The sequence below is a fragment of the Mesoplodon bidens genome (genome assembly GCF_964165515.1).
Source record: "Mesoplodon bidens genome assembly, chromosome: 3".
Lineage (NCBI taxonomy): Eukaryota > Metazoa > Chordata > Mammalia > Artiodactyla > Ziphiidae > Mesoplodon > Mesoplodon bidens.
Genome location: NC_138178.1, coordinates 150,712,533 through 150,833,679, shown reverse-complemented (window position 1 = coordinate 150,833,679; position 121,147 = coordinate 150,712,533). Strand labels below are relative to the sequence as shown.

General features: G+C 39.1%; 2 protein-coding genes and 1 pseudogene across 11 annotated transcripts in view; all 3 read right to left on the bottom strand.

Moving 5' to 3' along the window:
- Positions 1–4,201: 4,201 nt before the first annotated feature.
- On the bottom strand, positions 4,202–86,366 carry YLPM1 (YLP motif containing 1). Of its 5 annotated transcripts, none has more exons than XM_081228617.1 (21): positions 85,316–86,366; positions 76,172–76,408; positions 75,040–75,219; positions 72,823–73,817; positions 44,831–46,942; positions 42,065–42,185; positions 36,055–36,475; positions 35,849–35,941; positions 34,448–34,643; positions 33,851–33,969; positions 32,787–32,941; positions 29,518–29,580; positions 29,114–29,233; positions 28,721–28,897; positions 28,550–28,633; positions 28,178–28,261; positions 25,789–25,869; positions 22,562–22,613; positions 17,394–17,524; positions 4,930–5,112; positions 4,202–4,595 (listed from the first exon to the last, which is right to left on the bottom strand). In XM_081228617.1, exons 1-20 carry the CDS (start codon positions 86,186–86,188, stop codon positions 4,966–4,968), a joined length of 6,441 nt encoding a protein of 2,146 aa, XP_081084743.1. In that variant the 5' UTR covers positions 86,189–86,366; the 3' UTR covers positions 4,202–4,595; positions 4,930–4,965. The 5 variants fall into 5 exon arrangements, 4 of the variants coding, with proteins under 4 accessions (XP_081084743.1, XP_081084744.1, XP_081084745.1 ...); XM_081228618.1 differs by having other exon boundaries at positions 34,448–34,562; XM_081228619.1 differs by lacking the exon at positions 35,849–35,941.
- Positions 86,367–95,917: 9,551 nt separating this feature from the next.
- LOC308614348 (protein SET-like) lies at positions 95,918–99,295 on the bottom strand (annotated as a pseudogene). Its single transcript has one exon. The product of its transcript is annotated as a protein SET-like (transcript).
- Positions 99,296–107,380: 8,085 nt separating this feature from the next.
- Positions 107,381–121,147, bottom strand: part of FCF1 (FCF1 rRNA-processing protein) — a 239,062-nt gene continuing 225,295 nt past the window's right edge. For all 5 annotated transcript variants that reach the window (XM_081229453.1, XM_081229452.1, XM_081229455.1 and 2 more), the window contains 4 exons: positions 111,761–111,833; positions 109,847–109,934; positions 108,537–108,631; positions 107,381–107,610 (listed from right to left, as the gene is read on the bottom strand). In XM_081229453.1, the coding sequence (XP_081085579.1) occupies positions 107,562–107,610; positions 108,537–108,631; positions 109,847–109,934; positions 111,761–111,833 (305 nt within the window). In that variant the 3' untranslated portion in view covers positions 107,381–107,561. The remainder of the gene's footprint in view (positions 107,611–108,536; positions 108,632–109,846; positions 109,935–111,760; positions 111,834–121,147) is intronic.

Genomic DNA, 121,147 nt, shown 5'->3' with positions numbered 1-121,147 from the left:
AAAAAAAAAAAAAAAAAAAAAAAAAAAAAGACAGCCTAAATACCCATCAACAGAGACCTGGTAAGTTAAATTATGGTAAAGACATAAAATAAAACATTCTACAGCTATAAAAGAGGATGGGATGGAATGCTACTGAGGAATAAAAAGGGAACAAACTATTGATACACATATCAACTTGGATAAATGTCAAGGGAATGACACCAAGTGAAAAATGCCAAAACACCAGTCCCCAAAGGTTACATACTATATGACTTCATTTATATAACATTCTTTAAATGATAAAATTACAGAGATGGAGAACAGATTAGTGGATGCCTAGGGTTAGAGATGGGGCAGTGGGAGGGGGAGGAAGATGAGGGTGGATACACAAACCTACACACGTGATAAAACTGTACAGAAACAGACCCACACAGTATATATTCCATGCCATCAAAAGAACAGAAATACAGATGAATTTCTAAAAATTATCAGTAAAGCTTCTTACAATAAGAAGGTACCTTTGGAAAATTAAAGAGGATGAAAGAGAAGAGGGGGAGAAGAGGGAGAGAGGAGAGGGGGGGGATGAGAATGGAAATGTTCTATATGACCAGAATGACCTCTAAGACATACTACAAATCAAAAAACAAAAAACACCATAGTAGTGTGTGTAGCACTCTACCATTTGGGTAAACCGAAGCAAAAATGTTAATGCTTATCCACAGAATTTTTCTGAAAGGACACAAAAGAAACAGTCAACACTGGTTGCCTCTATAGATGGGATAGTAGGAGGCTGAGGACTTGGATGGAAGGGAGATGTTACTATACATACTCCTGAACCTTCTGATTTCATACCATATGAATGTATTACTTATTCATAAAAATTACTATTTTCTTTTTGAATATGTGACAAGGCAAATCAATGCTTCAGTGCCTTTGTTCATATATGTGGTCTGGCAATAGCTTTCCATTACTACTCATCCCCTCCTAGGTACTTATTAATGAGCCTTTGTACCTAAGCGATTCTCTTAAGCCTCCATACTAGTTCTGAAGATCAGTTTCACTGGTTACCTGAAAATGCTTCTAAATTATTACTCTTCCAACCTACACTCACTGCACTATTTCATATGGCCTAGCTCAGTTATAGTAGCTGACTATAAAAGGTGACAACTATCTTCAAGCCAAGTGAAAATTTTTAATTTTAAAAGCATATATGAGAACAAGTCAAAAAATAATGATGATGATGACAGCTACCAATTTTTGAGCTTGATACTGTGCCAAGCAGCTTTACAAGCATTATCTCAATTTACTCCTCACAGAAACATTTAATAGGTGAGTTTTGTTATTTTTATTTTATAGATGAGGAAACTGGAGCTCAGATAGGGTAAATAATTTGATTAACGTCACGTAGGTTCTAAGAATGGAACTTGAACCTGTATTAGGGTCTGTCAATACTAGAAATGAGGAATCATTCTTCTATAGCCTAGTAAAATGCACCTCAGTTTTGGTAACTCTGAACTCTAAAATCCATCTGAAACAGCTGTATGGTCTCTTTGTAGCTGACACCCTGCTGCTTTTACAGTGCTAGCAGTAAGCTGGCTCTAGATGTCTATTATTACCAAAATACCTGCACCTTGTGTAGTTAGGAAGATAAAACACTAAACAAAAAGCTGAGGTGCCTCCAAAGTTACACATTTTTAGGCAATCCAATTCAGAACTTAATACTTGGTCTCCAGATGAGATGGCACTTACTTTGATCTGTACAATCAACAATCGGAATTCTTTCACAAGAAATGAATCCAACTAGAAAATTTAAGATTTTATCTTTATCCAAAAACTTCTGAACTAACTATTGATATCTTAATCAAATTTGAACTTCTGGAAAATTATGTGCATCACATAAGTGTCAACAAGCAGACTACCGTGTATTATTAATGGCTTTTGACCTCTGTATCAGTCACAACATATTTTGAATATGCCAGCTTAACCCTAAATAAATGATTCCCAAATAGATAAATTTCTGCATCTCATCTACCACATTACTTGCACGGGAGTTTACAAGTAGAGTTGAATTGCTGAAGTGAGAGGTTTTACATTGAGTTTAAAAGATCTGAAACATTAAAGATAACTGGAACTTTCCCCAACATCGGACTATTTTGTATTAAGACACAGATACCACAAAAGATTTTAAACTTAGTAGGTTTAAAATAAAAATTAAAAAACACGTACCAAGCAGCTTTCTGAGATAAGGAAAACAATGTTAATAAACAACAGTGCTACCAAATAAATGCAACCCAAGTTTGGTCCTCTGGATTCCAAGGACATCTCTTAATAAACTTAAAGTATTTGTGTTATCAAGGCAATTTCTAACCACACCAAATTTCTCCAAGATGTTCCTGATCTTTTTCTTCTATTCTGCTTCTAGCAATAATGTAAATTTAAGAATTTCTTAACAGCAAAGTCAAATATCAACTGACTATTACTTTATTTTTGGTGCCTGATCTTTTTTTCATTAATCTCCTTTCATTGAGGTTATGTGTTATACCAATTTCCTAAAGTAGGCAACATACTATGTTCGTCGCCTAAGGTCATGTTAATCTGTATCTTCTAAAAATCAGCAGAGGCTATTTCTGACCCTGTTCATTTTTCTCTCCCCCCTCTTGGCATAAGATGGCAGACACAAAGCCATGGCTGCAAGGCAAAAGCATGACAGATTTAAAGGGATTCGTGGGTGATTAACACTTCTCATTTCATTGGCATTCTGAATACTGTCAGTCAGAACATAAAAAGGTTAAGAAAACTGAAGTAAAACATTCTCTATAAGAACAGATATACCTCCTGAACTAAAGAACACATTCTGGAAATTTTGTCTTTTGATGAGAACGGACATTTGGTAGGTTCAGTAATTAGTAAGTTGGTCTTTGTATAAATGATAATTCTATTGACTATCTTATGATGTAGCTTAATTCAACTTGAGAGGCGGCTGAGAAAGATCACTACATAGAAATGTCTTGTCGGCCAATAAGCAATCAAAGTAGCTTGTTAAACACTACAATCACCAGAAGTTACTTAATGTAGCAAATTATACATTCAGTATTGACTTGTTAATAACATAAAGCCTCTTACATGTAAACATTCAGAATTGCAGAAAAGATAAAAAAAGTACAGAGCCATCAGAATTTCCCGTTAGTCTTCAGCACTATAATTTCAAGTTCTTGAACCCAAAATGATACTATCTGAATGGTAATAAACATTATAATAAATAATAAATATTATCTCTATTCACACAGTATTTAATGTAGGTCATAAAACTAAAAGGTTTTTATTTGTAGCCCAAAAGTAAACGTTTCAAAATATTCAAGCCTTTTGTAAACAAATTTACAGCTTACTGAGTTAAATTACATAGTGGGAATGATGTTTGAGAAAGAAGTCTCTTCTCTGTCTTCTCTCATGCTGGAAATAACTTTTTTTTTCTTTGCAGAATGAAAAAGGGAAAAGAGATCCTTTTCTGTTTTTAAACAGGAACGATATTTGGGTTTTAGCTCTGTATATTTCTAGGCTCCACCTGGTACCATTCACAAGAGAGGAAATTCCATGCAGAAGGCCATGCTTCCCAATAATGAGCAATCTGGCAAGAACCTGAAAACTTGACAGGCTTAAAGGCTGCCTACCAGAGCACTCTGCATCGCCATACTCCTGCCCTGCAATCTTGACTTAAAAAATCAACAATTCAAGGTTAGCAGTAAGGCAACAAGCTCCCAAGCTTCACGGAGTACATCAGTTTTGTCTAACAGGAGTCAAAGCCAGATCAGGGAAAAATCAAAACATAACAGAACGTGAAGGGAGAAAGTAAGAAGAGGAAGGAAAGAAAAGAGGGAGGAGCAGAAAAAGGATCCAAAAAATAAATAAAACAACAAAACATCATGATACAGAACAGATGTGCTCCAGGGAACTGAGGAATATGTGAAATTGTCTCTACTAGTCTTCAAGACACAAACATAGAGAAAGAAATCAGCTATAAAACAATGGTAAGTGTTGTGAACATCACTGAGCCTTGTGTTTATAACATGAATTATGGAATCACTGAGCTATATAATATTGAATGGAAAAGAGGTTTTGGGATGTTCAATTAGCATGTAATTAGAACACCATATTAAAAAAGCAATAAAAATAAAATTAAGAAAACAAGAGAAAGGGGCTCATGCTGTACAGCCCATGAATCTCATTGGCTTTATCATGAAAGTTTATTTTTTTTAATCCTAGTACAATCAGCTACCAGTTACATACAGTAAAAAAAACACAAACAGCCACAAAGCAATGATGATAGAGATAGTCTGCAACACTGTACAGTGGAGGAAACGTTGTCTGTTGGAGTCCTCCGGCAGATCTCCACCTGGCCTCGGCAGTTAAGCTATCAATCCCTCCCTCCCCAAAGTAGTTAAAAAGAAAAATCAGTGTCTTGCTTGGGTAGAGCAAGATCCTAATACCTCTCGGGGACACTGGAGAACTTTAAAAAACTAAAGCAGTAGAAACAAAACAAAAACTGAAATGTGGAAGCAAGGTGACACACAACGAAGCTCCATGAGGCGTTGGCTTCAGACCACCTCAAAACGAACCACCTGGAAAGAAAAGAAAAGGCTGTCACAGCAGGAAGGAACAGACAGAAAATTCAGCAGACCTTAGTCTCTCTCATCACTCCACTCCTTACCAAATCTATAGAATCCAAGCTTTTCTTAAGTCTTATATTTTTATAAGTAAGCCAGGTTGCAGAAAATTGCTTCCTTTTCTAATACCCTGTATTGCAAATGCTGGCAACTAGCACATACTTACTCTTTTAGAACCAGAAAACAATACAAGAAGAGAAGCATTTTTAGCAAAGCATGCTGTCTTCTTTTATCTCAAACTCTTCAAAACAACAAACAGTAGGCTATTTATATGACTGTGTACCCTTACCTCAGAGGAGTAATGACTCCATTCAAAAACTAAGTCTCATATATATTTGGTTCGATTGAGGGCTTTTTCAGCCAGGTGACCACTTTCATCTGTGATCTTCTCCCAATCAGTCTGTCCGACCACAAAACCTATGGCCCTTTTCCTATCTGCATCCTTCTTTTCTTCCAGGTCTGCCCATCTCACCTAAAAAGAACACAGCATTAGGCTGGGCTTTAGAAAAAATAAGTACGCAAAGAGCCTCTTAGCTTTCTGAATAGTCTAATGGGTAGGATAACTAGTTTAAAGCCAGGAGGTTAAAAAATTAGAAGTTAACTGTGGAGAATTGAAGAAAGCCATATACCTTAAGTTACAGAAAGAAAACTCTCTAGTCAATCACGAAGTCCTAACCACCACTCCAGCTCCTGAACAGTTCAGCCCTCAGTTCAGTCCTATCCCCTTCCCCCTCCTGTCGCTCCTTTTTAGTTCACTGGCCTCATTTTTTACCTAAGGAAAAGCACTAACTTCTACCTAGTCTTCCTATCTTTATTCTCACTCCCTCCGATCCACTCTGCCAGAGGAATCGTCCTAAAATACACACAGGTTTAAATCTGTGCCCTACCTATGGAATAAAATCCAAGCACACAGGTCCCTCTGGATCTGGCCCTGTCTATTCTCCTGCAGCATCTCTGGGCAGTACCTATGGCACTTTATACAGCAACACAAAATTACTTCCAGCTCTCAGAACACACTGGGCCATTCCTCATCTCCGTAAGGCTGCACAAACTAGACTCTCTTCCTGAAACGTCTTTGTTCTAACCTGGTCCACCTGGCATGAGTCTAGTCATCAACCCTAGCTTTATCCCTCTTGTCCTTTGCCAATCAAATAATTAATCATTGCTTCCCTGGAGTTACTTCTGGATTTTGACATGTCTAGTTTTGAACTTCCATACTATATTGCAATTATCCACTTACAGATCTCTCTTCCCTAACAGACTATATACACCCTAGATCAAAGACTGAGTTGTTTTTTTCTTTTTTAAAAAATTTATTTATTTTTGGCTACATTGGGTCTTCGTTGCTATGAGCAGGCTTTCTCTAGTTGTGGCGAGCGGGGGGTACTCTTCGTTGCAGTGCGTGGGCTTCTCATTACAGTGGCTTCTCTTGTTGTGGAGCACGGGCTCTAGGCATCCGGGCTTCAGTAGTTTCAGCACCTGGGCTCAGTAGTTATGGCTCACGGGCTTAGTTGCTCCGGCATGTGGGATCTTCCCAGACCAGGGATCGAAACCATGTCCCCTGCATTGGCAGGCAGATTCTTAGCCACTGCGCCACCAGGGAAGTCCCGAAAGTCTAAGTTTTATTTATCTCCACATAATAAATTTTTTTGAAATTTATCCTTAGAAAACAGGGAGCTGGTATGATTACTTTCATTTATGAGATGAAGAGACGAAGAGACAGACTCAGTTGATACCATTTATGGCAAGATTATAACTACAAATATATAGATCAGGGATATTATCTATTGGTATTCTGATATTTTTAAAATATGGATTCTTACATGTTATAGTAATAATTTTAAAAATATAAGCAGATATATCCTCTAAAACATGAAATACTTAAAAAAGAGAGACTATGAAACTGTGGTTTGCAGTACCTAGTACCAAACTCTGCCAAGATTGTATTTTAAATATGGCTTGTGATTTATTGTGATTGTGATCTGTGACAAGGAAAGGGAACCAGAGCATGCTCAACCATGCTGCACCTGGAAATGTGTAATTGCTCTTAGAGGTACACTGACCCTCATTATTATCATTTATAGGAATGGTAATCAAATGACTAGGCTTCCCCCCCCACCACCACTGTTTTTAGCAACCAGTTAGCTAAAGATAAGATACACAGTAACAGCTGTGGGGGAAAACTGATAACACCTGACTCTTTTTTTTCTCTTTTTTTTTGTTTTGTTTTTATTATTATTATTTTTTTTATTTTTTGCTTTATAACAAATTTAATCAGTTATACATATACATATGTTCCCATATCCCCTCCCTTTTGCGTCTCCCTCCCACCCTCCCTATCCCACCCCTCCAGGCGGTCACAAAGCACCGAGCTGATCTCCCTATGCTATGCGGCTGCTTCCCACTAGCTATCTACCTTACGTTTGGTAGTGTATATATGGCCATGCCGCTCTTTCACTTTGTCACAGCTTACCCTTCCCATCCCCATATCCTCAAGTCCATTCTCTAGTAGGTCTGTGTCTTTATTCCTGTCTTACCCCTATGTTCTTCATGACATTTTTTTTCTTAAATTCCATATATATGTGTCAGCATACAGTATTTGTCTTTCTCTTTCTGACTTACTTCACTCTGTATGACAGACTCTAGGTCCATCCACCTCATTACAAATAGCTCAATTTCATTTCTTTTTATGGCTGAGTAATATTCCATTGTATATATGTGCCACATCTTCTTTACCCATTCATCTGATGATGGACACTTAGGTTGTTTCCATCTCCGGGCTATTGTAAATAGGGCTGCTATGAACATTTTGGTACATGACTCTTTTTGAATTATGGTTTTCTCAGGGTATATGCCCAGTAGTGGGATTGCTGGGTCATATGGTAGTTCTATTTGTAGTTTTTTAAGGAACCTCCATACTGTTCTCCATAGTGGCTGTACCAATTCACATTCCCACCAGCAGTGCAAGAGTGTTCCTTTTTTTCCACACCCTCTCCAGCATTTACTGTTTCTAGATTTCTTGATGATGGCCATTCTGACTGGTGTGAGATGATATCTCATTGTAGTTTTGATTTGCATTTCTCTAATGAGCAAAGATGTTGAGCATCCTTTCATGTGTTTGTTGGCAGTCTGTATATCTTCTGTGGAGAAATGTCTATTTAGGTCTTCTGCCCATTTTTGGATTGGGTTGTTTGTTTTTTTTGCTACTGAGCTGCATGAGCTGCTTATAAATTTTGGAGATTAATCCTTTGTCAGTTGCTTCATTTGCAAATATTTTCTCCCAAAAGGGTTGTCTTTTGGTCTTGTTTATGGTTTCCTTTGCTGTGCAAAGGCTTTTAAGTTTCATTAGGTCCCATGTGTTTATTTTTGTCTTTATTTCCATTTCTCTAGGAGGTGGGTCAAAAAGGATCTTGCTGTGGTTTATGTCATAGAGTGTTCTGCCTATGTTTTCCTCTAAGAGTTTGATAGTGTCTGGCCTTACATTTAGGTCTTTAATCCATTTTGAGCTTATTTTTGTGTATGGTGTTAGGGAGTGATCTAATCTCATACTTTTACATGTCCCTATCCAGTTTTCCCAGCACCACTTATTGAAGAGACTGTCCTTTCTCCACTGTACATTCCTGCCTCCTTTATCAAAGATAAGGTGACCATATGTCCGTGGGTTTATCTCTGGGCTTTCTATCCTGTTCCATTGATCTATCTTTCTGTTTTTGTGCCAGTACCATACTGTCTTGATTACTGTAGCTTTGTAGTATAGTCTGAAGTCAGGGAGCCTGATTCCTCCAGCTCCAGTTTTCGTTCTCAAGATTGCTTTGGCTATTCGGGGTCTTTTGTGTTTCCATACAAATTGTGAAATTTTTTGCTCTAGTTCTGTGAAAAATGCCAGGGGTAGTTTGATAGGGATTGCATTGAATCTGTAGATTGCTTTGGGTAGTAGAGTCATTTTCACAATGTTGATTCTTCCAATCCAAGAACATGGTACATCTCTCCATCTATTTGTATCATCTTTAATTTCTTTCATCAGTGTCTTATAATTTTCTGCATACAGGTCTTTTGTCTTCTTAGGTAGGTTTATTCCTAGATATTTTATTCTTTTTGTTGCAATGGTAAATGGGAGTGTTTTCTTGATTTCACTTTCAGATTTTTCATCATTAGTATATAGGAATGCCAGAGATTTCTGTGCATTAATTTTGTATCCTGCAACTTTACCAAATTCATTGATTAGCTCTATTAGTTTTCTGGTAGCATCTTTAGGATTCTCTATGTATAGTATCATGTCATCTGCAAACAGTGACAGCTTTACTTCTTCTTTTCCGATTTGGATTCCTTTTATTTCCTTTTCTTCTCTGATTGCTGTGGCTAAAACTTCCAAAACTAGGTTGAATAAGAGTGGTGAGAGTGGGCAACCTTGTCTTGTTCCTGATCTTAGTGGAAATGGTTTCAGTTTTTCACCATTGAGGATGATGCTGGCTGTGGGTTTGTCATATATGGCCTTTATTATGTTGAGGAAAGTTCCCTCTATGCCTACTTTCTGCAGAGTTTTTATCATAAATGGGTGTTGAATTTTGTCAAAAGCTTTCTCTGCATCTATTGAGATGATCATATGGTTTTTCTCCTTCAATTTGTTAATATGGTGTATCACGTTGATTGATTTGCGTATATTGAAGAATCCTTGCATTCCTGGAATAAACCCCACTTGATCATGGTGTATGATCCTTTTAATGTGCTGTTGGATTCTGTTTGCTAGTATTTTGTTGAGGATTTTTGCATCTATGTTCATCAGTGATATTGGCCTGTAGTTTTCTTTCTTTGTGACATCCTTGTCTGGTTTTGGTATCAAGGTGATGGTGGCCTCATAGAATGAATTTGGGAGTGTTCCTCCCTCTGCTATATTTTGGAAGAGTTTGAGAAGGATAGGTGTTAGCTCTTCTCTAAATGCTTGATAGAATTCACCTGTGAAGCCATCTGGTCCTGGGCTTTTGTTTGTTGGAAGATTTTTTATCACAGTTTCAATTTCAGTGCTTGTGATTGGTCTGTTCATATTTTCTATTTCTTCCTGATTCAGTCTTGGCAGGTTGTGCATTTCTAAGAATTTGTCCGTTTCTTCCAGGTTGTCCATTTTATTGGCATAGAGTTGCTTGTAGTAATCTCTCATGATCTTTTGTATTTCTGCAGTGTCAGTTGTTACTTCTCCTTTTTCATTTCTAATTCTATTGATTTGAGTCTTCTCCCTTTTTTTCTTGATGAGTCTGGCTAATGGTTTATCAATTTTGTTTATCTTCTCAAAGAACCAGCTTTTAGTTTTATTGATCTTTGCTATCGTTTCCTTCATTCCTTTTTCATTTATTTCTGATCTGATTTTTATGATTTCTTTCCTTCTGCTAACTTTGGGATGTTTTTGTTCTTCTTTCTCTAATTGCTTTAGGTGCAAGGTTAGGTTGTTTATTCGAGATGTTTCCTGTTTCTTAAGGTGGGATTGTATTGCTATAAACTTCCCCCTTAGAACTGCTTTTGCTGCGTCCCATAGGTTTTGGGTCATCGTGTCTCCATTGTCATTTGTTTCCAGGTATTTTTTAATTTCCCCTTTGATTTCTTCAGTGATCACTTTGTTATTAAGTAGTGTATTGTTTAGCCTCCATGTGTTTGTATTTTTTACAGCTCTTTTCCTGTAATTGATATCTAGTCTCATAGCATTGTGGTCGGAAAAGATACTTGATACAATTTCAATTTTCTTAAATTTACCAAGGCTTGATTTGTGACCCAAGATATGATCTATCCTGGAGAATGTTCCATGAGCACTTGAGAAAAATGTGTATTCTGTTGATTTTGGATGGAATGTCCTATAAATATCAATTAAGTCCATCTTGTTTAATGTATCATTTAAAGCTTGTGTTTCCTTATTTATTTTCATTTTGGATGATCTGTCCATTGGTGAAAGTGGGGTGTTAAAGTCCCCTACTATGAATGTGTTACTGTCGATTTCTCCTTTTATGGCTGTTAGTATTTGCCTTATGTATTGAGGTGCTCCTATGTTGGGTGCATAAATATTTACAATTGTTATATCTTCTTCTTGGATCGATCTCTTGATCATTATGTAGTATCCTTCTTTGTCTCTTCTAGTAGTCTTTATTTTAAAGTCTATTTTGTCTGATATGAGAATTGCTACTCCAGCTTTCTTTTGGTTTCCATTTGCATGGAATATCTTTTTCCATCCCCTTACTTTCAGTCTGTATGTGTCTCTAGGTCTGAAGTGGGTTCCTTGTAGACAGCATATATATGGGTCTTGTTTTTGTATCCATTCAGCCAATCTGTGTCTTTTGGTGGGAGCATTTAGTCCATTTACATTTAAGGTAATTATCGATATGTATGTTCCTATTCCCATTTTCTTAATTGTTTTGGGTTCGTTATTGTATGTCTTTTCCTTCTGTTGTGTTTCTTGCCTAGAGAAGTTCCTTTAGCATTTGTTGTAAAGCTGGTTTGGTGGTGCTGAACTCTCTCAGCTTTTGCTTGTCTGTAAATGTTTTAATTTCTCCATCAAGTCTGAATGAGATCCTTGCTGGGTAGAGTAATCTTGGTTGCAGGTTTTTCTCCTTCATCACTTTAATTATGTCCTGCCACTCCCTTCTGGCTTGTAGAGTTTCTGCTGAGAGATCAGCTGTTATCCTGATGGGGATTCCCTTGTGTGTTATTTGTTGTTTTTGCCTTGCTGCTTTTAATATGATTTCTTTGTGTTTAATTTTTGACAGTTTGATTAATATGTGTCTTGGCGTATTTCTCCTTGGATTTATTCTGTATGGGACTCCCTGTGCCTCCTGGACTTGATTAACTATTTCCTTTCCCATATTAGGGAAGTTTTCAACTATAATCTCTTCAAATATTTTCTCAGTCCCTTTCTTTTTCTCTTCTTCTTCTGGAACCCCTATAATTCGAATGTTGGTGCGTTTAATGTTGTCCCAGAGGTCTCTGAGACTGTCCTCTATTCTTTTCATTCTTTTTTATTTTGCTCTGCAGCAGTTATTTCCACTATTTTATCTTCCACCTCACTTATCCGTTCTTCTGCCTCAGTTATTCTGCTATTGATCCCATCTAGAGTATTTTTTATTTCATTTATTGTGTTTTTAATCGATGCTTGATTCATCTTTAGTTCTTCTAGGTCCTTGTTAACTGTTTCTTGTATTTTGTCTATTCTATTTCCAAGATTTTGGATCTGAGAAATAGAATCTTGGATCATCTTTACCATCATTATTCTGAATTCTTTTTCAGGTAGACTGCCTATTACCTCTTCATTTGTTAGGTCTGGTGGGTTTTTATCTTGCTCCTTCACCTGCTGTGTGTTTTTCTGTCTTCTCATTTTGCTTATCTTACTGTGTTTGGGGTCTCCTTTTTGCAGGCTGCAGGTTCGTAGTTCCCGTTGTTTTTGGTGTCTGTCCCCAGTGGCTAAGGTTGGTTTAGTGGGTTGTGTAGGCTTCCTGGTGGAGGGGACTAGTGCCTGTGTTCTGGTGGGTGAGGCTGGATCTTGTCTTTCTGGTGGGCAGGTCCATGTCTGGTGGTGTGTTTTGGGGTGTCTGCGGACTTTTTATGATTTTAGGCAGCCTCTCTGCTAATGGGTGGCATTGTGTTCCTGTCTTGCTAGTTGTTTGGTATAGGGTGTCCAGCACTGTAGCTTGCTGGTCGTTGAGTGAAGCTGGGTGCTGGTGTTGAGATGGAGATCTCTGGAAGATTTTCGCCGTTTGATATTATGTGGAGCTGGGAGGTCTCTTGTGGACCAGTGTCCTGAAGTTGGCTCTCCCACCTCAGAGGCACAGCACTGACTCCTGGCTCCTCAATTTGGGATGATTTGTTGTCCATTCATGTATTCCACAGATGCAGGGTACATCAAGTTGATTGTGGAGCTTTAATCCGCTGCTTCTGAGGCTGCTGGGAGAGGTTTCCCTTTCTCTTCTTTGTTCTCACAGCTCCTGGGTCTCAGCTTTGGATTTGGCCCCGCCTCTGTGTGTAGGTCGCCGGAGGGCGTCTGTTCTTTGCTCAGACAGGACAGGGTTAAAGGAGCAGCCTCTTCGGGGACTCTGGCTCACTCAGGCCGGGCGGGAGGGGGGGGCACGGAGTGCGGGGCGAGCCTGCAGTGGCAGAGGTCGGCGTGACGTTGCACCAGCCCAACGCGCGCCGTGCGTTCTCCCAGGGAAGCCGCCCCTGGATCCCGGGACCCCGGCAGTGGCGGGCTGCACAGGCTCCCGGAAGGGCGGTGTGGACAGTGACCTGCGCTCGCACACAGGCTTCTTGGCGGCGGCAGCAGCAGCCCCAGCATCCCACGCCTGTCACTGGGCTCCGCGCTTTCAGTCGTGACTCGCGCCCGTCTGTGGAGCCCCTTTAAGCAGCACTCTTAATCCCCTCTCCTCGCACACCAGGAAACCAAGAGGGAAGAAAAAGTCTCTTGCCTCTTCGGCAGCTCCAGAGTTTTCCCGGACTCCCTGCCAGCTAGCTGTGGCTCATTAGCCCCCTTCCGGCTGAGTTCTCGCCGCCAGCCCCAGTCCTCTCCCTGCGCTCTGACCGAAGCCCGAGCCTCAGCTTCCAGCGCCGCCGGGGCGAGCAGACAAGCCTCTCGGGCTGGTGAGTGCCGCTCGGCACCGATCCTCTGTGCGGAAATCTCTCCGCTTTGCCCTACCCAGGTATGTGGGGAGTTTCTTGCCTTTTGGGAGGTCTGGGGTCTTCTGCCAGCGTTCAGTAGGTGTTCTGTAGGAGTTGTTCCACGTGTAGCTGTATTTCTGGTGTATCCGTGGGGAGGACGGTGATCTCCGCGTCTTACTCTTCCGCCATCTTACCCGGAAAGCTCCTGACTCTTTTTAAAGTAGATTTTTTGTGGGTAGAAAACCTATGACTCAATTTCTTTCATGGGCCTCAGTAAAAAGCTATTTTAATAAACAGTGTGGGCTTCTGTGTACCAAGATCTCTGGGCCTTCTGCCCATTAATGCTGATGTATTTACTTTGACAGATTCATGCACCCTCTCTCAGCTCTCCCTGGGATCAAGTGTACACATTTTAGCAAAAGATGACTATGGTTAAGGGGAATGAAGAATGGATGGACGGACGGACAGATGGATTGTGGCCACTGAACAAAGAAACGGTAACCAGTCCACAGTACTTCCTTAGCACAGAGTTAAACACACTAATCAATCTTGCCCTGAGTAAACTAACAGCTAATTTTTAAATCTGTAGTTTAAATTCTGTCTTTAAAACGGATGCTATATCAACATTATTTATTTACATGTTGGGCTCCTCCAGTGGAGGTCCACTCCTTAAGTGGCCTCCAATTGCACAGACCTGACACACAGACATACAACGCTGTAGAAGGAATGAATAATTACCCAAAACACTCAAAATATATGGAGCAAAATTATGACTTTCAACTAGAAATAGCTTCTTAAATGTCAATGTCCCTCGTAATCTTCCTAGAGGTACTTTTATTGAGATTTACAATCACAAGTTTTTGCCATTTATCTTAACTGTAAAAAGACAAAAAAGTTATAATAAAGAAAACTCTTGACCAGTACTCAAAAGTTTCAGATACATATATTTTACCCGTTGTCACCAAAAATATTTCTGAAATGTGTGAGTTCAGCAAACAAGAGAAATGTTCACTTTTCCAGTTATCAAAGAAACACAAATTAAAGTCCATTTTATACCCAACTAAGCAAGTGGAAATTTAAAAAAATAAATTATATTTTAAAACCTAGCCATTTTGGTAAAATTCGAATATGATCAACTCTACAGAACTACCTTTGTGTTACAGTGTAAATTAATCCCAGAAACCTGCCCAATATTTATAGAAAGCTGAATTATAGAAATCAAGAGACCCCAGGAGGGCTTCCCTGGTGGCGCAGTGGTTGGGAGTCCGCCTGCCGATGCAGGGGACACGGGTTTGTGCCCCGGTCTGGGAGGATCCCACATGCCGTGGAGCAGCTGGGCCTGTGAGCCATGGCCGCTGAGCCTGCCCATCTGGAGCCTGTGCCCCGCAATGGGAGGGGCCACAACAGTTAGAGGCCCACGTACTGCAAAAAAAAAAAAAAAAAAAAAAAAGAGACCCCAGGAAAGGAATGAGTAATGAGTCCTGCATTCCTTGCTACCTGTAGGATTTCCTTGTGCTCTGATGTTGATTTTGGTAAGTGGTTTGAGTGTTAAAAACTATTTGAAGCTGATTCACTTTGATATAAAGTAGAAACTAACACACCACTGTAAAGCAATTCTACTCCAATAAAAATGTTAAAAAAATTACTATCTCCTCAAAAAAAAAATAAGCTATTTGAAATGAGGGTGGGAGGCAGGGAGGAGAGTGAAAAGAGGAGCCACAAGAATTAGGCTGTGTACCGCTCATGCTCTTTGTCCAGCCAGCTTACAAAGTAAATTACATGGGATCACATACTCCTGATTGAAGAGAGTAATAAGTTACCTGACTAAAAATGAACTAGAGAAAAATATTTCTCATTTGGAATTACTCACTGTTACACCAAATTATTATGCCCAAGGAAGAGCTATTTCTACTTTTCTGTTGCCCCAACCTTAAAACTGGAATAAGAGGTATCAAGACAAGTAGTCCCTGCGTGGAGCTGGGCATATACGGAAGGCCACTAACCAGGTCTCAAGACACAGACAAGGGCAGGTCTAAGGACTGTCTGCAATATTTTTTTTTTCTTTTTTGCGGTACGCGGGTGTCTCACCGTTGTGGCCCCTCCCGCCGCGGAGCATAGGCTCCAGACGCGCAGGCCCAGCGGCCATGGCCCATGGGCCCAGTCGCTCCGCTGCACGAGGGACCCTCCCGGATCAGGGCACGAACCCGCGTCCCCTGCATCGGCAGGCGGACCCCCAACCACTGTGCCACCAGGGAAGCCCCTGCAATATTTGAAAGAGCTTTGAAACCTGGAGTCCTTTGTAACGGTATCCACTGTAATGAAGTTTTACTGGCATTTTTATTCTCTTACAATAAATATCCTTTTAATATTGAATTACTAAGGGAATTCATAAAAAAGAAGTGATGTGTAATGATAAAGAAATTATTATTAACTTCAGTCTTACTTAGAGAAATGAAAAATGAGATACCATTTTTTTTTTCACCTATTAGATTGTCAAAAGTTAAAAAGTTCAATAACAGCACTGCTGGTGCAAGTGTGGAAAAACAGGCATTTCCTTACATGTGGGTGTATAAATAGGTGCAACCTTTTTGGAAAACAATCTCACAATATCTGTCAGAATGATAAATCATATTCTATGAGCTTGCAGCTTTAAGGCTAAAAATATTCCCTAGAGATATACTGTCAAAAAGATGCCAAGGGCTTCCCTGGTGGCGCAGTGGTTGAGAGTCCGCCTGCCAATGCAGGGGACACGGGTTCGTGCCCTGGTCCGGGAAGATCCCACATGCCGCAGAGCGGCTGGGCCCGTGAGCCATGGCCGCTGAGCCTGTGCATCCGGAGCCTGTGCTCCACAACGGGAGAGGCCACAACAGTGAGAGGCCCACGTACCGCAAAAAAAAAAAAAAAAAAAGATGCCAAGATGTATGCATATGACTTTCACCAGAGTATTATATTAGCAATAAAATGAAAACAGCATAAGCATCCACCGATAAGGGACTGGATAAATAACTGATTATTCAGCCAAACAATGGCACACTAGGCAGGCATTTAAGAAGAACGGTAGGGAATTCCCTGGCAGGAAACTAAGATCTTGTAAGCTGCGTGGTGCAGCCAAAAATAAATAAATAAATAAATAAATAAAAAGAACTGTAGGTTTGTATATATTTAAATAGAAAGATCAAGACAGACTAGCTGGAACAGGTTTATGCAAATCATATGTAATATGATCCCTCTTACTTTATTTTGTTTTAAAGGATATACACAATTATCACTTTTATTGAACTTGACATCTACATGGAAGACTTACCCAACATCCTGGCTTCATTACTCTGCCCCCTATCATAGCAAAGATTCTTCAAAAAGTTATCTGCATTTGCTGTTCTGCACTTCCTCATTTCCTATTCTTCTACCATCTCCAAATTGGCTTCTGTCCTTCAACTCTCTAAGAAAGCTTGACTTTTTTTTTTTTGATCAAACATCAACAATCTCCATGTTGCCAAATCCAATGGCTATTTCTCTTTTCTCAATTTACTTGTCTTCCCTGTATCATTTAACAATGGACTATTCTTTACTTCTTAAAACATTTACCTCTATCTGAACTTCTAAATTTTGGAGACCTGAGTCCTATTATCATTTCTAACTTAACTGGTACCTCCCTGAACTTCTGATTTTTCACTCCCAAACTTACGTCTCCCCTACTTTTCACTAACTCAGTAAACGGCAGCACCTACGTGGAATGCTTACGGCCAGAACCCTGAAGAGTCACCTTTGATTTCATCCATCCTGGACCCTCTACATCTAATCCATTAAGAAGTCCCATAGATTCTCTTTAATACTCTACTTTGCACCTGGCTCTTTTGCCCCATGACAAAATGGCACAAGCAGCCATTCCAAACTCCTTTAAGGTTGACAACATGCTAGCCATGTGAGGTTCTGTTCTCCATTTTTTAAGTTACTTGTACATTTTGATCTGATCATTTGTAAGGACTCTTTTTTTAATGTGTAATATGATACAGTATAAACCAAACCACTCTAAAAAAACAGCATTCATATGATTATCTAACTATAACTTTCTAAAACCAGATGCTAAACGGGCCCGTTATCTGTTGGTAGTTATTGACAGTCTCTTACCCTCTTCTTCCCAGGCTCAGAAGCACGAGTGTCATAATCATCAGGGAGCTGAAGATAATCCTCCATTCTGCTGGCAATAGCCTCCCAGTCACGTTTCCTTTTAGTACCAGTTCTCAAGCCATCCAACTTGTCTGAGGGACAAACACAGAGCCGCAGCATTAAGGACGAGTGTGAGCTGGCACACGACACACAAACAAGGGAAAAGAAGGCTGGAACACTGTCAGAGGGCACATCCGCATTTTTGAGAGCAGCATCACTTGTAGATCCAAACTATCTTCTTGGCTGAGATAATATCAAGTTCTGTGCAATTTCCATTGTTTATCTGGTGTTCATACTGGCAGCCTTTATATTACTATGTTGGTTTAAGTAACAAGAACGAGAGAAGGCACTTGTTTCCTGGCCTCCTTATCCTCCCACCCCACCTAAAATCACAACACTTCAGCTCTCATGTTCTGATGAAAATGCAACATTGGGTTTTTCTAAAAGCAATTTCTTCCATTCTTTTTTTTCTTTAACACAATATTAACACCACCCATTAGATGTGCAACCATGTGTGTATCGTATTATATGAAAAGCAGGTAGTTCAAGAACTTAATGAGCCAAGCTAACGTTCAGAAAGGTTTTAGATTAACAGTTTCTTGGGATTTTGACCACATGAGAATGTTTATGAATAAGTTGATTATACAAATCACCACTTTCTTTGGTTATACTGTGAAGTGCTGTTGACCATCCTGAGGCTAAGGGCTAGTCAGCCAAAGTGGCTGGATCTGAATTTTCTTTCTGAATCCTCAATCTGAGAGGCTTTCCAAAAGCCCCAAACTGTAATCAATTAAATGAACAGGGATTGCTGATTCAGAAATTATTAGATATGAGTTTAGGTGTCTTCAAGAACACACGATGAAAATGTGTGGGTTTTTTTATTGGTTGTTAATTCTGATTTTGAATTCTACATGTGAAATATTATGAGTTATACATATACATATATATATATTTGTATGCACTACATTGAAGCACTACATTTTTGGATCATCTGTAGTTATAAACATACTATTATTAAGTAGGTCAATAAAGGAAAACCTAAACACTTCAGAAACACACAATAACCACACTTCATTTAAGTCCATAAAGGGTGCAGAGTGTATATATAATAGAGACCTTTTAGGCATCATGGTGGAGAGAACTTGACATGAAAAGTACAATGGAAGCAGGAGGGAAGGTGAGTTTATGCTTCAAATGTAAAAGTTATACACACAACTAACTGTGCATACCATATAGGCCTCAAAAACCAGTAAGATTTTGCATACTTGGCAGAGCTTTTATTTCCTAAGTTCCTCCCCCATAAAAGCAATATTATTGAAATATCAGCAAGGCAAACTACAACACTTTACAAAACCCAAGAAATTTTTATCATATCACTTTGGAAAATTTTTAACACGGATTGAGTTCAACAGAAACAGTCTTCTAATCTCCTCTGTAAATCACATGCTGTACCAAATGGCTCTAACCTACATGTAGTATATGACAGGCCATATTATACAAGATCTTAAAGAAGTGACATCTTGATTGCACAGGGACATAGAACATGGTATTAGAAAACCAACGAAGTCCCATAAACAGTAAAACTGTTCTCAGTTCAACAGTGTACAGTATTAGCAGAAGAGTAGGCAGCTCCAATACACTTATTGAATAAACCTCAAAGGATTTCCAAACTTAATAAGATCAACTTCCACATTAACATACTTCAAAGGAAGATTCCATATTTCAATTCTAAGAATAGAACGTGGCCAGGCAGCAATACAGAAGGGCAGTGAGAAAACTGCAAGAACTTTTCCTCATACACTGGGTGTATGACAGGAGTTACACACCAGGAGTCCCATATTTGCAACATGGAAGTTCAGAAGAGCATGTATTTCTAGTCTGAACACCCTTGTTTGTAATGTTTAATTTGAAATTCTATTGTGCACAACATGTTTAAAGTTTCCTTCTTGGGGCTGAAGAAAGGTTCATACCTCTTCCACATGGCATCCTGGAAACCCAAACACACAGATGTATGGCATAAGGTGAAGGAAGAGGAATCTGGGGTATTTGTTAGTTACAGAAGATGACTGGTGTCCAACACACTCATACTAATGATTTTCAGAGGTCTGAATTTCAAAAGGTGAAGTTTTAAGATGAAGATGAAAGTATAAATATACAACTTGGCAGGTCACAGAATTTTACCACATCTTCAGAACAGTATATATTATTATTACAGCACAACAGAAAAAAAAATTTTAGATATATCTATCTATTTTCTAGACATAAATGATATTTCTGAAAATTTGATCACAGTGAACACACAAGGGTTACGTGCCTATACAAATAATAATTGCATTCCAACTGTGGAGATGAAACTGCCTGACATGTAGAAGGCCAGTACACAATAACTCATAAGCAGAGACAAATGACACTGAGATGAGAAAAGCAAAAGTACTCGATATGAAGAAGACTAAATTAGGATGACAACAGTCTCAAATATTCTTTTGGTTTTTCAGTTTGAGAAACCAAAATCATGTCAGTGGAATTTAAGTCGCTTGAATGCTGAATCCCAGCATTTGATGTGGCATGTAACACCCACCCTTGCATTAGGGTGCCTGTGTCCCAGCTGGAAAGGAGCCATTCAGGTGCTACTGAAGGTGGGCCACAGGCAGTCTTCAACAACTCCATGACACCCATGCCAGATGCAGCTCAGGCCAGTTCTGAATTTTTCTAAAATTACACCACTTCCAATTTAACACTCACACATAGGCTGAACTGTATACTGTACTTAATGAACACAGATCAAGACTCTACAATGAGATTTAACAGCTCTTTGAAAGATTATAGGTTAAGTATTTTCTCACTGGCAGACTCATTTGTAAATCAAAATTCCTCAGTTACAGACTCAGCTTGTCTAGCTCAATGTATGACACTGCTAAAGCTTAGTATGTTTCCACCCAGCATAATCATGTTACCAAGAGTAATTTAAGAAATGTTGGTAAAATACTCAGAAAAATAAAGTGTACCTGCTAATCAAATCTATTGAATTTGCTATGATAAGGAAGGCAACATAAATAGGCTAATTCTCAAATGAAGAGCCTCATGTTTTAGGCTCTTCTTCTTTTTCTCAATTGGCTCCATGGGCCAATCTCAAAGAAGCAAGCACTTTCAGGAATGCTCACACTCCATCTGCCTTTCTCTACAGATGATATAGCTCTCAAGATAACACAGTGGTGCAAGAGGCAAGTCACTATATGAAACATCACTGTCACAAACAAAAACCCAACTGCAAACATGTAAGAATTTATTTCCTAGATTCATTACTAGATCTTCAGTGCCTTTAATTGACATGGTTTATTTAACAGTTCTATTTCTGGATCACTGTCTAACATTCTGCCTTTAAAATGGGCTGAATTTACATAAAATGTATTTTCTGAGAAGCAAATAGTAGATAGGCCAGAATTTTTTCCAGAAATTGATACCAAGATTAATGTCATATTATCTTGAAATCATCATAACTAAATTCCATTTTCCTTTCTCTTTAGAAATTAGAAAGGAAAATAGAAAGTGGACTAGCTCAAGTTAAAAAAAAGCATTATCCTAGATAATATATTACATAAGGTCTCTAAAGATTATATGCTTAGCTAAAATATTTTACAATCCCTATGTCTCTTTAATTACCATTTCTCTTTGCCTCAAAAGATAATCACTACTTAGAGAACCAGAAAATAGGGAAACGATCTTATAGTCTTATAGGTTATTCTATAAGTACAGAACTTCAGATTTAATCTAATCTTAAAATAAACATACCTAAAGCATTATTATTAAAAAAGTAATTTGTGATTGTTACTTTCCTACATATTTAATTGCATTTAAACACTTATGAATACTTTAAAAGTTTAGGGAAGGAGATGGTTTATTATTAAGATTTCCCACAGAGGGAGGACGAATGCAAGAATATGTCAGTAACCACGTATCATTTTCACATGCCATACACTAGAAAAAAATCCTAGACTTTGCAACAAAGCACCTATCGCAACAATATGGTAATACTAAGGTTTACGGAATTATCTTTTCACATAGGACCTGGTCGTCATCAATGGCTCACATGATCAGCTGGGCAAAATAAAAAGCATAGCCTATGCAATTGTGTGTAAAGTGCATCCCTCTGATTTCAGAAACACAGATAATATGCCCCAAACAGTGAAGGAGCTAAATGACTCAAATTTGTTCTATAAATTTAAGATATATTTCTATGGTTACTTCAGCTTTGGAGTTCCAGCATAATTCCAGGAGGAGAAATGCAGAGACCAACAGTCATACTTCATGTATTAGTAAGGTCCATCTTTTCAAAAAATCTTATACCATTATCTTAAATTATTTACTAATACATCTTAATCAACATGTTAAGTGGTTCTCTTTAGGTGAGGTAAAAAAAAATTGTTCTGCAATATTACAGTGAAATATTGGGGAAAAATCCATTGGATATGTATGATTTTCTGCTTGACAAAGAACCTCACGTTAAGCAACTCCAATTTTTGATTTAGACAATAATTTTCACCAGTCTACCTTGTAATCTGGCACTAAAGACAAGCTGGAGGAAAATTTAAACGGAATCTTACAAAGCAGGCTCCTCAAAGACCTGAATTATATATCTACCTCCCCAACTCAGAAATTCTAATTTATTATACAAGGAAAATAACTGCCTTTTAATTAATTTTTAAACTTCAATATTTATTATTATTACTACTACCACTATTACCCAAAGTATTCATAATCAGGTTCAACTTTGGACTGCAGTTAAATATTTTTTTTAAAAAGTAGAAATCTCACCTACACCAACATTTCTGATTAATATAAATGAATGGATTTTAGAAGCGACAGTGTTTTATTACTAAATTTATCACATATTTCCATTTACTCTAAAAACTTTAAGTGGTACCGAAGGTAGTTCTTTTAAAATACTCTTCTTTCACTCTGTCACAAGACATAAATGAAAGCCAACAAAATAGACTGAGGATGTAATACGGTAGGCCAAAAATCTTCATTTAAGCAGAAATTTTGGGAAATTTGTTCTTCTTATAGCAGAAAGATCTATGACCATTACCATCAGGTATCACATATAAAAACAGGAAAAAGGAAATACCCACCTAGCTTTGCCTCAGATGTGTCCATCTCCCATTTGCTTTTCGGAATGTAACCCTAAATCGTACACAGAGAGAAGCTCGAAGGGTTAGAAAGAGACACATACATGCACATCACTTTTGAATTGGAAAAGCATTAAAACTGGGAATGGATTCAGTTTCCACTCACTATTTATAAATATATCCTGAGGGAAAACACAGTTTCATTATCTTTGAAGAAACTGAATTACCAAGTTCACCAAACTTCACTGCCCAGATTTCAGAATGGTCACTTTAGAATAGTATCATGAAGGCGCTTGGCGGCAACTACAGTTCAGGACACACAACTGTAGTCTGAACAACAGCTATATAGCCAATATGGTAAGAATGTATGGTAGTTACTGTGCTCAATTAATATCATTCAGAGTAGCAGAGAATTTATAATACTAGCTAGGTTATTTTCTAAATACAACTGCTATTATCAAGTGATAGTAGCCATGAGGTCCAAAGAGTGTTCTTTAAGACAGTTACTTTATATTCCAGTGTACTTTTAGATACTCAAAAGAAGGGAGAAAACTTGGTATCACTGAACACAATTATGAAGTTCAACTTCATTTTAAAATGACTCAATCCATTTACCAGTTAGATCTTACAAAGACTAATTTTACTGAATCAATTTCAGAGCATTACTTTTTCATCAGTTGGAAACTAGATTATTATTTCTGATGTCTTTTCAAAAATTACATCTTTCTATTACATGAAAACCCAGAAATCTCCACAGGCAATTTATATCTTATTTAATAAAATAACTGGGTGGTTTATTTCAAACGAAGTCCTACATAAGATTTTCAAATTTCACAGTGTACCTATTTAGCTATGTAGTAAGCCTTTCGGTTTATTCACCTAGCAAGTGTATGCTTTTTCCACATAATTCACTGATTCCCCCTTTCCTTCATTTTGACTCTGTTCTCTATTAGGTCTTGACATACAGAACTTTAATATTAGGACTTATTATATAGGACAGATTCATCAAAGGTGTCAGCATCTTCTTTTAAGAATCCATATATCTTTCTACTATTGGGAATGTTCAAGTTCATAGAACAGACTGACACACAGGTAAAGTTGGAAAGTATGTTGAACATTTCAGGACAATAGCTTCTGTGTAAGAGTGTACTAGAGCATCATCATTCTTCCAGGAAATCTACATGTTTTATACATTTCTAGTCTTTAAGCCAGACTAATAAGTCAATTTCAACTAATTAGGTAGTATTTCAGATTATAAATTATACCATCCTTTCCAAATACATGTTTAGAACAAACCAAGACAAAGGCTGAAATGATGGTGCTAAAAGTTTAGTACTGATGGAATTTGCACAGTTGTACCTCAAAAAATCATCTGAAAACCTTAAACATCACTAGAATAATATATTTATAAATTCTGAGTCAGATCTATGAGGTTCACTGAAGCACTAAAGAAGACAAAATATCATACCAATGATCCCCCCCCAAAGGAGTCTCTTAACCAAGAAAAGTTTGGATTTCACCCAGCTATAGTAATCAGTACAGAGTAGAAAATGTAAAGTTCAGTGAAAATTCCATTAAAATGGTCTGAATGACACAAGACTTGCTCTTAACCCTTTCCAAAGGTCAATTCTCCAAGAATCTTTTACTCTTGGGATAGAACCCAATAGTAGAAGATGTCGATTCTGCATTTTGAAAGAAGGTTAAGAGAAGTTTTATAACATAAAGATAAGCAAAATGAGTACATTAATTTCCCCCTGCTGGAACCACCTTTTTCTTCCTTAAAACTTAAAATCATCTTCTCACTGTTTGAAATCTTAGGCTACTTGGAAATAAAAGAGATAGCTCAGCAGGGTAGAGTTCTAAGGCTTCATTCCCATGTTTCTGATGAAAAAATATAGTATTACAGTGTGTTTCACTTTTAAAAATAATAGTACATTCAATTAAAAGTTCCAAGTTTTGACCTACACCTAAGCAAGTCAGATGTTATGAACCATATGCTGAACTGAAATCTCCACAAAGGGAAGACAGAGCTTCAGAAAGCTAACATTAGAGACTTCTCACATGATCGATTGCTAGTACGCACGCTGCAAGTAGCTTAACTGGTCATTAGCCATATTCCAGGACAGCGTGGACCTTTACGTGAATTTCCTGCCTACATCTTAGATCATGTATGTCAAAATACAACCTAATTAATAAAAATACTTTGTTTAAAGAAAAAAAAAACATAGGAGACTCAAATGCCATTAACTTTAAAGCTTATTTTTTAATCCACATATGAAATCTAGGAATGTAGAGATTGACACCATCTCTATGCAAACACACAGTTTCTATTCAGAGTCCTCTATAACACACATGGGTTGATGGGACCACTCCTTAGAGAGAATGTATTCTCTAGGGGTTAGGAATCAGGGTTCTCGCTTTGCACATTTTCAGAAGAATATGAAAAGCAGCTTTAGCAAGGGCTGAAGTATTAAATAAAACAAATAATATTTTGAGTTTAGAAAGCAACACTATTCCAAGGCACTGCTAAACTCTGTACCCCATTAGCAAACACTGAAAATAACGTAAGTCTATAGGTCGCATATTCTTGAATGACAGGGTAAGGCAGACATCACTACAGAGGTGTGATCAAAAGCATTTACAGTAGGTACACGGGATCTTTGAATTCGCACTACGTAAGCCTTTAATCAGCCTAAGCAAAATGCATTGCCTACACAGTCAAATCATTTTCCCCATCACTTAATAGGATAAAATGCGGAAGAACAAATCCAGCAGTCAGTGGCAACCCTCTGCCTCCTCATTCAATAAGTTCTTCTGCCTCAGTTTATAGAAAATCAATTTTGAGCTCTTATAGCGAAGAAGAGACAATTATGCATACATTGGGTAGGCTGTACCACATATCTGCTGGAATGTAAGAATACCCTTTCAAATGTAATCGATTTTCTTAAAAAGTGTATTCCCCTAGAGCCACCCACAAATAGATGAGTGAGTACAAGGGTAAGTTTCTTAGCATTCTAAAAATTGTCTTGTAACAACACAGTAGAGGGTTCTTTTCCTTTGGTCAGGGGAAAAACAAAAAGTATCCAAAAGTCTCCTTGAAGATGATTATGGAAACTTTTACCATTAAGGTGCATATCAACAAGTAGTCATCTGATCACAGAGCTGAATTTAAACCCTTAAGAATTTTAATAAAGAGACACTTTGTTCAAAGTGGTTGTTCTGTCTCCTACCAGTTCGCTTTCCTCTTCCTCTGCATCTTTCTTTTCATCCTTCTGTTCTTCAATATTTGCATCAAAATCTTCCATCTCCACCTACAATACCGCAATAATCACACACAAAAAGACTGAGTTAACATTTAGGAAAATGTTGAGTCCCTCACTGAGATATGAAATGAGCACAGTTGCCCAGAGCAAGACACACAGACTTGCTGTTACACGCTAAGTAATTTCTAACACCCTAAACTTTGAAACAGAACTGACAGACAGGATGATATTCCTGCTTTTCATTTTCCTGGGATATCCATCTTTGTAGTTCTCTATGAAGTTGAGTATAATGATCTAAATTGATGGTTATATGTTTTGAATGACAATTGATTACTAGGATTTCTTTTTAAAACCTTTAGCAAGTATTTTTTCAATCAAGTAAAACAGGTATGATTCAAATTTCAAAATGTAAGAAAGGGTATAGTGAAAAGTCAGATGATAATAGCTTGGCCCAGAACAGCAGCAATGCAAATAGAGAGTAGATAAATTAGAGGAGTATTTATAACGTAAAACTGACAAAACTTGTAGACTGACTACATGGTGGAGGGATAGAATCAAACACTGGTACAAGGGGAAAGTAAAGAGTCAAAGATAATGGAGAGTAGAGAGTCAGGGTTTCAGCAACCAAGTGGATTGATGGATCTAATTACTAAAATAGAGAATGTGAGAAGAGGAACAGGTTTGGATGATTTACATATTGAATAGGTTGAGTTTGAGGTATACTAAGATAATACATATGTTTTGGTAGAGAATTTGGAAAATAATGGTAGAATTATAAAAATCACCCATAACCCCTCCACACAGATATAATTACTGTTAAGATATTGATAAAATTCATTCCAGCCTTTATAATTTAATATTAAGGGCATAGAAGTGGCAATCCAAGGTACGAAAAAGCCTGATTATCTATACAGAATGTGCAGATTGAAAATAGAGCCTAGGATAGAGCCCTAAAGAACTCCAGCATTTAAGGACTGTGTAGCAAGAGAAGCCAGCAAAGGAGACTGAAAAGGGATGGCCAGAGATGCAAGGGGAAAACCAGGAGAAGGTAGACTCACAGAAGCTGAGAGAAAAATGGTTTCAAGAAGGTGGACATGGTCAACCATGTCATATGTGGCTGCAAAATTAAGCAAGAGAAGTGAGAATTGTCCATTGCCATGGAAATCTTTGGTGAGAGAGTCTCTAGAGAATGGCTGGGGCAGAAGCCAGAGGAAATGCATGAGGAGTGGCATGGGAGGTAAAAACACATAAAAATACAGTGACAACATTGAGTACAGATAACTCTCATTCACAGGAAGAGGTCAAATAATACAGAAGTATATAACTGATTAAAAGAGAAAAATCTCTCCTTTTCCATAATAAAGATTTATTTATTTCAAACTAGTAATTGATTTAGACAAGAATTCGCAATCTGTGAAGATCTGTCGGGGAACAGGACATTAACAGTTTCAAAGTATCTCCCTACAGATTACTTATTAGGAAGAGAAAAATGCAGAAAAATTTGATGGATATCACCTGAACCAAGTGATCAACACTTAAATCACCAATAATGAAATAAGATGACATCATATGACCCCTGATATGATGCAGTGAGAACACAATGTCACTTATGTAGCATTCCTGCTAATGTTTAACATAAAGCTAATCATAACAAACCCAAATTGAGGGGCATTCTACAAAACAGCTAAGTGGCCTATACTCTTCAAAATTTTTTTGTCTTTCATGACAATGACATAGCTGAGAAACCATTTTTTGTATTAAAGGACTGGATCCTGGATTTTAAGAAATTCTTATAAAGTACAGTATGGGAACAACTGGTAAAATATGAATATGGACTCTATATGAAAGAATTCAGGAAATTTATATTACCTAATATAGTATCTTATCAATGTGAAATTTCTTAAGTTTGATAATTGAGTCTTCTAGATTTGTAAGAGAATGCCCTTGTTCTTGGGAGATATCTACTGAAATATTTAGGGCTAAAGGGTTTATGAAGTCTGCATTTTAACTCTCAAATGGTTCCACAGTAAGAGGAATAGTAGTAGTAGTAGTAGTAGCAGTAGCAGTAGTAGTAGTAACAAGAAGAAGAGGAAGAAGAAATAGAAGAAATCTAAATAGAGAAAAATGAGACAAAATATTAACAACTGGTGAATCTCAATGAAAGTCATGCAGGTGTTCTTATATTGGGTTGGCCAAAAAGTTTATTAGGTTTTTCCATTATGGAAAACCCCAAACGAACTTTCTGGCCAAAGCAATACTATACGTGCAATTTTCTGTAATTTATATTTTTTTCAAAATAAAAAGAGGTGGAAGAAGAGGTCGCTTTTGCACTGCTTTCGAGCCAAAGGACGCTCACCTCTTCAATAGCAGCATCCTGCAGCAAAGAACGAATGTCCAGACGCATCATATGACGAGGTGCAGTTTCCCAGTGATCAGCCATCTAATTGAGAGATTCAGGAGGTCAAGTTATCTCTGGAGACTACTCAAAGACAGACCAAGAGAATATCCAAGACAAATTTAACTAATACTGTGAAGTCTAACAGGCTAGTTCCAGGAAGAGCTAGGACACCTCGTACCCTTAGATACAAAGGGTAAGAAACATTTACTAAAGCAGGTAGAAAATATATTTTGAAAGTAAAGGGGATAAATAAGAATTTCCAGACAACAGTGATGAAACAGGCAAAATGAAGTTTAGAATATTACACCCTCTGTGCTTCAAAAAAATCACCTTATTTATTTCTTTAAGCTTTCTTCCATGAATATTCCTCTTGCTACAAGTCTGGTTATCTGCACTCATTTCAGCCAAATACACCTAAGAAAGAATGAATAATGATTAGGCAAACAAATGCAGCACTAACATGATAACATAAAGTACTCTAAAGTTCTTTTAAATCTATACCTCAAATCCCTTGGTTTTTGCTGCACTCCAAAACTGGTCAAAATGTCTAACTCTGTCATTGATGGCATCCAGGATGATGAAAGGGAAAAAGCCATCATCCAGAGTCTTTTTGAAAGTTTTGAACATGCTGGTGCGGTAGGTTTCCTCCATCTCAGCTTCATATTCATATTCCATCACCTAAGATCCCCCAAAAGAGATATGGAGTTAGCAAAAGCAAAGAATCATCTTAAATCTCTTCCCTCGTTAGCATTTGGATAGAGACAACTTTCTAGTCTTTCCTTCACACCTGAGTACTAAAGTTTGTGTTCAAAAAAGCCACATTTCTCTCTGAACATGTTTTCCTTTCAATGCTATTTATGAATCAGGATGTAATCTGAGAGGAATATACCATACCTTTTTTTTCACTTTCTTTCCAGAATCTGGATCTTTTTCTTCTTTTTCCACTTCAGCGATGAAGTAATCATCCAGGCTTAGAACTCTAGGTGCAGGTCCTCCAAATTCTACCTCCTTATCCTAAGAATCACATATTCAAGAAAGTTAAAGAGAATTTATGGAATAAGTTAATAAATGTGCACAAAGTTTTTCTTGTGGCTAAATACCACGCAATCTTCTTGTAGTTTCAAATCAAGCAGGGGCAAAGTATCTGCCTAAGCAGATCAAACTTTATGAGATAGCATCTACCAGATGGGCCAACTAGAATGGATCAAATGGGAAATAGCTGTATCAATATCATATTACTTGCTAAGAAGGCAAGTAGCTAACAAAAGCAACTGATTCTTTCACTTTCCCATACTCACTCGAATAAGTTTCGCAACATGTGTCTTTCCACTGCCAGGCAATCCTCTCATTATAACAACAATCTGAAACACAACGAAAAAAAAAATCACCCAGAGAAGATTTTATTTCACAGTGAGATCTTAGAGTTAACAATGACCTATCATTCTCCAGGACAGACCATATGATAGGCCATGAAACAAACCTTAATACATTTGAGAGCACAGGAATAATACAAAGCATGTCTCTGACCACAATGGAGTAAAATTAAAAATTTGGGAAATTCACAAGTATGTAGAAAGTACCATACTCCTAAGTAACCAATGGGTCAAAGAAGAAGTCAAAAGAAAAATCAGAAAATACTTTGAGATAAACAAAAATGAAGACACAACATAAGACAGTGGAAGAACAAACTAAACCGAAAGCAAGCAGAAGGAAGGAAATAGTAATATTAGACCAGAAGTTAATAAAATAGAGAATCGAAAAACAAAGAAAAATCAATGGAACCAAAAGCTAGCTCTTTGAAAAGAGCAACAAAATTGACAAACCTTTAGCTAGACTAAGAAAAAAGAGAGAAAATTCAAATTACTAGAATCAGAAAAAAAAGAGGGGACATGACTGCCAACCTTACAGAAATTTTAAAAGGAATACTATGAACAACTGTATACCAACAAATTAGATAACTTAAATGAAATGGACAAATTCCTAGAAAGACACAGCCTACTGAAACTGACTCAAGAAGAAATAGATAACCTGAATAGACCTATGACAAGTGAAGAGATTTAATTAGTAGTCAAAAAACTGCCAAAAAAGAAAAGCCCAGGCCCTGATGGCTTCTTCACCGAATCCTAACAAACCTTTAAAGAATACCAACTCTCGGGCTTCCCTGGTGGCACAGTAGTTGAGGGTCCGCCTGCCAATGCAGGGGACACGGGTTCATGCCCCGGTCCGGGAGGATCCCACATGCCGCGGAGTGGCTGGGCCCGTGAGCCATGGCTGCTGAGTCTGCGCGTCCGGAGCCTGTGCTCCGCAACGGGAGAGGCCACAGCAGTGAGAGGCCCGCGTACCGCAAAAAAAAAAAAAAAAAAAAAAAAAGAATACCAACTCTTCACAAACTCTTCCAAAAAATAGAAGAGGAAGGAACAATTCCCAACTTATTTTATGAGGCCAGCATTTCAAATCAAGCATATAATCTGATACCAAAACCAGACAAAGACATCACAAGAAAATTACAGATATCTCTTAGGATTATGGATACAAAAATTCTCAACAAAATACTACCATATTGAATCTAGCAACATATAAAAAGAAGTACACAACATGACCAAGTAGGGTTTATCCCAGAGATTCAAATTAATATCTGAAAATCAGTTAATGTAATACATTATATCAATACAATAAAAAACAAAAAAATCTCAATGCAGAAAAAGCATTTAACAAAATCCAACATCCTTTCATGATAAAAACATTCAACGAACTAGGAATGGAAGGGAACCTCCTGAACTTGATAAAGGACATCTAATGAAAACCCACAACTAACATAGTACTTAATGGTGAAAGACTGAAAGTTTTCTTTCTAAGATCAGGAATAAAACAAGTATGTCCACTCTCACCACATCTATTCAACACTGTACTGGAGGTCTAGCCAGAGCAATGAGGCAAGAAAAAGAAAAAAGGCGTATGCCTTTACAATGCCTTACATTGTAAAGTAAGAAGTAAAACCATCTCCATCTGCAGATTACATGACCTTATATATGGGAAAAGTCCTAAGGAATCCACTAAAAATCTATTAGAACCAATAAATGAGTTCAGCAATGTTGAAGGATATACAATCAATATGAAAAATTCAATTGTATTTCAATACAACTGAACAATCCAAGAATGGAATTAAGCCATCTATGTCTTCCTTTTTTTTTTTTTGGCAGCACTGTGTGGTTTCCGGGATCTCAGTTCCCCGACCAGGGATTGAACTCTGGCCACAGCAGTCAAAGCGCAGAATCCTAACCACTAGACCACCAGGGAACTTAAGCCATCTATATCAATAATAACATTACACGTGAATGGATTTAAACAATCCAATTAAAAGGCAAAAATTATCAGACTGCATAAAAAAGCATGATCCAACTATATGCTGTCTATAGGAAACATACTTTGTGTCATTGAAAGACACAAATAGATTGAAATTAAAAGGATGGAAAAAGATATATCAACAGCCACAGGAAAGCTGGAGTAACTATACTAATAATACATGAAATAGACTTTAAAACAGTGACATACATACATATACAGAGTCAAACTTCTGATGGAAATCTCCCATTTTATTTAAATGGAACCATTTTATTTAAATGGAATCTGATTATTTTGCAATATAAGATAAATTTAAGAATGTATACATATGGAGGAAAATATGTCTAAACTAATCAAGTCTCCTAATTCTCCCTCTTTTAGTTCCACGTACCATAAAACCAAATCCTCTTTTCCCTTCTTCAAATTGCAATTAATTGAGTTCTTATGAATTATTTTCTAAAATTTTCAACATTTTTTTCTGCCAAGCAGTTAAGCTCTAATTTCTTAGATTCTATAGGGTAGGCAGTTTATGAGATTTTATGATGATTTGGAGATGCCTTGAATCTGATATTAATACTACATCACACATGGAAACAACCTAAATGTCCATCAACAGATGAATGGATAAAGAAGATGTGGTACATATACACAATGGAATACTACTCAGCCATAAAAAGAATGAAATAATGCCATTTGCAGCAACATGGATGGACCTAGAGATTATCACACTAAGTGAAGTAAGTCAGAAAGAGAAAGACAAATACCATGATATCACTTATATGTGGAATCTAAAGTATGGCACAAATGAATTTAACTACGACCCAGAAACAGACTCACAGACACAGAGCACAGCGTTGTGGTTGCCACGGTGGGGGGCGGGGATGGACTGGGAGTTTGGGATTAGCACATGCAAATTATTATATACAGATGGATAAATAACAAGGTCCTACTGTATAGCACAGGGAGCTATATATATTCAATATCCTGTGATTAAACCAAAATGAAAAAGAATGTATATATCTGTGTAGCTGAATCACCTTGCTATACAGTAGAAATTAACACAACATCGCAAATCAACTATACTTTAATAAAATAAAATAAAATATTCTTAAAAATTAAAAAAAATACTATGTCACAAAAGTACAGAAATTCTGTTCAGGGTACTAAAAAGATTTCTTATCAGCTTCTAATTTGCAAGAAAACTAGTCATTTACATAGGACTTACTCTCTCAGGTCTGCTCTCTCGGCCAGGTGGTTTCAAAATATCATCCACATTCTTAGATTCAGGTTTCTTCTCAACCCGTGGAGCTGGAGGTGGCTGGTGGCTTAGTGAAGGAGCTGGCAGGGGCATTCTCTCCTCTGGGTAAGTTCTTCGTTCTCCTAGGATTCCAGTAGTTGAACAAATTACTATTTATACAGTAATTATTTAAAATTTTAACTCTCTCCACTCCTCCTAAGGTAATATAACTTATGGTGATTTGGGGGCTACTTTTATCCTTAATTAGAGTTTAAGATAATGTAAATCTATTGAAATCAAGAAAATGAAAAGATTTAGGTATGATTTCAGGCAAAAAGAATGTTCTGAAAAATACTGAATTCATCCTTGTTTGTATTAAACTTAGGAAAAAAGTTAAGCAACAGAATATAGAAGAATAACATGTACTCCTGAATAGTCCTGAGTATGATTTATAGTCCATCTGTATGTAACTTCTGCTTTACAATTTTGAGAACGAGTCACCAGCTTAGGAAAGCTTGTTTATATAAGTAGGTGTGAATTTCTAGTTTAAGTGTAATTTGTAACAGTGAAAAACTAAAAGCAACCTAAATGTCCAAAAATAAGAGCCATGTATCTCATCCACTTGATGGACTATCATAGAGCCATTAATATAATAGGTTTATGTATGGAAAAATGTATATAGTACACAATATCAATGAGAACAAGCACAACAAAGAAACTGTATTTATACTTTGATTACAACTTTCATTAATGTGTGTGTAAAGAGAGAATGACAGGGAATATACAAAATTACAATAGTTGTGGTATGGCAGGTGGTGGGATTATAAGCGATTTTGTTTCTAGCTTCCAAAATTTCTTTAATAAGGTAAAAAAAAAGCAATTTACATTTTATTTCATCAATTACATGGCTATTTTTGGTGATAATGTTGTCACCTCTGAGAAATCTGTGAGTGCATTTTACTCTGAAAGTTTAAATCCATAACTACAATGGAAAGCATCTCATGTTGTTTTCAGTTCTCAGCATCTTTATAGTTAACGAGGCACTAATCTACCTCCAAACATGGACGGTCCTTCATAGGCTGGTCGGTCAGACTTCCGATCATAGGATGGCCTATCAAATCCCCCTCTTCTGGATGAGGAATGGTCTTTTTTGTCTCGATATGACTGAGTCCTAGAAGGTTTAACAGGGAGTGCTTTGGTAAATAAAAAACATATGGAGGTCTCTTATAATGCAACACCATTATCTGCCCAAATTTTTCTATGGGTACTTACTATACATAGTCAATACTTATGTTTTCATTTTGCTTTCCCATTTAGATCTGCCTTGCATACACACATCCACAGAGCTCACAAATTGCAAAAATAAATTGTTTCCCTATTAATTAAGCAATGACAACAACTTTGTTAACAATACTCTTTCCTCTCCTTTCTGGCTATCTCCATCTCCCATTTAACTCTCTGGAATTCAAGCTCACAAAACTCAACCACCTAGTTTCCTGAAAATTGGTACTCTTCCCTCTCCAAATTATACACACACACGCATGAGAAAAATACATCATTTACTAAATTTCCTTTAACTACACTGACTTTTGCTGAACTTAAGTATATGGTAGTTTGCATACCTGGCAAAGATATTTCTCATAGCATACCTATCATCTCGAGGTCGGCGTTCTCTGTCAAATCGATCCCGGTCATAGTCAATAACACCACGATCCCGGTCTCGATCTCTATGTGTCTCCCGATCCCTTTTGAAATCTCGATGATCTGCCATGACATTACTCTGACGATCAAAATAAGGCTCACGATCTCTGTCTCTATCATAACGATCTCGTTGGCCTACATGCTCTATAAAAACAATATAAAATAAGAACTATATCCCTTTTTTTCTGAAATAAAAGCAGAAATGTACAAATCTAAATTTAGAACTAGTATAAATTGTTGCCCTAAACTCAACTCATAAATAAATCTTTTAGCTATATTAAAGGGAGGCCCACATTCTAAGAGGCCTTCTGTGAGCTGGCCCCTGCCTAACCCTAGTTCCCTCTCTGATCTCACCTCCTATTACCTTCCCCACCTCTTTGTGATGCAACCACACTTTCCTGTTCCTGAGACCTACCACCTGCTGTTCCCTCTGACTGGGACCGTCTGTTTGCAGATGCTTCATGGTTGACTCCTTGTCATTCAGCTCTCAGCTTCACTGTCACAGGGGCCTCCTCTGACCACTCTGTCTAAATTAACCACCTTCACTATCCATCACATCAAATGTTTCATTGTCTTTATAATACATTCAAAGGTCTGAAATGATCTTGTTCATTTATTCTTTTTGTTTGTTTTCCCATTAGAATGTAATTTCATAAGCACAGAAACTTTTATTTTTCTCATGTTGAATTCCCAGTGTCTAGAACAGGAATTAGCAAACTTTTTCTGTAAAGGGACAGACGGTAAATGTTTTATAGGACATACAGTCTTTGTCACAACTACCCCAGCTCTGGTCTGTTAGCATAAAAGCAGCTGTAAACAATAGCTAATGGGAGTGTGTCTGTGTTCCATTAAAACTTTATTTCTGGGACTTCCCTGGTGGCACAGTAGTTAAGAATCTGCCCACCAATGCAGGGGACACGGGTTCGAGCCCTGGTCCGGGAAGATCCCACATGCTGCAGAGCAACTAAGCCTGTGCACCACAACTACTGAGCCTGTGCTCTAGAGCCCACGAGCCACAACTACTGAGCCTGCGTGCCACAGCTACTGAAGCCCATGTGACTAGAGCCCATGCTCCGCAACAAGAGAAGCCAATGCAATAAGAAGCCCGTGCACCACAACGAAGAGTCGTCCCTGCTCGCCACAACTAGAGAAAGCCCACACGCAGCAATGAAGACCCAATGCAGCCAAAAATAAATAAATTAATAAATTTAAAAAAAACCCACAAAACTTTATTTCTGAACAGTGGGAAAAAAAAAAAAGGGAGGCCCAGATAATCTTACCAAAAGGGAAATCATATGATAATTGGGTCCTAAAAGGTTTAAAAATACTGATCTCTCTGGGTCTCCTACCTGTTTCAAAAGTTGATCTTTCAGGTAGTGGATCTGGACGCAGAGTTATTCTTTCTCCATAGGGTATCTGTTCAACTTTATTAGTGGATATGTCTGGTAAACAAAGTCAGGGATAAAAACACTCTAAGAGTGAAGCTTAAGGAAGCCAAAGCTGAAGCTAACAATTCCTTTAGAATCCCAAATACAAATTTGCCACTTTCACTCACCTCGGCCATGGCCATAATCGACAGTCTGCTGTACTGGTGGTGGTTTGGACATTGGTGGCATACCCATAGGCACCGGGCCAGGAGGAGGGATGGAAGGGTGAACAGGTGGGGGTGGTAACACTGGAGCAGATGGAATCGTTGCAGCTTCAGGTTTAAATTCCGAATTCAGTCCTTGTTCATCATTTGTATCCCAGAGGCCATAGAAAGAATCTTCATCCCAGCGTTCTTGTTCCATAGCTGAAGTCTGTGGCTTTATCACAGGAGGAGGAGGTGGCGGCGGAGGAGGAGGGGGTGGCGGTGGCGGTATTGGGATAGGCGGCCTGGTCACAGGAACAGATGATCTTGCTGGTGGAGCGGGGGGTCTTACAATTGAACCTGGTGGTTTACCCATAGGAGGGGGTGGTCTATAGGACCCTGGAGGCTGGAGAACAGAGTAAATGACTTAATGAATAAGCATACCATGTTTTCACATATCAGTAGAAATTAAAATCTGGTTCTCAATCCACAGAAGAAAAATTTGATATATTGAACTTATTCAAAATTCAAAACTTTCTGTACTTTAAAATACACCATTAGGGAGAAAATGTGTGCATATCACCTATCTGATAAAGGACTTGTATTCAGAATATAATAATCTCTTATAAGACAAATAGTCAAAAAAAGTATGGGCAAAAGATCTGCATATATTTTTCCAAAGAAGATATATGAATGGCCAATAAGCCCGTGAAAATATACTCGACATCATTAGTCATGAGGGAAATGCAAATTAAAACCACAATGAGGTACCATTTCATACCCAGTAGAATGGCTATGATTGATAAAACAGACAATAACAAATGATGGCAAGGATGCAGAGAAACACAAAGACTCTTAGACTGCTAGTAAGAATGTAAAATTTCCACTTTGGAAAATGGTCTAACAATTTGTCAAAAAGTTAAACTTCAATTTACCAAGTAATTCAGCAGTTCCATTCCTAGGTCTCTAACCAAGAAAAACATGCCCCCCCCCAAAGACCTGCACACAAATATTCACAACAGCATTATTCGATAACCCAAATGTCCATCAACTGGTGAATGGACAAACAAAATATGGTATAGCCATACAACAGATTGTTACTTGGCAATAAAAAGAAATGAAGTACTGATTCATGCTATAACATGGATGAACCTTGAAAACATTAGGCTAAGTGAAAGAAGCCAGACACAAAAGACCACATATTGTATGATTCCACTTAAATTAAATGCCCCAAAAGGCAAATCTATAGGGACAGAAAGTGGATTAGCTGTTGCCTAGGACTTGGGTAGGAATGAGGATTAACTGCAGATTGGCACAAGGGATCTTACTGGGGTGATGAAAATGTTCTACAACTGGATTATGGTGATGGTTGGACAATTCAGTAAATTTACTAAAAATCACTGAATTACAAACTTAAAATGGGCAAATTAGATTATGTAAATTATACCTCAATTAGGTTCGTTTAAAAAAGGAAAAAAAAAATGCCCTCAACACTATCACCTCCTCCCTTCCCTGCAATGAACCACCCTCTTTCTTCTCCTTCCAGAAAAATTAGGGTGCTAGCCAATTTGATACAAATATCCCAGGCCCACCTCAAACCTACTGAATTTCTGTGAGTGAGGTCCTGGCATTAGCTTAAATTAAACAAAACTTCTGTAATTCTGATGTTCACCAGCCGGTTAAGAATCTCTGCTATAAACTCTCTCCTCACTATGGTAACCTGTCTCCTCCACAAAAATAGTGAATTTCCAGTGAGAGAAACAAACTCTAGCTAGCTCCCTCACTTCTATCTAATTGTCTGACTGACAATAGTAGTTTGTGGCAAGGCTGGTACCAACACACAACATCAGAACCGGGAAACAACAAAACAAAGAAACCAAATGGGACGTTTAGTAATCTCTCTGACAACCAGCAAATGTCAACAGAAATGTATATTAAGGAAACAGTAGAATCTCTGGGCAGATAGGTTCTATTTACTTAATACTGAAACCCAATCGTCAAATTTTATTTTAATCTTTGCAATTAGAGATAATTTAAATCTCTGATTCGAACACTCTTTACCCATTTCTCTTAGTTCTATGTTTCTGGTTTGTTCTATTGACAAACAAATTGACAGCTGCTTTAGACCTTGGAAAGCCAACAATACACATTACTTGTATATTTATTCATACACAGGCTGCGTGTTAAACTTTTTGAGTAACAAAATTACATTGTGGCTAATACTTAAGAAATATTATTTAACAAGAGGCCACTATAGGCTGGAGTTAAAGACAAATGACTATTAGGTAAATGATGTAAGGTAAACTTTAGGTTACGGCACTTTAAACTCTATTAAGGAAATGCCTATACATGACAAAGCTACTGCATCTGGAGTATAGCTATCCAGACATGCTTTAAATATCATAAGAATTCTGGACTATGTCTACAAATAAAAAGTGTTTTCTTGGGGCTCCCCTGGTGGCGCAGTGGTTGAGAGTCTGCCTGCCGATGCAGGGGACACGGGTTCGTGCCCCGGTCCGGGAAGATCCCACATGCCGCGGAGTGGATGGGCCCGTGAGCCATGGCCACTGAGCCTGCGCGTCCAGAGCCTGTGCTCCGCAACGGGAGAGGCCACAACAGTAAGAGGCCCGTGTACCACAAAAAAAAAAAAAAAAAGTGTTTTCTTCATATTACATAGTGAAAGCAATACATACATTTGTGAAAAACAGAACACTCCTACAGTATTTACATGAGAAAGGATTAATATCTGTACCATACTAAGAATAACATAAATTCGTAAGAAAAACCTTAAGAGTCAAATAGATAAAATAGGATTTTTATAAGAAATGTAATTAACAATTATCAGAAAGTATTCATGTTCACTAATTATCAAAACTACCAAACATTTTATTATTTTTAAAAATATTTATTTATTTATTTGGCTGCACCGGGTCTTAGTTGCGGCACGCAGGATCTTCGTTGCTGTGTGCGGGATCTTTAGTTGCAGCATGAGGGATCTAGTTCCCTAACCAAGGATCAAACCTGGGCCCCCTGCATTGAGAGCGCAGAGTCTTAACCACTGGACTACTAGGTTAGTCCCATTACCAAACATTTTAAAACATTTTATTAAAATATTAAATCTTCCAAAAATATTAAGTAGCTGATGCTTGCAAGGCTATAGTATAGTTGTTATATAACTATTTTAGAGAGCCGTTGGCTATATTAAAGGAATCATTAAAAATGTCCTCGTTCTTTAACTAAAGTATACCACTACAGGACTTTAAAAGTACTTTTAAGAAGTTATCTAAAACAAGAATTTGAAGCATAATGCATAGTGGTTTGTAGAAAATAAAGAATGCAGATGTAAGCTTTTATCTATAGAATGGGTAAACAACAAGGTCCTACTGTATAGCACAAAGAACTGTATTCAATATCCTGGGATAAACCACAATGGAAAAGAATATTAAAAATGTGTATATATGTATAACTGCATCACTTTGCCGTACAGCAGAAATTAACACAACATTGTAAACAACTATACTTCAATAAAAAATATTAAAACTAAAAAAAATAAGAATTTGATACAAAGACATTTATTAACATTGTATTAATAAAAGATTAGAAACAAAGGTTTAACTTTGTTAAATGGAATAGTTTTAATAAATTGTGCATCAAAAATATAAAGCATGTAGCAATATGTTAAAATGTTTATGACTGATTTATCAAGTGAATAAAGCAGAAATGTGGATCTATAATCTAGAGCTTCTACTATTTGCTAAGAGAGTCAAAGATAAAAGATGTAGTTCCTATCCTTATGAAGGACAGGCAAGATAAGAGAAGGCAAGACAAGACAGAAGACAAGACAGACAAGAAGACAGACAATCCAAATACAGTATGATAAGGGTTCTGACAGAGGCCCATAAGATGTTACAGGCGTACATGCAAGGGCAATTGTCTTACACAAGTGGAAGAGAAGATACAGAGATGAGTTCTAAAAAATAAACAATTAACTAGTTGGAGGAGAGGACAGGAAGAGAAAAAAAAAAGAAACTCTAGGTTTAGAGAACAACATGCATATGCAAAGGCATGGAGAAGTAAGAGCCAGTCACACTTACAGAATTGTCAGAAGCTCCATGTGGAGGGAAAGTAAAGAGAGGGAGTAGCAAGTAATGGTAAGCAGAGCTTGGGCCAGCTCAGGAAGAACATAAAAGGCCAGGGAAAAGAATCTAGATTTTATCCCGAAAGGAACACAAGAATACTGAAGCGTTCTAAAGCCAAGGTACACATGGTGAGATTTATGTTTTAAAATGTCCATTTTGGAGACTTCCCTGGTGGTGCAGTGGTTAAAAATCCACCTGCCAATGCAGGGGACGTGGGTTCAACCCCTGGTCCGGGAAGATCCCACATGCCACAGAGCAACTAAGCCCATGAGCCACAACTACTGAGCCTGTGCCCTAGGGCCCATGTGCCCTAGGACCCGATGCCACAGCTACTGAGCCCACATGCCACAACTATTGAAGCCTGTGTGCCGCAACTACTGAGCCCGCATGCTGCAACTACTGAAGCCTGCATGACTACAGCCTGTGTTCCGCAACAGGAGAAGCCACCGCAGTGAGAAGCCCGTGCACCGCAACGAAGAGTGGCCCCCACTCGCCACAACTTGAAAAAGCCCGCGCACAGCAATGAAGACCCAATGCAGTCAAAAAAAAAAGACATTAAATGTCTATTTTGGCCAGCAGTCACATCAGTGCTGCCTAAAGTAGAGTGTAGGGTAGTCCTAACTACAAAGTGGCATGACAGAACTTTTGGGGGCAATGGAAATTTTTTTTATCTTTTGGTATACATTTCTCGAAACTCAAACTGTGGGCTTAAAACATATGTAAATTATAACTCAAAATTTGATTCCAAAAATATTTTTAAAATAATCACTCTGGAAGGAGAATGAAGAATGGATCAGAGGGGAATGAGATGGAGAGAGATGAATTAGGGTGTTTCTGAAATAATCTAGGCAAGAACTGACAAAGGCTAGAACTGAGGTTGTAGGGAAGTGGGGGATAGAATACTTGAACAATATTAAAAAGACAGTAAAACTAATCAACAGAATGACTGAACACAGAAGGTTAGGACAGAGGAAAGAGTTAGGGCTGACTTCAGGTTTCAAGTTCAGGTGACTAGGTGATAATGAGGAGAAAGAACAAGTTTTCATGGAGGATGGTAATGAGCTCCATTTTAAATATGTTGAGTTTGGCAGGAGACACACCCAGAGAGAAACCCTGTAGGCAGATGGATGCATACACAGGCCAAGAGATATGATTTGGGGAGTCAACATCATGGTGGTTGCTGACATCAACAATTACGTCTGAGTGTTGTGTGTTAGATTAGGATGGAAGGGAACATTAAGAAATGAAGAGTTAATCTGATGAAATAGTTCAGCAGTGTTTTTTTTCTCTCTCTCACTTATATTTGCATGATAACGTTTTTAAAGCCCATCACTGACTTAAAGGTAAAACAACAACAACAACAACAAAATGAAAGCAAAACAAGGGGAGAGCTTAATCACACAAGTCTTTAACGTAGCTTCACTGCCTGAACTGGGGCATGATGTTCAACCCTTTCCCTAGCTAAGGACTAGTAGCTTGAAGAGGCATGGAGACTACGAAGCTCACATGAGCAGGGCTCACAGGGAGTCCCTGCACTGTCCAAATGGAAAACAGGACTATCTGAACAAAAAGGATTACCAAGAAAATTCGACAATTTTGTGAACACAAAGCCATATATATAGTTCAGGTGTGCTTGGTGTACTTATCAAACCCTGGGGGAAAAAGCATTTCTGTCACACTTTCGACCATACTCATAATATTTTCAAAGGTCCATTACCATTAGCTTTTTACTTTTCGAAAATTTACATTTTTTATAGAGGAAATTTATACTTATTGTAATACAAAAAAAAATCAAACGACATACAAACATACAAAGTAAGAACCATTTCATTTTCTGGGCACATATTTTCCCATACCGGATACATTCCAGGTCTTGAAGATGTATTCTGCAATCTCGAATCCTGGGGTGGTAGATGGTCAGGCATCTGTGGCTCAGACCCATAGTCTTTCATCTTTTGAAGCTGTTCTTTCTGTTCTCTGTAAACAAATAAAATTGCCATTGTACATAAGGCATGTGTTCTCCATTCCTAAATAACTATAATTAATATTGAAGAACAAAAAAGGAAACTAGAACCTTTTTTCAAACCCTCTACAGTGCCCATAAAGCATCTCCAGGGTAATACTCTCTTGCCTTTATGAGCTAACTGATCAGTCACCTACAACCTATAAAATAATGATAAATTATTGAAGATCTTCAAGGACCGATTCTAGAACCTGCCTCTTTAGTCTATTTTAATATCTCACCTACTTGTCATGTTTTTCTTTCATCCAACAAAAATCTCTCTTGCTATTTTTTTTTTGTTCAATAGTCTTTAGATAAGAGGTTGCAAAATGGTGGCACATAGGCCAAATATCAATGTATTTGGATATATATGAATATATAAAAAGGTTTTTTAAAATTTAGCTTCCATATTAGTTTTAAAATCTGAGCCAGCTGCCATTACTTACAAAGCAAAATAATACATTTTCCCATATAAATTCAAATTTTAAAGAGATCTGCAGACACTGGGCCTACATTCCCACATGCCAACAATCAGTTCAGTGGAGTAGTGGCTGCCCGCTTTAGATGAAGCAATTTGCCACAGTCCTCACCAAACCCAGTAGAGTTACACTGGCCCACTTTCACTCATTTTAGTTACCTGTCTGGTTCTTGTGGGCATGTTAGTTTACAGCCCCTGCGGTATACACTGAGAACAATTGTCAGTCTAAACCTTTAAAAACAACACTTCATACTCCTAAAGAGTAATTACATAACTCTTCCAGTTTTTCTTTAAATCACTGGTCAAATTCCCTTCACTTTTCCTTACAATGCCCACAGTAAACACATACAACATCTACCACAACCTCTTCAGACCTTTTACAATTTTCTCCCTACCATTTTGTAAAGTGTAATGACCCAAATGGACACAAAGTAAGGGTCAAGTATAAAAAAATATTATTTTCTGCCTCATGTAAATCATACTATGACTTTCCCAATACAACGTGACTGACCTGTATTCAACTATGACCACTCTTACCCATCACTTCACCTATTTTATTATGTGGCCTAGAAAGAGCTTTAAAAAAAGGATGATGAGGCACCTTGTATCCAGCATTTCTATACAAAGCAATAATGGGTGAAAAGGAAATTTCAAAAAGGAAAGGAAAGAAACCTTGGCAGCTTAGTAACACCAATCAGCTTGGTGTTCTCCATAAACAACATAGATTTTAGAGTTGGACAGACTGGGTTCAAATTCTAGGTTTACCAATTCTAGTAGCCAAGTGGTATACTCTCTGAGCCTTAGTGTCTTTGGTGAAGTGGGAATACTACTGCTTATCTTTGCAGGCCTTTGAGATAGGGATTTGAGATAGGAGGATTGAGATAATACATGCTAAATTATCAGCACAGTGCCAGCACACAGTAGGTGTTAAATTAAAGGTGTCCATAATTTAAAGGTGAACAGAGAATAGCTAAATGTTCTATAGCATACTTTTTCCACATTTACTACTTTCTTCAGGAGTAATCTGGAAAAGTCAAATCTCTTAGAGTGTATCTTCTATAGACCACAGAAATCTGTTTTGTTTCCTGAGGCACCTGATCTTTCATCTTTACTTACAGGTATTTTTCCTCATTATACTTTTTTAGTCAAAAAGCTTCAGTTATAATTTCAGTCAGCATAATCCACAAATGTAGACCAGAATTGAAAAATGAAAAAAACACAATACATTGGAATATATAAAAAACTAACCATTATTTTCACAAAACATTGCTAATTCCTAAGAAATTACTCAAAAAGTAATTTCTCATTGCAATCTGTCAGGGACTCCTAAATTCTCATCTCAGGATATAGTTGGTATAAGTATTACATGAATTAATACATACAAAGCACTTAGTACAGTTCCTGGTACACAGTAAGCATGCAATAAATGTTAGCTTTTATTATTACTGCTACTAATGGGAAGCATTATGTAGATACCTATACATAGTTGGGTGATTGTAAATCAAGAAATCCAAATTCTATTCTCCATCTCACAAAGAAAATATTTCATTATGTAGAAACAAGTAACATCCTCAAGTAGAGATACCTGCTTCTAGTTATAATGAAAGATAAAACATCCCAAAAAGAAAGAATCAATAGTTAGATATATCTGACGCTGCTTCCAGGTAAACCATTCTTAGCTTCAACAGAGAAAAATATAAATCCTTCCAGCACTTTCCAAAGTTATACCAAAGATTACCGAATATGAAGTCTATCAGATCTAATACCAAAGAACAAACTGCCTCAGGGGAAAAAAGGGATTTTACTACGTATGAGCTCTGTGAAATCCAGAGCACTGGAAAGTTGAAGTTTGAACTTGAAACAATCACAGGCATGACACGTCGGCAACATATCTACAAAAGCCAAGAATGGCTATCAAATTTTCATATTTCAGGACGTAAGTTTATAATTAATACAGTTAATTAATACAGTTCCTAAATATCCATCCTACCCTAAAACAGCACTCAATGACTAGAAATTAAAATTAAAATCATGTGGTAAGAACTTGAAAAAAAATGATTCCATTCGAATATAACACATCATTTTAAAAAGAGCAGTCTGAATGCAGTTTTGACTAAAAGAAATGATCTTAAGTTAACTTACCGAAGCATTTTCAGTTCTTGTGCAGCTTTCAAAATGATTTCATGCTGCCTCTGACTGAGAACCATTACCCCTCCAAGGCCTTGGTCAGAGTCTAAGTTTGCATCCGACCCCATCATTTCAGAAGAATGATGTGAGGAGGGCATATGTTCCGCCATGGGGGAATGTCTATCCACATCAGATGGGTACCATCTGTCTGACAATCGTTCTCTTTCCCAGTCCATTCTGTCAGGAATATAATCTCGCTTTTCCCGCCATGTATCTCCTCTTTCTGGGTACTCTCGGATCCTCAACTCACCCCTATCACGGAAATCTCGATCATACCCATGGTCTCGATTTCTTTCTTCTCGCCATCTATCATCCCGATATCTATCCACAGGTGGAAGAGGTGGGAGGGGTGGTAAAGGTGGAAGAGATGGAATATCTCGTTCACGGAACTGTGATTCTTGTTCATCCAGTGGTCTCCCATAATCTCTGTCCCACTCATTATCCAAATTTCTATCATACATATCCATAGGTCTTCCAATCCGATCCACATCCCTGTCCAAGTTCCTGTCCATTTCCCTGTTGTAGTCCTCGTCCATATCCTGATCTCTCTCCCAATCATCCCACCAAGGGCCTCGCCTATCTCCATCATGAGATCGAGATGGTGCCGAAAACCTGTCCTCTCTGTTATATGAATCTAGTGTATCATCTTGATAGTCATGTTCACATTCTCTCCAGTATCTCTCTCTATCCCAATCATCATGTCTTTCTCGTTCCACTGGAGCATTTCTACCATCTAATGGGAACTCTTCATGCCCTCTCTCTTCTCCATGGTTCCACGTTGCCCTAGGAGGCTCATCTCGGTGATATGAATACATTTTTTCCCCACCATCTCCTGGTTCTGGTCTAAATGGACCTCTGTCACGACCAAAATCTGGTCTTCCCAGACCCCTTTCCCGACTGCCAGGCCCTCGAGGTGGTCCCCTCTCCCTGCTCCCGGCTCTTCGGGGTGGTACTCTCTCTCTACTCCCAGGTCTTCGAGGGGGTCCTCTCTCCTGACTGCCAGCCCTCCGAGGTGGTCCCCTTTCTCGGCTGCCAGCTCTACCCCTCTCCTGGCTGCCCTGCAGACCACCTGGCATTTTCTCCCGACTGCTTCCTGGCCTCACCAAGCCTCTGTCCCGGCTGCCTTCTCCTCTACTCATCTTCTCTCGACTGTCTTCTCTTCTACCCATCATTTTATCACGAAAGTCTTCTTGCTTGACCAACCCTGGGCCACGGCTGATTGCCTGGCCTCGACCTCTATTTACTAGTCCTTTATCCCGTGTGTCTTCCATTCTGCTTTGCCCAGGACCTCTGTAAGATGAGCTGCTGCCGCGATTGCCTTCTAACCTATTATCTCTGTTATCTGGCCGAGGCAGGCCTTTATCTTGGTTGTTTTCTGAATGGGGAAGACCAATACCCAAAGGTTTAAAATCATTATCTGCAGTTAGTGATGCTGCTGCTGCTACTGCTGTTCCTCCCTCCATCCCCCCTGTTTTTGAGGGAAAAGTAGATTGAGAAGGTACAGGTTTATTTGCAAGGGGTACAGGCTGAGTAACAGCTTGGGCTTTGTCCATTTGAGTCTCCATACTTTGAGAATTCTGGTCCCAATTAGAAGGCTCTATGGGCCCCTCCGAGACTTCGCTTTTAGGTGGCTCTTGTTGAGAGTCGCTTAGATTCTCATTTGACTGAGCCGCCTTGGCATCCTTTACATCTGCAGCAATGGAAAATGCAGCTGATTGCATTTTAAAATTCTTCTGCTGGTTACTACTGGTGTCTGCTAATGGTTCTTTGTTTCCTGGTTCTGCTTGTGACTTAGGTTGCTGCTGATGTTGCTGTCCAAAAGCTGGTTTGGGGCCTTTCCACTGTGGTCCACTCTGTCGAGGACTGAGGGATGTATTGGGGGTAATATAGAACTGAGATGCTGGCCCCCGGGGAATCACTCCCCATTTGCTTTTAGCACCCTCTGTTGGGTGACCTTCATATCTGGGTCTTGGCCCATCGGGGCGATTTCCTTCAAAACGAGGCCCTTTGGGTCTCGGTCCTTCACACCTTGACCCTAAATCCTCAAATCTTCGAGGACCATCAAATCTACAAGTAAAACAAAAGATATTACTCAAGACAGTAAAGCAGAAAAAAAAAATTCTCCATGTAAAAATATTTAAGGCAATCTTGCCTTAGTATCTGTTTACAAAAATGACTCTTGGTCATTAAACAAACCCTGAGATATCTGTATCTTAGAACCAGTATGTTAAGGTGGCAGAGCTCAGAAGGTCTCAGGACAAATCTCCTGCAGCAAGTCACGGATATGCTGAATTGTTAAAAAGCAATTATAAATATTGTGCCTTAGTAGACAGAAAAGTCCACTCATTTCAAACAGAAAAAAAAGTCCCGTAGCTAATTCTGAGAGTACTTTTAGAGTTAAATTATAACTAAAAACTAAATATGAAACAATTAACAAGATAATATAGGATGATTATAGATATTGTTGGAGCTAACATTATCATCTTGACTAACTGACAAAAGTTTAAAAAACAGCAGCCAGCTATGCCTTAAGAGCATGCCCTGACATTTAAAAATCTGGACAGAGATATTTTTGCTATAGACCCACTTGCATATTCGGTAAATATTTAGTGTATATCCTCTGTCAGGCACTATGCTACATCCAAGGGATACGTGAATAAAATGTCTTCTTTACCCTCAAAGGGTTTACAATGGAAAAGAAAGAATCTAAGTGTAAATAACTGCCAAAAGGTACAATGACTAAAGTCTATCTGCATATAATAAGGGCAACAGAGGAGAGAATGGTCAGTTCTACCAGGGTGAAGGTGGTGCTCTCCAATAAAGGCTTTATATAATAGAAGATGCTTAAGTTAACTCTTGAAAAACAAATTCTCAGAGATCAGGTTAACAGAGAGTATTGGAGATGACGGGAGTGGGTGGCAAGGACATCTCAGGATAAGGAAGCATTATGAGGAAAGGCAGAGAAACACATACCAGCATAGCATGTTTGGCAAACAGTTTAGCATGGCTGAAAGGAAGAGGAAACAAAGTCTAGGACACCTAGGAAAGGAGAAGGAGTGGAAAAGCAGCACACTAAGAGATAAGGTAAAGAGGCAGGCAAGGGTCAATCTCCAGAAGACCTTGTATACCTCGGTGGCATGGACTACTGGTACACCTCCAATATTCATTCCCCCTTTTTCTACAGTAATTGAGCCTCTCCATTACTAGCTAGACATAAGGACAGCCAGACTAAAAACTCTTTTTCCAAAACTCTCTGGCAGTTGGAACTCTTATCCATGTTCTGGCCAATGAGCTGAGAGTGAAAATGATTTACACATCCTTCCAGGTTGTAAACTTAAAGGGAAGAACACATCCTTCTCTTCACCATTTTCTTTTTCATGCTGGCTCTGACATGGTGGTGAGGCATCCTGAACCGTGTAGATAAGGGCAACATACTAAGAGATGGTAAAGTAACAAATCAGAAAGAACCTGGATTCTTGACACTGTAGAGCCACCATACAAGTCCTGAGAGAGAATAAACTTCTAACGTGTTAAAGCCATGTGACTTTGGATCTCTGTTACAACAGATGAATTAATTCAGCTGGGTAAGGAGTTGGAAATTACCGTAGAGCCACTAAATATGACGTGATTTTTAAAAGATTTCTCTAGCAGAAAAGTAGTAGATGGGTAAGTGGGAAAAGCTAACTGTAGATTGTCTCTACAATTTGAGTAAGTGAAGGTGAAGTCTGTTCTAAGGCAGTGATTGATTTGAGGATGTAAAGGAGGAGGTAAAAGTGAGAGATGTGAAGGAAAGTAAAGCTGATAAATTTTCTAACACGTGGGATTAAAATAATGGAAAAGGAAGAATTTAGGATGGTTCCAAGGTTTTTGGCTTCGGTGATGGTGATGCCTTTCATGCCTCTAATGAGAAATAGAAGGGTTTTTCTTTCATTTGTTAGGGAAATAAATGAGAGTAATAAATTCGGTTTCAGCAAAATATTAACTTCCCATCCCTGTGACATCAGTCTTTGGTGATCTAGAAGTCTTAGTTTCAAAGGGAGAATGCGTCTATCAGGGGACACAACAATGACTCTATTAAACTCCAGTTCAGACTGCCATCTGGCCACTTTAGGTTCTGAATCAACAAGCAAAAAAGGGAGTTATTGTACTGGCTGGGGGGGGGATTAATCCTGTCGTTCAAGGGGAAATTGGGTTATTTCTACACAGTGAGGGTGAGGAGTATGTCTGGAATGGAGGAGATCCTCTAGGACACCCCTTAGTACTTCCATGTCCTGTGATTAAAGTCAACAGAAAACTACAATAACTCAATTCAGGCAGGGTTGAGAATAGCTCAAACCTTTCAAAAATGAAGGTTTGGGTCACTCCACCAGACAAGGAACCAAGACCAGCTGAGGTGCTCACTGAGAGCAAAGGGAATATGGATTAAGTAGAGGAAGAAGGCAAGTTATAAATACCAACTGTAATTACATGACCAGTTGCTGAAATAAGGGCTGTGATAGTTACGAATATTTCTTCCTTAACGTTTGATATTAAATGTTTAAATATATATTTATTAGTCAAATATTTTTGATTGATTTTTCTTCCTTATCATCTAACATAAGATGTATTAGTACTAGCTAGCTTTATATCTCAGAATTTAAGTTACAGAATATCAAAGAGGGGATGTAAACCAGCTAGGGAGAATGACGATTTCCCCAAAGACAAAAAAGGGGCTTTATAATCTTTTCTGGGGAAAGGGTTAGAAAATTTCTGGTTGTCCAGGGAGAAATGTTTCATGTTAGATACAAAAATCTCCCCTGTGACCCACCCTAATAAGAAACATAGAAGAAAGAAAGAAACATGGCTGGAAAATGTACTTCAGCCCAGCCAAGTTGACACTATATAGAGTCATCGCAAGGAATTAAAAAATACATAAACTCATGCCGCGGAGCAACTAAGCCCATGCGCCACAACTACTGAGCCTGCGCTCTAGAGCCCAAGAGCCACAACTACTGAAGCCTGCGTGCCTAGAGCCGGTGCTCCGTAACAAGAGAAGCCACCGCAATAAGAAGCCCGCGTACTGCAACGAAGAGTAGCCCCCGCTCGCAACAACTAGAGAAAGCCCACGCGCAGCAACGAAAACCCAATGCAGAAATAAATAAATAAATAACGTTTTAAAAATAAATAAATTAAAATAAAAATACATAAAGTCACTATAAACAGAGAGAAGGGGCTACCAGTAGATGAGAATTTTGTTTTTAAATTCTGGAAGACAAAGAACAAACATGAGTGGTAACATATGGAACAGGAAGAAGCCGCAGTTTAGAGTGCTGGTAGCAGAGAAGGATACAATCAAAATGGGGCTGGCCTGCCCACAGAAACCCAGAGAGGATCAGGACTCTCAGAATCCAGGGATGCTGGGGAAAGACAAGTAAGACTTGGGGCTAAAATTATGTAAATTAAAATCTATATTCAGAACCACTGATCAGCCTTTCCCTGGTCTTGAATGTCTCTAAATGCCTGAATTTGAGAGTCCCGTAGCGTTAGCACAGTTTTTGCCCTATCACCTAAAGCAAAGTCTGACAATTGGTTAGCCCTCTACATACACACAGAGCTCCCAATCAGCTTCAGTGTCTCCCACTCTTAAACATAAATGGACAACCAGAGATCACAATGTATTTGAGAAATGTCTCCAAAATGAAAAGAAGAGACCAAAGATAAACAGAACATGGATCTGGAGGAAACAGACATAATGCAAAAAAAAAAAAAACAACAGAAAAGAACTTAAAAAAAAAACAACCCTCAAGTTAGTATCCTCAGAGACATTCTTAAAGATACTGTATCAGTAAATTGACAACAATTTGCTATATATAAAAAAGGATCAGGACTTCCCTGGTGGCACAGTGGTTAAGAATCCACCTGCCGGGCTTCCCTGGTGGTGCAGTGGTTGAGAGTCCGCCTGCCGATGCAGGGGACACGGGTTCGTGCCCCGGTCTGGGAAGATCCCACATGCTGCGGAGCAGCTGGGCCCGTGAGCCATGGACGCTGAGCCTGTGCGTCCAGAGCCTGTGCTCCGCAATGGGAGAGGTCACAGCGGTGAGAGGCCCGCGTACCGGAAAAAAAAAAAAAAAAAAAAAAAAAAAGAATCCACCTGCCAATGCAGGGGACATGGGTTTGAGCCCTGGTTTGGGAAGATCCCACATGCCGTGGAGTAACTAAGCCCCTGCACCACAACTACTGAGCCTGCGCTCTAGAGCCCGCGAGCCACAACTACTGAAGCCCGGGCACCTAGAGCCTGTGCTCTGCAACAAGAGAAGCCATTGCAACTAGAAGCATGCACACCACAACGAAGAGTAGCCCCCCTGGGCTTCCCTGGTGGCGCAGTGGTTGAGAGTGTGCCTGCCGATGCAGGGGACACGGGTTATGCCCCAGTCCGGGAAGATCCCACATGCCGCGGAGCGGCTGGGCCCGTGAGCCATGGCCGCTGAGCCTGTGCGTCCGGAGCCTGTGCTCCACAAGGGGAGAGGCCACGACAGTGAGAGGCCCGTGTACCACAAAACAAACAAACAAAAAAGAATAGCCCCCACTCACTGCAACTAGAGAAAGTCTGTGCAGAGCAATGAATATCCAATGCAGCCAAAAATAAATAAATGAATAAATTTATTTAAAAAAAAAGGATCAGAACCAGAACTGTAGAACTGTTTTTTAATTCTCAAAATTTAAAAAAACGCAATAGAGCATGGTAATGGATTTATGGCGGGTCCTTCTCTATGGGCCTCTCATAGTGTACCCATGCCAGAGTAAATTGCAGCCTCGAACCATTGCCCAGCCTCCTTACCTGTGGGCTGTGAGCACTGAAGGGTGTTGTACGTATAAAAAATAAATAAATAAATAAATAAAAATAAAAAAACGCAATAAAAGGATTAGAAGTATCTCAGAAAGTACAACAAAATGAGAGAGAATAGAGACAAATATGATCAATCCAAGAGGTCCAAATCCTACAAATGAAGAGTTCCAGAAAGATAAAAACAGAAAATAAGAGTACATAAATAAATAAATGAAGAAATAGGACAAAGAAATTTCCCAGAGTTAAGAGACTCTAATCTCCAGATGGAAAGGGCCCAGCTCACTAAGTATCCAGTACAGTCAATAAAACTAAACAAACAAAAACCACTATAAAATACTAAAAGAAAACGGATTAAATAAAAAGATTCTGGCAGTAGGGAGAAACCATCTAAAAAGGAAAAGAATCAAAACAGTACAACAGCTACACTAGGTAACAGAAGAAAAGAGGGGGCTTCCCTGGTGGCGCAGTGGTTGGGAGTCCGCCTGCCGATGCAGGGAACACGGGTTCATGCCCCAGTCCGGGAAGATCCCACATGCCGCGGAGCGGCTGGGCCCGTGAGCCATGGCCGCTGAGCCTGCGCTCCGCAACGGGAGAGGCCACAACAGTGAGAGGCACGTATACCTCAAAAAAAAAAAGAAAAGAGAATGCTCGCTGACCCTAAAACCTTGACATTAAACGCTGATCCTAAATTATGTTCAACTTCAGTAAACAGTATATAAACAGTATTAAATAGTATGGTACAAAAACAAACACACATATCAATGGAACAGAATAAAGAACCTAAAAATAAACCCATGTTTATACTAATTCATGATGAAGGAGCCAAGAATATAAATACAATGGAGAAAGGATAGTCTCTTCAATAAATGGTATCGGTAAAACTGGACAGCCACATGCAAAAGAATGAAACTGGACTATTACCTTACACCATACACAAAAATTAACTCAAAATAGATGAAAGAAAAACAAATAGATGAAAGACTTGAGTGTAAGACCTGAAACCATGAAACTCCTAGAAGAAATATAGGCAGTAGGCTCCTTGACATAGATCTTGGCAATGATTTTTTGATTCTGTCACCAAAAGCAAAGCAACAGGGACTTCCCTGGTGGTGTAGTGGTTAAGAATCTGCCTGCCAATGCAGGGAACGTGGGTTTGAGCCCTGGTCTGGGAAGATCCCACATGCCGTGGAGCAACTAAGCCCATGCATCACAACTACTGAGCCTGCAAGCCATAACTACTGAGCCCGCATGCCACAACTACAGAAGCCCAAGCACCTAGAGCCTGCGCTACACAACAAGACACCACAATGAGAAGCCCACACAACTCAACGAAGAGTAGCCCCTGGTCGCCACAACTAGAGAATAGCCTGCGTGCAGCAGTGAAGACCCAATGCAGCCAAAAATAAATAAAGTAAATAAAAATTTTAAAAAAGCTTACTTAAAAAAAAAGCAAAACAACAAAAACAAAAATAAAGTGGGACTACATCAAACTAAAAAGCTTCTGCACAGCAAAGCAAACCATCAATAAAATGAAAAGGCAGCCTACTGAATGGGAGAAAATATTTGCAAATCATGTATCTGATAAGGGGCTAATTCCAAAATATATAAAGAACTCATACAACAGCAAAAAAAGAAACAATATGATTTTAAAATGAGCAGAAGATCACAGACACTTTTCCAACAGACAAATGACATTTTTCCAAAGAAGATACACAGATGTCTTTCCAAAGAAGATACACAGATGTCTTTCCAAAGAAGACATCATGAAAAGATGCCCTACATCACTAATCATCAGGGAAATGCAAATCAAAACCACAATGAGATAGTACTTTACATTTGTTAGAAAGGCTATTATCAAAAAGACTAGAAATGGCGCTTCCCTGATGGTGCAGTGGTTGAGAGTCCCCCTGCCAGTGCAGGGGACACGGGTTCGTGCCCCGGTCCGGGAAGATCCCACATACCACGGAGCAGCTGGGCCCGTGAGCCATGGCCGCTGAGCCTGCGCGTCCGGAGCCTGTGCTCTGCAATGGGAGAGGCCACAACAGTGAGAGGCCCGCATACCGCAAAAAAAAAAAAAAGACTAGAAATAACAAGTGTTGGCAAGGATACAGAGAAAAGGGAATCCTTGTGTACTATTGGTAGGAATGAAAACTGGTGAAGCCCACTATGGAAAACAGTATGAAGGCTCTTCAAAATATTAAAAATAGAACTATCATATGACCCAGCAATTCCACTTCTGGGTATTTATTGGAAGAAAATGAAAAAACTAACTCAAAAAGATATATGCACCTCCCCCCAACCCCATGTTCAATGCAGCATCATTTACAATAGATGAGGTATGGAAACAACCTAAGTGTCCATTGATGGATGAATGGATAACGAAGATGTGGTATATACATTCAATGGAATATTATTCAGCCACAAAAAACAATGAAATCTTTTCGTTTGCAACGATATAAATGGACCTGCAGAGCATTATGCTAAGTGAAATAAGTCAGAGGAAGACATACTGTATGATCTCTCTTATATTTGGAATCTTAAAAAAATTTTAATTAATTAAAAAACCAAGCTCATAGATATGGAGAACAGACTGATGGCTGCCAGAGGCAGGGTGTGGAGGTGGGAAAAATGGGTAAACTTTTTGTTTTCTTTTGTTTTTTAGTTTACATAAATTATAATAAAAATATATTCAACCTCAAATTACATATCCAAATTACTAATCAAGTGTGAGGTTAGATTAAAACATTTTCAGGCATGCAAGGGCTCAGGAAACTCCAACCCACAATTTCTTAGTTGAGCATGCACTCCAGGAAAAGGAGGCACTAAACCACAAACTGGAAGCCATGAGATTCAGTAAACAGTGAATCCAATCTAGAAGGAGAGTCAAGGGAAATGCTGGAGTAACAGCCATATGACAGATCTTGAGAGCAGCAAACCAGCCAACCAGCCCAGGCAAAAGCAAGAGAATGCATGAATCTGGGGGAGAGATCTCAAGAGAAAAAGAGATGTTGCTTTTGAGACTGGAGTTGGAGGATTATTTTAAAGATGCTGTAAGAAGAGGGACTTACCTGGTGGTCCAGGGGCTAAGCCCGCGTGCCACAACTACTGAGACTGCGCATCACAACTAGAGAGCCCACATGCCACAGCTAGAGAGAAGTCTGTGTGCCACAACTAGAGAAGCCTGTGTGCCACAACTAAGAGCCCATACACTGCAACAAGACCCTGCGTGCCACAACTAAGACCCAATGCAGCCGAATAAATAAATAAAATATTTTTTTAAAAAGATGTTGCAAGAAGAAAGGCAATTGGAAATTCTAAAAAAGTTATTATGCTAAAGGAAATGTAATCACAGTACACCGCTTGCCTCTATGAACATTATTTACTGAATGAAATAAATATATTGGGCAGATGGGGTTAGAGAACAGTATAAGAACTAAACTTTTATCTATCAGAATAGGAAGTAAACATGTAGTATCTAATGTATAAGTATACATGTATAAGTCAAGAAAGGAGCAACACATTATTTAGTGATATGAAGGTAACTACCAAAAGAAACAGCTAAAGAATTAAAAGATGTCATTAGGAAACACGTCTAGGGTGGTTTGGGGCAGTGGGTGGTTGTTTATCTTGATTTTTAAAAAACTATGTGTATGTATCACTTTGATAAAAATGTAAAATGTATTTCTTTAAAAGACACACAGAGAGTGTTAGCCCTAACCAGGAAAAGGGCTTCTTCTGAGACTACAAGAAAGATAAGGATGGCAACTTAAGTAATGGTAAGGCCTGGAAGTGAGTTTCACTGGGCCTGAAAGCCTTGATTCTCTCTGTGAAGCAGGAAGCTAAATGAAAGATACAAAGAGAAATAATAATGTTTGCTAAGACGGAGAAAGCAGCATTAGCACAGATGGTCTATGCAAAATAGTGAAGGCTTGACACAGCTATTGTTGGACAAAGAGGAAAGGAGCTGACCAGGTGCTTGACAAAACTATGTCACAGGGAACTCCTGGTTAGGACTCTGAGCTTCCACTTTGATCCCTGTTCAGGGAACTAAGATCCCACAAGCTGCGTGATACAGCCCCCCCAAAAACAGGTACGCTGCAATGCTAAAGATAAAGACCACATATTTATGAAGGAAAAAAAGTATACCATTTCAGGTTTTGTGATGATTTGGTTCCTTTTCTTGAAGTTACATTTATTAATTCAAAGTGTCTGAAATAACACCTTAGGTCATTAAAGATATGTAAAGTCATCTGTTTTGTATTGAATTCAGCAATTTTTAGTTCATATAAGTGATAAGACTATATATAATACACAAGTCAGTATAAGAACACTTTTCAACATGTTAGCTAGTGTTATAATCAAATTCTGAATATGAATGAACTGCTTTCCAACTAAACTGTGAATGCCTTGAGAATTTTACCCATAACTAAGACATTCTGACATAAGCAACATTTATTGAACACCTACTAATTGTCATGTACTGTGTTAGTGCTGGAAATAAACTGATACCTAGCCTCAAGGAGTTCACAGTCCATAAGAAGAATGAAACAAGTAAATCAACAGTTAGAACAGAATTCGAGAAATATGGGGCATGTTGGTCTTGCTCACTTAAGTATCCCCAATGTCTGACTCACTGAAAGATCTCGACACATAATTATAGAAGTGTCATCCCCAGGGCAGGAAAAGTAGGAATCGATAAAGCAAAAAATGACAGAAAGGGGATTCCAAACAAGGAAAAGAGCATATGCAAAGGCCAGAGGGAAGGATAAAGAAAGCAGGAGGCACTAAAAGGTGTGAAGATATAGAAGAAGTGAACATGGCGGAAAAGTTGTAAAACGTAATGAACTCACTTCTGTAAGCCTCATGCCTGCATATATAATATGCAGTGTTTATGAAAAGGTAGGGTGCTTTGCTTTTAGATTTAATTGTTGACCAGGAGCCAAGGGTCATCATTTTATTTTTATTTGGGGAGTCAGAATATGTTAAACCAATTGAAATATACTTTCAACACTACATATAAATGGAAATTAGTTATCAATACTGCACTTCAAATTTTTCAAAGTTCAAGGATGTTAAAAATGTCAGACTATCAAAACCTTTTTGATTTATAAAAGTAAAGAGCTTTTAGGACTTTGGAATAAATATATTAAGAGATACTCATATTAAACATATGTACGAAAATAAGCCATCTTTACATCAACACAATGAACTACTATGGCCTTTTTAACGTATAAAAACGTACTGGAAATAAAGTACAAACGTAGTATACATTCACTAAATACAACCACACAAAAACACACGCATTGTACGTTGGTTAGATGAAAAGAAAAAAAGACAAATATCTGGTGTTTAAATATTTTGAAAATTTCTGCTTGTACAGTTAGGTATTTCATAAACTTCTAAAAAATAATATCCCTAAAACTAGGTATGAAACCATTAGAACTAGGTATAAAAATTTCAAAACTTGATACAAAAAATATACTCCAAATTGGGTACAAAAACTTAAAGAGGGATGCAGAAATACAAATACCCTTAAACAAGATAATGTCTGATTATCACAATATATAAACACATTCACATCAGCAGACCACGGTAATTACAAGATTTTAAATTCTGGAATCAAATTCCTGCCCTTTTAGTTTTCATGTGAAATAATGCCATTTTCTAATATGTATAACCAAGATCCTAAAATCAAAATTCCGAAGAGAAATAATCACTATAAACAGGAAAAGCCATGGCAAATGGAAGCATTAAGAAAAATTATAGTGTTCATAGTCCCTTGTTAAACCTAGTAAGACAGCTACAGAATGGAAGAGGTCACAATTCCAATCCTAAAACTAATCAAAAATAGGTATAACTGATCAGAAGCCTTGATATTATTAAAATGTCAGTTCTTCCTCAACATGGTCAATAGAGTCTATGCAATGTTCAGCAAAATTCCAGCGGTTTTTTGAAAACTGACAAGCTGCTTCTAAGCATTATATGGGAAACAGAAAAGGACCAAGAATGGTCAAGACAATCTAGATCAGGGGTCAGCAAACTACGGCCCAGGGCCAAACCCAGTTAAGACTGACTTTTAAAATATTTTTATAGGTTAAAAAAGAAAGAAAGAAAAAAAGGAAGAAAGAAAAATATTTGACAGAGACCAAACATGGCCCACAAAGCCTAAAAATATTTACCATTCAGCCCTTCACAGAAAATCCCTGATCTAGAAACATAGAACTGGAGGACTTACACTAAGAGATATCAAGATTTATTATGAAGCTACATAATTAAAACTATTTGACAGTGGTGCAAGGATAGACAAATAAACCAAAGTAACAGAGTCCACAGACAAATCCACATATATAGTCACTTGATTTATGATGGAGACACTGTAAAGTAGTAAGAAAAGGATGGCTTTTTCAATAAATGGTACTGGGGTCAACTTGATAGCCATATGGAAAACAATGAACTTTACCCTACCTCATACTATACATTAACAGAAAAATCAATTCTATATGGATTGTTGATTTTAAAATAGAAAGGTAAAACAATAAAAGAAAACAAATACAATAATGTATTTATGGCCTTGGAGTAAGCAAAGATCTCTTAAACAGCACATGAAAAGGCACTAACCATAAAGAAAAGATCAATAAATTAGACTACTAAATTAAAAAAATCAAGAATTTCTATTAATCAAAAGATACCACTGGGCTTCACTGGTGGCGCAGTGGTTGAGAGTCCGCCTGCCGATGCAGGGGATACGGGTTCATGCCCCGGTCCGGGAAGATCCCACATGCCGTGGAGTGGCTGGGCCCGTGAGCCATGGCCACTGAGCCTGCGCGTCCGGAGCCTGTGCTCCGCAATGGGAGAGGCCACAACAGTGAGAGGCCCGCGTACCACAAACAAACAAACAAACAAAAAAAGATACCATTAACCCTTGGGGTTCATTTGGGTTCAATGGAATCAATTATAGTTTTTGAGTTTTTTAAAAACAGTTCTATTTGTAAGGATTGATATTTCATGACTTTTTTCTTCCTACAGGCTTTCCTAAGAACAAAGAGAAAATTTACTTTTTGAAAAATAGAATGAAGTTTACATTATCTTGCAATTACCATATAGGTCCACTGAATTCTTTCATAAACCTAAGATACATTATGGGATCTTCTTTCTATATACTGAAACATTTTGTGATCTTCTTATCCTAGAATTCATTATTACTCATCATTCCTTATCAATTATCCCCAACTATGCTAAAGATCAAAATACAAAGACAACAAAAGAATGATAGAATTGTAAAATAAGCTGTCACCCCTCCTTGCATTGCCCCAAATATTGCAGCCTGCTTTTAGGCTTCATTGAGCACAACTGAGAATTCAGAAATTTTCATTTCCTGACAAAGAAAAGTGACAGAGAAAGTTGTGTCAAAATTATTAGATGGGCCTTCCCTGGTGGCGCAGTGGTTAAGAATCCATCCACCAACGCAGGGAACACAGGTTCAAGTCCGGGTCCGGGAAGATCCCACATGCCGCAGAGCAACTAAACCCGTGCGCCACAACTACTGAGCCCATGCTCTAGAGCCCACGAGCCACAACTACTGAAGCCCGCGTGCCTAAAGCCCATGCTCCATAACAAGAGAAGCCACCACAATGAGAAGCCCACGCACTGCAATGAAGAGTAGCCCCCACTCGACAGAACTAGAGAAAGCCTGCACACAGCAACGAAGACCCAACGCAGCCAAAAATAAAATAAATAAATAAATTTATTTAAAAAAAATTATTAGGGCTTCCCTGGTGGCGCAGTGGTTGAGAGTCCGCCTGCCAATGCAGGGGACATGGGTTCGTGCCCCGGTCTGCGAAGATCCCACATGCTGCGGAGTGGCTGGGCCCATGAGCCGTGGCCGCCGAGCCTGTGCGTCCGGAGCCTGTGCTCCGCAACAGGAAGGGCCACAACAGTGAGAGGCCCGCGTACCACAAAAGAAAAAAAAATTATTAAATGAATCAAAAGATAAATGCAGAGACAGCTACACTCTAGGTCCTAATAAAGATGTGAAATTAATCATACAAGCAAAATCTCTGACTATGAGTCCTCGGCTGACAATATCCTAGATGAATATTCTCAAACTCAAGATAGATGAGTGAACAATATATTTCTAAGGACAGAAAGGAAATGTGGTATCGTCATCCAGTTAGTTATTAAACAGGAAAGACTTCATCACGTATTTTTGGCAAGAACCTGGACCATTCTGCTTTGCTAAAAGAATATGTGACAGAATTATTTCATCTTCTATAATGTTTGTGTGTCAAAATTTACTTGATGCAAAGAGTTTTACTCTTTTAAAATTTTTAGGGGCTTCCCTAGTGGCGCAGTGGTTAAGGGCCTCCTGCCAATGCAGTGGACATGGATTTGAGCCCTGGTCCGGGAAGATCCCACATGCCACAGAGCAACTAAGCCTGTGTGTCACAACTACTGAGCCTGCGCTCTAGAGCCCACAAGCCACAACTACTGAGCACACGTGCCACAACTACTGAAGCCCACACGCCTAGAGCCCATGCTCAACAAGAGAAGCCACCGCAATGAGAAGCCCACGCAACTCAACGAAGAGTAGCCCCCGCTCGCCGCAACTAGAGAAAGCCTGCGTGCAGCAACGAAGACCCAACGCAGACAAAAATAAATAAATTAATAAAAAAAAATTAATTAAAATTTCTAGTAAGTTGTTTTCATTATGCCTTTGTAAAACTACTTTTAAATTAAAAAAATAAAAAGGTTCCAGGACTTCCCTGGTGGTCCAGGGGGTAAGACTCCATGTTCCCAATGCAGGGGGCCCGGGTTCAATCCTGAGTTGGGAAACTAGATCCCACATGCATGCCGCATTTAAGAGTTCACGTGCCGTAACTAAGAGTCCACAACTGCAACTAAGAAGCCTGCATGCTGCAACTAACAGTCAGCATGCTGCAACTAAAGACTGCGCATGCCGCAACTAAAACCCGGCGCAGCTAAAATATAAATAAATTAATTTAAAAAAAAAATATATATATATATATATATATATTTGGCGGTACGTGGGCCTCTCACTGCTGTGGCCTCTCCCGTTGCGGAGCACAGGCTCCGGATGCGCAGGCTCAGCGGCCATGGCCCACGAGCCCAGCTGCTCCGTGGCATGTGGGATCTTCCCAGACCGGGGCACGAACCCGTGTCCCCTGCATCGGCAGGCGGACTCTCAACCACTGCGCCACCAGGGAAGCCCCTAAATAAATATTTCTTTAAAAGTTCCTATGGACCATCTAGATGGTAAAGTGAAGACTACTTTCTTTTAGTATACTGAAGGATAAGAATGCAAAAAGTGCTGCAGAGTGAGAAATAGTCAAGACAATCTAGACATATGAACTGATATCTAGTATATATAAAGGACTCTTACAAACCAATAAGAAAAAAACATAACCCAACAGAAAAACAGGGAAAAGACTTGAATCAGCATTTCATAAAAGAGGAAATCCAACTGAACGAAAATCAAATGGAATGGAAGTCAATCTCATTCGTCATCAGGGAAATATAAATTAAAGCCATATTACAATACCACTAGACATCCACCAAGATTGCTAAAATTTTAAAGTTTAATAACACCAAGTACTAATGAGGATACAAAAAAACTGGAATACAGAAACACTGGTGGTGAGAGTGTAAACTGACACAACCACTTTGGAAAACTGTTTGACGGTATCTCTCAAAGCAGAACATATTTGTACTCTTATGACCAAGCAATTCCCGTCCTTGGCATATATCTAAACAAAATTAAATACACACACACACACACACACACACACACACACACCCCTAAAGGGACATATACAGCACCAAAGACACAAAGCAGTGTTTTTCATAATAAGCACCAAAAACTTAAATGACCATCAATATTAGAATGGATAAACAAATTGTGATATATTCATACAATAAAATACTGTAAAGAAATGAGAATGAGCGGAGATCACCTTCCTCCCCACAGATACACCAGAAATACAGCTACACGTGGAACAACTCCTACAGAACACCTACTGAACGCTGGCAGAAAACCTCAGACCTACCAAAAGGCAAGAAACTCCCCACGTACCTGGGTAGGGCAAAGTGGAGAGACTGCCGCACAGAGGATCGGTGCTAACCGGCACTCACCAGCCCGAGAGGCTTGTGTGCTCGCCCGCCGGGGCGGGCGGCGCTGGGAGCTGAGGCTCGGGCTCCAGTCGGAGCGCAGGGAGAGGACTGGGGCTGGCGGCATGAACACATCCTGAAGGGGCTAATGCGCCACAGCTAGCCGGGAGGGAGTCCGGGAAAAGGTCTGGACCTGCCGAAGAGGCAAGAGACTTTTTCTTCCCTCTTTGTTTCCTGGTGCGCGAGGAGAGGGGATTAAGAGCGCTGCTTAAGGGAGCTCCAGAGACGGGCGCGAACCACGGCTGGAAGCGCGGACCACAGAGACGGGCGTGGGACACTGGGGCTGCTGCCGCCGCCACGAGGCCTGTATGCGAGCGCAGGTCACTGTCCACGCCCCCCTTCCGGGGAACTTGTGCAGCCCGTCACTGCCGGGGTCCCGGGATGCACAGACGGCTTCCCTGGGAGAACGCACGGCGCGCCTCGGGCTGGCGCAACGTCACGCCGGCCTCTGCCGCTGCAGGCTCGCCCCCGCACTCCGTGCCCCTGCCTCCCCCCCGGCCTGAGTGAGCCAGACTCCCCACAGCGGCTGCTCCTTTAACCCTGTCCTGTCTGAGTGAAGAACAGACGCCCTCCGGCGACCTACACAGAGAGGAGGGGCCAAATCCAAAGCTGAGACCTGGGAGCTGTGAGAACAAAGAAGAGAAAGGGAAATCTCTCCCAGCAGCCTCAGAAGCAGCGGATTAAAGCTCCACAATCAACTTGATGTACCCTGCATCTGTGGAATACATGAAGAGACAACGAATAAGCCCAAATTGAGGAGCCAGGAGTCAGTGCTGTGCCTCTGAGGTGGGAGAGCCAACTTCAGGACACTGGTCCACAAGAGACCTCCCAGCTCCACATAATATCAAACGGCGAAAATCTTCCAGAGATCTCCATCTCAACACCAGCACCCAGTTTCACTCAATGACCAGCAAGCTACAGTGCTGGACACCCTATGCCAAATAACTAGCAAGACAGGAACACAACGCCACCCATTAGCGGAGAGGCTGCCTAAAATCATAAAACGTCTGCAGACACCCCAAAACACACCACCAGACATGGACCTGCCCACCAGAAAGACAAGATCCAGCCTCATCCACCAGAACACAGGCACTAGTCACCTCCACCAGGAAGCCTACACAACCCACTAAACCAACCTTAGCCACTGGGAACAGACACCAAAAACAACGGGAACTACGAACCTTCAGCCTGCAAAAAGGAGACCCCAAACACAGTAACATAAGCAAAATGAGAAGGCAGAAAAACACACAGCAGGAGAAGGAGCAAGATAAAAACCCACCAGACCTAACAAATGAAGAGGTAATAGGCAATCTACCTGAAAAAGAATTCAGAATAATGATAGTAAAGATGATCCAAAATCTTGGAAACAGAATAGACAAAATGCAAGAAACAGTTAACAAGGACCTAGAAGAACTAAAGATGAATCAAGCAACAATTAAAAACACAATAAATGAAATGAAAAATACTCTAGATGGGATCAATAGCAGAATAACAGAGGCAGAAGAACGGATAAGTGATGTGGAAGATAAAATAGTGGAAATAACTACTGCAGAGCAGAAGAAAGAAAAAAGAATGAAAAGAACTGAGGACAGTCTCAGAGACCTCTAGGACAACATTAAATGCACCAACATTCAAATTATAGGGGTTCCAGAAGAAGAAGAGAAAAAGAAAGGGACTGAGAAAATATTTGAAGAGATTATAGTTGAAAACTTCCCTAATATGGGAAAGGAAATAGTTAATCAAGTCCAGGAGGCACAGAGAGTCCCATACAGGATAAATCCAAGGAGAAATACGCCAAGACACATATTAATCAAACTGTCAAAAATTAAATACAAAGAAAACATATTAAAAGCAGCAAGGGAAAAACAATAAATAACACACAAGGGAATCCCCATAATGTTAACAGCTGATCTTTCAGCAGAAACTCTGCAAGCCAGAAGGGACTGGCAGGACATACTTAAAGTGATGAAGGAGAAAAACCTGCAACCAAGATTACTCTACCCAGCAAGGATCTCATTCAGATTTGATGGAGAAATTAAAACGTTTACAGACAAGCAAAAGCTGAGAGAGTTCAGCACCACCAAACCAGCTTTACAACAAATGCTAAAGGAACTTCTCTAGGCAAGAAACACAACAGAAGGAAAAGACATACAATAACGAACCCAAAACAATTAAGAAAATGGGAATAGGAACATACATATCGATAATTACCTTAAATGTAAATGGACTAAATGCTCCCACCAAAAGACACAGATTGGCTGAATGGATACAAAAACAAGACCCATATATATGCTGTCTACAAGGAACCCACTTCAGACCTAGAGACACATACAGACTGAAAGTAAGGGGATGGAAAAAGATATTCCATGCAAATGGAAACCAAAAGAAAGCTGGAGTAGCAATTCTCATGTCAGACAAAATAGACTTTAAAATAAAGACTACTAGAAGAGACAAAGAAGGACACTACATAATGATGAAGGGATCGATCCAAGAAAAAGATATAACAATTGTAAATATTTATGCACCCAACATAGGAGCACCTCAATACATAAGGCAAATACTAACAGCCATAAAAGGGGAAATCGACAGTAACACATTCATAGTAGGGGACTTTAACACCCCACTTTCACCAATGGACAGATCATCCAAAATGAAAATAAATAAGGAAACACAAGCTTTAAATGATACATTAAACAAGATGGACTTAACTGATATTTATAGGACATTCCATCCAAAAACAACAGAATACACATTTTTCTCAAGTGCTCATGGAACATTCTCCAGGATAGATCATATTTTGGGTCACAAATCAAGCCTTGGTAAATTTAAGAAAATTGAAATTGTATCAAGTATCTTTTCCGACCACAATGCTATGAGACTAGACATCAATTACAGGAAAAGATCTGTAAAAAATAAAAACAGATGGAGGCTAAACAATACACTACTTAATAACGAAGTGATCACTGAAGAAATCAAAGAGGAAATTAAAAAATACCTGGAAACAAATGACAATGGAGACACGACGACCCAAAACCTATGGGATGCAGCAAAAGCAGTTCTAAGAGGGAAGTTTATAGCAATACAATCCTACCTTAAGAAACAGGAAACATCTCGAATAAACAACCTAACCTTGCACCTAAAGCAATTAGAGAAAGAAGAACAAAAACATCCCAAAGTTAGCAGAAGGAAAGAAATCATAAAAATCAGATCAGAAATAAATGAAAAAGGAATGAAGGAAACGATAGCAAAGATCAATAAAACTAAAAGCTGGTTCTTTGAGAAGATAAACAAAATTGATAAACCATTAGCCAGACTCACCAAGAAAAAAGGGAGAAGACTCAAATCAATAGAATTAGAAATGAAAATGGAGAAGTAACAACTGACACTGCAGAAATACAAAAGATATTGAGAGATTACTACAAGCAACTCTATGCCAATAAAATGGACAACCTGGAAGAAACGGACAAATTCTTAGAAATGTACAACCTGCCAAGACTGAATCAGGAAGAAATAGAAAATATGAACAGACCAATCACAAGCACTGAAATTGAAACTGTGATAAAAAATCTTCCAACAAACAAAAGCCCAGGACCAGATGGCTTCACAGGCGAATTCTATCAAGCATTTAGAGAAGAGCTAACACCTATCCTTCTCAAACTCTTCCAAAATATAGCAGAGGGAGGAACACTCCCAAACTCATTCTACGAGGCCACCATCACCTTGATACCAAAACCAGACAAGGATGTCACAAAGAAAGAAAACTACAGGCCAATAACACTGATGAACATAGATGCAAAAATCCTCAACAAAATACTAGCAAACAGAATCCAACAGCACATTAAAAGGATCATACACCATGATCAAGTGGGGTTTATTCCAGGAATGCAAGGATTCTTCAATATACGCAAATCAATCAACGTGATACACCATATTAACAAATTGAAGGAGAAAAACCATATGATCATCTCAATAGATGCAGAGAAAGCTTTCGACAAAATTCAACACCCATTTATGATAAAAACTCTGCAGAAAGTAGGCATAGAGGGAACTTTCCTCAACATAATAAAGGCCATATATGACAAACCCACAGCCAACATCGTCCTCAATGGTGAAAAACTGAAAGCGTTTCCACTAAGATCAGGAACAAGACAAGGCTGCCCACTCTCACCACTCTTATTCAACAGAGTTTTGGAAGTTTTAGCCACAGCAATCAGAGAAGAAAAGGAAATAAAAGGAATCCAAATCAGAAAAGAAGAAGTAAAGCTGTCACTGTTTGCAGATGACATGATACTATATGTAGAGAATCCTAAAGATGCCACCAGAAAACTACTAGAGCTAATCAATGAATTTGGTCAAGTGGCAGGATACAAAATTAATGCACAGAAATCTCTGGCATTCCTATATACTAATGATGAAAAATCTGAAAGTGAAATCAAGAAAACACTCCCATTCACCATTGCAACAAAAAGAATAAAATATCTAGGAATAAACCTACCTAAGAAGACAAAAGACCTGTATGCAGAAAATTATAAGACACTGATGAAAGAAATTAAAGATGATACAAATAGATGGAGAGATATACCATGTTCTTGGATTGGAAGAATCAACATTGTGAAAATGACTACTACCCAAAGCAATCTACAGATTCAATGCAATCCCTATCAAACTACCACTGGCATTTTTCACAGAACTAGAACAAAAAATTTCACAATTTGTATGGAAACACAAAAGACCCCGAATAGCCAAAGCAATCTTGAGAACGAAAAATGGAGCTGGAGGAATCAGGCTCCCTGACTTCAGACTATACTACAAAGCTACAGTAATCAAGACAGTATGGTACTGGCAAAAAAACAGAAATATAGATCAATGGAACAGGATAGAAAGCCCAGAGATAAACCCACACACATATGGTCACCTTATCTTTGATAAAGGAGGCAGGAATGTACAGTGGAGAAAGGACAGTCTCTTCAATAACTGGTGCTGGGAAAACTGGACAGGGACATGTAAAAGTATGAGATTAGATCACTCCCTAACACCATACACAAAAATAAGCTCAAAATGGATTAAAGACCTAAATGTAAGGCCAGACACTATCAAACTCTTAGAGGAAAACATAGGCAGAACACTCTATGACATAAATCACAGCAAGATCCTTTTTGACCCACCTCCTAGGGAAATGGAAATAAAGACAAAAATAAACACATGGGACCTAATGAAACTTAAAAGCTTTTGCACAGCAAAGGAAACCATAAACAAGACCAAAAGACAACCCTTAGAATGGGAGAAAATATTTGTAAATGAAGCAACTGACAAAGGATTAAACTCCGAAATTTATAAGCAGCTCATGCAGCTCAATAACAAAAAAACAAACAACCCAATCAAAAAATGGGCAGAAGACCTAAACAGACATTTCTCCACAGAAGATATACAGACTGCCAACAAACACATGAAAGGATGCTCAACATCTTTAATCATTAGAGAAATGCAAATCAAAACTACAATGAGGGATTCCCTGGTGGCGCAGTGGTTGAGAGTTCTCCTGCCAATGCAGGGGACACAGGTTCGTGCCCCGGTCCGGGAAGATCCCACATGCCATGGAGCGGCTGGGCCCGTGAGCCATGGCCGCTGAGCCTGTGCATCTGGAGCCTGTGCTCCGCAACGGGAGAGGCCACAACAGTGAGAGGCCCGCGTACCCCACACACACACACACAAAAACTACAATGAGATTATCATCTCACACCAGTCAGAATGGCCATCATCAAAAAATCTAGAAACAGTAAATGCTGGAGAGGGTGTGGAAAAAAGGGAACACTCTAGCACTGCTGGTGGGAATGTGAATTGGTACAGCCACTATGGAGAACAGTATGGAGGTTCCTTAAAAAACTACAAATAGAACTACCATATGACCCAGCAATCCCACTACTGAGAAAACCATAATTCAAAAAGAGTCATGTACCAAAATGTTCATAGCAGCCCTATTTACAATAGCCCAGAGATGGAAACAACCTAAGTGTCCATCATTGGATGAATGGATAAAGAAGATGTGGCACATATATACAATGGAATATTACTCAGCCATAAAAAGAAATGAAATTGAGCTATTTGTAATGAGGTGGATGGACCTAGAGTCTGTCATACAGAGTGAAGTAAGTCAGAAAGAGAAAGACAAATACTGTATGCTGACACATATACATGGAATTTAAGAAAAAAAATGTCCTGAAGAACATGGCGGTAAGACAGGAATAAAGACACAGACCTACTTAGAGAATGGACTTGAGGATATGGGGAGGGGGAAGGGTGGGCTGTGGCGGGGTGGGGGGGGCATGAATGTATATACACTACCGGGCGTGGGGTGGATGGCTGGTGGGAGTCAGCCGCGTGGCACGGGGAGATCAGCTCGGTGCTTTGTCACCGCCTGGAGGGGTAGGATAGGGAGGGTGGGAGGGAGACCCAAGAGGGAGGGGATATGGGAATATATGTATATGTATAACTTATTCATTTTGTTATAAAGCAGAAACTAACACACCATTGTTAAGCAATTATACTCCAATAAAGATGTAAAAAAAAAAAAAAGAAAGAAAAAACAGGGAAGACATACATGACTAAGAAAGGGTTAATATCCTTAATTGTTCATGTATTTCATTGAAATTTCTTTGTATTCAGATTTGGAAATGGATTCACTTTTATGGTCTATTTTTTAAAATTATATTTTCATTTTTGCCAATTTCATATGTGCAAATGGTATTTTTTATTGGTTTAATAGACATTTAAATGATTGATTTACTATAAATTAGGTTAAATATATTTCAAGTGTCTATTGACTATTTGTATTGCCTCTTCTGTGAATTGCCTATGTCTTTTCTTTTTTTAATAAATTTATTTTACTTTTGGCAAAAAAAAAAATGAGAATGAAACAAACTACAGCTACACACAACATGGATAAATCTCACAATAATATAATGTCAAGTGAAAGAAGCCAGACTCAAGAGTACGTACAGCATGAGTCCATTTATATAAAGTTCAAAAATAGGCAAAACTAATCTATCGTGTAAAACGTTGGAATAGTGGTTATCTTTGGGATGAGGAAAAATGGGGAGCGGCATGAGTGGGACTTCTCAGACACTGTTAATTTCTATTTCTTAATCTGAGTCGCGATAACACAGGTGTATCTGTGGAAATTTACTAAGCTGTACACTTATGATTGTGCACATCTCTGTATGTTCCTCTTCGATAAGTTTTATTATTGAAAATAAAAGACTCTTGGAAACCAACATCCACTAACATGACAGTTTCCTGGAGCTGTGGTAGTCTTCTACAAGACCGGATGAATCCGATGGTACATACACACATAAACAGTGTCGAAAAGCTGCCCCAGATGCTCAACAATGTGGTATGCTATTTACATATGATGCATTTATGCCACGTGACTTTTTGTGAACCTTCAGTTTTTAGAAAGCAGCCTAAATCTGGATTTTTCAAAAAACTCAAAGTAATTTCCAGTACTTTATTTAACAGTGCATAATTGGTAAATCAGTTAACTGTGTTCTCAGTTCTTGTTTTTCTACCCAGGTTTGTTTAAGAGAGAGAGAGAGAGAGAGAGAGAGAGAGAGAGAGAGAGAGAGAGAGACACACACACACACACACACACACACACACACACACACACACTAGAGTGGCTTGCCATCTGTTATATATATAGCAAACTCTGAATTCAACTAATAAAGGAAATTCACAAGTTTTCTTAATAGTGTGGATTATTCTTACCTCAGTCTCTTTTACTCACTTACCGGCTTCCCACTGATCTTTTTTTCCCTCACGTAACAAGGTTAAAAAAAAACAAAAAAACCATGCCTGGGCAACAGTCACAAACTAGACTTTACATGGGCTAAGTGAACAATAGAAGTAGAAGGGTAAGAGAAATGGCAATGACACAGCTAGATCGGGGAAAGGTTTTTAAAACAAAGTAGGAAAAAAAAAAACAAGGTAGAAATGTGAGCAGGATACAATTCAAGGACAAAATATGCCATTCTTATCAAAGCTGCAGGTGGAAAAAGCCAGGAAGGGATATCTCATATCTAAAAACAGTGTAATCTCCATTCATGAAGATTCAGCAGACTGGAATGCAGGCCCACCTAACTAGATGAAATGTAAAGTCTTAGAAAAAAAAAAAAAAACACACAAGACAAAAAACTGTACAAGTTCAGGGTGACAGAGAACTGGCTTAATAACAGTAAGGTGAAAAAGACCTGGCTGGCCAAATTGATGTAAGCTCAACATGAGTCAACACTGTGAGAGTACTGACCAACCCCCCCCCCGAAAAAAAAGCAATTTGTTCAGCTATATAAGTACATTTTTATAACAAAGTTAGTAATAGGCCTATGGTCTTCTCCATCTGAAGTAAGTGTTCATTCTGAAGGAGACTGACAAACCAAAGGCCCTTCAAAGGACAGTGAACAGAGACTTCCCTGGTGGTCCAGCAGTTAAAACTCCACGCTCCCAATGCAGGGGACCCAGGTTCGATCCCTGGTCAGAGAGCTAGATACCACATGCCACAACTAAAAAGATCCCGTATGCCACAATGAAGATCCTGAGTGCTGCAACTAAGACCCAGCGCAGCCAAATAATCAATAATTTTTTTAAAAAAAGGACAGTGAACAATATAGCAGGAGAAAGCTAGCACCAATGTTAATATGAAGAGAACTTCAGTTTATGTGATGGCACAGCAGAATGGTTAAGGTGGGTGGAGGGAGACAAGAGGATGGTCTTTAAACAACGGCAGGAATACACTTTAGAAGAGGGACAGGATAAATCATTACGTGTTGCACCACACAGGCAGATCTAGAATCAACAGGCAGAAGTCAAGGCAACACATTTATGTTCAATGCAAGAAACACAATTTCTGTAAAACTGTCACCACCTCGTAGGGCAGTATTCCTTATCACAGTGCCAACGCTCAGGCAGAGCTCATCAGCTGCTTGCCACAGGAAGCACAGTGGACTTAAGAGTGTGTCAGAAGGCCCTGGATTCTAACCCCATCTCAACCATTTATTTGCCGTGTCATCTGGGGTAATTTATTTATAACCTCTCCAAATCTCTGCTCCCTTTATCCATTTACTTCATGAGATCACTGAGAGGAATAAATGAGATAATATGTGCAAGACCTAGGATGACAAAATGCAACACAAAGGTGAGTTGCTATATAGAGGGAAAGTTGCACTAGGTAACTGCTAAGTCCTCCTAGCACTGAAATTATTAACTGTCCCCTGAGGCAAAAGAAAAAAAGTTAAAGTAGGTCCTAAATTTACAAAGTCAAGATTTGGTAGGCAAAAGAGAGAAAACAGTATTATGACAGAAAAAAAAGGGAGCAGGAAATCTGTGTTTTATGAGGTTATAAGAACATACTTCTCATATAGCAAATCAGTTACCATATCTAAAAGGTAATGCTCAATCCAGGAGATAAGTAGGAATTCAAATCAAGATGAAACACATGCCAAATAAATCAGTACTACAAATGCACTTGTAATCACTGACAGGATGAACATCACTGAATCACGGCATTAAACACAGTGCTTAACTAGTGCTCTTGCTCTGGGGACCCTCTGGACTCAGCTCCCACTATGTGGACTTAGGCTCTACTCTCCCACCTACATGATCCTGAGCAAGTTACTCAATCCTCTCAGCCCCAGTTTGTAAAGAGTAAGTGTAGGGTATGAAACTGCCAAGTTCACAGGCTGTCGAGAAGACTCCATGGGATAATGTATGTAAAGCTTCTGACAAGGCTTCTGGTACTCAGTGGAATTCACGTTAATTGCCTTTAATTAGCTTTCATTTTTGGATGGAGTTCTGTTTTCTGAATATAAACTTGGAGAATAAAAAATATATTTTGTTTTCAAATATTGAAATTAGGTTTAAATTTAAAATGATGATGTAGATCCATCAACACTGAGATGGAAAACTAACCAATGCTGACAAGTGGAAAAACCAAGTTACACAAGTTACAAACTAATACACTTAGTATGCTTCAATTTTTTATGACATATGTTTTAAAAATTATTTCCTCCAGATAGTAGAATTAGGTGACTTTTACATTTTTTCAATACTTTCCTGTCCTGTCTAAATTTTGTATAAGGAGTATTTCCAGTACAATTTCCAACTGGAAAAAATCTGATTGAAAATGTTTTTCTATAAGAAAATTATCATTTAGGCCAACTTGGGGAAAAAATACTTTTACAAACTTGGAAAAATAAATTTAACACCTTTTAAAAGGTAAAAGAAAAAATTTAGAAACTACTAGTAAATGTTTTGTGTGCTTTTCTAAATAAAAATGTGGTTCAAACAAAAACATCTCCTAAACTGAGGAAAATATAAAGGATAAAAGTTCCATGGGGGCAGGGATTGTGTCTGTTATGTTACATTCACTGCTGGAAGCACAAATATTAATAAATATTTGCTGAACAAATGGATAAAAGTCCTATTTACCCTTACACTAAATTCCATTACCTTATTTCACTAGATGCTTATTCATTTTTATCTCCAACAGCTGGCATATCATGTCACAGAAAGTTACCAATCCAGTTATTTGTTACATAAACAAAAAGCAAAAAAGATCAATAAATTTAATAAAAATTGCTTTTGAAACTGACAGTCACTAAGGAATTGATAAGCATTACTCTAAACCACTACATTCATCCTGGACTAAAATCGCTACATACAGGATAAAAGCAATGACATCAAAAGAAAGGGGGGCATGTTGCCATTTCTAGATTTCATTACATCATGTCTAATAAGTGAACAACACTAACATTATTAACTGTAAACCAGGAATGTATATAAAAGTACAAAGAGAACGTAAAAGCCTACTCAGTCTGTATCAGCAAAGCAGCAAAACCACCACACCCCCACTCCCCACCCGCTCCCAAAAGAAAGGCAGACCTACCTTGGGCCTCTTGGACCTTCCAAGTAACTGCTTCTAGGAGGATCTGGAAGCAATCCACCTGACCTCCCTGGCATGTCCTTGACTGAAGTGATTGGCTGAGATGGAGCAGCTGAAGACTCCCCAAGTCCTTGCTCAGATGAGAATGAACTGTACGGCAGAGCAGACTTGCTCAGTGGAGCTTTAGAATTCACTTGTTCAGATGGGCCAATGGCTGATTGCAATGGAGGATGGTAAGTTGAGGGTGGGACTGAACCAAAGGACACAGGAGTGGGAAGCAGTGCTGGTCTAGGTTTCTCTGGAACTTGGGAGTTCTGAGAACTGGAGGCTGGTGGAACTGGGGCTGTTGTTAACTGAGGAGGTATCCCTTGTGGAACTCCAGGGGGAGGTATTCCTGGAGGAGGTGTGGCTGAAGATAATGGTGGGAGGGGCATAACAGGTGGAGGTGCTGTTGAAGAGAGAGACGGTGGGGGAAGAACTGGTGGCGGCCCTGCAGAGGAGAGGGAAGGCGGGGGTAGAACTGGTGGTGGCCCTGCAGCAGAGAGAGATGGAGGCATCACAGGTGGGGGCACAGAGGTTGGTAGAGAAGGTGGCATCACAGGTGGGGGCATGCCAGGTGGTGGCACTGAAGCAGGCAGGGCAGGGGGCATCACTGGTGGTGGCAATGATGGAGGCAATACCGGAGGAGGCATTGTTGGTAGAGGTGGAGGCATCTGAGAATATGGGACAAAAGGTGGCGGCATGGACATGTTCCCCATATACTGGTTCTTCATGTTCTGAAATGAATTGACTTTCTCCTGGAGATAGGTCTGAGTGGCTTTCATATGTCCCTGCCATGTTTTCCACTGCTTCTCATACTCCTGAAGCTGATCTTTATGAGGATAGGAATGAAGCTGTTCCTCCCACAGCTGAAACTCTCGCTCCCATTCTTGGTAGAGATGTTGAAACTGCTGCTGCTGCATCTCATAATGCCGCATCTGCAAATCTACAGACATCGTCTACAAATAAAGGGATAAAAATTATTTCAAGACATTCGTATAAGAAAATTAATCATAAGTTAAAATATGAATGAATCAAGGGCATTTGCAGCCTTGGGAAATTAGAACACAAGGCTTTGGGAGGCTAAGGATAAGCTTGTTAAATCCTTTCCATGATGATCATTCGCCTTTATCCCTTTGACTTATTTACATGTTATCACTGAGTTGGAAAAAAATCTACCAAACACTAAAGCAAATACCTATCTCAGTAATAAGTATTTTTCAAGTTTTTATTACTACTATGGGTCATTTTAAATATTACTATTGAAAATGATCTGTTATAGACATATAGGCATAAGTTTATACCTCACAGATACAAGACAAACAAGTATCTAAGTCACTTCATCTTTTGTGGTGCATTTGCTTAGGTTTTTTGTGGTGGTTGCTTTGATATTGCTGGTGGATTTCTGCTTGTTACTGCAGTGCTTTTCAGGCAAAATCACAGGTTAACTTGAAGCGACCTAAGAAGCCCTGGTTCTTCTTCTTCTTTTTTTTGGCCACTCTGCGCAGCTTACAGGACCTTAGTTCCCCGACCAAGGATTGAACCCCACGCCCTCGGACGTGAAAACACAGAGTCCTAACCACTGGACCACCAGGGAATTCCTTTTTTTTTTTTTTAATTGAAGTATAGTTGATTTACAATATTGTGTTAGTTTCAGGTGTACAGCAAAAAAAGAAAAAAATATATATATATACACACACATACATCCTTTTTCAGATTCTTTTCCATTATAGGTTATTACAAGAGAGTGAATATAGCTCCCTGTGCTATACAGTTAAGTCCTTGTTGTTTATCTATTATATATATAGTAGTGTGTATCTGTTAACCCCAAACTCCTAATTTATCCCTCCCCCTGCTTTCCCCTTTGATAACCATAAGTTCGTTTCTATGTCTGTTGAGTCTGTAAGAAGCCCTGGTTCTTAAATCCCTTAGCAACAGTACTCTAACTAATCTGCCTGGGTTAACATGATCAGAAGATTCCACTATACCTGCCCTTCCCCAAGAGCATTTTCACAATACCACATTTCCCAAGCCCCAAGTAATGTGACAAATAACTACTTGGGCACTCCAGGGGAAACATCTGATATCTTTCCTTCTTCATACTTAAATCTCTTTCATGAGAAACAAATCCCTTTAACATCCTGGGGCAATTTCCCATGTGGCAACTGAGGAAGCGCTCACCTGTATATGTGGTGGATGCTGTATAATCTGCTGGTACTGTTGTAGGATCTGCTGTAACTGAGTGTGCTTCTGCATTATTCCCTGATACTGGAAGCCAACTCGATGCTGCTGGTGCTGCTGCCAGTGTGCTGCTGCAGCCTGCAACTGTTTTAACCTGGCGTCTTCTTCCGGGTCCTCAGACTAAAGATAAAAGAGAGGGTACAGTTTTTTTCTAAGTCATAAACAGCAACCAAATTAATAAGAAACCTGAGTATTTTATAAAGTATTGTGTTGTAACAGTATTGTGTTATAAAGTCCAGAATCCCTGCAACTCTGAGAAAAGCTATTCTATCTTTAGATAAAATACCTAGTTCTCTATCTATACTGTGATCATGGATACTAATACAAAGGAATTTATAAATCCCATGGTCTTTATGAGAATAATCACCTCACTGTTCCTAAATAGGATAACCATTTCCCCAGCAGAAAATCAATCCACAGTTACTATCCTTTTCACTATATGAGAAATCTCTTTTTCACCTTAGTCACTTTTCACCAGCTGACTACAGTGTAATCATCATGTTTCATTAATGTTTCCACATAAGGCTCTTGGGAGAACAATGACCTTTGGACCAATGTGAGAACTTTCCATGTGCCAGTCAGTATGCTAAGCGACAAGGATTATCACATTTAATGCTTTAATAGCTCAATAAGAAAGCTACTATTTGAATATGCCCATTTTGTAGATGAGGAAATTGAAGCACAGAATGGTTAACTAACTTGCTCAGAGTCACCACCAGCAAGTAGCAATGCCTGGACTACAGCCCGGGCAGTTTGACAATAAAAGCTGAATCTCTTAATTATTGCCCTGTGCTGCCGATATGAAAACACCCACCCTTGCATCCCTTTAGTGCTTAGAGACACTCAATTCAGAAGAGTGTCTAATTCTTCACGCTCACTTAAACGACGAAAAAATGCCTTTTCTAAACCTGACATGGCACACATCTGACTATTCCACAAATGAAATTTTACATGCACTTAAAAAGAAAACACATGAAAATATATATCCATTTATAACAAAGGTACATATATATATGAATCATAAAAAAATGGAACAACTTAATAAATACCAAGTAATTAATTTCATGGTTACCTGGGGTTCCTCAGGTGGGAGAGGAGGTGGTACGTCCTCATTAGGGGGCGGTAATGGGGGCTCCTCCGATGGAGGGGGTTCTGGTACTTGGCTGGTGGCAGGTACAGTAACTTCTTCCTTTACTGGCTCAGCTGCATCCTTTGCTACAACAGGACCTTTTTTGTGTCCCGGCAAATGCACTTTTGTCCTCTGCTGCAAACTAAGCAGGTGCTGTCGATACCAATACTGCTGCTGTTCCTACAACAGAAACCATTTTTAAGTCAGAAAGAGAAAAACAAATATCCTATATTAACGCATATACGTGGAACCTAGAAAAATGGTACAGATGAACCGGTTTGCAGCACAGAAACAGAGACATAGATGTAAAGAACAAACGTATGGACACCAAGGGGGGAAAGTGGCTGGGGTGGTGGTGGTGTGATGAATTGGGAGATTGGGATTGACATGTATACACTGATGTGTATAAAATGGATGACTAATAAGAACCTGCTGTATAAAAAAATAAATAAAGTTAAATTTTAAAATTAAAAAAAAAAGAATTTTAATCGACAATCCTGTATATCTGCAACTTGGTTTTGACAGGGAGCTACATTTGTGTCTGTGTTCATGTATTTATACATAAGAAAAGGCAAATCTGAACTGAGAAAGGCAAATAAATAAACACGATCTTTCAATTCCTCCCCCAAATTTACATATTTAAGTTAAACCATACATATTAATTCAACATACTTCTCTATTCTCATTAAAAAAACATGCTTTTGGAGGTGAGAGTAGTCTTTCTGATAAAAGATCAGAGTAAATCTTTTCCGTATTCATAGCTATTGTTTTTAACTTGCCTTTAGTTGGTTCAGTTTTATCCATGGGGGTCTCGTGATTAATGAACATAATAGTCCTACCTCTTCTCTCTGTCTTCTCTTCGGCAGTGTCCTTCCCTCTTTTAAACACCTGCTGTATCATTTATCTTGCCATACCCAGGTATATATACATAAATGAAAATACACTGTGTTTTAGAATGCTTTCTATTTATTTTAAAAGTTTCACTTTGTCTTCCAAGTTATACTGTAATTTGATTTTCTGGAAGCTTATTTTGTGCTTCCACTTTCTAAAAATTACCACAATAATAAGTTTAATGTGGAAAAAAATTAGAAGATACAGCCTATCCTGATTATTCATGGATTCTTTATCTGTGAATTTGCCAACTTGCTAAAATTTATTTCTAACTCAGAAATCAACACTCAGGGAACTTTCACAGTGATTTGTGGACATGCGTAGATGGGCAAAAAATTAGTTATCTGACTTGCACGTTCCTGTCTGAGGCAGAACACGGCCATGCTCTGCCTTTTTGTTTAGCTCTTATATTGTAAATAAGTGTTCTTTTCAAGGTCTATTTAGGGCCACATTTTTCACATTTCTGTACTTTTTGGTTGAAGATTTTGCTGTTTAAAATGGCCCCCAAGCATTGTGCTGAAGTGCTGTCTAGTATTCCTAAGTGCGAGAACGCTATGATGTGCCTTAAGAAGAAAATACTTGTGTTGGCTAAGCTTCTTTCAGGCATGTGTTATAGTGCTGTTGGCTGTGAGTTCAATGTTAATGAATCAACAATATACATTAAATAAGTTGTTTTTAAACAGAAACACATATAAAACAAGGTTATGTATTGATTGGTTGAAGAAAATGTGACCAAAGGCCCACAGGAACCTAACCCTGCACTTCCCCTAGGAGCAATCGTTCAGTATTCACTAATTCAGGGCTCTTGACAACTTTATAAAATATAAATACCTCAAATAAAGAGACTCAACTACAAATAAGCAATAATTAAAATCAATTTAAAAAAATCTCACCGCTCAGAAATAACTACAGGATCTTCATTATCCCAGTGTTCACTATATAATTTCCCATGGTTACAAGGTGGCATAAGGAAAAAAAAGTTGTCATAACACTAAAATATTCACTAATGAACTGCCCTATATACTTCTATAATTAACAACAGCATATAAACAAAAATAAAAACAATAGCATACATTTCTACTACAATTATAAAGATGCAGGATCTAGCAGAAGTACTACCAGTTAACAACCAAAGAGAATTTTTATAATAGGAACTGCAAAAGAGAATGACGTGAATATCAAATGTTGAAAAACAGCCCTTGGAAAAATGTATAAATCCCTAAAATATTTTTTCAACATATTCAAAAATGAAATAAATGATGATAATATAATGTTGTCACACAATTTTGTCACAAAAATTATAGTACAGAAACCTAATCTACACTTTATTCTTTATAAACTCTAAGACTCAGCTGTTCTTTATGATTTTTGAGCTTTATTTTTCAAGATTGTGTCCCAAATTAAATTTTTTACTTTTTACAATAAACTTTTGGTCCTTGTGTTAAATGGATTCATTTTACTTGCATTCACTGAGATTCATTATCTCTGGATAACCAGGATTTCCTATATTGTTACTATTTTACTGTATAACCTCTCCGATTTTACACATGCAAATATACATGATACTCTTGTCTCATGAAACATACTGTCTTGTTATCTGTTTTCTCATTCGCAGAATGTAACTGTCTTGGGAGAGAGGTGTTTCATGCTTTTCTCATATCCTGTCTGGTGCTTAAGCATAGTGCTGGAACACACAGTAGAATGTCAATAAATAGTTGCTGATCAGCTAAAGAGTTCCCTTCTAGGCTACTAATTTCTATGTCCTGAAACTTGCTACATCCCTTGGGAAGAGTAAATTCCATCTCACTAACTCCATCCTGAAGTTTGGGTCATGACTGGGTTTTTCTCTTTTTAATTATCATACACATAATCATCAGTTCCTGAAATATAATTACTTTTACTATTCAACATGAAAAAAAAGAGAAAAAAACCCAACACACTGTTCATGATAGTCCACAATTATGTGGTATTAAAACATTTTCAACTTTCTTCCATTATTGTATGAAAATACTGAAAACAGCAACAGGCTTGTTTTTTAGCTTTAAAAAATTAATAAACTCTTTCAAGTAGAAGTTAAAAGTTTCCTTTTTTTAAAGTTACTTTGAAAGCATCACCAAAAGATACAAAGATGCAAACTATCTTTCATAAACTAGAAGCTAGTGGCTATAGATAGGAAGATTATTCAGGTCTCGATTCCTTATCAATTTATACCCACCTTATTCTCGTGCTTTCTATCTTTGTCTTAGACCTAGTCTAAGGTTAAGAACCTTGTTAGGAGCTCAAGTACTTGTTGATTTACTAACAGTATGCACTGCAGATCAATTTCTATTTAATATGAACCCAATAAGCAGAAACCAGATCTAATTCAATCCTAGGAGGAGGCTTTGGCACATTTTTAAAGCTCTGCAAATGAATAATGATGAAATCATTCAGAAATGTCCTCATTGACCCCAGAGAAGGTTGCTTTATCTCTATTTTAAAAAGGAATAAAACCTGCCTGGACTTGCTAATGAAGCTGAAATAGTAGCCAGTTCTTCTGAATGTCCCATTATATCAGACAACTCCATCTCATATGGGATGTTAGTTCATAGGTAGAGGAAAATCACAGTAAATGTCACATTCAAAAAGAGACTGAATAGAGTTAAAAAGTAAGGATGTATTTGTCATAAATACCATTACCCAAAAAGATGCTAATTAATTCAGCAAGTATTTACTGACCACTTGCTACCAGTACAGTAAGGAACTAGGTACTAAATGATTCTCCAAGTAGGTAAATATAAAGAAGGAGGGACAGGGGGAGAGAGAGAGAGAGGATGAATGAATGAATGGATGAATGAATGAATGGACACATGTGTCTATGTGTGTGATGTTTTAAAGATTAATTTTGAAAGGTTGCCTTTCCTGTCCAGGTTGATTAGGATAAATGCCTGTAACATTAAATGTTCAATGTCATACCCTAAAGCAAGTGGGATGGGGAGGGGGGACTTGGTAAAATAATGAAATGAATTTCCATTTTTTAAATTTATTTAAAATATATTTATTTTCAACATTTTTGAAGTTCACACTCTATTCCAGGAATTATGGTCCCATCTTAAAAAAAAAAAAAAAAACTCCTTTACTGTGCCTCTTCCTCCAGCTCCTGCCCACATTCTCTCTCTCTCCTTCAGTCAAACTTCTTAAAAGAGTTGTCTATACTCACCATCCCCATTTCCTCACCTTCCATCACTCCTCAAATCAATGCAATATGGCTTCAGTCACTATGAAACTGCTCCTGCCAAGGTCAACAATAATCTACATGTCAGTAAATGCAAAAGATAACTCACAGTCTTCATCTTCCTTGACCTCTCAGCAGTAACACAGCTGACTATACCCTCCTCCTAGAAACAGTCTTCCCTTCACTTCTGTGGCACTGCACTGTCCTGATTTTCCATCTACCTATTTGGCCTTTCTTCCCATTGGTTCCCTTAGGTACTGTGGTTCTGCAGGGCTAGGCTCAATGTCCTTTAAACTTTATTCTTACTCTACACACACTCCTCAGGAGACCTCATCTATTTCTGTGCCTTCAAATACCATTTTTATGCTGATGACTCACACGTCTATGTCTCCCAGATCTCACTTCTAGACTCCAGACCTGTATCTAACTTCTAACTGGACATCTCCATTTGGAATCTTATGTCTCAAGGATCTTAAACTCAGTACAAGTCTAAAACTTAACTCATCATTTTCCCTTCATCCCCAGACCTGTTCTTCCTCCTCCTGTAGGTTATTAGTATATGGAACCACCATCCACCCAGTTTCCTATTCCAGAAACCCAGGAATCGTCCTTGATGCTTCCGTCTCCACTACTACTCAACCTCCAACTGGATTCCAGCACCAAAATATTTCTCCAGTCTTTCCACTTCTCTCCATCTCCTCCATCACCATCCAAGTCCAAGCCACTACTAACTCTTGCCTGGATCACTCTATTCACTATTCTCTCTAAATCACTCTTGCTCCTTTCGATTCCACTCTCCCCAAAGCAGTGTGAACTTTCAGAAAAGCCAATCTGTCACATTTGCCTATATAAAATCCTTCAATGGCTTCCTACTGCCCTTAGGATAAAGTCTTCATAGGTCCTCCCTGGCCTGGTTTGTACCTTCAGTAAGCCCTACTGAACCTAACTCTTTGAACTCTTATCTGGTTATATCCTACCCATTCTTCAGGTTTCATTTAAATATTACTTGCAAAGGGAGATCTCTTCAATTAGGTCAGAGCTCCCAGCTATATTCAATCATTTGAAAAATATTTATTCTTCACCTACTATGTGTTAGACCCTGAGCAAAGCCCTGTGAATACAATGGTGAGCTTAAAAAAAAGCTAATCCTTATGGAATGGTCTAGTGATATTTTCTATTTTATAATTCCACAGCACCTTACACGTCTTCAATTACTTTTTAAATGTCTTTTCCCCGCACTGGAACAAGTGAATGAGGGCAGGTACCTTGTCTATTTTGTTCACCATTTCATCTCCAGTACTAAGCACATTTCTTGGCACACAGCTGTTACTCAATATATATTTAAGTATTAAATAGTGACTAAGAACTCTAATCAAAGTCAACAGCTTTACCTAAGTAAGTTTTAAGAATAAAAGAATAAATCACAGTTCATTAAAAAAAAGACCAGTATACATTTTAACTAGCCAGTCCTTTAAACACACAGAAAAGTTAATTCTTCAAAAAAGACACATTCCATTACATCACCACTTTACTCTGAAAACTAGAAATTAAATGGAAGAATATCAAGCACTTATCCTGTCTTTTCTATGCTAACTGTATGTCCAATCAAACAGCCCTAGTTCATGAGTGAAAGTTTTTCTTTACAGAATTCCTTATGGTAAATATAGAAGAAACAGCAGAAAAAAAATCACCATATTGTAACCTCTAACAAAGAAACAATTTACTCAAGCAAAGACCATCAATGGATGAACCACTACATGAAATATTAGATGCAAGATTGATGGGAAACTTTACAGCAGAGAAACCAGTCACCCCCCTTGATCAATCTTGGCACCACTAACTATGGGACAACCAGTGAGTGGAGGCATTGAGTGACTCCTGATGGGATGCAAATGAAGTACACAGCACTACCTAGGTTACGAAGTACACTTGCCAAAAGAAAGGTGAACTTAAATCTAAGAAGGCTGCACAGTTAATGCCTAGTTTACAAAAAAAAAAATGGGAGAGAGAGGAACAAGTCAAATGACACCAACGAGACAGCAGACAAATCCAGGACGTGGGACATTCTACAGGATGACTAACAGAGATTTTTCAACAAGCTCAACGGCAAGGGTAGAGAAGCAGAATAGGAGAGACTGACCTAAATCAGGGATTCTCAAGTGAGAGTGATTTTGCCCCCCAGGGGATATCTGGCAATACCTGGAAACATTTTTGGTTGTCACAACTGGGGGCTGCTGCTGGCATCTAGCAGGTAGAGGCCAGAGATGCTGCTAAACATCCTACAATGCACAAGACAGCCCCACAACAGAATTATTCTGCCCCAAAATGTTTATATTGAATCCCAATTTGAACAAACCATCAAAACTTTATTAAGTCCATGGGGGAATTTTAACATGGATAATATCAAGGAATTTTTATTAGTATGATGAGACAATAGGGGAAATCTGAACAGATCTGGTATTAGATGATAGAAACCTGTTAATTTTGTTAGGTGTTATAACGTGTTTACCTTAGAAAAAGTCCTTTAAAAAAATGTCTAAGAATGTAGGAATGAAATGATGTGAGATCTAAGATTCATTTAAAAATATTTCAGCAAGAACAACAGTAAAGGGGCTTCCCTGGTGGCGCAGTGGTTGAGAGTCCGCCTGCCGATGCAGGGGACGCAGGTTCGTGCCCCGGTCCGGGAAGATCCCACATGCCGCAGAGCGGCTGGGCCCGTGAGCCATGGCCGCTGAGCCTGCGCGTCTGGAGCCTGTGCTCCGCAACAGGAGAGGCCACAACACTGAGAGGCCCGCGGACCGCAAAAAAACAAACAAAAACAAAACAACAACAACAGTAAAGACAACAGTAAAGGCCTAGGCGAAGCATACATGGCAAAATCTTGACAGCTGTTGAATCTGAGTGATGGGTATATGGGGAGAATCATACCATTTTCTCTACTTTTGTGCATGTTTAAAATCTTTCACCATAAAAAAATTTTTAATGAAATATTCCAAAAATAAAATATGAATCAACAAAGAAGGGTTAATTGTCAGAGATTGGCACTGGCATGAAGAAAATGTTTACCACCTAATAAACCAAAGTATCCTAAGTCTAGAACACGACAACTCTTGTATCTTATTCAACAAAACTTTGTGGAGAGCCGACAGTTGGCAAGACACTGTCCTAGGTGCTACAGGGGATAAAAAGGTAAGTGAGGCAGTCTCTGTCTGCAAGGGACTTACAATTTGAAGAACAGAGCCAAACCACATGGGTAAGCTGAAGCACGGCTTCACAGAGACCCTGATATTTGAGATGTGCCTCGAAAGCAATACAACTGTAAGGGGGGAGAGAGGGTTGAGGAAGTTGGGATGAATTCTAGAGAGAGGTAAAAAAAACCTAAAGAGGCTCAGCAAGGGCCTTCTTGATCTGGCCCATTCACACCTCTCAAATCTCATCTTCCACCACTTTCTTTACGGCTCTCATCAAAGAATTTGAGGCATTGAATAGTCAAAGCACTAGAAGAAGTTCACTATAGACAAAGGTACAAAGACAGAAAAACAAAAACAGTGTTCGTGCTAAATATTCATATTAAGGACCGGTCTGATTCCCGCCGCCATCCTCCACTACCAAAAAACAATTCATTTGTCTAAAAGAGGCCAGAAAAAGTCCAGTAGAGATGAGGATATAAATGTCATATTTTGGCTTGGACTAACTCTGAGAGTGCTGGACAACAAAAGCACTGGAAATTTCAGAGTGAGGTGGTAAAGGGGGCAAAAATTCCATCTCTGTTATAATGGAGGAATCTGGAGAAATAACCTGATGGAATAGTACTAATTTGGTGTAAGCTAACAGAATCTCTCATTCTACTGTTTTATCCCAGCATCTCAAGTGTTTTCTCCTGATGATGTGCCAAGCACCACATCTTGCTTACTTAAAACCTGTTTCTCTTCTTAATTTCTAATGCCAAACCACTGTAAAATTAGAATAATGTCTTTTGGAAATCTTTATATGTAAATCTGAGCTTGTAGATTAAAAGATTCTCTTTTTTCACGAGGGAATCTAGGTAGATTAGTAATTGCTAAAAGTGTCTATTTTAAGAAACCAAAACAAATGATTTCTTCCACTTTAATTTTATCTTCTTTCTTAAGAAAGGAATTCATATTACTGCTACCCTATCAGTCTTTGACAGGGAAGCATCACTTGAAAGAGAAGTTTAGAAGAGTGGCTCTCTCATGAATGAAGAGATGTCACAACCATTTTTTAAAAACTTGGCCGAATTCCAAGGCTGCTACTGTGGAGTAAATGGTAACAACAATGCAATGCAGCAAATTGGTCATGCCTTAAAACTATCTTTCAGGGATGTGAGAAAAGGATGTACGGGTCAGCTCCTTAAATGACCAACAGATTCCCAAAAAGGTCAAATATGTAGACTTCCCTAGGTATGGCATATATATCTATAAACATAATTAGGATGTTCCTGATTAGAACAAGATTTCCATCCTTCATTTGCTGAGACTTCTTAATTCAGGAAGCTGACAGCTATCAGTGGCCCTTAATTTTCTTTTAAAGCAACTAACTGGTCATAAGATTCATATGCATTTCAGGTGTCAGCTCTTTGAGAAGCTTCTTTTTTATGCCACCTCTAAAATAGAATTTTAGTTTAAGTTACAATTAAACAAGAACAACAAAAAAGCCCTTTGCAACAGCAACAAAACCTAGAAGCATGGTCAAAGGAAACCAAGGAATATATCTGAGAAGTAACTCTTGAGCCACCCCATCACTCTGGTGTCTAGAAATATCTTCACTGTTCTTTTAATAATCCACATTTAGCTAATTAAAAAGCTGGGATGTCAGACCTTTGACTTTTATGGAATACTCTGGAGTGTAAATTAGCCAGTTATTGTGTGTTGGAATTAGGCTAAGCACTGGGTAAAGCCCCCAGGCCTGCTCACTTAGGGCCCTCTAGGTGAGAGACGCAGCTTGAGCAGATGTTTTCTTACCTGTGGAGTCATCGTAGAGGGATCTGGCTCAGGGGCAGCTTGCTGCTGTTCAGCACCCTTGTTCTTGGCCCCGCTCTCCAAAGGCTCTTGCTGGACAGTTGTCTTATTCCCAGAAGGGGCGGACGGCGGTGGCGGAGCTAGCAGCTGGGATTTAGAATGGCCTTGGGAGGGGCGGGAAGGAGATGCCTGAGAAGAGGGCAAGTAGGACTGGGAATGGCTCAAATAGGACTGCGAGGAGGAGGAAGAGGAAGAATAAGATGGAGTGGGCGCCAGGTAGGACTGGGAAGGTGGGGACTGAGAAGGGGACGGCTGAGCGGGAGGCAGGTAGGGCTGAGACGAGGCCGGGGGATAGTACGAGGGTGGTGGCTGAGGTGGAGGCATGTAAGATTGAGACGGGGGCATGTAAGACCCCGGCGGTACTGGGGGAGATTCAGGGGGAGAATCCAGCTCCATGGGAACCAAACCAGGAGGCCCGTCTCGTTGGTGGTGGAGCATCTGGTGTTTGTACTGCTGCTGCTTCTGATAGCTGAGAGCCGGCCCAGGCGGCGGGGGCATCGGCGGCGGCGGTGTCTGCCAGTCCCCGTAGCCGCCCCCCGGCATCACCGGCGGGGGTGGCAGGGGGGGCGGAGGAAGGTGATGGGGCTGGAGCACGCACTGCATTTGCTTCTGGTGCATCTGCTGCAGCTGCTGGAGCTGCGCCAGGTGCTGCTCGCGGAAGCTCATGAAGCCAGAAGAGGAGGGGGCCGCGGGAGTCGTCGAGCTCGAGTACCCGGGCCCCGGCGAGGCCTCAGGAAGCGCCACCGGCGGTGGCGGCGGGACCGGCGGCGGCGGATAGTGGCTGCTCCCGCCATACCGGCCCCAATTCGGGTACATATCGGAGAAGAAGGCGCAGCGCTCGTCCCGGCGTCGTTACGCTTCGCAACCGACCTCCAGGAGCTGCGGCGACGACGGCGACAGCCGGAACTCGCGGCGCCTACAGGCCCCGGAGCGTGTAAACGGAGCGCGCCAGTGCGCCGGCGCTACCGAGCTGCGCCCGCGACCGGGAAGGTGGGGACGGTACCGGGGCGATTACGCCTGCGCAGTAGCCACCGAGAGGAGAACAAAGGCAAGATAGAGCGGCCCTTTGCTTGGCGACTCTCGGTTGCCATCTTGCTTCCGGTTGGGATAATGTAGGGGCGAGTGAATGTTCCTATATAGCCAAGGAACCATAGAGTCTCACAGCTGAGAGCGGTGGTAGAGATCCTATCGCTCTACGGGTTCGCTTTTGAATGGAAAAAAAAAAAGGTTCCATTAACAATAGCAACAACAACAAAAAAACATGAAGCAGGTAGGAATAACACTAATAAGAAATATGCAGAATCTCTATAAAGGAAACTACAGAACTATACAGTCTCATATCCGAGTGGAATAAAATTAGACTTGAAATAATGGAGAGGTTTACCATGGTTCTGAATGAAAAGAGGAAAAATTATAAAGATGTCAGTTCTACTCAAATTAAGTGAATAGACTTAATTCAATTCTAACAAAAAATCCAATTAGGAACAAATCTGTGAAGATGTATTCTGAAGACAGAATGTAAGAGTACATCAATTCCTGCAGGTTTTGTAAAAGGGAAGAAAGGGAATTCTTTAGAATAATTCAACGCAGAAGAATTTATGTTGGAGAATATCAGTCAAAGGAAAGATAGCAAAAGCCAGATAACAAGATTGTCTAGAGAGGACCAGATTGGATTTAGAAAATAATCCAATCTCATGTAATACCAAACATGAACCCATTTGGCTTGAGAGAATCACTGAAAAACAAAGCTGATACACACTGAATTCTGAAAACAAAACAAAACAAAAACCTACCTAACTCTGAGACTATTAAGTGTGTCAGTGTGTCAGTTGTGCACCACTTAAAGGTTTGACCTTGCTTCCATCTTAATAACCCAGATCTTCACCTCTCATAGGAGGTGGATGTGAGCGGAAAGTGGGGCAGCTAAGTTTCCTTTGGAAGAAAGAGCTTTTCATTCTCAAATAGGAATTTAGCTGTGTTTCTTTCAGCTTTTATTGAAATATAAAGTATATACATAAAATTACAAATCATAGTGTACAGCTTAGTGAATTTTCACAAAACAATCACACTTGTGTACAGATCAAGAAACAGAACATTATCCAACTCAGAAATCCCACTTGTAATTTTAATATTTTCAATTGAAATTCTCTTTGAAAACTATAAAAATAAATGTAATTTACTATAGAACAGACAAGGAGAAAATCAGATGATCATCTCATTAGATGCAGAAAAAGAATGGTTTCTTTCATTTCATAAATTTCAATATCCATTTATGATTTTTAAAAAGATTTGCAAGCCAGAAATAAAAGGAAACTTCCTTAATCTTATACAGAGTATTTACTAAGAAAACTACAGCAAACATCACAGTTAATGCTGAAAACTTGAAAGTTTTCCCACTGAGATCAAGAACAGATGTCCACTGCTATCATGTCTGTTACAGGTTGAACTGGGTCCCCCCCACACACCCCCAAAAAAGATGTTTAAATCCTAACCCCAGCACCTCAGAATGTGACCTTATTTGGAAATAGGGTTGTCCCAGGTGTAATTAATTAAGATGAAGTCATACTGGAGTAGGATGGGCCCAAGTAGTCTCCTTATAACATGGCCATTTGAAGACAGCACACAGAGAGAATGCCATGTGATGGTGAAGGCAGAAATGGAGTTATGCAGCTGCAAGCCAAAGAATGGAATAAATGGAATTCTCATATGCCGCTGGTGGGAGTGTAAATTGGGATGACTACTCTGAAATACTATTTGGCACTATCTACTAAAGCTGAACAGCCCCAGAGCCTATGACCCAGGAATCCCCCTCCTAAACATATAACCAACAGAAATGCATATATATGTTCACCAGAAGGTATGTACAAGAATGTTCACAGCAACATTATTTGTAATGGCTGAAAACTGGAAAACAACACAAATGTCTACCTACACTAGAATACATAATCAAATTGTAGTATATTTGTACAATGGAATACAAAACACCAAAGAGAATGAATGATCTATAACTACATGAAACCACTCAGATGAATCTCACAATGTTGAGCAGAAGAAGCTAGACAGAAAAGAATATATACTATATGTTTTCACATATATAAGTTCAAAAATAGACAAAATTTATATATAGTGTTAGAATTCAGGACAGTGGAGGGATAGTGACTGAAAGGGAGCTGCTAAGGCTGTTTCGCGATCTGGGTGCTTGTTACATAGGTATGCTCAGTTTATGAAAAGTTCAAGCTGAACCACTTTTGATTTGTGCACTTTTCTGTTTGTATAATTCAATAATAATGTACCTCCAAGAAAACTGTGAAATATGGAAGTTCAAAAGAATATTTACTGTAAAATTGACTTTACATATAGTTCAAAAATAGACAAAATTAAATCATAATGTTAAAAGTGAAGGTAAGGGGCCTCCCTGGTGGCGCGGTGGTTGAGAGTCCGCCTGCCGATGCAGGGGATACGGGTTTGTGCCCCGGTTCGGGAGGATCCCATATGCCGCGGAGCGGCTGGGCCCGTGAGCCATGGCCGCTGAGCCTGCGCATCCGGAGCCTGTGCTCCGCAACGGGAGAGGCCACAACAGTGAGAGGCCCGCATACCGCAAAAAAAAAAAAAAAAAAAAAAAGTGAAGGTAAGGACTTCCCTGGCGGTCCAGTGGTTAGGGCTCTGCACTCCCATTGCAGGGGGCACGGGTTCAATCCCTGGTTGGGGAACTAAGATCCCGCATGCCACACGGTGAGGCCTTAAAAAAAAAAAAAGAAAATAAGGAAGGTAGTGGTTGCCTTTGGGGAGAAGGAAAAGGGTAGTGACCAAGAGGGGTCACAAGTAGCGTTTTAAGTGCTAACAATGTTCTATTTCTTGAACCAAGTGGTAATTACATAAATATTTGCTTTGTTAAAACTTATGAGCTGTAAATTTATCCTTTGCGCTTTCCTGTTTGTGGTTTTTTTTTTTTTGTTTTTTTTTTTTTGCGGTATGCAGGCCTCTCACTGTTGTGGCCTCTCCCGTTGTGGAGCACAGGCTCCGGACGCGCAGGCTCAGCAGCCATGGCTCACGGGCCCAGCCGCTCTGCGCCATGTGGGATCTTCCCGGACCGGGGCACAAACCCGCGTCCCCTGCATCGGCAGGCGGACTCTCAGCTGCGCCACCAGGGAAGCCCCTTGTTTGTGTTTTGTACCTCACAATTAAAAAAAAAATTTTTAAGAGTGGGAAGGAGAAGAAAAGTGATGGTAGTGGAAGACAAAGAAAAGGTGAGATTAGGTTGAGGAAGGCAGGAAGCTTTCTCTTTGCCTTTTCCTTTCCTACCTGGCATGATAGGTTCTAGCTGTCAGGCCCCAGGCCCTCTATCCAGAAACCCTCCCTCAGCAAGGCACCTAATAGGGAAGCAGCAATGCTGTTTAAAACAGGCCCTTCCACGTTCCCCTCATTGTTTCAAGATAGATTTCAGCATTTTTCTAGATCCTATAGGAAATTCTATCTGCTACATCCCTTTTTTTAAAAAATAAATTTATTTATTTTATTTTTGGCTGTGTTGGGTCTTTGTTGCCGCGCACGGGCTTTCTTTAGTTGCAGCGAGCAGGGCCTTCTCATTGCAGTGGCTTCTCTTGTTGTGGAGCACCGGCTCTAGGCACGCAGGCTTCAGTAGTTGTGGCATGCGGGCTCAGTAGCTGTGGCTCGCGGGCTCTAGAGCACAGGCTCAGTAGTTGTGGCGCACGGGCTTAGTTGCTCCGCAATATGTGGGCTCTTCCCAGACCAGGGCTCAAACCCGTGTCCCCTGCATTGGCAGGAGGATTCTTAACCACTGCATCACCAGGGAAGCCTCTATCTGCTACATTCTTACACTTAAGGAACTAACATATAGTTGGCCGTTCAAATTTTGTAACCTGCACAATTAATTTTCAAAAGTCACAGCCATCTTCATTATACAGAACCCGTCTCCAGAAAATTATTTAAAAGAAGACTCATTAGGGCTTCCCTGGTGGCGCAGTGGTTGAGAGTCTGCCTGCCGATGCAGGGGACACGGGTTCGTGCCCCGGTCCGGGAAGATCCCACATGCCGCAGAGTGGCTGGGCCCGTGAGCCATGGCCGCTGAGCCTGCGCATCCGGAGCCTGTGCTCCGCAACGGGAGAGGCCGCAACCGGAGAGGCCACAACAGTAAGAGGCCCGTGTACCGCAAAAAAAAAAAAAAAAGAAGACTCATTGTTTGTGTAATACTCTCCTTATGACATTTTAGTAACATTGATTTCACGTTACGTGACCAACCCAAGCCCATTTTTTAGAGACTAATTTTACTAATCTAGAATGCAAAAAGTAAAGAACAATAAAAACATAAAGTGCTCTTATTCAAAATGAAATAAGGGATGAATTAAAGCACAAATCACACAGAAGGTTTTGTGTGGGAAACTCTAGCGGGGGGGGGGGGTGTGGTCAGCTGTTAATTGTCAATGCTGTCAAAATCAACTCAGCATGAGCCTTCTCTGGGTTAGGTTTATAATCCAGCTGCCCGGGACTTTCTTGGTGGTCCAGTGGATAAGACTCTGTGCTCCCAATGCAGGGGGGCCAGGGTTCGACCCATGGTCAGGGAACTAGATCCCACATGCCACAACTTAAAGGGCTCGCATACTGCAACTAAGACTCGGTGCAGCCAAATAAATATATAAATATTAAAAAAAAAAATCCAGCTGCCCTTCTTTCCTTATGTTTCATTCTTGCTGTTACTGGGGAGACTTGGGTGAGGGCAGGGACAAGGGGGTGACATTTGATTGGTTAGTGGTTTGAAGCCATATTCTGATTGGCTGGTGGCTTGCGTATTATTTTGTGGAATAAAATCCCTGCTACCTCTCGCAGCTTGTACCATTCTAAACAACAGGATCTAGAGGCAGATTATCTGCTATTGGACCCCTTAAGATTTGGGATGGATAGTGTCTAGGCTCAGGGTAACCTGATCATATATAACCTTGGCAGTGTGAGTACTTCTTTCCCTTCTTAACACCATGGAGTCACGCTTTCATTTTATCCTAAAAATAAACTCCATAGGTGTTAATAAGTAATCTCAATTGCATGTGGTCAGCCTTTCATTCCCAGTGGATCTGCACAGTTTAGGAGAGCCTGTAACTTGAGAGTAGTTGATCCCTTACAGTTCTTTGGATGTTATCCATAGCAGCAGCTAAAACTTTAAAAGAAATATATTTGGAAAGATATTATGGAAGTCACAAAGCAGACAAGAAGGCCATATAACTAGGTCTAGGAGCAGGAAAAAGCCAATCCAGGAGCTATTATACTATCAAAGCTCTGGATGCTGTATGAAACAAAGTTAAACTCTTTTTTTTTTTTCCTTTAGCCACTCAATGCCTTCTCAGATATAGGGGGTGGTGAGAATGTTGCAGGAAGGGGAACCTGTTCCAGGGCTAAGAGTGGGCTCTTGTCTAACACTCGGAAATGAATTGTCTGAGGAGACACACGTGCTGACAAAACAAGACTTTATTGGGAAGGGGAACTCAGGTGGAGAGCAGGAGGGTAAGGGAACCTGGGAGGACTCTCTGCCACGGGGCTTGCAGTCTCGGGTTTTATGGGAATGGGGTTAGTTTTCGGGTTGTCTCTGGTCAATCATTCTGACTCAGGCTCCCTCCTGGTGGCTCGCGCATCGCCAGGCCAAAATGGATTCCAGCGAGGATTCTGGGAGGTTGGAAGGACATATGGATTGGCATCTCCTCTCTCCTTTTGACCTTTCCCGAATTCTTCCGGTTGGTGGTTGCTTGTTAGTTCTGCGTTCCTTACCAGGACTTCCTGTTTAAGATAACTCATGCAAGTGGTTACTATGTTGCCTGGCCAGGGCTGGCGGTTTCAGTCAGTGTTTCCCCTAACAAGAGGAAGGATTCTTCAGTTCTCCCCTTCAACACCTATAGTGAAAAGGCTGGACACTCTAATCTAAATCCTAATACAACTGCATATAATTTGAGTGTAACGTGCCAAGAAAAAAGTCTGGATACTCTTAGAAAGGAGTGGATGTGAGCAAACAAAAGCAACAAATATCCGCTCCCCTGGGGGAAGGGCCTCCATTTTCAGGTAAATGTATTCAAAGACCTGGGCATAAAAAGGAGATTAGCATTATCAATCAAATGCAAAAAGAATACCACCACAAAGATTTTGAGAGAGAATAAACAGAGGCTTTCTGAGAAAGGAAAAATTGGGAATGATTTTAAAATCAAAGAATAAATGTATTAATTAGGAAGTAGTCCAAGCTGCTATAGCAATGAGACACTGAAGTACAGTGGATTAAGCAAAACAAAAGTTCATTTTCACTCATAGAACAATTCAGAGGTAAGCAGTCCAAAGTTGTCATCTTCAACCTAAAGCTTCCATCTCTGGGTTCAAGGTGGCTGCTCTGGCTCCTGCCATCAAATCTGCATCTAGTCAGTAGGGAGGTAGAATGGGTTAGGGGAGTATACCTTTAAAAAAAATTTTTTTTATTAATTAATTAATTTATTTTTGGCCATGTCAGGTCTTAGTTGCGATGCGCAGGCTCTTTGTTATGGTGTGCAGTCTCTCTAGTTGTGGTGTGCGTGCTCAGCAGTTGCGGCATGCAGACTTAGTTGCCCCCCAGCATGTGCGATCTTAGTTCCCTGACCAGGGGTTGAACGCCCCCTACAGTGCAAGCACGGAATCTTAACCACTGGAGGGCCAGGGAAGTCCCAAGGAGCATGCCTTTTAAGGTCATAACCCAGAAGAGATACTTATCATTTTCAGTTACACCCTGTTGTCTACAACTTAAATGGTAGGCCATGCCTAACTGCAAGGAAGGCTGGGAAATAAAATTTCTACTTGGGCAACCCAAATAAAACTCATAAGACCTATTATTAAAGGAAGAAGGGAAGAGTGAATGCTGGGACAACTGGCAATATCTGTTACACTGACAATGACAAGTTCTAATATGGCTGTGGAGCAACAGAAACTCCCACACTGTTTATGGGAGTATGAATGTGTACAGTACTTAAAGAATAATTTGAGAATATATTATCTTCAATAATTTGAAGACATACAATGCCTTATGACACAATTTCACTTCTAAGTATATTATCTTGGACTACAGATACTTTTTTACATATGTACAAGGAGGCATGTAAAAGAATAAAGCTCTGTTTCTAATATTAAAAACGGCAAAAACTTAAATGATCATCTATACGAGCATGAATAAACAAATCGTTTAATATTCACACTGAAATATCATACAGCAATTAAGGTGAGTGAACTAAAGCTAAAACTAACATGGATAAATCTCACAAACATAACTCAGAAAAAAAGAGAAAGTTGCAAAAAACTATATACTGGATATATACTCCAAAGAATTGAAAGCAGAAACTTGAACAGGTATTTGTACACCCATATTCATAGCAGTATTATTCACAATGGCCAAAAGATGGAAGCAACCCAAGTGCCCCATCCACAGATGAATGGATAAACAAAATGTGGCTTATACCTACAATGGAATATTATTCAACCTTAAAAGGAAGGAAATTCTGATACATGTTACAACATGAATGAATCTTGAACATTATGCTAAGTGAAATAAGCCAGTCACAAAAGAACAAATACTATATGATTCCACTTATATGAGGTAACTAGAGTAGTCAAATTCATGAAGACAAAAAATAGAATCAGGGCCTCCCTGGTGGCGCAGTGGTTGAGGGTCCGCCTGCCGATGCAGGGGATACGGGTTCGTGCCCCGGTCTGGGAGGATCCCATATCCCGCGGAGCGGCTGGGCCCGTGAGCCATGGCCGCTGGGCCTGCGCGTCCGGAGCCTGTGCTCCGCAACGGGAGAGGCCACAGCAGTGAGAGGCCCACATACCGCAAAAAAAAAAAAAAGAAAAAAAAAAAAAATAGAATCAGGATTGACAGGGGTTGGGGGAAGGGAAGAATTGGAAGCTTTTGTTTAATGGGTACAGAGTTTCAGTTTTAGAAAACAAAAAAATTTGGAGTTGGACGGTGGTGATGGTTGCACAACACTGTGAATGTACTTAATGCCACTGAACTGTACACTTGAAAATGGTTAACATGGTGAATTTTATGTTATGTATATTCTACCACAAAAATTACTATATACAGTATGTTTTCATTTACAGGCAACTCAAAAGCATACACATTACAAACATATTGTTAAGGTATACAAGTAATGGGTAAAACTATAAAGTAAACCAAAAGGATGACAAATACAAAATCCAGGAGAGTGGTTACCTAAGAGGTGGGGTGGAGCTGAGAGAAGGAGGGAACGTAATCAGAGAGGATTATATAGAAAGTGTCAAAGTTATGGGTAATATTCTTTTTCTTAAATTAGGTTATATGTACAAGGGTGTTCATTTTAGTAATATTCTTTATCCCTTAAATATACTCTATGTATGTAATATTTTATAGTATCTATATGTTATACAGTATTTCATACAAAGGTATACATTTAAATACACATATCATATATACTTAATATAAATGTATGCTTTTGAATGTATGAAGTATTACATATTTTTACGTGGGAAAATTAAAGGAGAATTAAGAAACATGAAAGTGGGTTACTTGAGGAAAACTTCGAAAAACTAATGTTCAGAAACTCTCTCTAGGCTGAAACAGTTCCAACTTGTATAGTTCCACCTCAAACAACAGGTTTGAGAATGAGGTGTAGTGAATACTATTGTCTGCCTTCAGGACATCCATTTCCTTCCTTCTTCCTTCTTGATAAAACCCCAGTTTTGTTCAGGAGTCCACATCTCCCCTTACATATCCCATGTCACTAAGAAAAAGCTGACTATCTTCAGCTCCAAGAGTAGGTCGCTGCAGTTAAAGTCAGTCATGCCAATATCATCCCCTTGCCTTTTATTGGTTCAGATTCTGGCTTAACCTAATCAGCCTGTGGCATTTCTTTTTTATTTTGTTTTGTTTTGGCTTGTTTTTTTGGCCCTGCTGTGCAGCTTGTGGGATTTTAGTTCCCCGACCAGGGATTGAACCCCGGGCCCTCAGCAATGAGAGTGCAGAGTCCTAACCACTGGACCGCCAGGGAATTCCCTGCGTGTGGCATTTCTTAGGCCATTCAAAGATTGGCATCTGTCCAAAGTTGGCACAATCATGCTGACGAGCAGGATTTTTATTACATGGTTTGGGGAAGAGACCCTATTTCTAACAGGTATGAACAAGGAACATGTTGTTCCAACTTCTGTTTACAGCCAACTGGGGGCTTTGATGACAAAGCCAACAGAGGAGGAAGGTCAGAACTGAGAGATATGGAGCTTCAGCCCTGATAGTGCTGTTTATAGAGCTCACTACCTTTGAAACTCCTGTTATTTGAGATGTATTTCCTCACTGTTTAAGGCAGACTGAGTTAGGATTCCCACTGCTTGAACTGGAACCACCCTAACTGAAACCTGGAGGTACATTTTAAGGATACATAGAGAAACAGGAACCTCAGACACACAGTTGGGCCCCATGGAAGTTCAGGAACCCTACTTGTCACTACAAGAAGGGCTGAATATGTAGGTCTCACAGAGAGTGGAATGTACGTAGCTCAGGAACTGGGTGGCCCTTAGGACCCAGTGTAGACCTGGCTGTCACTCCCTCAGCATTAGTAAGTTTTTGATCAATTCTTATCCCAGGACTCTGCCATCTTGGTACTCTTGTTTCAGGTGCATCCCTGCTTTTCTTTATGTATGATTTCTAATCTTGCTATAGCTGTTCAACTCTTCATGTCTTGAGATCTAAATTCCCCAGAGAGGATCTATTTCCTTAAGACAGTCCATCTCGTGAACCCCCTGCCAATCTATAGATTAGATGTTTGTGGGTAAGATGCCCTACCCTTGACTCAATTAACAGTAGTTGAGGGACTTCCCTGGTGGCAGAGTGGTTGAGAATCCGCCTGCCAATGCAGAGTGCACGGGTTCTAATCCCTGGTCAGGGAAACTGCAAGTTGCAGGGTGCAGCCAAAAAAAATAAGTAAATAAATACCCTATACACTTCATTTAGGCATATCATTTGTTGATGTTTTGCTACATTCTCTCTCTCCCTCCCTCTTCCATCTATGTATCTATGTATCTATCTATCTATCTATCTATCTGTTTTTCCCCAATCCATTAAACAGTTACTTGAAGCTATTGTGACCCTTCACACCTAAACATTCAGCAGGTATTTCCTAGGAACAAAGCTATCCTTACATGCAACTACTATATACTATTCACTCTAAGGAAACTTAACATAAATACAATTACAGTCGGCCCATTATTTAAATTTCCTCAATTGTCCCAATAATACCCTGTACAGTTTCTTTTTTTTTGGTGTGTGTGTACACATTTAGTTTTATTGTAACAAAGCAACTTGTACACTTTTAATGTTTAAAACTGAACATCATCTTTCCAGTGAAACAGAAAGAAAAATTTAAAAATAAACAGGAATGAAATTACAATAGAGAATGTCAATTGCAAATAAGATCCTACAGGTTCTTCTGATTCTCCCATTGAGTGGTAGGGCTCGAGTCATGATTAGGAGAGAATTTTATTTTAAAAGTGTCATCTTAAATTGCAAGGATGTCCGTTAAACATCACAATTAAACATGCCAAAGGAGAAGCCATGTTGTCAAAATGCCCACTTAACCCACCCAAACATCTCAAACCCACCCTTTGCTGACCTTCTATAACCTTTTTTTTTTTTTTTTTTTTGCGGTACACAGGCCTCTCACTGTTGTGGCCTCTCCCGTTGCGGGGCACAGGCTCCGGACGTGCAGGCTCAGCTGCCATGGCTCACGGGCCCAGCCGCTCTGCGGCATGTGGGATCTTCCCGGACCAGGGCACGAACCCGTGTCCCCTGCATCGGCAGGTGGACTCTCAACCACTGCGCCACCAGGGAAGCCCTATAATCCCATTTTTTTAAGTTTTTTTTTTCTTTTTTTAAACAAGAGAAAGTAGACAGATACATGTTGGTAAACACTAACTGTCCATACTCACATAGAGACACAGTGTAATCTCTGAGCCCAATATACAGAGAAAGGAGGAAAAAAGCTAGAATTCTATGTACTACTACACAGAGGCCTAGCACCCTCCAGCTTCCAGCAGAGCTAAGGGAGCAGAAGGTTTTTCTTTTTTCCCACAGAGAATGGTGGTGTTGATTCCATAAAGTTTTTGTTGAGACAGGAAAGGATAAAAATGAATTTGGAACAGAAAGGGGTAGAGATTCTTTTCCCACTGAATTCTGCTCAATGTATTTTCCCCCAAAATAAGTTGTGAGCCATGGTATAAAGGAGAAAAGAGACCTCAAAAACAGGGCGCCTGAACACAAGAGGAGGAGAAAAGAAAGAGACTGCAACTTGCTCCCAGAGACTGGAGAAAATTAAAAAAGGAAGGTTGGAATCCATCAGGGTTCCATTGGTCATCTTCTTCATCTTCCTCTCCTCCCCCCCATCATCATCTTCATCTTCTTCACCTTCATCCGCATCCCCTTCTTCATCAGTATCTTCCAATCCTTCTTCCTCTTCATCATCATCTCCTTCTTCACCTGCCCCTTCCTCATCATCCACGTCCAGAACCAAGTAGCACTGTAATGGATTTGGCCAAATATCATCTTTGAGGACCTCTCCTAACTCATCTGCACCTGCATCAGAATGATCAGTAAACCAGGTGAAGAAGCTTTCTGGTTCCTCATGCTGTCTTTTCCTGCTGGCTTTATTCTGCATTTGATTTGAACGTTTTGTCAAATCCTTTCTGGATTTCCATTTGATTTGAGTGGACTTTGAAGATGGATCACCACTCTCATTCAGATGAAATTCTTTGGAGAGAACTTTATTTTCGAAGTAAGGGTTTTCATCAAAATAAAAATCTATTCTGTAACCTGAGTTAATATCTTCACATTCTGTCACTTCGACTCTTGTCAAATAATGCAGCGCCTCTTCATCCTCCTCCCCAAGCAGTGCAGACACTTGTGGATGGTTAACAAATGTTACCCCAAAATTTGGGATTTGGGCCATCAATTCCGACCTCTTCTGAAAAAATGGTTGGCGGAGTTTGTTTTATTTCTGTTCTTTCAAAATATCCTCACAGGCTTGTTCGTTAAGTCTGTCTGTTTCATTTTGTACTTCATCAATATGTTCAATTGCTTCTTGCTGTTCTTTTTTTTCGTTGGTCAAGTTCGGAGAAGCAGACGTTTCCTCTGGCCTGAAGGCAGGAGTCAGTTTTGGTTTCTTCGGTTTCTTTGCTTGGGGTGGAAGTGAAGACTGGTGTTTGGGGGCCATGCTGGGAGAAGAGCCAAGAATCCACCCAAGGGAAGCCGCTCTGAGAACTCTACAGTTTCTTATTTTTTTAATTCAGGGTACAATCAAGGATCACACATTGCATTTAGTTTTCATGCTTAGTCTCCTTTAATACAAAAACAGTTCTGTAGCCTTTTTTTTTTCTTTCATGATATTGACATTTTTTAAGACTCCAAACCGACTGTTTTGCAGAATGTCCCTAAACTTTGGATTTCAGTTTCCTCATAATTAGATTTTTTTTAATTTGGGGGGACAAAAATACTACATAATTAATGTATCTATATACCCCACACCATGATGTACATTATGTCAGTTTGTCCCATCAGTAGTGACATCAAGTTTGATCATTTGGGTAAGGCAGTGTTTGCCAAATTTCTCTATTGTAAAGGTATGTATAGTAATCTATGGGATAACACTTTGAGGTTCTGAAAGTATCTTTTTCCCTACAGCTTTTTACCAATGGTTCTGACATCCACTGATGATTCTTGCCCAAATCAGTTATTAAAATGATGATTGTAAATGATTTTATATTTCTATCCTTCCTTCTACATTTATCAGTTGTAATATTCCTATACAAAAAAGCTCCCCCATCTCTCTCATTTTCTTTGTTTACTCTTAATATCTTATGGACACATGGATTCTTTATTAAAAATGAACATGTACACCTTACATTTATACAATGTTATACATCAAATATATATCAATAAAAATTAAAAATAATCATGTGATAATCCACTACTGTCATTACTAATTTTGATCCTTCAATTGTCTCAAATTTGACCAACATGAGACTTTTCAAGCTGGTTCCTGTTTCTTTTGGCAAGTCCCCATCAATTTTTGAGCACTTCCTTGCATTTTTCTATAATTAAAAAATTTCCTTATTATGAAGAGGGACCAAGATGGTGACATCGAAGGCTCATGAACTTCCTTCCTCCCATGGACACACAGAATGTACAGCCACGTACAGAGCAATTCCTCTGGGAGAAATCCAGAAACTAGCTTAGCGACTTCTACACATCGAGTAGATGAGAAAATACCCACCTCAAAATGGGTAGGAAAGGCTGAGACACACTCTCACCATGAACCTCACCCTCAGTACAGGGCCATACAATTGGGGGGGGAAACCCCCAATTCCCACCTTCTCCCTGAGGAGTGAAAGGTTTGGACCCACATCTTGTGCCCCAACTTTTAAGGTTCTCACATCAGGGATGGGTCCCTAAAACACCTAGCTCTGAAAGCCAACAGGGCTTGTGTCCATGAGTCCCACAGGACTACAGCAAACAGAGAAGCAATTCTTAATGGGTTTGTGACTTCCTTTGATCATTAAACTTTCATTTCTCACTGTGCCATCACTTGGATCTTGTAATATGTTTTTTTAATTGTAGTAAAACACAGATCACATTACACTTGCCATCTTTATCATTTTTAAGTGGATATTTGGGTTTCTTCCACCTCTTGGTTACTGTGAATAATGCTGCGATGAACATGGGTGTGCACATATCTCTTTCAGACTCTGCTTTGAATTCTATTGTATATATAACCAGAAGTAAGATTGCCAGATCATATGGTAATTCTATAATTTTTTTGAGGAACCACCTCAAAAACTACTATTTCCCATATCAGCTGTACCATTTTACATTCCTACCTATAGTGCACAAGTGTTCCAATTAATAGGATGTTGGTCACATCCTCACCAACCCTTGTTCATTTTCTGTTTTTTTGAGAGTGGCTACCCTAATGGGAGAGATGTAATACCTCGTTGTGGTTTTGATTTGCCTTTCTCATGATTAGTGATGTCGAGCATCTTTTTCACGTGCTTGTTGGCTATTTGTGTATCTTCTTCAGAGAACTGTCTGTTCAAGTCTTTTGCCCGTTTTTAAAATCAGACTGTTTTTTGTTGTTGAGTTGAAGTTCCTTATAAATTTTGGATATTAATCCCTAATCAGATATATGATTTCCAAATATTTTCTCCAATTTCATAGATTGCCTTCCTCTTTTTTTTTTTTAAGGGCTTCAAATGCTTGGCTTTTATTTATTTATTTATTTATGGCTGTGTTGGGTCTTCATTTCTGTGTGAGGGCTTTCTCTAGTTCTGGCAAGTGGGGGCCACTCTTCATCGCGGTGCGCGGGCCTCTCACTATTGCAGCCTCTCTTGTTGGGAGCACAGGCTCCAGACGCGCAGGCTCAGTAGTTGTGGCTCACAGGCCTAGTTGCTCCGCGGCATGTGGGATCTTCCCAGACCAGGGCTCGAACCCGTGTCCCCTGCATTAGCAGGCAGATTCTCAACCACTGCGCCAGCAGGGAAACCCTGCCTTCCACTCTCTTGATTGTTTCTTTTGATACACAAAAGGTTTTAAGTTTGACGTAGTCCCATTTGTCTAGTTTTGCTTTTGTTGTCAATACTTTTGGTGTCACACCCAATAAATCATTGTGAAATCTAATGTCCTAAAGTTTTCTCCTTTGTTTTTTCTAGTTTTATAGTTTAGGTCATGTGTGTAGGTCTTTGATCCACTTTGAGTTAATTTTTGTATATGGCATAAGAGTCTAACTTCATTCTTTTGCATGTGGATATCCAGTTTTCTGAGAACCATTTGTTCAAGAGACTGTCCTTTTCCCATGTGTGGTCTTGTACCCTTGTAGAGAATCATTTGGCAATACGGTCAGCCCAACATATCCAAAGGTATTGCACCAGTGGATTCAAGCAGCTGGGGACAGAAAATATTTGGGGGAAAAAGTTCCAGAAAATTCCAAAAAGCAAAATTTGAATTTGCTGTGCACTGGTAACTATATTGCATTATTGTAAGTTATCTAGAGATGGTTTAAAGTATATGGGATGGGCTTCCCTGGTGGGGCAGTGATTGAGAGTCCGCCTGCCGGTGCGGGGGACGCGGGTTCGTGCCCCGGTCCGGGAGGATCCCACGTGCCGTGGAGCGGCTGGGCCCGTGAGCCATGGCCGCTGAGCCTGCGCATCTGGAGCCTGTGCTCCACAACGGGAGAGGCCACGGTAGTAAGAAGCCCACGTACTGCACACAGAATAAATAAATAAAGTATATGGGAGGATGTGCATAGGTTATACGCAAATACTTCACCATTTTATATAAGGGACTTGAGCATCCACAGATTTTGGCGTCTGTGAGGGTCCTGGAACCAATCCCCTGCTAATATAAAGGAACGGCTGTATGTGTATGGGTTTATTTCTGGGCTCTCTATCATTGCATTTGGTCTATATATCTGTCTTTATGTCAGTACAACGCTGTCTTGATTAGTACTTTGCTTTGTAGTATGTTTTGAAATCAGGAAGCATGAGGCCTCCAACTTTGTTCTTCCTTTCCAAGATTGTTTTGGCTATTCGGGATCCCTTGAGATTCCATACCAGTATTGGCATTTTTTCCTTTTCCATTTCTACAAATGTTATTGGTATTTTGATAAGAGATAGTATTGAATCCATAGATCGCTTTGGGTAGTATGGACATTTTATTGAGTCTTCCAATCCTCCAGCACAGAATGTCTTCCCACTCTCTTGTATATTCTCTGATTACTTTTAGCAACATTTTGTAATTTTCAGTGTACAAGTCTTTCACCTCCTTAGTTAGGTTTACTCCTAGGTATTTTATTCTTTTTGATGCTATAGCAAATTGGATTGTTTCCTTAGTTTCTTTTTTGATTGGTCATTGTTAGCCGTACTGAACTGCAACTGATTTTTCCATGTTGATTTTGTATCCTGAAACTTCATTGAAATCATTAATTAGTTGTAACAGATTTTACAAACGGATTCTTTAGGATTTTCTACATAAGATCATGTAATGTATGAACAGAGATAATTTTACTTCTTTTCCAATTTGGATACCTTTTATTTTTCTTGTCCAACTGTTCTAACCCAGACTTTTCAACATGTGCTTTATCAGTTGGTATAGGCTAAGTTATGCTCTTGTAAATAACAAACAAACAAAAAAACCAACCCAAATCTCAGTGGCTAAAACAACAAATGTCTATCTTTCATTTACCCTAGTGTTGGGATGTTCTGTGGGATCCAGGCAAAGCAAGGTCCCATCTCTATGTTTTCATGATTTGAAAGGCAGGCCAAAGGGAGCATAGTTCATCACAGAATGACTTTTAAAACTTCTGCCCAGAAATGATACATGTCATCTTCACTCACATTGCCACACCTAACTTCAAAGGTTGTGGAGAAGAGCCATCCTATACTGGGTCCATAAACAAGAGAGCCAGAAATATTTGGTAAACAGCACAAACAACTGCTACACTCTACCCTTCTAGTTACCGAATGTTGATTTCACTTTCTCTACCACAGGCCAAGTATACACTACACAACCCCCTCCTCCACATAGACATTCTCCAAGTCCTGTCCAATCATGACATCATGCTCAAAGTCCAAGAGATCTAGGTGGAGCACAGCTGTCTCTACAGTAAGGGGTATATGTAGTAGTATCAGTATCAGGAGGTGTGGCTTTTTTTGATCTAGAGACCTATGCACCAAGAGGGCAAATTATCTGCCCTTATAACACCAAATACACAATTGGTGGAAGAGGAACAGGACAACTACAGTGAACACTCCTATTCAGAACAGGAAACAAAACAAAACACATAGAAGTGACTAGTCTCTAGCAATTCTGTCTACAAGATAAACTGTGCAAGGGCACCTTACTTTGGGGGTAAGGAATTCAGAAAAGCTAAAAATAAAAGGACAGGCAAAAGTAGATAAGGCAAATGCACTACAGAAAAGAAAAAGAAAAAGAAAGCAAAGATCCTGTTCTTAATATAAGAAAAAGTAGAATTCATTCTAAAGAGCATTAAATGAAACAAAAAGAATACACTATAATGCTAAAGGCTACAGTTCACACAAAAAATATCAGTTATGAATATCCATGCACAAAACACCACAGTAGCAACTTTCATCAAGTGGAAACTCTAAGAAATGCAAGGAGAAATAGACAAAGTATACTAAGATTAGAAAACTCAGTGTGAGACAGATCAGAGTCAAAAATAAATGTAAGGATACAGAAGACCTAAACAATCAGGTAGATCTTATGCATAAATATCAAACCTTTTACCCTGATAATACCAGATAGTACAGAATGTACCTCCTTTTCAGGTGTACATGGAACTTTCATGAAATTGACCATGTTAGGCTACAAAGAAAACCTCAATATTTTCCATATTGCATATTCAAACAGCATATTGTTTTTGCATGCCTTTTCCCATCTTTTAATTTACTGAGGTGTAATTTACAAATAATAAAATGTACCCATTTTGTGCACATTTCAATGCTTTTTGAGAAATCAATATATCCAAGTAGCCATCACAGCAATCAAAATACAGAAAATTTCCACCATCCCCCCAAACTCCCTTGTACCTCTACAAGAGCCAATCTTCTCCCTCCACATCAGGCAATCAATTTACTTTCCATCACTATAGATTGGGTTTGTGATTCCTAGAGTTTCATATGTACGGAATCATACAGTATACATTCTTTTGTGTCTGGCTTCTTTTGCTCAGCTTAACAGTTTTAAGATTCATCTGTTATTGTATCAGTAGTTCATTCTTTTTATTGCCAAATAGTATTCCATTGTATGAATGCAGTTTGCTTATCCATTTACTTGTTGATGGATACTTTGGTTGCTTCCAGTTCTTATCTATTATGAATAAAGATAATATGAACACTGGTGTACAAGTCCCTGTGTAGATGTAAGTTTTCATTTCTCTTGGTTAGATTTCCTAGGAGTGGAGTTATTGGGTTGTGTGGAAAGTGTATTTTCCCATTATTTCCAACAGTTTTGTGTCATCTTGATTTAGGCACATCTTGTAAATACCACATAGCCACAAGATTTTAAAAATAGCCAATCTGAGCATTTGTCTTTTAATAAGGGAACTTAACCTAGTCACATTCATTCATCATGACTACTGTGTTTGGACTTTTCCCTACCCAACTTAGTTTTCTATTTTCCATTATTTCTTCTTCCCTCCCCTCTTCTGCATCTCTTTTTCCTCTTTCTTTTAAAATTTACATATAGTGAAGTATACAGATCTCCAGTGGTGTATTTTTTTTTAATTTTAATTTTTTAGTTAATTGAGCTTCCCTTTTCCATTTTATTTCTGTTGGTTTAGGAGACGTACATCTTACATTAGTTAGGATTAGGTTTGGCTATACAATTAAAGTAAAACCCAGGTAGCCTTTTCTAATGTATTGGCACACCTGGTCACTCAATTCCAAAGCCAACATTATCTAACAGTTCTCCTGCAGAAGAAGAACAACTCTCCAGTAAGAGCTCTGATTAAGACTATTTGGCTTGACCCTGATCACCCATGTTTGAAATAATCACAATGACAAACGGAATAAGGATGTTCTAATTGGTCCAGTTTGACTCTAGGTACCTCACATAAGTGGAATTACAGTATTTGTCTTTTCGTGACTGGCTGATTTCTCCTAGCACAATGACGTCAAGGTTCATCCATATTGTAGTATGTGTCAGAATAGTATAAACGCATACTATTCCATTGCATGTATATACCACATTTTGGTTATTCATTCATCTGTTTGGACACTTGTGTTGCTTCCACCTCTTGGCTATTGTGAATAGTGATGCTAATGAACATGGGTGTACAAATCTCTCTTCAAGATCCTGGTTTCAATTCTTTTGTATATATTCCCTGAAGTGGAATTGCTGGATCGTATAGTTCTATTTAAAAATTTTTGAGGAACCGTCATACTATTTTCCATAGCAGCTGTACCATTTTATATTTCCACCAGCAGTACACAGCAGTCCCAACTTCTCCACATCCTCGTCAACACTTGTTGTTTATTTATCCTTAACAGCAGCCATCCTAATAGGTATAAGGTGGTATCTTATTGTGATTTCAATTTGCACAATGATTCAATTTCCCTAATGATTAGTGATGCTGAACATCTTTTCATGGGCTTTTTGGCCATCTGTATGTCTTCTTCAGAGAACTGTCTGTTCAAGTCCTTTGCCTATTTTTAAATCTACCTCATTGTTTTTAAATGCTCATGACATTCCATAGTATAGATATAACATAGTTAAAACTTTCTGATGGTTATTTACATTCTTTTCAATTTTTCTCTATTATAAATATTGGTGCAGTAAACATCCTTCTATACACTTCCTTGTACACGTGTGATTATTTTTACACATTTATCATGCATTTACATCACACTGATCATGTGATGCAAATGCACTGATCATTTTAAAGGAAATCACCTATATACCTGTAAATAACCAAAAAATAGAATTGGGCTCACATGATATCTGCAATTTTTATTTTAATGGATCCTGCCCAACTACTGTCTGAAATGGTTATACTTATTTGCATTCTTGTGAGCACTACATGACCATCAATTTCCTCATACCCTTTTATATATATTGGAAAATCTTCTGGTCAGTCATTTGTCTTAATTTTGGGGGAAGTTGTTTTGCAGAGAAATCTAATTTTAATGCATCCACTCTTAGCAATCTTTTCTTTTATGGCTTTTACGTTCTTCATCTTCAGAGCCTATACACATTTTTCTTGTTTTTATCCTAATACTTTCATAGCTTAAAAAATATTTAGACTTTGATCCAGTTGAAACATTTTCTCATGAAGGATATGAGGTAGAAATCTAATTTTTTTTCAAATGGATAGCCAACTTGTCATTATAATACAATAAGCACTAACATTTATTGAACAACACTTACTTGTAACAGGTACTGTTCAATTCAATCCCATCTTATTGGGGTTGTTTTGAGGATTAAACAAAACATTTTAAAAGGGAAGCAAAGAAGGCATCAAATGGCTGTGTGGTTTGCCCAATTCATACAGATATTAACTGGTGAAATCAGGATTCTAACCCTAATGGAATGACTCCACAATATTTGTCTTTTAATGTAATTTCCTTTTCATATAGATTTGAAATACCAGCTTTATAACATACCAAATTGCCATAAGTATATAGGTCTATTTATGGACTTTCTAGTCTGTTTCAATGATCTATTTGTCCATTCTTAGCTATGTTGTGATCATGTAAAACATCTAATCTGATCATGTTATCCACCCTAATTAAAGTTTTAATAACTCCCCATTGACCTTAGGATTAAGTCCAAACCCTTTAGCATGTCATATAAAGCCCCCTCCCTCCCACCTCCTACCTCTGGAGTCTCAGATGTGGGTACAGACACCTTCCCTTTCTAGTTCTTTTTAAAGATTAACTCAAACATAACTGCTTCTGGTCTTTCTCCCTTCCCCATGCCAACCAAATAGAAAGAAATCATTCTTTCCACCTGTATGTCTACTCCCTCATACTTTTATCTTAGCATCATTATTTTACCGTATTTATTCATCTACATGTTTCTCTTTCCCACCATATATGAGTATCTTGAGGATAAGGCCATATCTTATTAAATACCTAGTGTCATCTTAATAAATATTTGTTGAGTAAATCAATATAAAATGACCATCAAATTACGTGAGCAATTATCTGATTTATAAAAAGATGCAGGGCTTCTCTGGTGGCACAGTGGTTGAGAGTCCGCCTGCCGATGCAGGGGACATGGGTTCATGCCCTGGTCTGGGAAGATCCCACATGCCACGGAGTGGCTGGGCCTGTGAGCCATGGCCGCTGAGCCTGCGCGTCCGGAGCCTGTGCTCTGCAACGGGAGAGGCCACAACAGTGAGAGGCCTGCGTACCGCAAAAAAAAAAACAAACAAAAAAAACAGATGCAACAAATTTTAAAATGACACAATATAATTTTCAAAACAACATTAAAAAGTGAGTGTATTTAACCATACTCAGCTCATTACAGAGCAAATGGGTGAGTGGAATAATAATTCATGCTATAGCATGTTTAATGAACTGGCAAAAGGGAAAGTTGGTCAAAGGAAGGCAGAGGAAATTTGTCTTTTAAGAATTAGAACCGAGGGGCTCCATAATCATCTGGCATCCGCTCAATGTTGTACCTGATCAGAACAAAAAAATTAACACTGGTCAGAAGTGTGAGTCCAGAACCCACCTTAAAAACCCATCCTTTCCTGATTACATCACTCTCACCTCCTCTTGTGAATCCTTTTTGTCAGTGGGAACTAAATTTTAAAGGCCTATCATAATGAATGATTTACAGCAAAATGCCGACTATATTATCTCTATTCTTCAAAGTGAGGAAGTTAAGTTACAGCAAAATGCTGACTATATTATTTTTATTCTTCAAAGTGAGGAAGTTAAGCTGGGGAGCCAGGCACTGAGTCCAGATAAGTCCAAGGCCCTCACCCATATTCTTCCCATTCTGTTGTGTTTGTCCCAGGATAAAAGCTGGCCAATAATATCTGAGGACTGACATAGGAATATCCAAGAAGGATAAAAAGCAGCTTTTGTTTGTTTGTTTGTTTTGGCTTAAAATAGTGGTCATTTATTTATTATTTAGTACAATTGTGAGGGCTGATGAGGCGGTTTTGTTGCTGGCCTCCCTGGACTCACTCACAGACCTGCCAACCGCTGGGGGCCCAGCTGGCACTGGGTGTCCGCAGCTTTTGTTTTTTTAATAAACTTTTAGGTTCCCAGATGAGGTGCTAATCACATGCACTAGGTTTCAAAAAAATATTTCTAGCCAAAAAGATTAGCTTGATTTTAATTACTGCTTTGTATTTAAGGCCCCACATCTCCCTATTTCTTCTAGTGATCTTATTGTAACAACGTGAATGTCTGCCTCATTCCTAAAGCCTAGCTCTATCTTTTGCATTTGTTCTTGTTACTTTGCCTCATTTCTTCAAATAGAACTATGTAAACATTTGATACATCAATCTCTTTCAAATCCTTCTATAACTTGACCTCATTTTTAACTGATATCAGTTATATACTTTTAATTACTTCCCTAAGAGAAAGTTCTCACCTATGGTTAGAAATGTACATGATGGGAACTCCAGGGATCTTCCGGATTCTTCGTTTAAGGTCCCGGTCAACTGTGGCCACAATGTAACACTTGTGCTGGAAGAGACCCATTGGGTGTTCACATAGAGCTCATTCAGGGATACTAGATACAACCACTGGCTAGTCTGAAGAACTATTCATTTTCACAGTAAATAGGAAAGGAAAGGCTAAACCAATTTGTTGAGTAGCTATGATCTAGGAGCTCAAATTTATAAGCTGCCTGGGCTGAATGTAGCTCTAAGAATCTTGAGGGGGAGAAGACAGAAAAACTATTTAAAAGCTGCAAATTGGTTTTTGTCTTATAAGTGGAGAGGATTTTCTTATCTGGGACAGACAATTCCTTGGTTTTGGGAAAACGCCCTTAGAGACTCTACGCAAAGGTAGAGGAAGTGCCTTAGATCCGAGGGCACAACTTTTGCGGTCTGTGGCATCTCCGGGGATGACCTACTCTGAGGCCTCCTAGCAGTGGGGGTAGGCTGCCTCCTTGGCCCTAAAGCCAGAATAGGAGGATCTCCAGGACAAGTCTGAGTGAAACAGCTCTGAAAGCACTAACATTTAGCTACCAGTTTGGAACTAATTTGTATTGTACTTTACTTCCATCCTACCCAAATCTCTCACTGAGTTTTATAAAGAGTTGCAGATTGGTGTCAGCCATGCTGTGGGAAATGAAGGGAAATGCTGGCCCCACCCATGGGATGAAGTGGCTAAGAGGATGGCAGTGTGGTCACCAGATGAAGATTATCCTCAGCAGAGAGAGGCTCTTTAAGGGCAATCAGTAGCAAAAGTTCTTGTAGTATTTGACAAGGAAGCCAGAACACAAGAATCAAAAACCTACTTATTCTAGGGTATGTGTGAAACAGCATCCTGGGAGACTTAGATGTAACAAAATTCCTACACAGGGAGTAAATGGAACCTCACTTTAGATTCACAGGGAGGTGGAATCTGATATATTATTATGTCTATACTCGCTCACTTAAACCATCTTAGAAGATTTGTGGAATAAAGAATCAGTAAATGCTCCAAATTACACACCCAATAAACGCAAGTGCTAAGATCTGAAATCCTCCCTAAGCCAGTGATCTTTCCATTATGGTTATAGTAGACACTTCCAATCCATTTTCTCAAGTAAATAAGGACACCTACACTTCCCATGAAGGGATTCTATATAATTTTTTTTATCATTTATATTCCTAGATACTTTACATGAACATTCAGGAAATAAGTTTATCTTTTTTTTTAATAGCACAAAGTACATATTAAAAATGATGATACCTGAGTTACTCTTTGTACTAAGCAGTCATCTGCATAGGTTCCTTTGTGTGTGCATGGTAATCGTTCAAATCTTGGATCCTTGGCAATCCTATATGGTTATAAAAGTGGATTAATGAAAACATTCAAGCAATTGAATAACTTTATGACTCTCAATCAGTGAAATAAGAGTAAAGTGATCTATCTGGAGATTTTAAGACACCCCTCTCCTCCTGAAGCTTATCTTCAGTTTAGAGAGAAGGGAATTAAAGCTTACTGACTGACAGCTGCTGTGCCTTACATCATGTACTTGTCACAAAACTGCATTATTATACTTCCATTTTACAGATAAAGAAGCAGATTCAGAGAGATTGATTAATTTGTTCAAAGCTACACAGCTGGGAAAAGCCAGGATTCAAAACCAAATCAATTTTAACCCAACCATTTTACTTTTAGAAAGCTGTCTTACACACACGTACAAGAATATAGGCACGAGGATGTCACTATTACACAGTTTATAAGAGTGGAAAACTGTGATAATCTGATTATCCACCAGCAAGGTAAAAGTTAAATACATTTTGGTACCCCTATCCTATTTTAAAAAATGAGGTAGAGTTGTATGTACCAATGTGGAAGGACATATAATAAATTGTTAAATAAACAAAGCAGACCATATATACATATGGGTGTGTATACACACACACACACACATATGTAACATAAAAAAATCATATTCATTAATGTCTTCACTGGTCTCAACAGAAAGGTCTTTAGTGTTGGGAATGTGATAAGCTTATGATTTTCCAAAACTCTAGTTTTTCACTTGAAAGCTCAATTTTTATCATTGGTAACTAACAGAGTAAGTTGTTTTCCTTGAAGTGACAGGTTCATTGCATTAATTTTTGAGAAAATACCTGTTAAATACCAAAGTCTGAAAAATCAGTGTTTGCCAGTTGTTCTTCACATAAAAATGATATTTCATGAAAAAGAAGCTGGTTCAGCTCACAACTCAAGCACACAAATGCTTTTTATAGAGACAACGTTCATCCTTTGGTATGTTTTTCTTCTTCTTCCAGTTTTATTGAGATATAATTGACATACAGCACTGTGTAAGTTTAAAGGTATACAGCATAATGATTTAACTTACATACATCATGAAATGATTATCACAGAAAGGTTACTGAGCATCTATCAGGAGAAATGCTTTATGTGTACTTCACATTTCACCACACAAAATACTGATGTGTACTGCAGGGTTGAGATTTAACAAAGTTAATGAATTTTACTGCTCTATTAAGCATATTCTTAAGTGACCGGCATTTTTTTTCAACTGCCAGTGGGTGGTAGTGAAGAATACAAAAACTACTAGCATTATTTGGGCCCACTGCCTTGATTTGTACTAAGGCACTGGCATTTTCTGCATTCAGTGAAAATGTCAGCACAGTGACAAAGGCAACATCTTGGAATTATTATGAAAACAGTTTTGCAAACTCCCTGCAACGGTCTCTAGGACTCCTGGGGTGGGGGAGGGTTCCATGAGCCACACTTTGGGAACCACTGCTGTAAACTCAAGGGCACTTTCTAGAATAAACTCAAAACTTCTTTAGGTAAACTCAAAATGCTTTACGTGTGAAATTCTGAAGAAGATAACTAGATAACAAACTAACAGAAAAGCACTTTCTAATTGAAAATCTAGAGGAACTTAAATGGAGGCCCATGAGACCAATATGACTAAGTAACTTAGTTCAAAAAGCTTCAGCTTGAAAACCTCTAACCTTCCAATGTTTGCTTTCTTAATTATAAATAGTTAACTAGGTTTGTATGATTTTTATTTAAACTAACCAGACAAGAAATCTTCAGATAGCAAACAGTTGAAGGAGGGTCAAAACAATCTTCATTACACCAATCTAGAACAAATCTGGACCAGGTCCTTCCTACCTTAGAGCCACTCGATACTTCTGCCCCAATTTCTCAATTTCAGCCATTACGCAGTCAGTTATACAAGGGATACCTGTTAGGAAAAAAAAATTAGTAACAGAACTTGTAAAGAAACTGATTTAACTCTCTCTGAATTATATCCTGTTGAGAGTATGTACGTATGTACGTATGTATGTATGTATGTATGTACGTACGTATATGTATTTACTGTTTGCCGTGCCACACGGCTTGAGGGATCTTAGTTCCCTGACCAGGGATCAAACCGAGGCCCCCAACAGTGGAAGCGCAGAGTCCTAACCATTGGACCACCAGGGAATTCCCCTGTCAAGAATCTTTGAAATGACAGCAAAATAAGCACAGTACAGTGAACAATAAGAACTAGAGAAGAATAAAATCCCTATCTATAAAGAAACTAGGGAACTGTTGCAACCCCACATCACAAATTCCATAAAGTATCTGTCATAAACATAACTGGGGAAAAAAATTGAGCTGGATCCCTGTCATTGTTTATATATTAAAATAAATTCTAAATGGAAAAAAATCTAAATGTGAATCAAAATATTTAAATGTGGACCAAAAGAAACCATGAAATTAACCAGAGAATATAAATTTGATCACATAAAAATATAAAACTTCTGTTTGACAACTATCAAATGAAACGTCATACTAAAGTAAAATAAAAATAAACTGGGAAAAACATTTCTACACATTTGTCAAAGGGTAAATTTTCTTAATATACAAAGAGCTTTATAATAATAGCTTGGAAGCACTGAAATTGAAGCTGTGATTAAAAAATCTTCCAACAAATAAAAGCCCAGGACCAGATGGCTTCACAGGCGAATTCTATCAAACATTTAGAAAAGAGCTAACACTTATCCTTCTCAAACTCTTCCAAAATATAGCAGAGGGAGGAACACTCCCAAACTCATTCTACAAGGCGACCATCACCCTAACACCAAAATCAGACAAAGATGTCACAAAAAAAGAAAACTACAGGCCCGTATCACTGATGAACATAGATTCAAAAATCCTCAACAAGATACTAGCAAACAAGATCCTAGATACTAGAATCCAACAGCACATTAAAAGGATCATACACTATGATCAAGTGGGGTTTATCCCAGGAATGCAAGGACTCTTCAATATATGTAAATCAATCAATGTGATATACCATATTAACAAATTGAAGAATAAAAACCATACGATAAGCTCATTAGATGCAGAAAAAGCTTTCAACAAAATTCAACACCCATTTATGATAAAAACTCTCCAGAAAGTAGGCATAGAGGGAATCTACCTCAACATAATAAAGGCCATATTATGACAAACCCATAGCCAACATCGTTCTCAATGGTGAAAAACTGAAACCATTTCCTCTAAGATCAGGAACAAGACAAGGTTGCCCACTCTCACCACTATTATTCAACATAGTTTTGGAAGTTTTAGCCACAGCAATCAGAGAAGAAAAAGAAATAAAAGGAATCCAAATTGGAAAAGAAGAAGCAAAACTCATTGTTTGCAGATGACATGACACTATACACAGAGACTCCTAAAGATGCTACCAGAAAACTACTAGAGCTAATCAATGAACTTGGTAAAGTAGCAGGATACAAAATTAATGCACAGAAATCTCTGGCATTCCTATACACTAATGATGAAAAATCTGACAGAGAAATTAAGGAAACACTTCCATTTACCATTGCAGCAAAAAGAATAAAGCACCTAGGAATAAACCTAAGGAGACAAAAGACCTGTATGCAGAAAACTATAAGACACTGATGAAAGAAATTAAAGACAACACAAACAGATGGAGAGATACACCACGTTCTTGGATTGGAAGAATCAACATTGTGAAAATGACTATACTACCCAAAGCAATCTACAGATTCAATGCAATCCCTATCAAACTACCAATGGCATTTTTCACAGCACTAGAACAGAAAATTTCACAATTTGTATGGAAACACAAAAGACCCTGAATAGCCAAAGCAATCTTGAGAAAGAAAAATGGATCTGGAGGAATCAGGCTCCCTGACTTCAGGCTATACTACAAAGCTACAGTAATCAAGACAGTATGGTACTGGCACAAAAACAGAAATATAGATCAATGGAACAGGACAGAAAGCCCAGAGATAAACCCACGCAAATATGGTCATCTTATCTTTGATAAAGGAGGCAAGAATATACAATGGAGAAAAGACAGCCTCTTCAATAAACGGTGCTGGGAAAACTGGATAGCTACATGTAAAAGAATGAAATTAGAACACTCCCTAACACCATACACAAAAATAAACTCCAGATGGATTAAAGACCTAAATGTAAGATCAGACACTATAAAACTCTTAGAGGAAAACATAGGAAGCACACTCTTTGACATAAATCACAGCAAGGTCCTTTTTGACCCACGTCCTAGAGAAATGGAAATAAAAGCAAAAATAAACAAACGGGACCTAATGAAACTTAAAAGCTTTTGCACAACAAACGAAACCATAAACAAGATGAAAAGACAATCCTCAGAATGGGAGAAAATGTTTGCAAATGAAGCAACTGACAAAGGATTAATCTCCAAAATATACAAGCAGCTCATGCAGCTCAATATCAAAACAACAAACAACCCAATCTAAAAATAGGCAGAGGGCTTCCCTGGTGGCGCAGTGGTTGAGAGTCCGTCTGCCGATGGAGGGGACACGGGTTCATGCCCCAGTCTGGGAAGATCCCACATGCCGCGGAGCGGCTGGGCCCGTGAGCCATGGCTGCTGAGCTGGCGCATCCGGAGCCTGCGCTCCGCAACGGGAGAGGCCACAACAGTGAGAGGCCCGCGTACCGCAAAAAAAAATAAAAAAAATACAAAAATACAAAAATAAATAAAAATAGGCAGAAGACCTAAATAGACATTTCTCCAAAGAAGATATAGATTGCCAACAAACACATGAAAGGATGCTCAACATCACTAATCACTAGAGAAATGCTAATCAAAACTACAATGTGGTATCACCTCACACTAGTCAGAATGGCCATAATCAAAAAATCTAGAAACAATAAGTGCCGGAGAGGGTTTGGAGAAAAGGGAACCCTCTTGCACTGTGGGTGGGAATGTAAATGGATACAGCCACTATGGAGAACAGTATGGAGTTTTCTTAAAAAACTAAAAATAGAACTACCATATGACCCAGCAATCCCACTACTGGGCATATACCCTGAGAAAACCATAATTCAAAAAGAGTCATGGGGCTTCCCTGGTGGCGCAGTGGTTGAGAGTCCGCCTGCCGATGCAGGGGACACGGGTTCGTGCCCCGGTCTGGGAAGATCCCACATGCCGCGGAGCGGCTGGGCCCGTGAGCCATGGCCGCTGAGCCTGCGCAGCCGGAGCCTGTGCTCCGCAATGGGAGAGGCCACAACAGTGAGAGGCCCACGTACAGCAAAAAAAAAAAAAAAAAAAAAAAAAAAAAAAAAAGAGTCATGTACCACAATGTTCATTGCAGCACTATTTACAATAGCCAGGACATGGAAGCAACCTAAGTGTCCATCAACAGATGAATGGATAAAGAAGATGTGGCACATATATACAATGGAATATTACTCAGCCACAAAAAGAAACAAAATTGAGTTATTCGTAGTGAGGTGGTTGGACCTAGAGTCTGTCATACAGAGTGAAGTAAGTCAGAAAGAGAAAAACAAATACCATATGCTAACACATATATATGGAATCTAAAAAAAAAAAAAAGGTTCTGATGAACCTGGGGCAGGACAGGAATAAAGACGCAGACGTAGAGAACGGACTTGAGGACACGGGGAGGGGGAAGGGTAAGCTGGGACGAAGTGAGAGAGTAGCATGGACATACATACACTACCAAACGTAAAACAGATAGCTAGTGGAAAGCAGCCACATAGCACAGGGAAATCAGCTTGGTGCTTTGTGACCACCTAGAGGGGTGGGATACAGAGGGTGGGAGGTACAATGGTGAAAAACTGAAACCATTTCCACTAAGGTCAGGAACAAGACAAGGTTGCCCACTCTCACCACTCTTTTTTTTTTTTTTTTTTTTTTTGTGGTATGCGGCCTCTCACTGTTGTGGCCTCTCCCGTTGCAGAGCACAGGCTCCAGACGCGCAGGCTCAGCGGCCATGGCTCACAAGCCCAGCCACTCCGCGGCATGTGGGATCCTCCCAGACCAGTGTATGAACCCATGTCCCCTGCATCGGCAGGCGGACTCTCAACGACTGCGCCACCAGGGAAGCCCTCACCACTCTTATTCAACATAGTTTTGGAAGTTCTAGCCACAGCAATCAGAGAAGAAAAAGAAATAAAAGGAATCCAAATAGGAAAAGAAGTAAAGCTGTCACTGTTTGCAGATGACATGATACTATACATAGAGAATCCTAAAGATGCCACCAGAAAACTACTAGAGCTAATCAATGAATTTGGTAAAGTAGCAGGATACAAAATTAATGCACAGAAATCTGGCATTCTTATACACTAATGATGAAAAATCTGAAAGTGAAATTAAGAAAACACTCCCATTTACCATTGCAACAAAAAGAATAAAATATCTAGGAATAAACCTACCTAAGGAAACAAAAGACCTGTATGCAGAAAATTATAAGACACTGATGAAAGAAATTAAAGATGATACAAATAGATGGAAAGATATACCATGTTTTTGGATTGGAAGAATCAACATTGTGAAAATGACTCTACTACCCAAAGCAATCTACAGATTCAAAGCAATCCCTATCAAACTACCACTGGCATTTTTCACGGAACTAGAACAAAAAATTTCACAATTTGTATGGAAACACAAAAGACCCCAAATAGCCAAAGCAATCTTGAGAACGAAAAATGGATCTGGAGGAATCAGGCTCCCTGACTTCAGAGGGGTGGGAGGGAGGGAGACGGAAGAGGGAAGAGATATGGGAACATATGTATATGTATAACTGATTCACTTTGTTATAAAGCAGAAACTAACACACCATTGTAAAGCAATTATACTCCAATAAAGATGTTAAAAAAAAAAAGGGTGGGAGGTAGATGTAAGAGGGAGGAGATATGGGGATGTATGTATATGTATAGCTGATTCACCTTGTTATACAGCAGAAACTATCACAACATTAAAGCAATTACATTCCAATAAAGCTGTTAAAAAAAGTAATAGCTTGGAATTATGTGTTATTTGCCAGACACTGTGCTAAGCACAAGGATTATCTCATTTAATCTTAAGAACAATTCCTATCAGGTAGCATTGTTATTATTATTCCCATTTTATAGATGAGGAACCTGAAGTACCATGAAGTAACTAGACAGCAAAAGGTGAAGCCAAGGTTTGAACTGAGACTGTCAGGCTTCAGAGTGGGTTCTAACCACCAGGCTACATTTCAGTTCATAGAAGAAGATATACAAATGGTCAATCAACAGAAAAATGCTCAATTTCACTCCTAGTTAAAGAGATATAAATTGAGATAAGATTATACTTTCTACCTATTAGGATGGCAAAAATTAAACAGATGAAAACACCCAATATTTGAAGAAATAGGTATCCTCACATTGTAAGTAGGTGTATAAATTTGTATAACTATTTGAGGGCAATTGTGCAATACCTATTAAAATTAAAAAATATATACTCCCTTGATATTGCAATATGGCTTCTAGAAAATGTATTCAAAATAAATATTCCACCCTAACACAGAGACACATTCACAAAGATATTCACTACAGCTTTGTTTATAAAAGGATAAAAACTGGAAATAATCCAAATGTCTAGTCTTTAAAATGACATATTTAAACAATAGAATACTTGTAGTGGGGTGGGGGAGGAATGGACTGGGAGTTTGGGGTTAGTAGATGCAAACTATTACATAGAGAATGGATAAACAACAAGGTCTTTCCCTGTATAGCACAGGGAACTATATTCAATATCCTGGGATAAACCATAATGGAAAAGAATATAAAAAAGAATGTATCTATGTGTATAACTGAGTCACTCTGCTGTACAGCAGAAATCAACACGATGTTGTAAATCAACTATACTTCAACAAAAAAAATAAAGAATACTATAAGTGAAAAAAAGAATAAGGCCCGTGCTTCCCTGGTGGTGCAGTGGTTGAGAGTCTGCCTGCCAATGCAGGGGACACGGGTTCGTGCCCCGGTCCGGGAAGATCCCACATGCCGCAGAGCGGCTAGGCCCGTAAGCCATGGCCGCTGAGCCTGCGCGTCCGGAGCCTGTGCTCCGCAACGGGAGAGGCCACAACAGTGAGAGGCCTGCGTACAGCAAAAAAAAAAAAAAAAAAAAAAAAGAATAGAGCCCATCTATATATATTCGTTGTAAATCAACTATACTTCAACCAAAAAAAAATAAAGAATACTATAAGTGAAAAAAAGAATAAGGCCCGGGCTTCCCTGGTGGTGCAGTGGTTGAGAGTCTGCCTGCCAATGCAGGGGACACGGGTTCGTGCCCCGGTCCGGGAAGATCCCACATGCCGCAGAGCGGCTAGGCCCGTAAGCCATGGCCGCTGAGCCTGCGCGTCCGGAGCCTGTGCTCCGCAACGGGAGAGGCCACAACAGTGAGAGGCCTGCGTACAGCAAAAAAAAAAAAAAAAAAAAAAAGAATAGAGCCCATCTATATATATTCGTTGTAAATCAACTATACTTCAACCAAAAAAAAATAAAGAATACTATAAGTGAAAAAAAGAATAAAGCCCATCTACATATATTGGCACAGAAAAATGTTCAAGATGTATTTGTTCAATGTAAAAAGCAAGGAGAAATAGATAACTAAGACGTGATCTATCCATACAACGCCTACAATGGAATATTATTTGGTAGCAAAAAGAAACGATATACTGATACATGCTTTAACATGAATGACCCTTGAGAACATTACACTAAAATGAAAGAGGACCAAAAATATGTGACCCCATTTTAACGAAGTGTCCAAAATAGGCAAATCTATATAGAGAGAAAGCAAATTAATGGTTGCCGATGTGGGGCAGGGTGGGGCGGGGGGTTGGGGGAATAGGAAGGGTTGGGGGATGATGGCTAAGGAGCTCAGTTTCTTCTCACATAATGAAAATGTTCTAAAATTGACTATGAATACACTAAAAGCCACTGAATCATATATTTTATTTATTTATTTTTTTGTGGGATTTTAGTTCCCCGACCAGGGATTGAACCTGGGCCCTTGGCAATGAGAGTGCAGAGTCCTAACCACTGGACCACCAGGGAATTCCCTGACTCATATATCTTAAACGAGTGACTTATATGGTATGTGAACTAGATCTTAAAGCTGTTTTTTTTTAAAAAGCATGAAGATGAAAAAGTAAATAATGCATGAGCCATTCTCATTAATAAACAAAAGTAACCTCTACCCCACAGAAATTGTATATGAATTTTTAAAAGCTGCCCCTTTCTGAGGAAAGGCATTATAGGGAACTTTCATCTTCTTTATGCTAGATTTTCTTTTTACAAATACATTAACACTCTTGAAAACAAACAAAGTTAAGAAATCTTAAACTAAAATACAATGCCCAGAAGAAAAAGCAGTTGTAAAATGGAGGAAAGAAGAAGTCAGGAAGAGCAGACAGTCATGGAATCAGAGGGCAATACACACCTTAAAAGGATCAATTTCAGAGCCATTTAGCACTGAAGCAAGGGCTTGCATCGGGAGCAGGGAAGCAGGCTCAGGAAGATCACTGCAAAGAGGACTCATGGGCAGAAAAGAAAGTTCATGGGTAGCTAACCATCCTCCTTTGTTGGAATATCAAATGCAAGGGACCAGGAGCTATGAAGAGGTCAAAGGGGCCTCTCCAAGGCAAGAGGAAGATAAAGGCATTCTTTTATAAATAAAGGCAAGTGAAGAAAAATTAAATAAGCAGAGCTTAAAACAGTTAAGGAATCTCCTAGGTAACTGAATTTGTACTGTAGTAGAATGTTTCTTCAGACTTTACTTTGAGGTATTATGTTACACAGAAAGTGGTATTTTCCTTAATAAGCTTGTTTTTGGAAAAGGCACCATGAGAACATTTAGCTGTATGCATTATAGCTATACTCTATGGTATCCATATCTGCAGAAAAACCTAACTATAGGACTAAAGCTATCCTAAACAATCATCTTTTTTTCTTTTTTTTTTTGGCCACACTACACGCTTGTGGGATCTTGGTTCCCTGACCAGGGACTGAACCTGCACCCTCAGCAGTAGAGTGAAAGTGCCGAGTCCTAACCATTGGACTGCCAGGGAATTCCCCTAAACAATAACCATTTAGATAATAGTGGCAGAGCTATAGAGTCAGGGAAGCAATTCACCTCCAAGAGGCCATGCTTGAATCCTCCATCTATTTCATTTATAAATAGGTCACAGCATTCCTGGAGAAGCAGGAACACCATGGGAATACAAGAAGTCTACCAAGATTAGTGTCTTCCCTCATACAGGCCACCCTAGTCCACTTTTATAGGCATGGTAGTGCGTCAACTTCAGACTACTCTTTATTTCTGAGACTTTTTAAAAAATTAAAGTATTAGATGTACATAGCTTTAAAAAATACGAAAAGGACTATATGAAAAAATGACCATCCCCTGATCTTTTCCCACCCCACTAATTCTGATCCTTAGAGATGACTATTTTAATTCATTGGCTGTTTTTCTCACTTGGTGGTTACCTTTATAACTTGATTAATAATAAACTTATGCAGTTACTTTATTTTTTAGGAAGATAATCAAAGATATTTATTGCAACATTGATTATGTTAATGCATATTTTCTAGATTTTTTTTATCTTAGCACATCCAAGTTTTGAAATGCTTAAAGCTGTACAAAGTTCTTCGTAGCATGTATTAACATGCAAAGGTGTTCATGATACATTACTCAGTGAAAAAAAAAACAGGTGGCCAAAAAGCATGCATAGTATAATTCCAATTATGTTTAAAAGTAAATCTATATTTTTATTAATTGTAAAACGTTGGACGGTAATACCCAAACTATTAACAGTGATTATTTCTGGGAAGTAAAATTACGGCCTGATGCGGGGGAGAACTTTTGCCTATTCTTTTTATGTTCTGTATTGCTTAGTTTTTCGTTTTTTTGTTTTTTAAATATGTATGTATTTATTTATTTATCTAGTTGCACTGTCTTAGTTGCAACAGGCGGGCTCCTTAGTTGCAGCTCACTGGCTCCTTAGTTGTGTCACGTGGGCTTCTTAGTTGCTGCAGGCAGGCTTCTTAGTTGCGGCAGGTGGGATCCTTAGTTGAGCATGCAAATTCTTAGTTGTGGCATGCATGTGGGATCTAGTTCCCTGACCAGGGATCAAACCCAGGCCCCCTGCATTGTGAGCACGGGGTCTTAACCACTGTGCCACCAGGGAAGTCCCTGTATTGTTTAGTTTTAATGTACATGTTACT

Excerpts from the sequence above, each read along its gene's own strand:
- YLPM1 (XM_081228617.1), bottom strand. The coding sequence starts at position 86,188 with ATGTACCCGAATTGGGGCCGGTATGGCGGGAGCAGCCACTATCCGCCG. Across the intron at positions 35,942-36,054 it reads CGATTATGGCCATGGCCGAG|ACATATCCACTAATAAAGTT; the intron begins GTGAGTGAAAGT and ends TTTGTTTACCAG. Across the intron at positions 29,234-29,517 it reads ATGTTGCGAAACTTATTCGA|GATAAGGAGGTAGAATTTGG; the intron begins GTGAGTATGGGA and ends TGTGATTCTTAG.